The sequence below is a fragment of the Haliotis rufescens genome, unplaced genomic scaffold (assembly GCF_023055435.1).
Source record: "Haliotis rufescens isolate VD_foot unplaced genomic scaffold, xgHalRufe1.0.p SCAF_13, whole genome shotgun sequence".
In the NCBI taxonomy this organism is placed as follows: Eukaryota; Metazoa; Mollusca; class Gastropoda; order Lepetellida; family Haliotidae; genus Haliotis; species Haliotis rufescens.
In genome coordinates, this window is record NW_025963813.1 from 2,653,159 (window position 1) to 2,770,836 (window position 117,678).

Below are 117,678 nucleotides of genomic sequence, written 5' to 3' on the forward strand. Positions count from 1 at the left end.
CACTTCTGATAGAGCCTACGTTGAGAATGTAGAGGGAAAAGGGCTTCACTTTGAGCCCCTTGTTTTCTTTAAATACCGCGATCTGAGACACTATAAAGTGGTATTTTTTTAGATATTATACTAGTTTATAGATGTGAATACATTTGATGATACATATGTGAGTTTAAAGTTGATTTTGACCGCCCGGGCCAAGTCGGACCGAACACTTGTGTGACTGTTGAGAGTATAGGGAGAAGATGTCTACTTTAACCAACGTGTCTGCTTTAAATACGACGATCAGTGACATTATAAAGTGGTATTTACTATAGTACGTTCCTATAAATATAAACGCTATGCCGACAGATGAAAATTTGTATCACGATAGCTAGAAGTATTTGATACGTTTCAAATCGTATTTCGTTTAACGATTGCTCTTTTACATGTTGCCAAGATCAGTGACGCTTACACACAGCTCCACTTTCTGGTTTTCAAGCGATTTACTCCGAATTACTTATTTATGGTGCACTGTTTTGTTTGGTGATTGTTCATTAATGTCATGTGTGTATGTTGCATCAATTATATGTAGGTATGATCGCCGATAATGAAGTAATTAGCCAGTAACACTTTGGCCCGTCTTGGCCCGGCCCGGCACGACTTTTAGGCAATGCCTGGGGCAATTCACTCAGACACTTTATTCATACGCGGTTTTTAATTACTTCATTGGACCCGTGAAGATTCTGGGCGGAATATATAGGTCTTCAGTAACCCATACTTGCCGTAAACGGTGACTATGCTTGCCGTAAAAGGCGACTATGCTTGTCGTAAGAGGCGACTAACGGGATCGGGTGGTCAGGCTCGCTGACTTTGTTGATGCATGTCATCGTATCCCAATTGCGTGGATCCATGCTCATGATGTCAATCACTGGATTGTCTGGTCAAGACCCGATTATTTACAGACCACCGTCATATAGCTGGAATATTGCTAGGTGCTCCGTTAAAAAACAAACAAACAAACAGTTACTTCATTGAGTGAATCAAAGTCTTAAACATCGATTATTTTAATGAATGAATTATAATGTGACAAAGTTTTTATCACCTCCTCTGTCTCTGTTTCGAATTTTCATATATTGGGAATACAAATATTCCGATAAATATGCAAGTCACCTTGGTGGAACATATGAAATTAACGTTACGAAAATCCACTTTGCTGAAAATCTCTACACAATATACACTCCATCCTTTCAGGGGTACCGTCGTGTATCTATCACATAGAAATATACAGTGGAACTAAAGTATATCTTAGGTCATGTTTGTTTTACAATATTAAGATACATTAGTACCTTGTTTCCCACTTCAAAAACTCAATTTACCGACCTGTGGGAAAACCTAGGGAACACACCGAAGCCGCGACCTTCTTTTGACGGTGTGACATCCCCTTTCACGACCGATATTGTATACAATTATGACACATCAGTTAGAAAGTCGTAATATTTTTCTTTATCAATAATATACCTATGTTATCTTCACTACTCACTCTTACGCACTGCTGATGGAGGGAATTTTCGCTTTCATGGGTGGTTAGTAACACTTATATATTTTTTACGACTTGATGAATTCCGAATTTTTCTACTTATTCTGCTATAAAAAGCTATCGCATATTGGCCAAACTTGTCTAATAGTGAGGGTCGTAATGTGTAGGAATGGGATCACGGCTTTGATGAAATATGAACGCCTATTTATGAGTCTTTTCGGTTGGAAAACATAATTTGGAAAATTCAGTAGCCTGTGTGATAACATGATAAAAGAGGAACATCACGATACATAGTAATTTACACATGCTTGCTCTGTAATATGTACCTTGTGAAAGAAATTGTCTCGGGCTGCTGGGTGTATTTATAAACCTGTCCTGAAAATGTGGAAAATATGTCAACAAGGTGTTTTACTTGGCCCCAAATGCATGAGTTGGTGAACTTTGATGTGGGAAAGTAAGGTATCGCAGTTGACAACCGCTCGCATATTGTGTGAGAATTGACGGGAAAATATACAATGTACTCGCTTTCGCATGCGTGATTGGCTTCGATATATCGGGAATTTCTTTTCATCTTCACAACGCGCATTTTGAAACATGAGTGAGTGAGTTGTAGCAACGTTACGGCGGGGGGCACCTCCAAGAATGGGTCGTACACGATGTAGCATCTTGAAACAATCATCTCAGATGCGTCTTGATTATGATGCCAGGACTCGTACTCGTGGATTTCAGAAAAAAAGGTCATAATAAATCTCTAAGACCTGTATTTCTTCAGCCTTTAGTCTCACATTGACCTCGAAACGCTGTGATATAACAATACTGTCCAAAGCGGATTTAAACCAAACAAAATCAACTCATCGCTTTTCGCAATATATTCCAGCAATATCACGGCGGGGGACACGAGATTTAGGCTTTAAACTTTGTACCCATGTGGGGAATCGAACCCGGGCCTTTGGTGTGACGAACGAGCGCTTTAACAACTAGGCCACCCTACTACCCGACGGATGTAAGGCACCGATCATTTGATATTCTGTGTTTCAAGTTCATTTCAATTAAGCCATCTGTTAGATGTTTAACACATCTTCCTTTATCTTTGGAGAAGAGCTGTGAAACTCGTCTCTCACTGCAACTTGGTTACGTAATTTGGATTGAATAGCTAGTTAGCACCCTCTACTGGTCGTACAGGGCGACTGAATGGTTCGGATGATTAGGCTTGGTGACCTAATTGATTTCGGATCACGGTACCCCGACGGCGTGGGACGTTGGTCATCATATCAATCACTGGATTGTCTGGTAAAGATTCGGTTATTTACACACTGCTCAGTGCAGTCTCAAAGATCAAAGTGCATTGATTGTGAGATGATTTTGTTTTACAATGGTCGATATCAGTGTGGTTATTAAAGAATACAGTGCAAATATATTTGTATAAATTCAAACATATCAGGGGGACTTCCTGCATTTCTGCAACAGGTTTCTATATCCTCTTAAAATGTCGTTTTGACTGTCCCCTCCACCCCTCTTAACATTCGCTGAATCAGCATGAATGTCAAAATCTGCATTATGTGTTGTTTCAAGGTATCAACGTCAGCCTCCCGCTAAACGTGTTTACTTGATAACTTGTTAACTTTATTATCAAAATGACCACAAGAACATTTTGCAACTCAGATGTGTGTCAGTGAAACCGGATTATCCTAGCTGTAAGAGTTATCTCTCCTCAGACCCAGACGTACAAGACCCTGTCATTCCCGAACACGCTCTGTCATAAAGCGGGGATAATGTTGATGATCAACCCTTGAAGATCCAGGGTACAATACGTCTTCAGCAGCCCATGCTTGTGGTCAGGCTCACTGACTTGTTTGATGCATGTCATCGATCCCAATTGCGTGGATCGATGCTCATATCAATCACTGGGTTGTCTGGTCCAGACTCGATTATTTACAGACCGGCGTCACATAGCTGGAATATTGCTGGGTGCGGCGTTAAAGAACAAACAAACAAACAAACAATCAACTTCTCAGTCAGCGGAGCGTTACATCAGGTGTATTAGCTCTCACCAAATGCTTAATTCTAAAGCATTTCATTGAAGTGTCAGTTCCTTAATTTTATTACTAAGAAACTGACACCCGATCCGTTGGTAATCTTATGTAATCCTGGGTACTATCTTAAGCCTTAATCAAAATCAATACGTTTCATTAAATCTTCAAACAAAAGGAGAGGATGCACGAGTTATGTGATTCTAAAATATCGCAATATGATACTGCACATGATGGCTGTGGGTGTTCCCCGGAACTTCATTCAGAGGAAATACTTGTATAAGAAAATTACATTCTGCAAAAAGCTGACAATGGCCGATGACGTTAAATTGCAGCGCTTTTGTTGGTAAGAATATCAGTTTTCTTTGTTTCCTCGAATTTTCCTGCCGAGTTAAAATAATACTAGTATTCAGTGAAATTTACGGAACGTAAGTATTTTACTTTACATGACATTTGGTTTACTGACATAATAAATACAATCAGCTTTGGGCACCCCCCATGGAGCCGAAATGGCTTGTGGTCTGAAAGTGTGACGTTCAAAGCTGAGAGCCATCGGATGTCAATCAGAAACTTTCGAGGCTTTTATGAAGGTAAATGTTTGAGGCGCACGTAAAATCTCGTAAATTTAGCAAAATTCTGTCTGTCCACCCGTCCTTCCGTCACGTTTCGTTTCCGTAGAATAGCTCGCAAACCATTTAATATTTTATTTTGAAACTTTGCATTTTTCTCAAACACATGATGAACATGTGTCTTTTGGTGTTTTGGTATTTTTTGAAAAACAAATTGTGTGTTTCCTTGGCAACAAACTGGACTTTGTCTCAAATTCGTGTAGCATTCGTTTCCTGAGCATAACCCGGAAACCGTTTAATACTAGAATTTTATTATGAAACTTTGCATATGTATCAAACACATGCTGAACAAGCAATATTAGCTACCATCCCTTTCTCCACATATAATCATTACTATATTAACAAACAAAATTTGAATGTGCAGGGTACAGTTATAACGCTGTTTTCATCTTGTAATTTCTTTGTGAAACGTCCATGAGGCGTTTGGGTATGTGAAATGAGTGCATTGTCGGTTTGATATGTTTTTATCTTTTGTTAATCGTGAAATATGTTGTCTACATCATAACCGACATGAGGTGTATTTTAAAAGGTACATTCATTTCCATTGTCTAAATACGACATTTAATTCACTGACTTCAATAATGAAAGAGGGACATTTTCTGTTATTGTGAATCTCTTTCTCTGTCTCAACACAGGCAGGTTCATTATCATCACCCGCCCATTTCAGCAAGAACAATCGGGCAACCTCGCCATTTCCGTCACCTGCAAGAATTCTCATCCCCTCGTGATCAATGTCATGTGCGAAAGCACGACAAACCAATCAGAACGCGCGTATTGTTTTAAGTACTTTTTTACAAGAATCCCACCTCAATAGCTTGTTTCTTAACGTCACCAGAGTGACAATCACAATTGATTCACCGTACTGAATAATAAGTGGCTGTAAATGTCAACCGTTATATATTGAGAAAATATCGATGCAAACTTTCAAAACAACGGTGTATATAGACGAGGTCTGTTTGCGTGAAGACGGAACCAAGTTGTCCACGAGAGGGCATTCGCATTCGGCAAATCCCGAAATTACATGAGTGGTCACGAAATTACATGGTATATTATTTCAGTTTGACTTGAGATCGTCCATATCTTTGACGTATGCTTCGTTGATTTCACTCTTCCTCGTGGGCTCGGGAATATTTTCGTCCGCGGAGTTATCTGCCCATGGCTCAATCTTTCCACTACCAAAGATTATAAAAATTAGGGCTGCTACTACATAGATGCCGGCGCTGATATAGAAGACGGTTGACCACTGTTCCCGCGTCCTGTGAAATACGTAAATATAGTTTACTTTCACAGATTTTTGTGTGTGATTGAGTGGTGTTTAACGCCGCTTTGAACATTTTTTATCAGTTATATCACGAAGCAACAACTTCATGAAGGAGAGCACGAATGGACCACCACTGAAACCTACAAAACATTATATGGTGTTATACACCAAGGGTCATTATGGGGGTTCAAACTAAGAACCAGCTGATCCTGGCACGGCTAAGGGACGTAACTCTGTATTATTAATAGAGGCTAAGAGACAAAACCGTATTCCGGCGTGCATGAGCTTGGTGGAGGAGGAAAGCACGAAGTGATGCATGTTGAAGTGAGTGAGTATGGTTTTACGCAGCTTTCAGCAATGTTCCAGCAATATCATGGCGGGGGACACCACGATTGGGCCTCACACATTGTACCCATGTCGGGAATCGAACCCGGGTCATCGGCGTGACGAGTGAACGCTAACAACTAAGGTATGGACAGAACGTGTGTCAGAACTGGGTCGAAATTGGTTTCGAACCCCCGACAAATGTCCTCTGCTTCATGACATGTTTTTTGTCGAGAGTTATTTGTTCCTGTTGTTGAGGTTTGCAGTGTGATTACCTCTGTGACGATGTAGGACACAGTGACGGGGGCAAGGGAGTATGCAACGAAACTGAACACCTCTCCTAATGCCGTTAGAAAGGAAGCGAACCTGTTGAATGAAAACAAAGAGAAATGTAATCAATTTGACCAATCAAATAGATAAATATATCCGGTAGGCGTGGTGACGTAGCGGTATGGTGGCAAAGTGGGATGTCGGCGTGGTGACGTAGCGGTATGGTGACAAAGTGGGATGTCGGCGTGGCGTGGTGACGTAGCGGTATGGTGGCAAAGTGGGATGTCGGCGTGGTGAGGTGGCGTGGTGACGTGGTGGTGTGGTGGCAAAGTGGGATGTCGGCGTGGTGAGGTGGCGTGGTGACGTGGTGGTGTGGTGGAGTGGGAAGGATAAGGCGTCATAAGATGGCGTGGTGAAGTAGCGGTATGGCGGCGTGGTGGGTTCTTGACACATATAATTTCGACATGATGGAACTCTTTCTATCTCCACAATTGTATACTGTCGACATGATGGATCGATCTTTATAACGCCGACACTTATACAATGTCGACATGATGGGAATCTTTATTACACTTGTGTAAGCTAAACATGTTTGAACTCTCTGTATAATCCCGACACTTACTAGTATATAATACTGACATGATAGAACTCTCTTTATAATGCTAACAATTATACAATGTCGACATAATGGAACTCTTTGTATCTCGACAATTGTATAATGTCGACATGATGGATCGATCCCTATAACGCCGACACTTGTAGAATGTCGACATGATGGGAATGTTTATTACACTTGTGTAACATGTTTGAACTCTCTGTGAAATCCTGACACATATAATGTGACGTGATAGAATTATCTTTATAATGCTGACATGGAACTCTTCATTCTCTCGACAATGTATAATGTCGAGATGATGGATCTATCTTAGCGGCTTATCAACATCTCACCCGAAGCTTAAAATGGTTTTCAACTTACTTAACGATAACATTGCTGAGTTCGTTCGTGAGTGATTGAATATGGTTTTACGCCGCTTTTAGCAATATTCCAGCAATATCACAGCGGGGGACATCAGAAATGGGCTTCACACATTGTACACATGTCGGGAATCGAACACGGGTCTTCGGCGTGACGACCGAACGCTTTAACCACTAGGCTACCCGACCGCCCCGCTGAGTTCGTAATCTTTTCAGATTGGTTTTGCAAGCAGAGGCTATATAGAACGTCGTAAGAAAAGTTTTAAAAAGATCGGGGGCTTAAATTGTTTGATAGGCATTACTTAGAAGTTGACGGATGATCGGGGCCTGTTCTGTTTTAATATTCTTAATGCCTCGTTCTTTTTCAGATGAAAAGTAGAATGTATCATCCTTGATTAGTCATCCTTCCCAACAAGAAATGTTTCATGTGACCCCCTACTGCGGTGCTATATCCACGGGGCTGAGCAAACAGCCAACGGCGGTCACCGACTGGAACGGCATGGACACTACGAAGATGGCAACGGCGATGATCTCCTGACCATCCTCCAGAGAGCACAGACCAATGGTCAGCACGGATGCCACAGCAAACCCTGGCAATAATCAATGACGTTATGACAATGTGGGTTGGTGAGTGAGTTGAGTTTAACGCTGCTTTGAACAGTATTCCAGCTATGTCATGGCGTGTAAACTTTTTATGCGAAGAAAGCCCGAAGTGAAGCAGGTCCCAGATGCTTACCCCTTTAGTGAAACACGAGAACAGGTATGGTGCTGACACACCTAGACACATGGGAACCGGGATTCGAACCCACAATGATGGGCCCAGCGGCGCCTTGGACGGTTTGGCCACCCGTGCCCCCCAATATTCAAGTGCAGGCAATAATCAATAATATAATAACAATAAACAATGAAGTAATGGCAATAATAAAAATAATAATAATCAATGAAGCAGTGGCAATAATCAATAAAATAATAATAATCAATGAAGCAATGGCAATAGTCAATGAACAAATGATAATAAACAATGAAGCAATGGCAATAATCAATAAAATAATAATAATCAATGAAGGAATGTCAATAATCAACGAGGCAATGACAATAAACGATGAAGCTATGGCAATAGTCAATGAGACAATGGCAATAAACAACGAAGCAATGGCAAAATTCAATGAGGCAATGACAATAAACGATGAAGCAATGGCAAAAGTCAATGAGGCAATGGCAACAAACAACGAAGCAATGGCAATAATCAATGCAGGAAAGGCAATAATCAGTTAGGTACAGGCAATAATCAATAAAATAATAACAATAAACAATGGAGCAATGGCCATAACCAATGCAGGAATGGCAATAAGCAATTAGGTAGTGGCAATTATCAATAAAATAATAACAATAAACAATTAAGGAATGGCAATGATCAATGAGGTCAGGACAATAAACAATGAAGCAATGGCAATAAACAATGCAGAAATGGCAATAATCAGCGAAGCAGTGACAATAATTATAAGTGACGAAATGGCACAATGAGTGACGTACGAACAACGTTACAATGGCAATCAAGGTGGCGAAGCCTACCAAATCCATTCAGGGGGTGCGAGGGCCTCTCCTAACCCGGAACTGTGTGCGTTGTGTTATGGTGATAGGGGGCGGTCGGGTAGCCAGTGGTTAAAGCGTTCGCTCGTCACGCCGAAGACCCGGGTTCGATTCCCGACATGGGTACAATGTGTGAAGCCCATTTTTGGTGTCCCCCGCCGTGATATTGCTGGAATATTGCTAAAAGCGGCGTAAAACCTCACTCACTCACTCACTCACTTATGGTGATAGGGTGGAAGATCTAGAGGGGGGTGGATACCGGTGTGTCCCATCTCTCTGACACTCAGAGACTATGGTCATGGACTTGGTCGAAACTTATTAAAGTCTCAACGTCTTTTTATTTGACACACATATGGCTACCACCTATCGCGGAGTTGTTCAGTGTGTGCTTGAAGCGTACCGATTGTCTGTATAAGTTTCCGTGTGTGGGTAACGGAGATCTTTTTCACCAGCTTCATGCTGACGTGGCTCCAAAACACAGTCCCCATGACACGAGTGACATAGGGCAGCGAGGAGAGCACACCGTTCTGTAGGGAGACAAACATAAGGGGCGATAAGGAACAGACCACTTGACATTCTTATTTTTAAAAGAAAAACACCTTGCAAAAATGTAACTTTTGTTGCAGGCAATTTTCTTTTAAAAAAGCTTAAGTATTATTTTTTTAAAAGATTTTTCGGGGACAATTTACATGTTTCGATAAAATCCCTTGTAACAAAAACATGCTTCGTTGCCATGTTTTTTTTCAATGGAATTAACTCCTTCAAACTGAATCAGTTTTGGTTATTGTGAAACGGAATTTCCTGGAATTTTGGGTTTATTTTTCCATTGGAGTTAGTTTTATCAAGAACGATATAATGCTTCAGTTCCATGGCTGGCCCAGTAGGAGGAGGCGCCGTTGCTTGCAGGTGAAATTTAGCCCAAAGGGTTCGAATATCTGATTCACAGAATATGTTTACCCTTGCTTTGATCTATCAGCAGAAGACATTGCTCTCTTCCCCATGGGGTATGGTGCAGCCAAACCGGGTTATTCCTTGTTCGAACCCACGTGGCGCGGATCGTGCATGCTAAGGGCCGTAACCCTGCACATAGAGTTGCAGCGTCTTTGACAACTGGGCTACCAGCGCCGCAAGCTCCAACCCCTTAAACACTGCATGTGTCAAAATCATTGAAGCTCCATAAATGGGAAAACGTATTGCATGAAGTTGTTAGGCTTCGGGCCAACGATAACTGGGCTTGTTTACCTGTTCCACGTCAAAGTTGAGCACGGTTGCCATATACAAGGGGAGGTAACTCGCCAAAATACTACTATTGCACGTATGCAGAAAGATGACAATCAGATATGCCCACACGGGTTTACTCCGGAAAATGTCCTTCCAGGGAACATTTTTATCCTGGAAAATATAAATGGTGGGAAAAGATCTAATTCAAGATTGAAAATAAACATGAAGCCATGCTATATAATAGAACAAAGTACATGTTCTAAAAAGAACGATATTCCCCGATTACAGCTAACATATAAAATAGATCATATTTCCTGCGGGTAATTGAGGACACGGGTTGATTGTGGTCGGGTGCATATCTCGGATCACAGGTGGACGTCCAGGTGGTACGAGTTGATGTCTGTGGGCACGGGTGTATGTCCGTGGGCATGGGTGGATGTCCGGGGGCACGGGTGGATGTCAGAGGGCACGGGGGGATGTCCGGGGGCACGGGTGGATGTCCGGGGGCACGGGTGGATGTCCGGGGGCACGGGTGGATGTCCGGGGGCACGGGTGGATGTCCGGGGGCATGTGTGGATGTCCGTGGGCACGGGTGGATGTCAGAGGGCATGGGTGGATGTCCGGGGGCACGGGTGGATGTCAGGGGGCACGGGTGGATGTCAGGGGGCATAGGTGGATGTCAGGGGGCACGCGTGGATGTCCGGGGGCACGGGTGGATGTCAGGGGGCACGCGTGGATGTCCGGGGGCACGGGTGGATGTCCGGGGGCATGTGTGGATGTCCGTGGGCACGGGTGGATGTCAGAGGGCATGGGTGGATGTCCGGGGGCACGCGTGGATGTCCGGGGGCACGGGTGGATGTCCGGGGGCATGTGTGGATGTCCGTGGGCACGGGTGGATGTCCGGGGGCATGGGTGGATGTCCTGGGGCACGCGTGGATGTCCGGGGGCACGGGTGGATGTCCGGGGGCATGGGTGGATGTCCGGGGGCACGGGTGGATGTCCGGGGGCACGGGTGGATGTCCGGGGGCATGATTCGATGTCCGGGGGCATGGGTGGATGTCCGGGGGCACGGGTGGATGTCCGTTGGAACGGGTGGGTGTCCTGGGGCACGGGTGGATGTCCTGGGGCACGGTTGGATGTCAGGGGACATGATTCGATGTCCGGGGTACGGGTGGGTGTTTTGACCATGTTGACCAATATGGCACAGGAAGAGGAGTGTCACTGTGCAGAGTTGCATCCCTTGGGCACGCCAGAAACCTATGACTGTGGGTTCGAATCCCGCCCCTATAATATTTCTAGTTTTTTCAACGCCATACCCGAGCTTGTGGGTTTTACCATAGTGGTAAACGTCTGAGACCTGCCGCAATGTAACTGAAATACTGTTAAAAGTGCTATTTATGTGCTACTAAAATCAAAAACCTTGAGCTCTATGTCGACGTTTGTTCTGTTCGTTAAGATATAAATCTTTTCATGCTGTGAGATTCTTGGATGCATTTCCGGTTTGTCATGACCCCAATACATCCACGCCAGACCCCAGAGGATTGCGCAGCCACCTGGAGAGAGAGAGGGGCGTCACTGAATGTGATGATGATAATGGTGAATAGTAGCGGCATTCTACACAATAAATAGTATTTCAACAACAGGATGAGAATCTTCAATTATAAACATAACCTTGAAATGGGTGTGGTGGTCAGTGCCCTCCAGACTATGTCGTCCATTCTCTCTGCCGCTCGGGTACACGTGGAAAGACTTAGAGAGAGGGAGGACATTTTTGGTTGTCATTATTTGTTGTTTTAGGCCGCACTCAGCTATATTCCTGCTATATGACAGAGGTCTATAAATAATCGAGTCAGGATAAGACAATACAGCGTTTGACATCATGAGCATCGATCCACACAATTGGGATCGATGACATGCATCAACCAAGTCAGCGAGCCTGACCACCCGATCCCGTTAGACGCCTCTTACGACAAGTATAGTCGCCTTTTACGGCCAGCATGGGTTGCTGAAGACCCATTCTACCCCAGTTCTTTTGATTGGTAAAACATACACAGCCAACAGTAGTAGTCTATTGAACTGAAACTCCCTCTTACCAAACACGTAGAAGATGAACGGCCAACCGTTGTCTATTGGAGTGAGACAGAGGAATCCACAGATAAAGAACGTCACAATACTTGCTATGTTGTATCCTGATAATTGAAAAAAAAGACTTGACTTTTACCCTTTTTTTCGTGTGTTGAGGTATAAACGTAAAAACCGGAGAACAAACTATGTAAATCCGTTATACTTGTTTTTCAAACCACAAACACAAATAACACATAAATAAGTACAAATAATAAAACTGCTTATTTAGTCATTAACACAAAATAACTGCAGCCAACAAATCAAAATCAAGGAACTTTGTTCAAAGAAGTCAGTCAGTGGGCTTGGCCTAATATTATTTGGTTTATGGAACACAAACGCAAAATGAATTGCTTGTTTAGCCATTCCACGGACTAGCAATTATTTTTTATTTGCTCTTTGGAATTGATATACTGTGAAACCTCGTTGTGAACATGTCAGACCTTATTATACATGTATGGATAATTGAAAATTAAGTACGCTGAATACAGTCGAGCGTTATGACCTCTTCAAAATCCACATCGCACCAATGACTTCATGTCGGCATTTCACTTGTCTCGATATGGCGCGACATGTGTAGACGGTTGACTGTTTTTTAATGTTCGGATAAAAACATTTCGACAAAATTATTATTTACACCGCCACCATCTATCTACCCGTATTCTACATGGTATGGGTACTGGTGTGTCAAATACGGGTGTCTCCAAAATATAATCCCACACATCCCCACTGATTTCGTGTGACATGACAAATACCATGTATAAATGGCAACACGTTGTGCAACGTCCCCTTGGTCTGACAATCATGAGTTGGCACCACCGTAACCTACATGTTTAAATAAAGTGGTACACGTCGACGACGTGCGCTATAGTGATTGCTCTCTCTTAAATGACCAACTATTTCATATCATGGGAGTGAGTGAGTCAGTGAGTGAGTATTGTTTTACGCCGCTTTTAGCAATGTTCCAGCAATATCACGGCGGGGGACACCAGAAATGGGCTTCACTCATTGTACCCACGTCGGGAATCGAACCCGGGTTTTTGGCGTGACGAGCGAACGCTTTAACCACTAGGCTACCCGACCGCCCCTCATATCATGGGAGGATGGGGGTGGATGTTTTTTGTGGGAATTTACTCGAAACAAATTAATAAGTCCCTTTCTGTGCTTCAGACTGTTGCAAGAAACAACACAAAAATTACACTGTTGCAAGTTGGTTTTCTTCTTCATGGTTCTATAATAATAATTTCATGTTTTGAAACGAGATCTAATCAAAGCGGGGTCGAGCCTGATTCCTTCCCTCTCTGACCTGTGAAGGTGTAGGCCACCAGCTGTGCCTTTTCTTGTGTGGGAGCCCAGTACAGCCACACGTCAAGTGTTACAGGCAGCAAGCCGTTCTGGTTTGTAAGGAACATCATAAACATACAAAAGGAAATTCACTAAATTGATGTTACAGTGAAGTATTCCTCATGCTACATTTATGGCTATTTTATATGTTATTATTCAATAAAGAGAAGTTTCAAAATCAAGGAATCTGGTAAATATGAAATGTGAAATCTTGTTAGCTCGAATTCCTTCAACTATTCTCATATCAAATATCGGCGCCCCGCTTGTCTCTTACAACAGATAACTCGAATTTACTGTTTATATTGGCTAACATTAGTCCCTGAAATAAAGTAACCTTATTTAAATACATATATCTACAAAATAAAAAATATATAATCCACATGGAGCCCAGAACAGTGCTTAAATTCAGGCATCTTATCATTCTAGATTGAGTTGGACTCCTTTTTAATTTATAGGAGATAGACTTCTGTATATGGTTTTGGCCTTGTACACGCACAATTGCAAATCCGAGAAGCAGTCTGCAAATGACAGCCAGATACACATGACTTCTTGCCGCTACCGGAACAGCGATCGTCGTGACACCACCCAACATCATACATGCACAGATGACTCTCTTGGCACCAAATCTCCGTGAAGCCATGCTGCCAAATATTGGCGAAATAATTCCAATGTAGTAAGTTGACGATATGAGAAGACCTTGCATCTGGCTGCTGTAGTCAAACTCTGCCGTAGACGCCTGGAAAAGATAAGACATTTAATATGTGTGTGTGTGTGTGTGTGTGTGTGTGTGTGTGTGTGTGGTTTAACGCCGCTTTTAACAGTATTCCAGTTTTATCGCGGCGTGTTAGCTTAATGTGGGAGGAAAGCCCGAAGTGATGCAGGTCTCGGACGTTTATCACTTCGGTGAAACCCACGAGCACGGGTATGGTGCTGACAAACCTAGAAACATAATCGGGGCGAACCGGGATTCGAACCAGCAATCATAGGTTTCTGGCGTGCAACTCTGCACAGCGTATCGCGGCGCCTAAGACGACTTGGCCACCCGTGCCCCCACAAATTTAATGGGATTGGCAATATAACACCAATGTTGCAAGTTCTGAGTTAGTAGAATGTGTCTATGTGGAATATCTCTGTTAAACTGCAACATGGTATCTCAATGGGCTAGCACTATGAAACGTGCATTAGTCCCGACAAGCACAAGCAGCCTCACAGACACGCACACACACGTGCGCGTCGCTGTTAAACGCGACGTTATACCCCATTTCATCTCACCTTTATTCGGACTAAACATGAATGAGCGCATGTGTTTAAACAAAATAACGGTTGTAGCCCCGTGGATATTCTGAAACCCCGTGTTCGATTCCCCAGTGGATGCAATGTATGTCCCCCAACGTAATGTGGGGGACATGTGAACAGTAACTCTCACTTCAAAATATTTGATAATCAATGTCCATTTTTTTTAAAAACATACCTCACGTGAATAATTTAGCGATCCGCTGCTTCCAGGTGAAAATGCTGCTGTGTAATTGGTGCCAGCATTGCTTTGGTTCGAGTGCTCTCCCTTGTTAAGAGTTACCCCCCTTGTCATGCATACTAAAGCGAATGACATGCAGTTCTTCATGCACTGGACAGAGACCATTCCGAGGATCATCATATATCCAAAGCGCCACCTGTAGGAGGTGTATTTCTGAATCACGGTCGGGTAGTTTTCGGGAAGTGTGTCACTATGGTGTTGTTTTGGTGCGGAACACGTTCCATTAACTGCAAAAAGGATATTAATGTGACTTTGTTATAAACATCCGGGCAACGAAAGTTTACACTCATGTTTGATGGTGGGTAAAAGTCAAACAAACAAAATATGGTAATTCGTTGTATTTGATACGGGTATCATGGTTGTGTTTCGGGCCGTATTTTGCAGTGTGCGACTGTTTTCAGGCGAGTAACGTTTTGGTAACGTTTGTAATTATTTGGTGAAAATATTGTTGTGTTTGTTGTTTAACGCCATACTCAGCAATATTCCAGCTATATGACGGCGGTCGGTAAATAATCGAGTCTGGACCAGACAATCCAGTGATTGACATGATGAGCATCGATCCACGCAATTGGGATACAATGACATGTTTCAGCCAAATCACCGTGCCTGGCCACCCGACCCCGTTAGTCGCATCTTAATATTGGCATAATTAGGTAATATTATTAAGGTAACAACTGGAATATATTGTGACTTATTAATACAAGTAATTCTTATATATTAATATAATCCTAAAGTGTGGATCACTGGTACCTATACTTGTCTTGAAAGGCGACTTAATAGATAGGTGGTCAGGTTCAGGGTTTGTACCCGAATGGCGAAATGCTCATAATATTAACCCATGGATTGCCAATGCTGGATATTTAGCCGTGAGGCAGACCTGACGTCCCTATTATAATACGACGCCATTATACAATGTCTTCACGTCCTTCCTGTCAACTGAAGCCCTCAAAAGCAAAATGCGGAGTTTACAATCAACAAAATCAAGCCATTCTGGTAATATTGTTTAAATTGTGAATATAAATGTAACACCCAAGCCGGATGCCAAGTCATTTTACTATTATGGATTTAGAAAAGCATATGAATAAACATATTCAAACGCAATGAAAAGGTAAGTAAACCGTTTTAAGAATTCTATTTGATAACGTCTTTTTAACCGATCAGAACCACATTATTCATTTAACAATGTATACTTTTAACTTCAGCACATATCACCGAATCACCTACCTTCTGCCATGTTGTCTCAGTGAAGTTTCGTTCATGGAGTAGTTCTTGGATGGAACACAGTGAGTATAGCCCAGTGCTGGGGTGTGTGGGGCACTGACACCTGGAGGTTATGATGTCTGTGAGGGGGCATGTATAATTCATCATCAGCAGCAGATGATGACACGGGCGTGAAGATTTCAATTGGCATTCGTGCCGAATTTGTTCTGGGCTGGTGGTGCCCTCGTTTACACGTCACAACAGAACTTTATTGTGCTTAAGGCCGCGTATAACAGCATATGAAGTACATCGTGATTGAATAAGTCATTAGTGAGTGAGTGAGTTTGATTTATTGTTTGTTCGTTTGTTGTTTAACCCCGCACTCAACAATATTCCAGCTATATGACGGCGGTCTGTAAATAATCGAGTCTGGACCAGACAATCCAGTGATTGACATCATGAGCATCGATCCACGCAATTGGGATCGATGACAAGCATCAACCAAGTCAGCGAGCCTGACCACCCGATCCTGTTGGTCGCCTCTTACGACAAGCATAGTCGCCTTTTATGGCAAGCATGGGTTGCTGAAGACCTATTCTACCCCGGATCTTCACGGGTCGAGTTTGATTTAACGCCGCTTTGAACAGAATTCCAGTTGGATTGTATATCACACGGCATGTCAGATTAATGTGGGAGGAAAGCCCGAAGTGATGCAGGTCTCAGACGTTTATCACTTTGGTGAAACCCTAGAGCATGGGTACTGACAAACTTTGAAACATCATCGGGTCGAACCGGGATTCAAACCCACAATCATACATGTAGGCCATGGCGTGTCCCAGGGACCCAACTTTGCACAGCGAATTTTGGCGCCAGCTACGACCCCGAATACGTCAACAGAACTGTGGAACATATGTATGAAAGTCGAGTTTAACAGTTAAGGTTTTGAAACAGAGTTAGTTTTTACACTAAAACTGATCAAAACCTAGAATGCTTTTGGGGGGAATTAGCCACGGGATCAACACACCTTCAAAGACAAACAGAGAGAGGTTCTCAGGCAAAGCAGGAATTCTTTATTAAATGTTTTCATCATCATCAAGCATATAGACATAGTCAGACAATCTCCTTCATCATCAAACACAAAGACATAATCAGACAAATAATTAAGCAGTGATACCAAAACTGTTAAGATATTCTTTGTTATATAATATGCATGAGTTAATAAACAGTTGCTTGTTATGTGATCTCACTTTGAGAACAATGCATTAACTTCAGAGACGTATCAGTACCCATTCAAGTTACAGCCTAATATAACATTGCATAAGATTACGTAACACATTTATAATTAAAATACCATTTGTAAAATAATAACAAAGTGTAAAGTGTAAGCTCAACTCATTGGATATTCATTTACATCATAGCAGTGAACATTTGATATAATGCAGACATTATAATCAATTCAAATTAAATTACTCATTGATAATTACTCATAATGTTTGATATATATATTTAAGGTACTCATAAATAACATCTGAACAATGTTTACAAAAAGCAATCATATGAAAGATTATAACAACACCTTTCTTGAACAATGACATGTCTAATGACTTATTTTACATTAAATACGGTAATGTGACGTCATGAACTATAGCTGATTCAGGTGTACACTCCAGAGTTAAATAGTGAACACAAGATTTAATACGGTAAATAATAATGGGACCTGCATTCAATGACTGAATACATTATACTAAATTCAGATAACAGCTATGCGCAAAAATGATTAAATACGGTACGTGACGTCACTGCCGAGCGCTGGTGAGTGTGCCGTTATATAACAATGAGCGGTGCCGCCTGTGCATGCCGCGCTATGCAGGCCGAGCTTATACAAATCACACATGAATGAACACCGTATTTGAAACTTGAAATATACATGAATTAAAACTGATTATTAGTGAACGTATATTCTATTGTGAATGTTTATGAACCTTATTGGAGATTTCGCCAAACAGAGAAATTGCTTGTGAACTGTAATTTAGAAATGGATATAAACACTGCTATAGGAAAGCCTGTTTCATTATAACTATTCTACAACATAAAACTACTACGTTATCTGTAGCGTCCAAATTATGCTAAAAGTATAGCATCTGAGATATTCTATACAGCGTCCATTCATCTTACCGAATGGAAGTAATATGCATAAATTGGAAAACATAAATTTATCAGGCATTGCTTAATTTGTGTGCATTTATCTAGAACAGAAGTTACGTTCGAGTATTGTGGTCTAGTGCTATGCCCTCACAAAGTAGTTACCTAATAAGAAATATTTTGGGCTACAGATAAGAATAATATACTTTGCTGTACTTGCACTGATCTGGTTTTGTATATAAAGAATATATTTGATGCATGAACATCGGATATAAGTTATATTCTTGAACCGTATTTATCAGGCATAAGAACGCAAACAAATATACATAACGTAAATTATATCGAGTAACTGGATCATGTTAATGCATATTGACGCATTTAACGTTGTTGCATTATAAAACCACTCTACTAACGATACAGCATACAATAAGGTAAATAACACGACACACATATGAATAGTGGTCCTACCGATACATGGACAAATAATTCATACATTATTATAATGCACGCTGTTCACATTAAAACATGATAATTATGAAGCATCCACGACACCTGTGATTACTAATTACAAATGTATTTGCCTAGTAGTTTTAACCCGATAAGTAAACATGTGGGATACGAACGCTGATTGTGGAATAGTAATATTTCTACATGCGACGCACGCATATAAAGTACTGTAGTTAATTTGTGTCAGTAAAACTTGAATAATATGCAGCTTAGATTCGCACGGCATTTCGAATACATAGAGTATAAGTTCATTGTTCAAGCAAGATATTCATACAAAATTAAAGACAATTTTAAAAGACAATTTTAAGCAAAGTTCAACCTAAATGCCAAAGTAACAAGTAAAAGTGACTTACCTTCAAAGACAAACAGAGAGAGGTTCTCAGGCAAAGCAGGAATGACTAACAGTCGATTTCCCCCTATATTTATACCTGAGACCTCCTTTGTTAATCTGAAGGCAAGTCTACACGAGCATGTCCAGTTTGAAATTTGAGACTTTGGACTAATAAAGACTGGACATGTTATACAATTTTGTATGATGGGTTTGGTCTGTTAATAGCCAAAGCCCACGGTCAGTTTGGAAAGTTGCGTAATAGAAGATTATAAATGCCGATAGAATCACTCAGCTCGTGTTTGGTTTCGCGTTTTCAATTTTCTAGTTTGGTCAGTTGACGCTAAATAGCTGATAACGGTACACTGGTAAGTGCCGAACGCGCTGACCACTACTAGTTGTTATTCAACATGTAATTAAAGCCTCGCCCGCCGACCTGATCGTGGCGGCGTAAATCTGAAGTGCCAGATGTTGTTATGCAATTTCTTATCGCTAGTATGTACCAACAGGTCTTAAATGGTTAACCGACAACTTATGAATTGAAGGCGAATTTCACAAAAAGTTGAATAAAATATAGCAATTTTAGCACTGTTACAGTTTTAACGGGACTTTTAGGTTTTCATTATGACTGAGGACATTAATCCCTCTCCTGTGAAACATATAATCACATGCACAGTGTTTGGCCCATTGCGATGCTGCCATCATACGAAGTGAGAAAGCATGGTATTCAATCCCTATTTCATCGAGCTTTAACATAGATTTGACCAAATTTACCGAAGGACAGAACTCGTTCAGCAAGCAAAAATCTTAAGCAGTGTTTCCATGGAATAGTAACACAAGTATACACTTTTGCCAGTTCCTAAACGGACCCAAAATCTAACAATACATGTACAGGTTCTTGCTAGTTTCCCATATAACACGTGTTGGTGTATTGACTTTCACACAAAGAGATGGACACTTTCAATTATTTACCCATGAGCTAGAAATTAAAGACACCTTGTCCGTTTCATATTTACAAACCTGTAGCACAGTGCGTTGTACGACTGTATAAGACTGTGCGACATGAAATGATTGCTTCACACTTGTAAGACAACATATGGACAAAGGCTAAACAACAGCCTATTTATTTGGTATCTTACAAATAAGTGAACAAATAATAGGTCACCCGAAGACAACGAATAGTCAATCAAACGTAGATATTACTGATACAAGTAACACATATTACTGATACAAGAAAGTCAGGGTCAAGATCCGTGTCGGTGGAATAATCAGGGGTATGCTCGACGGAACAGCTGTTTGTTGACATTTTAGAGAAAAAACGGACAAAATAGAAAGTTGTAAGCTTTATTTTATCAAATGCATAACAGATAAATGTACGGATATAGGAAACAATCTGTGCTGTATAAGACCTGGAGTGGATGTGTTCTAGGGGGGACCTGAGGAAACAAGGAACTGTAACGATATGCAAGTGACGCTTTGCTCGAAACTTAATATTTGAGAGTGACTGGTAGGACAGGACAAGCCTAGCCTTTTCGCGAATACCTGGTGTCAGCACTGATGTTTCAGTGATCAATTCATATAATTTTCACCGCTATTTTGCTTTTTATGCCCAATGGAATCAGTTTCTGTGGATAATCGAGACTGGATATTCTCTGGCGTGGACGTTATAAATTTATATCACATCACAAATGCAATCTCAGCTAAAACCCTCCAGAAATGTTCAATCAGGACTATTAACCTATGGCTGTTTGCGCATTAAAACACAATAAGGCTCAGAGCAATAATTATATATACTCCACAGGAAAAACAAATGTTAGGAATCATAAATAATTTTAATAGGGGATAATTTTATGAAATGTGTGCCCAGTCGTCACTTCAAAAAAAATATCCTTAAAAATAATTGTGATCAATAACTTTTTACGTTCAGTGTATTAAATTGGAATGCGTTTTTTTCCGGTCTATATTTTGAAAATGTACCAGGTAAGGTAGACATGTTGTACAAGCACTCACACGAGGACGCCATGTCCTGCCTTGCCTGGTCCAGCTGCATCAGATCCAACATGGACTCGAGTCTGCGACCACAGATGTCCACCAGGTTGTCTACACAACTGAACGCTGTCCGACCCATACTAGAAGGATACACATATCAATCTCAATAAAATCAGGTTTTAAAATCCGATACCTCACCTCTCCACGTGAAGATCTAACAATCACTCCATAATCCACCAATCAGCGTCGGGTCGTCGACATTCTCGGTGCGAGCGAGCGAAGCATTCAGATCAACATATCTGATGTTTCAATTACACACAGACAGCATGCACGTCACTCAGTAATACACACACACACACACACACACACACACACACACACACACACACACACACACACACACACACACACACACACGTCCCTGACCTACACAGGCAGCATGCACGCCCCTTACACACACAACATATGCTTGTCTCAAATGATTTACAAACACACAACCTTCACACGCCACACGTACATAGTACCTACACATGTACTTACATGCACAACCCTCATGTACACACACGACAAGCACGTGCTTAAACACTTACCTACACATGGTCGTACCCGCACCTTCCGGCTTCTCGTCCCCCGAAAATAGTTCCATGCAGGCAATAAGCCTCTGTTGGAAGTCCAACGGACATCGTACTTTAAACATTAAACAGTCCATGAAAATAAAACAGGCTCCGGGTTTGTAGCTGTAGCTGAAAAGATATCAAATCACTCTACAAAATCCCCAAAGACCCACCCACCCCCTCCACCTAAACTCAAATGATCGGTCCACAGTAAGCGCCATTGAGTGTATGATTTTGTTGTGGTCAGTGTGTGTTTCTGAGTCCTCAAGCTGTTGGATACTTTCTACGTAGCCAAGGGTAGTTATCTCAGGTGCGTTCTAAGGGACCCAGTATTTAGTATTCAGTGGCAGGCGGGTCGGGTCAGTTTTGATTTATTTGTCGTTCATGGCCTTAAAACATACAATTTGTCTTCGCCGTAACAACGAAACGAACAATTTTATTTTTAATTCACAACCGATTTTTCACGACAACCAGGATGTACAGCAAACAATATTTGACGCATACCTGAGGAAAAACTGTTACCTCTTGAACGAGACCAGCATCACTTCAGGCTTTCCTCAAACGTCAACATTTGCAGCACAGCGATCCAGTAATAACAATAACACAAGACCACACGTTGCATGAGTTCTGCAGCAGTATCTGACTCAGAACAACATTAATGTGTTACCCTGGCCTACGAGGTCCCCTGATCTTTGACTAATCGAACATGTCTGGGATGAAATGAAACGATGTGTGCTTCTGGTTCTTCGGATATTGATATATTTAGTTTAATGAGGCGAAAATGTCAGGCCTGCCCCAAGGCACACTGTGGACACACTCGCTACTGACTGTGTAAACTGAATCCCCTCTTATGGCATGACTAATGTCCACGTTATTGGAACCCTTGAGTGGGTGAGAGAGTTGAATGAGAGAGTTGGTCTTAACTGACACCCGTGTAGTTCCGGGTTGGGCAAGGCCTTCAACCCATGTTTGCCGTAAGAGGCGACTATGCTTGTTGTAAAAGGCGACAAACAGGATCTTGTCGTCAGGCTCGCTGACTTGGATGATGCATGTCATCATATCCCAATCGATGCTCATGATGTCAATCACTGGATTGTCTGGTCCAGACCCGATTATTTACAGACCGCACTCATACAGCGTTGTTCGTCAAACAACGAAGACACATAAACCTTTGAAAGTCAATCATGACTTTCTGGTGGAATGTGGCATAAGAACTCACGATTAAGGGACGCAACTCTGCACAGGAAACCCACCCCCTGTTTGTCATGAGAAAAAATAGTTACCTAGTCTTCCACCGTACCCAGGACCTGGTGAATAAAATGTGCAAAATATTCATGATTTACAATACTTTGTTATTTTCAACCATAAGAATTTATCAAATGGGAGCTCTACTACAGACTAAATCAGCGTGAGTGAGTATGGTTTAATGCCGCTTTTAGCAATATTCCAGCATTATCACGGCGGGGGACACAAGAAATAGGCTTCACAGACTAAATCAGAGGCTGCTTCGTAGCAAGTTGATTGAGCAGCTTTGAACAGTACTTCAGTGATTGTGGAATAAAACCACACAAAAACAGAAGCTTGCAAAAAAAGTCTTTGGCAAAACCCCATGAACACTGATAGATCTGACCGATCAATGATTGTCGGATCTGAACCAAAGATAAAGGGACGCAACCCTGACCAGTGAACGTCTACTTTCAAGCCACAATGCCACCCCTGCTCCCTTGTGACGGAGGTGTCCCATGCATGTATGAGGGGTTATTCGGTGAACGTTACAATACTTACACGGAAATTTAAGCATAGTTCTCATTTGGTGCACATTGAACTTGAAGGAGAGACTGGCGAAATTGAGGTCTCTTCCTGCAGGCTTCTGTTATATTGACAACACAGTCCACGCTGTTGGTCAGTGACCTGAAGGACAAGAACATACGGACATCATATCTACGTGACGTGATATACAAACAATTGCTATATACTGATAGAAAGAAATAAGGGAACATCTACAGGCGGACATGTATCGCAGCACATCAAGAGAATTTTACAATAATACAACATGAGTTACTAACATTTTTATTTTTCGCTCTCACTCGTTTCATACGTTTTGAATAAACGTGTTGTTTTGAAAAGGGTATCTTCCCTGGATTCAAAGAGTTTTTCATTTATTTTATCAATATGTTCTGTTGTAAAAGGATTAAGTTTCTATATCTAATCATGTCAGTTTAGCTAACTGTGAGTGAGTTGGTTTTAACGCCGCTTGGAACAGTATTCCAGTTATATCAGGGCGTGTCAATTAAATGTTGGAGGAAAGTGATGCAGGTCTCAAACGTTTACCCCTTTGGTAAAACGGCACGGGTATAGTAATGGTAGCTAACCGGGATTCGAACCCACAATCATAGGTTTCTGATAGACACAAGGGACGCAACTCTGCAAAGCGAGTTGTGGAGCCTTCGCCGACTTGGACACCCGTTCCCCATATAATATATGTAAACATTTATGTGCAGGATCTCATATAATGATTAAACAGCTTTCAACTGCAGCTGTTAGCTCAGCCTGTGTGAGACCCTTGGTCGTGATCAGACAACATGCTTCATTTAGCTCACCTGGTAAGTAAAACCCTTCCCATATTCACACAACCTCTCGTACATTGTATGATTCTGACAATATCATGAAAATCACTGTCAAATAGGGATGATACCAAGTTTTCGCAAAAAGGTGAGCGTATCCTGCTCCACTGCTGGCACCCGTCACAAACACATGCAGAGACAAATCCATTGTTCACCTTATAAAACACGGAGCACAAGTCAAAATAGGGAAATGCATCGGACATCATTCTTGTCACTGATATCACATATCTACCAGTAAACATTTTGAAAGCTTCTCCTGAATCCTTGAATGATGTTACCTTGATCAAACAACTTTTGTAATGCTCTTTGAAATCTTCACTACTTTATATCTTAAAACAACAAGCATCATAATACATGATATATGTGCAAGTCTATGTGACTGTGAGATCTTTCGCTCACAAAATGACAGTTTGCATCAGTAAGCTCACCTGCACGCATCCGCCATATCCGTGGCGACTCCCCACGGAACATAGGGTATCAGATTGGTAAAGTCCTCTTGGCATGTCTGTAGAAGGGTCGGGAAGTCCTCGGGGCAGTCATCTGGCGCTTCAGTCGTGGTTGGCGCTTCAGTCGTGGTTGGTGCTGGAGTTGTTGCTTCTGTGGTCGTGGTTGGTGCTGGAGTTGTCACTTCACCTTGAATCGAGTTTAAATGTTAATATTGACACAATACCTCGTAGGTGAGTGACTTTAACGTCGCTTTTATCAGTATTCCAGTTATATCCCAGCAAACAACAAACAAACAAACAACCACATCTGTAAATAAAGCCACCTTCTGGCAATGTTTTGCTCTTCCTAAGCAAGCGGACAAAATAGCACGTACACATGGAGCACAAACGTCCACTCTGTCAAAATGTAATAGCTGTTATGTGGGATAATCATTGTAGTTGGTTGGTTGGTTGGTTGGTTGGTTGGTTGTTTAACGCTGCACTCAGCAATATTCAAGCTGTATGACGGTGGTCTGTAAATAATCGAGTCTGGACCAGACAATCCAGTGATTAATAGCATAAGCTTCAATCCACGCAATTTGGATCGATGACATGCATCAACCAAGTCAGCGAGCAAAGTCAAGCATAGTCGCCTGTTACGGCAAGCAGATAATCATTGTAATGTAAATATGACTGATCTATTGAAATTCCTATTGAAACCCCTTGAAGCGTTTACTGTGTTATCAGAAATGAAGACTTTACCTCAAAGACTCGGGTTCATGGCCCGGGTGAGCTAACAAGGAAAGTCATAAATTTCCTTGCTAGGTGAATACAAAGAAAGTTGTACATTTACTTGCCAAGGTGCGCTAACAAAAACAGTAGTACGTTTACTTGCTAAGGTCTGCTGACAAAGTGAGTGGAACATTCACTTGCCAAGAAAGTATATTCACTTACAAATCGAGGAGAAGTTTGAGGGCAGTGTGTCCAGGCTGAAGAGGGCGGAGTTCATAACACTTGGGCATCGGGCGATATGTTTTTGGAGACAGCCAATAGTCCTTCTTACCTGCCTAAAGCAAACAATAAGAACTTTACGTCATACATGATCAGCACTGTAATTTATATTGTTTGTTTGTTGTTTAACGCCGCACTCAGCAATATTCAAGCTATATGACGGCGGTCTGTAAATAATCGAGTCTGGACCAGGCAATCCAGTGATTAATATCATCAGCATCGATCCACGCAATTGGGATCGATGACATGCATCAACCAAGTCAGCGAGCCTGACCACCCGATCCCGTTAGTCGCCTTTTACGACAAGCAGAGTCACCTTTTACGGCAAGCATGGGTTGCTGAAGACCTATTCTACCCCGGAATCTTCACGGGTCTAATTAATATTGTGGTGGTATGGGTTTTTAGAAATAGTATTTACAATAAACAATGAGTTCATTACTTTAGACAGTTTTTAAAACAAAATAATTGGAAACTTGATGACCTGAACACTAGTGGTTTGTCTCCTCCTTTTTGAATAGGCAGAACCTTATTGACATATATCAATCTCATTAAAATCAGATCTTAGTCCTCGCTACCGCTAAACAAAGATCTGAGGACATCCCACTACGGGTCACGTCAGACCGACCTTTGGCGAACTCTGACCGAACAAACGAATTACTGACAAGAAGTTAATATTAGCCAATCAGAAGGCAGCTTTCTCGTGCTTTACGGGACTAATTTCAAATTGGCGACTACTCTTCGAAACATATTTTGACAAATTCTCGCTTAAAAATTTGAAACCTGAACAAAAGAACATTCTCGAATGGCTAATATATGGTCTAGATTGTACAGATTCAGTCGTTAAGCCCGTAACTATCGTTCGGAATACCCCGTTTTAAAGTTTTCGAGGCTGTATGTTTAGAAATCACATTCCGACTGTCACTTTCATAATCTGGTAAGCAACGCTCTGATTGGTCGGATGAAAGGTCGTTCTGACGTGAACCCTAATGGGATGTCCTCAGATCTTAGTTTAGCGGTAGCGAGAACTAAGATCTGATTTTAATGAGATTGTGACATATATGTGCATTATATTCCCATTAGGGGGTCATATAATATCAACTTAGAGACTTTATCAAGGGAAATGTGTATAAATGTCAATGTTTTTTAGTAAAACAAATACTCATAACAAATGCAATTAAAATATACTGTTGAAAATAGGCTAAAGTGGTAACCCATAGGCTTTCAAGTCTTTTGGGTGTTTTTTTTTCAATTTCAATTTAATACAATTCTGTCGAGTAGATTTTGTGTTCTCATTTTCATATGAAATGTTTGGTTATTTTTAACCGCCACGAGAGAAGCACTGCAGTGAATATTGTTTCTGTGTACAGTTAGAAGACTGAACAGTTTGTGAACTCATCTAGTCGTTATCAACACAACTACTGATACTTTTTAAGGTTTGTTTATTTGTTTAACGCCGCCCTCAGCAATATTCCAGCTATATGATGGCGGTCTGTAAAATAATCGAGTCTGGACCAGACAATTAAGTGATTGACATCATGAGCATCGATCCTAGCAATTGGGATCGATGACATGTATCAACCAAGACAGCGAGCCTGACCACCCGTACTATTTTAAGGAATAAAAATATTTGTTGGTCTAACGTCACGTTGTATTTACAATAAAAAATTATGTACTGATAGCTCAGATAACAACCCATCATCGTGGTGGATATGAGTAAGTGTGCTTTCAACAGTATTCCAGTTGCATCACAGTGTGTCGGCTCAATGTGGGAGGAAAGCCCGATTATGAGTGAGTGAGTGAGTGAGTTTGGTTTTACGCCGCTTTTAGCAATATTCCAGCAATATCACGGCGTGTCATCTTAATGTGGGAGGAAAGCCCGAAGTGATGCAGGTCTCAGACGTTTACGACTTCGGTGAAACCCACGAGCACGCGTATGTCAACGTGTAATGTTACCGGCAAGAAATAGGCGACTCGGAGAGAAGACTTTGAAGTCTGCGTGCGCATCTCTTAATGTTCCCCTTCCTTCTGGAGGAACAGGAAGTCCCCCTCTTCTTGTCTTCTTCCTCAGAATCTATGGCGTGACCTGGATCAGTAGGATGTCAATATAACACGATTAACAGATATCACAACACTGGTTGTGATGGATAGATCATTTTACACTGCTTTGAGTGAGTGAGTTGTGTTTAACGCCGCTTTTAACAGTATTCCAGTTATATCGCGGCGTGTCAGCTTAATGTGGGAGGAAAGCCCGAAGTGATGCAGGTCTCAGACGTTTACCACTTCGGTGAAACCCACGAACAAGGGTATGGTGCTGACAAACCTAGAAACATAATCGGGGCGAAGCGGGATTCGAACCCACAATCATAGGTTTCTGGCGTGCCCAGGGGACGCAACTCTGCACAGCGAATTGCGGCGCCTTAGACGACTGGGCCACCCGTGCCCCCTTTACACTGCTTAGAGCAGGACATGTCACAGCGTGTCAGTTTACCGTGTGAGGAAAGCCCGAGGTGATGCAGGTCAGAGACGCTACCACTACGATGACCATCGCTGGAACAGCATGAAACAATGATGTCATGATTTGTTTGCTATCATTTGTTTGGCACGGACATCATGGAGGTGTGAAAATATCACACCCCTATTAAACAATATCATGAATTGTATGCTATGATTTGAACACTGTGTGGCAATGACATCATTTGGGTGCGTGTGTGTGTGCGGGCGTGCTTGTACTAGTCTAGACTAACGCCAATTTTATAGTGCTAGCCCACTGAGACACCCTGCCGCAGTTTAACATTAATACCCCACTCAGGCACATAATACCCCAAGTTGATCAGTCCTTGCTTTAGCCCCTTAATACAGAGCGCTAGGCAGGGTAACAACAAGTGCCATCTTTTAGCGTCTTTTGGTATGACGCGGCCTGGGATCGAACCCCAAATCTTCCGCTCTCCTGGCAGGTGCTCTACCACTACACCAAGAGGGTGGTCAAATAATATTATTATACGCGGGGACTTGAATTCTTTTGTCTGCTGGAAAAGGACAGTGTCCGCCCAGCAATCGCTAATTAATTCGAAATATATCAGGAATCAGTGTCTAGGGTGGTACATATTGTACGCGATGAATCATTGTCCCAGGACAATGTAGATGCTACGAACATGGTTCCTGTTGGACAATGAGAACTTTTACGACAGCAAATCAGACTTTAATAAAATCAGAGATCCACGCCCTGATACGGCTGGAATAGTTCACGGGGGGGGGGGGGGGGGGGGGCGTAAAATATCATTCACTCGCTCACGTGTCAATAAAGCAAATGTATGTAAAGAGTAAGGCGTAATCTTGTAAACTCACATCTCTCGGAAACTGCTGCATCGCAGACAGATACGAATAATCCGAGCTTTTCATCTTCCGGGCAGGTGCCAACGACCTCATCCATACAATCCAGGGCCTGTCCCGCATCACTGGAGAAAACACATCTAGATAATCAGGCCTGCCAAGCACTAGTGGGGAATACATAACGTATCTTACATATCCAGGGCCTGCCTAGCACTAGTGGGGAAAACATAACGTATCTATATATCCTGGGCCTGCCCAACACTAGTGGGGAATACATAACGTATCTATATATCGGGGCCTGCCCAACACTAGTGGGGAATACATAACGTATCTATATATCGGGGCCTGCCCAGCACTAGTGGGGAATACATAACGTATCTATATATCGGGGCCTGCCCAACATCACTGTGATGCATGTTAATAAAGGATGGGCGAAGAATTCTGTGTAGTAATATACAGCAGTGAACAGTGTTATCTGTACCTAAATACAGGGGGTGGTAAAACCGACAGCATACTCTCATGCAGGCCATCTCGGAAACGGTGACCTTGAAGAAATATGTGTGGATCTCATGCATTAACGATCAGTACTTCTCGAATATATACATTGATACAAACAGGCCATATTTGGTCCTTCAACATTTCTTTCTTGATAAGAGCCTAACTGGCACAATTACAGAAAACGAGAGTTACGAGAGCAATTTTTTTGTCAATTTGAAATGCAATTATGATTTTGCTTGGTCAAAGATGATTTGTTCAATATTTGTTTGTTTTGTCTTTACATCCTCATATCATCACCATGGGTCGATGACTGGTTTATTTTCAGATATTAGAAACACACTTCCAGATCTATACAATGAGCTGTTTTAATCTCATCTACACGTTTAGCATTGTTACATAATGACAGGACTCTCGTTCATATGCGATAGCTTCCAAAAAGATTTCGAAAATGATTCCTCATATCACATCTTGTCCTTTCATTGTTGGTAAGTGCCAACAATATCTGGAGAGACAAAAGCACTTTCTGGCCATATTGGAAATAATGCCATTCTAATATATTTGCCGATTTATAACGAGGAAAAGGGAAACAAACAACAATCAACAACCCGCAGAACTGCAGCAACTTATCCGATGGAACACCGTGGCGATATGCACTCATAAACTTGACAGCACACTGATTCATCAGGTCCAGACCACTGAGAGCACAACTCTGGCCAGCACTCTGTCTGGCTGTAACAAAACGAAATAAGAACATAAGGCAGAAGGAAATCGTACAAAAGTACAGGCTGTAAGAAAACGAAATAAGAGTATCAGGCTGCAGAAAAAGTCAAAGGAATAACAGGTTGTTAGAAAACGAAATTAGAATATGAGGATGTAAGAAAACGAAATAAGAGTATCAGGCAGCAGAAAAGGTAAAAGGAATAACAGGCTGTAAGAAAACGCAAAATAATAACAGGCTGTAGAAACAAAAATATGAATATAAGGATGTAAGAAACCATACAAAGAATATCCGGCTGTAAGAGAACGAAAGAGGGATATCAGGCTGGAGGAAAACGAAATAAGAAAATCAGGCCGTAAGAAAACGTAAAAAGAATAAGAGGCTGTCAAAATCGAAATGAGAATAACAGGCTTTAAGAAAACGTGAAAAGAATATCAGTCATTAGGAAAACAAAATAGAGTACCAGGCCATAAGAAAATGAAATAAGAGCTCCATGTTTCTTTTTTATGATTTTATTATAATTATTATTGATTCACATGATAGTTGTATGTCCAAGAAAGTCGCATGACTCCTTGGGACAACCATGGCATTTGTGAACCTCCCTGGGCGTTGAATCCTCGCTGCTAATCTATGAAGCCGATGACTGCCCCCTGTTCACAACATGTGACATGTGACCTAACTACGTCACAATGGAATTTCCTCTTTGCACAGGACAACAATTTATGAATGAGACTGCAAGATTGTTTGCAAAACTGGATTTCTTTTGATATTTTCTCAGATTACTAACATGGTACGTCTTTTTATTTACCGGTAGGCGTACAATACAGTATACAGGTGGACACGCGACGATTCCGCGACATTTGAGAGTGAATACAAGATTGACAATGAGAGAGTACAAGCTTGAGAGTACATAGGCCGCCAGCAAGATGAAAAGGTATAGTTATGAGAGCAAAATGAGAGAGTCAAGTTGAGCTTATTGTTCTCGCAACTGTACTTTTCATCTAGTTCAAGAGCTATCAACAGCCATCCACCTTCCTAAGAGAAAGTCACATTCTCGTGTAGGCACATGATGATAGCACATGACAAACACCAACCCGTGAAGATCGAGGCTAGAATAGGTCTTCAGCGACTACACCTGTCACAAGAGGCGACTTACAGGGTCCCACATATCAGCTATTTTCATACATTGTAAAGACATTTGGTCAGAGTGGACGTTTGTGTTTCATGTATACATGCTATTTTGTCCGCTTGCTTAGGCAGTCTTATGGAAAAACAAAACATGGCCAAAAGGCGGCTTTTTTACAGATGTAGTAGTTTGTTTGTTTGTTGTTTGCTGCGATATGACCGCGGTGAATGCGACATAAAACACCAACAAACACGATATTATTGACTTTCCCTGTATGCAAAACAATGAAAAAATGTAAATTGATTATTTTGTTGAGGATTGTATTATGCATAAACATGAAACACATGATATAGGATATTATACATTTAATCATTCTAAACGATTACATGGGTACAATGTGTGAAGCCCATTTCTGGTGTCCCCGCCGTGATATTGCTGGAATATTGCTAAAAGCGGCGTAAAACCATACTGACTCACTCACTAAACGATGAGTAGCACAGCCCACATATTATTCTTATTTCATTCCAAGGTTGATTTTTCTGGCTTTGCCTGAAACACCCACCCACTCTCCATGTGAGCTAAATGTATTTATTCTTCTTCAAAAGGTCATATGTGGCTTGGATAATGACAGTCATTATTAATGTTTCAAATAAATCTAAAGCAATTATGGAGCGTTACAGTAACCTACGATGGCCATGGCCAGATTACAAATTGGAGCCGTGACTCATGCGCCCTGACCACCTGTGATGCTTACCATTTCCCCTATTTATTCTATTTACGATGGGATACGATGACATTCATCAACCGAATCCCCAAGCCTGTCCACCCGATCCCGTTAGTTGCCTCTTATGACAAGCGTTAGTTGCTGAAGATCAATTCTAACCCGGTCTTTTTTAATTAGCTGAGGGTAATTTTCGAGAAGAGATATTTTCTTCAAAACAAATCCAGGCCCCCAGAAACCTATATGCAAATTAAACGTAACAACAAAGTCGTCCAAGGCGCCGCACTCCGCTACCAGAAATCTATGATTGTGGGTTCGAATACCTGTTCGCCCCGATTTTGTTTCTAGGTTTGTCAGTACCAAACCCGTGCTCGCTCGTTTCACCAAAGTTGTAAACGTCTGAGACCTCCATCGTTTCACGCTTTTCTCCTACATGAAGGTGACACGCCATGATGTCACTGGAACACTGCTCAAAGCTGCGTTAACCCACCCGCTGGCTCACTCACTCTGAAGACACCAACTTACCCAAAACAGCCATGGTGAAGATAACCAAATAGGACGCCATGCTGTATGGAGTCTGTTACCTCCTCTTGTGTGCAGCAGAGCTTTCAGTGTCACTTGTGAGTGACATCCCTTATCAAATACTCGCATTATTCACTTATGCCTATAATTTGAGAAGTCGACATTCAGTCTGACATTAAAACCTTTGTCAGAAACAATTAGGAGGGTAGACTGACAAGTTAATTATCACATCAACAGCTTGGTGATACCTATCATTTTATCACAAGATTGTTGGATTTCCTAATATTTCAGAATTAGTGTGTCATTCGCAATGTTGTAATTTATCTAAATGGGTCATTGTTAATGGACTGATCTTTCTGATTCTAGTATTAGTTTATGAGTGGTAGGTGATGCCTTGCTTCCTATGGTTGACTTTGTCAAAGTAATTGTTGTTTGAAAAGTGTTGGGTTATTTTCTAGTTTCCTAAAGAGGAGATGTAGTCACAAATGTTACTGAATGTTACGACTAGGGGTTCAGCTGCGGGATCTCACAGATGTTGTCGGGGGGGGGGGGGGGGGGGGGGGGGGGGGGGTAGGGAGTCGAGGAAGGGGGTAGGGTGCGTGATACTTTGGTTAGAAGCCACTACCTGGGTAAGTTGCATGTATCTCCCAAAACGTTCACACACGCCCAAACTCCTACTTGCATATTAAGCTCTTACATACTTTGCTGCAATTTCGAGGCTCGATCGTATCGCCACCAGTGGCAAGTATGAGTTACGTCCCTTCTATGTCCCACCCATTGACCGGCAAATTTCCACCTCTCATATCACTTGCATTTGCTTCAAACAGTAACAAAATGGCTACGCCCAGTCATGACGATCTGATAATCAAGATCTTCATTGTATTAAAATGGTTTTTACAACGCGTAGTACATCAAATCACTTGAGCATCTTGATTAAAAAACATGAAAAGATTTGGACAACAAATGTCGACACCCTCTTGACGGTACACATGCAATTGACCAAAATCTGCACGGCAGTCGCAATGTTGTTTATGAACCGAATGTCGATTTTGATTGGGCAATGCATAGACTCGTAGTCCAGCCAAAATATAACTCAATAATTCTAGTCTAATTCGCCAAGGGTGGAAACTGGACGTTTACAGTCAGCTAACTCCCTTGCTACAAGAAGATGAGCCTTGTTAATGAATCGCTATTGTATAGTTTTCAGTTTGGTTTATAACAATTTCTTTATGATCAAACAGTTATCAGTTTATCAGACAACAACGTCTATCAAAATCCTTTTTAGCTATAATTGTTTAATAAGTTTGTATTATCTAACAAACTAAGATCCAAAGATGGAATTTGGAAGAAGGTTTCATAACAATAACAATCGATAACAACAAAAGATAAACAGAAATCTAATTGGAACTGCAAGAATACAACCTTCAGAAATTTCGGAAAGATGGCCAGCTACTCGAACGTATATTAAAGCGCATACAAAGAAATGTTATCAATTTAAAAAATAAAATCATATGATTATCAAAACTAAAATAGAAACTTCATCAAAACTGAAAATCCCAATAGATATGTGTACCCTACTTACACACAGAGACATAGTCCCAAAGAGAGATAGGTCAGCCGAAATTGCTAAAACAGAAGGCAACCTCTTTAACACAAGGGGACGTCACAACTGCTACTTGATGGCCACCTGTACAACACGAACGTTGCCAGACAAGGGTGCTTCTTCCACTTTGGCCATGCACTTTGGCGGAACACGCACGACCTTGGCCTCGCTGTTCAGTACAAGGATGATGTACAAGTACTGAGGTAGATATGAAGAGCTGGTGGTCTCGCTAGTCTTAATGGGGATGTGGTCCAGGACCCGTGGATGGATGACTTGGGATCAATGCCTGAGATCGCCACCAACATCAATGACAACATGGCCGTCAACTGGGTGGACGATGATACACGATTCCCCAGACAACGATGGAATCACCACCCAACTAATGGGTCACGCACCAACCACCATCCGGAGAGATTCAACAACCGCCCCAACAAGACTCTGCCACATCGTCACCAGAAATCCTCCGTTTCCCGGAGGTCATCAAGAAGATCGAGACAGCTGACTGGGTGAAAATGGTCCAGATAGACATTGGTGCGGCTCCACCTAGTAGCAATAGATCTGAGAATGGGATGTTCTCATGTTTGGCTCAGGAATGACAAGAGCCTGACAAGGAATGAAAATAGCCATCATTGATTGCTTTCTTAGATGCTGTCGGCCGCTATTGTTACGAGTAGATTCCCAAAATTGAAACTCGAAGGTTAACCCCCAAATCGGTTCTTACATAACTAAATTGTGGAATCAGTTTTGTTTGTTTGTTGTTTTACACCACACTCAGCAATATTCCAGCAACATGACAGCCGTCTGTAAATAATCGAGTCTGGACCAGCCAATCCAGTGGTTGACATCATGACCATCGATCCACGCAATTGGGACTGATGACATACATCAACCAAGATGCGAGCCTGACCACCCGATCCCGTTATAGTCGCCTTTTACGACGAGCATAGTTGCCTGTTACGGCAAGCATGGGTTGCTGAAGACCTGTTCTACCCCGGATCTTCACGGGTTTGTGGAATCAGTAAATAACTACACAAGATCAATGAACAATCAACAACTCTCATTGAAACACGTACACGGGATTTGGTTTAAGACAATGGCTTAAACATGTGATACAATGACAGCTGCTGTATTCAATAATAGGCCCTATTTCAAAAGGCAGTGCACTCACGAATGTCCAGTATCTGTCATACTTGAATGTCTCGAGTGAGGCACGTGCTCCGTTCTTCAATCCATCGGAGGATCAGGAATCAATATCAAACAGTGTCAAAAGCAGGCAGAAACGTCGGTGTTTTCCTATAAGTATCTGGTCCGCAGTGGACAAGTAGAAAGATGCAAGTCAGGTGGTAGAATGATAGGCCTCGAATCATCCTCGTGTCGCTCATATATCATGTGTTACGCAAGGATATAAATGTCTCGTCTGAATTGTCTTTCTTCCACAACTGTAAACAAGGTAATAGACAAGCTCCTCACAGCGGAGCTGTCCATTCTGATAGGTTACGAAGGTCATCAAGCACTGGGATGGAGTTTGGACATTAACACTAAGGAAGGTAATGCTAAATCGCGATCTGCCGTGGACCGCTGGAAAAAAACACCTGGCCACACCAACAAGAAACTTCATGTTTTACCGCCGCCCTATAGCTGGAATATTGATGAGTGCGGTGTAAAGAACAAACAAATAAACAAACAGAATGTATATTTTCAGGAGTTTTCCGTGAGAAAGCTGTTCGGTGTCAGTTGTCATTATCCTTGGTTAGAATAGGTCTTCAGCAACCCATGCTTGTCGTAAGAGGCAACTAACGGGATCAGGTGGTGAGGCTCACTGACTTGGTTGATACATGTCATCGTATCCCAGTATTGCGTAGACCAATGCTCATGATGTCAATCAATGGTATGTCTGGCCCAGACTCGATTATCTTCAGACCGCCGTCATATAGCTGGAATATTGGTGTTAGTGCGGCGTTAGAAAATAAACAAACAAACAAGTTATAAAAAAGAATAATTCGTTTACTCGATATACTGGGTGTTCTGCATTGTTGTCATTTTTTTTCCAGAGGATAGTTTGTTTCGACCCTGTATAAGGACGAAGCGTTTTGGTCAGGGCATCTGATGATCAGGGTGGAAATCAGATATGTGGTGTTGTTAGGGTGGAAGGTTGAGGGTCAGGTGCGCCCCAAGTGTTGCTCCATTCTCACGGATATTGTGTCGGTGTTTAACACGAATAAAGCTTTCGATGTCTTGGAGAAATTGACTTGACTTTGAAGAAAGTTTGAAAAGCAGGGTTTTCTTGAATATATAGTACCATGCTCTGTTCTTATTTGGATGTCTGATGTACCATACACATTATGTGTTTTCCTCTTCGTTTTCAACACAGTATGTTCGGGGGAGGTTGGGTAACCGTGTGGTTAAAGTGTCTGTCGTCACGCCGAAGACCCAACGGGTGTGACATGTGAAGCCAAGTTCTGATACCCCCCGCCGTAATGATGCTGGAATATTGCTATAAACAGCGTTCTGACTTTACTTTCTCAATCCCTCACTCACCTCTCCCAATACCTCCTGTTGTCCTCAATACCTCGATACATTACTAACTTCGGATATTACGAACTCTTTGGGACCTGGCAGATCCGTTCGTTAGTTATTCATTTGACCATTAACGTTATTTTGGAGTTAGAATGGCAGTATGTGAATCCCATGTGTAGTGTCCTCCACCGTGATTTTCCTGTAGTATGGCGTTAAGAGGCGGTGGGGTAGCCTAGTGGTTGAAGCGTTCGCTTGTTACGCGAAGACACGGGTTCTATTCCACATATGGTCACACACACTTTAAAAATCGCGTAAAACAATAGTGGCCCACCATTGCCCACTGAACACAAACATGCAGCTGCTATCAAACACTCTCGCAGACCATGTCAAGCACCCGCTTCTGGCTTTGTTGTCACGATTGTACCGTTAAATCCCAAAGTAGAACGCCATCCACTATCTAATGGCGGGGCCGGTGATCAAACCACTGGCCTTCCGCTCTCCTGGCTTAACATCTATCCACAAGACCACGGAGGCCGTCATTAATCACAAACAAAACAACTTGGTATTCAGTGACCATCTCTATTTAATCATTTGAAAAGCGGGTATGCACACGGACAAAGAAACTAAATTGAATGATTGCTGCTGCATGGCATCATGAATATGCATTGCATCACTGTAGATTACCAGGAACAACTGTTGTTCTATGCTTGACCTGTGGAAACAAAAGAATTGTTTTGAACCCGGCACGACCCTGTTGATGATACATTTATTCTTTGTGTAAAAAACGAGTCAAAACAAAATCGTCTTTTTTACAAACAAATACTCACATATGGACATCAGGGCTTGTCTTGCCTGGTCAAATTGCATCTCACGTAACAGAGGCCCTAGTCTGCTGCCACAAGTGGCCATCAGGTCGTCTACACAACTGAACGTTCTCCGGGCCATACTAGAAGGAAACCCATACCATTGGTTGAATATATATATCATAAGATCAATTAAATGTATCACTCGAAGCATGCACCACGGACACTTAATGCCTTTGGACTCCGACTGAGATGCTTTTTGACGGAAGCTGCAGGCGGTTGAAGGTGAAGGCTAAATAGAATCAGGGGGAGAAGCGGTTCAGACCGTATCCGCACACAAACTGCAAGGTGAATTCCCCGAAGTGACATCACCATGGAGATATCCCCCAAATAGTGTCAGGAGGAGAGCCATCATGCCGTGGAAGGTGTGGTGAAGCTAGATGAGTTGGAGCTAGGGCATCCGTTTTGTAAGTGAGTGTATAACAGTATTATTCCAGTGTGTCGGCTTAATGTGACGCAGCTCTCGGAGTTTACCACATTGGTAAAACCCAAGAGTATGGGCATGGTGCTGACAAACCTAGAAACATAAAGGGGACGACCCTGACTTACACACATGACATACACGTCCCTGACTTATACCAGCTCTCAACTTACCTGCACCTGACGGATGTGTCTTCGATGTTTACACCACTATTCATCGGTGTTACGCAATCCATTATCTGCTGTTGGAAGTTCGACGGACATCCTATGGGCATTAAACAGTCGATAAAGTTTGTGTAAAAATATTGATATAGGGTACTGGATTTCGGTAAGTGACTTCGATGAGATGATTGCACTTTGCTGTGAATGCATTTAGTACGTTTTCGAAGTGCTGTATTGTCACAGAAAGCAAAATAAAATAAAATCCTTTTCATGAAAAGGGAATCTCCGCGAATACGTTGATTTTAATGCCAACAAAAACGGATGTTCTGTATACAAACAAAGAATCATTGTCGAATATAACGTGGGTTCCGAGCTAAGGGACGCAACTCTTCATGAGTAACCTCATATGTGATGAGAAGGGTGGAAACCACACTTACCGTCTCCTCCGCCATTGCTCGGACCTGGTTGATAAAGAGTGTAAATATTATTGCAATCGTGCGTACAACATATTTGTATAGAATTTTGCACCACATATAAAATGATATCAGTTAAAGGTTATTTGGAGTGAGTGAATATGTTAATGTGGCCTTAAGGTCGTATTTCAGAGATATTATGGTATGTCAATTTTGTTGTTGGACATAGTCACACAAACAGAAGTTTACACTTTGGCTTAACCCTAAGAACGTATGTGGTGTTGACAAACCAATGACCATAGGGTCCTGTCATGTCTAAGGGAGATAATTCTGTAACTTGAATTGCCTCGTTCAGACACTAACCCGTGCCAGTTGTGAGTGTTCTCCATGTGAAAGGAAGGCTTATACATTATTAGAGGAAACCGAAATACATGTACTTACATATGAAGCTTGCCTGGGTTCTGATTTGGTCCACATTGAACAAGTGGGCCATGCTGGCAAATTGAGGGTTATCCCGACAGTCTTCGGTTAAGTTGGAGACACGGTCCAAGCTGTTTGTCAGAGAACTGAAGGAGGATAGACAAATAGCTGCTCACGTGCATACAAATAGTTCGTGTATACAGATAGAAAGGATTAAGAGAACGGGTTCTGGGATTAAATATAAATCTGTTCCTGAAAGTGCTAAAAAAATATAATTTGTTCTCAAGTTTTACCAAACGAAATAAATCTGGGCATGCTGGTTGTCCTGAAGCCATTGGGACCCCCTTGAGTATGATTTGAAGCACTAACTAATTTCAAAAAGAATCCTTCACCTGCACGCATAGGTTTGAGCCGTCATTTCTGATTTCTAATACCATCTCACCTTCACACCTGTTTGACACAAGTGTCTCCAGGTGACACATTTTCCTATTAGCTCACCAGCACGCCTGCGTGAGATCCGTGGCTTCAGATCAGACATTTTCACCTGTTAGCTCACCTGCACTCCTGTGTGAGATCCGTGGCTTCACACCAGATACCTTTCACCTGTAAGCTCACATGCACGTCTGAGTGAGATCCGTGGCTTCAGATCAGACATTTTCACCTGTTAACTCACCTGCACGTCTGAGTGAGATCCGTGGCTTCACAGCAGAAAACTTTCACCTGTTAGCTCACCTGCACTCCTGTGTGAGATCCGTGGCTTCACAGCAGAAAACTTTCACCTATTACCTCACCTGCACGCCTGGGTGAGATCCGTGGCTTCAGATCAGATATTTTCACCTGTTAGCTCACCTGCACTCCTGTGTGAGATCCCTGGCTTCAGATCAGACATTTTCACCTGTTCGTTCACCTGCACTCCTGTGTGAGATCCGTGGCTTCACAGCAGATAACTTTCAGCTGCTACCTCACCTGCATGTCTGAGTGAGATCCGTGGCTTCACAGCAGATAACTTTCACCTGTTAGCTCACCTGCAATCCTGTGTGAGATCCGTGGCTTCAGAGCAGATAACTTTCACCTGTTACCTCACCTGCAAGTCTCAGTGAGATCCGTGGCTTCACATCAGTTAACTTTCACCTGTTACCTCACCTGCACGTCTGAGTGAGATCCGTGGATTCCGATCAGACAACTTTCACCTGTTAGCTCACCTGCACATCTGAGTGAGATCTGTGGCTTCATATCAGACACCTTTCACCTGTTAGCTCACCTGCACACCCGTGTGAGATCCATGGCTTCATAACAGACAACTTTCACCTGTTACCTCACCTGTACGTCTGAGTGAGATCTGTGGCTTCATATCAGGCACCTTTTACCTGTTAGCTCACCTGCATGTCTGAGTGAGATCTGTGGCTTCATATCAGGCACCTTTCACCTGTTAGCTCACCTGCACACCCGTGTGAGATCCGTGGCTTCATATCAGACAACTTTCACCTGTTAGCTCACCTGCACGCCTGTGTGCGATCCGCGGCTCCCGATGACAGAGCCTGCATCTGGGCGCTTATGTCCCCAACACTTGTTTGTATTGACATCATGAAGTCGTCCGGGCAGATGCCTTGTGCTTGCGTAGTCGTGACTGGTGCCAGGGTGGTTGGGGGTGCTCTGGTGAATGATGGTTCTTCACCTAGATGTTCGTTATGAAGGTGACATTGACATACCAACTTAACACAGTACATGCCATAATGGTTCACCTGTGAACAGGTAGTGAAACAAAAACAGAAATGGCTGAGTGAGTGAACCGGTGAGTTGATGCTTGAGTGAGTGAGTGAGTGAGTGAGTGAGTGAAGAAATTGGTAGTTGAGTGAGATGTTAGAAAAGGCCATTGGTTTAGTGTGTGAGTGAGTGGTTGAGTGAGTAAGTGTGTTGGATGATAGGTGATAGGTGGATGGTTGTGTTGCTGGGTTGTTGGTTGGGTGTGTGAATGGGTGTGTTTGCTGGGTGGGTAAGTGAGTACGTATTTATTATCATTTTTTCAAAGTTGCCGCAATTCGCTGTGCAGAGTTGCGCCCCTTGGACACGCTGGAAACCTATGATTGAGGTTCGAATCCCGGTCCGCCCCGATTGTGTTTCCAGGCACCATACCCGTGCTCGTGGGTTTCACCAAAATGGTAAACGTCTAAGACCTGCATCATTTTGGGCTTTCCTCCCACATTTAGTTGACGCACTGTGATATAACTGTAACTGTTCCAAGGTGCGTTAAACCCAACTCACTCACTCATACTGAAACCGCTTAAAGAGGTTATTAGTGGGGGGATTCACTTTAAAAATGCTCATGTTCGATGCCCAGGTGAGCTAACATAGAAAATGTACATTCACTTACACATCTCCGAAAGATTTGTCATCATGTTCGTGATGGCTCTGTCGGCTGAACCTGGGCAACGTGCTATGTTTTTTCGGAGACATCGCACTGTTCTTCCTACTCTCCTAAAACCGTCAAAAGGAAAATTTATACAAACATGAACGATTTCGTAATGTTTTATTATATTTTTAGGAAAAAGAATAGTTTATTCTAGAAAATACTGATAAAAATAATTTGGTATTATATTTCACAAATAAAGAAATATTTCTTCAATCTATGTTCTAAAACAGGATTCATCAGGAGATGACATATCTCCCCCATCTGGTGCAATTCGGATGTGGCGTTTGGCTCCTTATACCCCGTTTTTGGCTTATTGCATTGGGATACCTTCAGTTCAGTGAAGAAAAAGACAATATTGTTCAGTATTTTTGAAAATCGCAAATCATCAAAAGGCAACCAGTTCCCCACCAGACTGGTCTGTTCATAAAGAAATATTCAACAGTTTTGAAGTTCTGCAACGGAAACAGAACACGGACGGATGGAAGGATGAAGAGACATGTTGTTCGCTATATTCCCCGTTTTACAAATGTCTTTGAAGTCCGCAAAATTGGGTTTCACCTAACCTATCACTCCTGCATCACTGTGGCCTTTCCTCCTATTTTAACTGACACGCCGATATATAACTAAGACACTGATAAAAGCGGCGCTAAACCAAACTCACTCACCCATTCTAAAAACAGCCACGAGATGCTGATAAATAGCAAGAACGTGTTGTATTACCTGCAACGAAGGTTACTGAGGGAGGAGGAAAGACGGCGGAGTCTGCGAGCGCATCTCCGAATGAGCCCCCTCCTTCTGGAAGAACAACCAGTCCCTCTCTTTGTGTCTTCTTCCTCAGAATCTATCTCCTCACCTGCATCAGGAGGATGACAATATAACATGATTAACAGATATAACACGACTGAGTGAGATGGATAAGCATTTAACTCCGCTTTGAACAGTATTTCAGTTATATCACACCGTTTTATCTACCCGTGCTTCCCGCCTTATATACTACTCAGAAGAAGTTAGGGAGCTTCCTTTTCTTTCAAATAACTATAGTTAATATGGCATGGCATGGCATGAAAGAGTGGGAGGGGGTGACTGGGATTTTATTTTTAAAAAATATATTGTGCCCGAAAATTCTTGAAAAATGATAGGCTCCAGACTGTTGAAAAACAAGACTGTTTTTCTTTCCAACACCAGGCTCATAGTTAAACTATAAAAATTGTAGCTGAACCTGGTCGGTCCCTGAGGATGGCGCTGATACAGCTGGAATAGCTTACTGCGGTGCAAAATAACATTCATTCGCTCACTCTTCGTCTCATTAAAGCAGATTTATATATAGGAGCAAAGCTTCATCTTGTTTACTCACATATATCGGAAACTCCGTCATCATAGATAGATACAACTGATCCGATCCTTTCATCTTCCGGACAGGTGGCAACGACTTCATCCATACAATCCAGGGCCTGACCAGCGTCACTGCGGAAAACAAATCACATCTAGATATTCAGGCCTGCCAAGCATCACTGGGGAAAACGTAACTCTTCTATATAGGCAGGGCCTGTCCGGCATCACTGGGGAAAACGTAACTCATCTATATAGCCAGGGCCTGTCCGCCATCACTGGGGAAAACGTAACTCTTCTATATAGGCAGGGCCTGTCCGCCATCACTGGGGGAAACGTAACTCTTCTATATATCCAAGGCCTGTCCGCCATCACTGGGGAAAACGTAACTCTTCTATATAGGCAGGGCCTGTCCGGAATCACTGGGGAAAACGTAACTCTTCTATATATCCAAGGCCTGTCCGCCATCACTGGGGAAAACGTAACTCATGTATATAGGCAGGGCCTGTCCGGCATCACTGGGGAAAACGTAACTCTTCTATATAGCAAGGGCCTGTCCGGCATCACTGGGGAAAACGTAACTCATCTATATAGCCAGGGCCTGTCCGGTATCACTGGGGAAAACGTAACTCATCTATTTAGCCAGGGCCTGTCTGGCATTACTGGGGAAAACGTAACTCATGTATATAGCCAGGGCCTGTCTGGCATTACTGGGGAAATAGTAACTCATGTATATAGCCAGGGCCTGTCTGGCATTACTGGGGAAATAGTAACTCATCTATATAGCCAGGGCCTGTCTGGCATTACTGGGGAAATAGTAACTCATCTATATAGCCAGGGCCTGTCTGTCATTACTGGGGAAATAGTAACTCATCTATATAGCCAGGGCCTGTGTGGCATTACTGGGGAAAACGTAATATATCTATATAGCCAGGGCCTGTCTTGCATTACTGGGGAAATAGTAACTCATCTATATAGCCAGGGCCTGTCCGGTATCACTGGGGAAAACGTAACTCATCTATTTAGCCAGGGCCTGTCTGGCATTACTGGGGAAATAGTAACTCATGTATATAGCCAGGGCCTGTCTGTCATTACTGGGGAAATAGTAACTCATCTATATAGCCAGGGTCTGTGTGGCATTACTGGGGAAAACGTAATATATCTATATAGCCAGGGCCTGTCTTGCATTACTGGGGAAATAGTAACTCATCTATATAGCCAGGGCCTGTCCGGTATCACTGGGGAAAACGTAACTCATCTATTTAGCCAGGGCCTGTCTGGCATTACTGGGGAAAACGTAACTCATGTATATAGCCAGGGCCTGTCTGGCATTACTGGGGAAATAGTAACTCATGTATATAGCCAGGGCCTGTCTGGCATTACTGGGGAAATAGTAACTCATCTATATAGCCAGGGCCTGTCTGGCATTACTGGGGAAATAGTAACTCATCTATATAGCCAGGGCCTGTCTGTCATTACTGGGGAAATAGTAACTCATCTATATAGCCAGGGCCTGTGTGGCATTACTGGGGAAAACGTAATATATCTATATAGCCAGGGCCTGTCTGGCATTACTGGGGAAATAGTAACTCATCTATATAGCCAGGGCCTGTCCGGTATCACTGGGGAAAACGTAACTCATCTATTTAGCCAGGGCCTGTCTGGCATTACTGGGGAAAACGTAACTCATCTATATAGCCAGGGCCTGTCTGGCATTACTGGGGAAATAGTAACTCATGTATATAGCCAGGGCCTGTCTGGCATTACTGGGGAAATAGTAACTCATCTATATAGCCAGGGCCTGTCTGGCATTACTGGGGAAAACGTAACTCATCTATATAGCCAGGGCCTGTCTGTCATTACTGGGGAAATAGTAACTTATCTATATAGCCAGGGCCTGTGTGGCATTACTGGGGAAAACGTAATATATCTATATAGCCAGGGCCTGTCTGGCATTACTGGGGAAATAGTAACTCATCTATATAGCCAGGCCCTGCCTGGCATTACTGGAAAAAACGTAACTCATCTATATAGCCAGGGCCTGTCTGGCATTACTGGGGAAATAGTAACTCATCTATATAGCCAGGGCCTGTCTGGCATTACTGGGGAAATAGTAACTCATCTATATAGCCAAGGCCTGTCTTGCATTACTGGGGAAATAGTAACTCATCTATATAGCCAGGGCCTGTCTGGCATTACTGGGGAAAGAGTAACTCATCTATATAGCCAGGGCCTGTCTGGCATTACTGGAGAAAACGTAACTCATCTATATAGCCAGGGCCTGTCTGGCATTACTGGGGAAATAGTAACTCATCTATATAGCCAGGGCCTGTCTGGCATTACTGGGGAAATAGTAACTCATCTATATAGCCAAGGTCCGGCATTACTGGGGAAATAGTAACTCATCTATATAGCCAGGGCCTGTCTGGCATTACTGGGGAAATAGTAACTCATCTATATAGCCAGGGCCTGTCCGGTATTACTGGGGAAAACGTAACTCATCTATATAGCCAGGGCCTGTCTGGCATTTCTTGGGAAAACGTAACTCATCTATATAGCCAGGGCCTGTCTGGCATTACTGGGGAAATAGTAACTCATCTATATAAGCAGGGCCTGTCTGGCATTACTGGGGAAAACGTAACTCATCTATATAGCCAGGGCCTGTCCGGTATTACTGGGGAAAACGTAACTCATCTATATAGCCAGGGCCTGTCTGGCATTACTGGGGAAAACGTAACTCATCTATATAGCCAGGGCCTGTCTGGCATTACTGGGGAAAACGTAACTCTTCTTTATATCCAAGGCCTGCTCAACATTTGTTGAGAATGCATAACACATCCATCTAAATCAAGGGTCTGCTAAATATTACTGGGGAAAACTTCCACATCTATATATACTTAACATCAGCTTGTGGACACATTTTAGCTTTACATCTACATTTAGAATTGTGACAAGTAAAGGAATGTGGAAAAGTCGAAGGACTAACTCTCCTTCATATCAATATTCATGATTACTAGAAAAAACGATTTCTAAAACGATTCTGAAATTATGGAGATCTTAATTAAAATGGTGTCATTTCTTTATTCTTTAAATAGTTCGTCCTTTCCTAAGTGATAAGTGCTAAAATGTTTCAAAAGGAAGACATGTAATATTTGCGCGACCATATTGAAAATAATGAGAAACAAATATATCTGCTGAGCTTTGATGAGAAAAAAGGGAAACAAACAACCTGCAGAACTGTGGCAACCGATCCCATGGAACACCCTGGCGATGTGCACTCATATGCTGGACAGCACACTGCTCTATCAGGCCCATGCCACAAGTCTGGCCTTCATTCACTCTGGCTGTTGGAAAACGAAAGTAGAATATCATGTAAGCTAAATATCAAGATGCAAGTAATTCCAAGAAAGTCTCATTACTTTAAGACTCTTTGTAACCGCATAGGCATTCACGAGGAACTCTGGGTGAATTTAATCCCCTGTGAGATCATCGGGAGATGAAGAAATATTGATCAATGCTCACTATACCCGCATTTGTAGTACACCTGCATTGTAAAGTTCTGTCTTCACATCTTAGCAGAGTCCCAGGATATAACTGAAAGATTGTTCAAAACATTATACCTCACTCAGAGTTGATACGATTTATGAAAATGTGGATAGTAAGCTTTTTTATGTTTCAGCCACGTTTTGATTCTCACATCCGTATCAAGTGAGTGAGTGAGTATGGTTTTACGCCGCTTTTAGCAATATTCCAGCAATATCACGGCGGGGGACACCAGAAATGGGCTTCACACATTGTACCCATGTCGGGAATCGAACCCGGGTCTTCGGCGTGACGAGCGAACGCTTTAACCATTAGGCTACCCGACCGCCCCTCATCCGTATCAAGAGCTGTACATGTAGCTGTACAACTTAGTAGATGAGGATATATGTGCAGGTGGCATAAGTCCACACGTCGGGGAACAAATAACCCGCATTTGGAATTTGGAAAAGTGCTTTGTATAAATGTATAATATAATGTATATGAAAATAAGGTATTTGATTACTGAACACTATGGAATCCTGAGTTCCTATACACAGTGCATGAACTGAGTGTAAAGGAAGCCATCGAGGAATACCCAAAGGCTGGACGACCTGCAGGAACACGTGACCTCAATACGTCACAATACGTCTTTTACAATCAGTAATAGTTATTTTCAGCATTAAACGCACTGAACACAGCCCTTGTTGGGGGTATTTATACACAAGACAAGAAAGGTTGCATTGTCAAATCTCGATGTTGAGTTGAACATCGGTTTCAAGCAATTGTTGAAGGTGAGGGATATATGATACATTAGAATATGCCCACATGTAGCATAATTATATGGCAGTTGGTAACCTGGCATTAAGCTTCTTAACGCAAGTTATGAATCGATGAGTGTGGAATCAAACATGTAAACAGAAGTCATAAGATCTGTGTGTTAGTTTAACGCCACATACGGTTATCACAGCTATGTGACAGGGATCGGTAAATAATCAACTGGAACAGACAATTCAATGATTGATATCATGAGCAATTGCGAAATACGCAATTGGGATACGATAACATGCAACAACCAAGTCACAGAGCCTAACCATCCAATCCTGTTAGTCACTCTTACGACAAGCATGGTCGTGAAGGCCAATTCACCTGGAAGAAGCACTAGAATTGAGTGAGTGAGTGAACATGGTTTTACGCCGCTTTTAGCAATATTCCAGCAATATCACGGCGGGGGACACCAGAAATGGGCTTCACACATTGTACCCATGTCGGGAATCGAACCCGGGTCTTCGGCGTGACGAGCGAACGCTTTAACCACTAGGCTACCCGACCGCCCCAGAAGCACTAGAAAGAAGAATTGATTCCCAAAAAGTCTCTTGCGAATATCTTTTGTCATAGTTTTGTTTACAGATAACGAGAGACGGGAACTTGAGCACGTAGTTTCACCCTGATCGTATTCACTAACCATTTCCTGTATATAATTTCTTTCCTCCAATCATGTACAGATGTTGCAATTTCCAGGGGCTATCAGGGTGAGTTGACTCCGCTGAGCACAGTAGTTATAGCGACAGCTTAACCCAACCAATCCCAACAACACTGAATGAAAATTGCGACAATGACAAACGGGCATCTCTGTTATTTGGGAAGTTCGGGGTCGATGCATCCTTGGTCGTTGTAGCAGACATAACTACCACCTTTGAAAAACAAACTTTCTACGACTTTATGTCATTCTCTCAGCAATAAGAAAGTATAAATAGCTTCGTACCACTATATCATTATTTGATTCCAGCCAACTGTTCAAGCTTCCTTTCATCAATCTACACGCCTTGTTCACTCGCAATGAGCACATTTGGTAATTTGGTAATAATAGCCCTGATTCCTTCTATTCGTACGTATTGTTTGTCAATTCATACAGAACTGACAAGGTAACAAAACGTACCGGGATGTAACTATTATTAGAAAAAAACAAAACCAGTGCGTACTTCGATCTACTGTCTTATTTCAAGAAGATTTCTGATTCATAGTTTTTGCAGAAACCTCAGGTGAATCAATGCTAATATTATTAAATTGTTCTGGAATTTGCTTAACATCTGAGAAATGTAAAAATATGTTGCTAAGTTAACTCTAGTTGTTCTATTTTCTTTCAGATACATTGTATGTACATCAGAAAAAACCCATTCAATTTAAATATTTACATCAATATTGCAGTAATTTATTATGTGAATGAATGCTTTTAAAATGTGAAATCTGCTTCATTTAGGAAAGGATATTTTAAAAGATGTTTGTCATCCTAATTCAAAAAAGATTAAAAAAACATATTTAAGATACTATCCAGATCTAAATCTGTGTAGAAAATATTTCCCTTGATCGTAAATTTACAATGTAGTATTCGGTTCTCCTTGCCCGAGGCTGCATGTTTGTTTTAAAAATAGAATTTTATAAGTAAGTTTGAAGCTGATTTAAACCTTTGTTTTATGCAGCATATATGACTTGAAAAGGGTTTATGGTAAGAAATGATTTTAATTCGTGATGGTTGCTTTTAAATCCACATGCGCTCCCCTTCACTACAATGCGTTTAGATTCAAGTTTCGGTTTCATCTTGCTCTCTGGGGGCGGTCGGGTAGCCAAGTGGTTAAAGCGTTCGCTCGTCACGCCGAAGATCCGGGTTCGATTCACAATGTGTGAAGCCTATTTCTGGTGTATATTGCTGGAATATTGCTAAAAACGGCGTAAAGCCATACTCACTCACTCGTTTGCTCTCAACCAGATTTGTCAAATATTTGATATACCCGGAAAGGCAAAAGATACGTCGCTTCTGAAAATACTAATAAAACTTAACAGACACTGGCAGTTACATGTTCTGTGGTCAATAAACTCATTTAACGTTCTACTGCTTCTTTTTGTTGCCTTAAGGTCCACTTAACAATTGAGTTTAAAATGAAGTGCTTTGCCCAAACGCAGCCTACAAAAGTGCAATGGGACTCAGTTGCGGACAAGTCTTGTCAAAAACATGATGCACGTGCATATCGTGGATGGTATAGGTATAAAAGACGCCCAAAACTGCGAAGCTGGCTTTCGTTATTTCAATTCATCAGCCATGCCAAGATTCTAAAGGAAATGAGAGACAACAAGCGATCGGAAGACTGCAAGCAGGCCAGAGTGCACAGGTCGTTACAAATGCATTCAATGTCAACGTCAGAACGATATATCGTTTGCAACATCGCCACAACACCACCAACACCACCAACGACCAACCGCGTCGTGGTCGTCCTAGAGTCACTACTCCCAGACAAGATCGGTTCATGATACCCCAACATCTGCAGAACCGATTCCGAATGGCCACTGAAACAGTTCGGCAAACCATTGGCAACCACCAGCGTGTCATCAGTGATCGTACAGTCCGACGTCGCCTAACTGCCAACAACATCTCGTGCCACCGTCCTGCTCGTGTACCCATCCTGAGAGATCGTCACCGACAGGCCCGACTGCAATGAGCCAGACAGCAAGCATCAAAATTGACGTCAACAGCAATGGAGAAGAATCATCTTCACTGATGAAAGTCGCCACTGTGTTTCAGCGAGCGTTATGCTGATGCTTGTTTTATGGAACGAGACCCGTGGGGCGGCCCAAGCATCATGGTTTGGGGTGGAATCGGACTGAACCAGAGAGTGGGACCTGTGGTCTTTCAGAATATTGGTCCTGGCAGGGGTAATGACATCACAGCTCTCCGCTACATTGACCAAGTCCTCAGACCCCATATCGTGCCTTTTTTGCCCGTCATCAAAACCACACCTTTCAGCAAGACAACGCCTGTCCCCACACTGCCAGAGTCACCGGGGACTTCCTCCAGCAGCACAACATCCAAATCATGCCTTGGCCTGCCCTCAGTCCGCATTTGAATCCCATTGAACACTTGTGGGATGAGATCCAACGCCGACTGAACGACGTCCGCCCAAGGCCGACAACTGCAGCAGAACTGCGTGTAGCGTTTCTGAGGATATGGGCCCTTATCCCAATGGCCTTCATCAACAGGCTAGTCCACTCCACGCCCGTGGTGGACACACCAGGTACTGATTTTGAACCCCCCAGCTGTGATGAATTTTGGTGCCTCTCCAACTTCACAATTCGCAAAAACATTCCCCAGACTGTTAACTTCATGTGGGTCAAACACTGACTTTCTCCGATGTCTTTATAAGCATTTAAAAATAAAAGATATTTATATGATACATCCACATGACGTTTCTTTTGCCTTTCAGTGTAGATCGTCAAAGTCTTGGGACTGTATGTTAACCATTTGCTTTCACATTGTAGGTTTTGACCATCCTGAAAAGGTATTCTGCAAAAAGGAACCTCCCCTCCCCAACCCCAACCCCTTTGAGATAAAAATATGTAAAGACAACGTAACCTTGTTTGTGTATCATCGTACCCGGTGGCGTGTATCGTTACCTTTGCTTTCAGGCACTGGTTTGTAGTGTCGAGATTCGACTGTTTACAGCCAGACGGGATATTGTGGGAATTTTGGTGATGTGAGATGTTAAAAGACTCTTTGACGCAAATCTTGGCAGTTGTCGTGTTATCAACTCCTTCAGTGGGTTATACAGGTTCATGCGCATCCTCGACCAGGTGTTAACAATCAATATACACCGATAGTCGCCCAGGTATTACACCTGTCACTTGAGCTTGAATACTTTAAATGTTATGAATGTTACCATCCTCAAACAATAGGAACATTAGGAGATTTTAAAAATGGCCCAAAACAGTTTCTTAATTTTCGTAAAATAGAAGGCAGTTTGTTTCTCTGTTTGTTGTTGTTTAACGCCGCAATTGGCAATATTCCAGCTATGTGACGGCGGTCTGTAAATAATCGAGTCTAGACCAGACAATCCAGTGGCTGATACCATGAACATCGATCCAGGCAATTGGGATACGATGACATGCATCAACCAAGTCAGCGAGCCTGACCACCCGATCCCGTTAGTCGCCTCTTACGACAAGCATGGGTTGCTAAAGACCTATTCTACCCCAGATCTTCACGGGTTAAGGCAGCAGAAATAGAACTTACCCAAAGCAGTCATGACGACGAAAACCAAACAGGACTTCATGTTTCGAGTCTGTTGCCAGCTCTGTACACAACTGAGCTACTGGTGCCGCCAGAAAGTGACACTCATTATATAATGTTAAAATTATTAACTCATATCCGGAGTTCAATCAAGTTTAATCATTTCTGACATTAAAACCATGGTCCAACCCAATTTGGAAGGATAGAGTTATCAGTAGCATTTGGCAGCAAATAGTGATGTCACTTTACCCTTTGATTCGCGTGATCATTGTTTCCCTTTCTGTTTCCAAATATAGGTAAATGGGAAGATGTGTCAATCGCGATTTTGTAATCTGTCTACTTGGGTCTTTGTGAAAGTACTGGCCTTTCTGGCTGTTTCTGGGTTTAGTTAGACAGTGGGCGGTAACGCATTGTTTCCTGTGGTAGACGTGTTCATAGTCACTTGAGTTTGAAAGTGTTTTATGGGAACTTGGGTTTCTCTTGTCAGAGTATGGGTAATAAACAAAACTGATTACATGAAACAGGACAAGGAAATATGCTTTATGGTTTCACATTGTGGGGTGAGAGTAATTATGTTATCAATTATTACCCAAATGTGTAAATAGTGTGTGTAAATAGTGTCACACTCGGATGTTCTGTCCCAAAACTATGGATCCTCTCTATATGGGATGATGGGATGGTTGTCCCAGAACTTAGTCATGGATCTTCTGTGTAGGGTAAGATTAGGTGATAGGGGTTTAACGTCGCGTCCAAGATTATTGCAGTTTTATAGCGACGTGCATGCACATGTGTGTGTGTGTGCGTCTGTGGTTTCTTGGACTAGTTCTTGTTCTTGACGAATGTCGATTTTATAGTGCCAGCCCACTGCGATACCATGCCGCAGTGCACCAATAATACCCCACTCAGACGCAGTATACTGACTCCGAGCCGGACCCCGAACCCCGGACCTTCCGCTATGCGGGTTGTCCCAGTTCCTAGTTAGGGACCATCTGTATAGGGTAATGAGGAGTTCGGTATATAATGAAATTAAACGCTCTCATACAGTCATTGTTAAGGTATTTATCTACAGGACAAAACAGTGTGTATTGTGTATCGATGTAGATTCGAAACATCGGTTTCAAGCAAGTATTGTTGGTGTGTGATTTATGATATAAGAGCAAATGATATATGAGAATATGTCTGCATGTAACATAACCATATATAGAGATTAAACAGTAGATGACCTGGGGTGAAGCTCCTTGAAGCCAGTTATGAATGAACGAGTGTGGAATCATAAAAAAGCGTTCGGTTTGTGTGTTCGTTGTTTAACGCCACACCCAGCAACATTCCATCTGTATCACGACAGCCTGTAATAATAAACAATCAAATGTTTGATATCATGAACATCCATCCAACATACACGCCAAGTCACCAGGCCGAGAGAAGTACATCTATTACTGTAGTTTTTGTTGTTGTACAACTCATGTACCACCGATGGTGTAATTAAGCCAATTTATAAGTAGGGTAAGCCTTTCTTACCAAACAACTACAAACCGTCCCGGCTTGGGTCCAATCACTCGGACGAGCGCCCGTCCGAGCGCCAGGAACCTCGCCAGGTCGGCTTGGGTCAAGCTGAAAGCGAATGAGTTAAAATTTGACGGTACGTCGGCATTATCAGGCGAAAAGATGACTGTTTAGCTTAAATTCTTAAAAATAATATTTCATACTGGTAAGACACCAGAAGAATGGTTGGTTAAATGGGGTTTAATTAAGCCAATTTATAAGAAGGGTAAGCCTTTGTTACCAAACAACTACAAACCACTTCCATTAACACTTGTAAGATGCTTGGGTATTTTTTTTACTTTTCTTGTTGACAATATATTCACTACTTTCATTGAAGTAAATGGATATTATTTTATCTGAAGTCTGAACTGGCTTCAGAAAGAACTACTTTGCAACTCAGAGTGCTGGCGCCAGCCTACAGGATGTCAACAACTACCACACCAAATCAGAATCAGTCGTTCGGCCAGCAGCTTTCATAGAGAAAGATGAAATGTGGATTGAGAGATCTGGCAGCTGTGTTTGGATGATCTTGTGTGAGAATTGATGATTTTGTCAAATGTACTTCTATTGAGTAAATTAAAAGTGTCCAAGTTTTTCCAATATTTAGTGTTGTCTTTTTGAACAGGATGATATATAATATTTACTTTTCACTGATCATATTTCTAAACTTTCACTGTTTCTGGAACTGGTAAGCACAAACTACCAATAGAAACAGGACGATGGGAAATTATATCACGAGAACAAAAGATATGAATATTGTGTGACTGCCAAGTAATTGGTGACGAGTTCCATTATGTATTCAACTGTAATTCTTCTTTAAGCTTACGCGCTGAATGAGTTAATAAATACTACACACACTGGCTAAACATTTGTTGTATTACTCATGTACCACCGATGGTTGTCGTCGAGTAATAAGAGAGAGAGAGAGAGAGAGAAAGAGAGAGAGAGAGAGAGAGAGAGAAAATATAGAATTTTATAAGTAAGTTGGAAGCTGATTTAAACCTTTGTTTTATGCAGCATTTATGACTTGAAAAAGGTCTATGGTAAGAAATGATTTTAATTCGTGATGGTTGCTTTTAAATCCACATGCGCTCCCCTTCACTACAATGCGTTTAGATTCAAGTTTCGGTTTCATCTTGCTCTCTGTGGGCGATCGGGTAGCCTAGTGGTTAAAGCGTTCGCTCGTCACGATGAAGATCCGGGTTCGATTCACAATGTGTGAAGCCCATTTCTGGTGTATATTGCTGGAATATTGCTAAAAACGGCGTAGAGCCATACTCACTAACTCGTTTGCTCTCAACCAGATATGTTTAAATTGTCAAATATTTGATATACACTGAAAGGCAAAAGAAACGTCACTTCTGAAAATACTGATAAAACTTAACAGACACTGGCAGTTACATGTTCTGTGGTCAATAAACTCATTTAACGTTCTACTGCTTCTTTTTGTTGCCTTAAAGTCCACTTAACAATTGAGTTTAAAATGGAGTGCTTTGCCCAAACGCAGCCTACAAAAGTTCAATGGGACTCAGTTGCGGAAAAGTCTTGTCAAAAACATGATGGTATGGGTATAAAAGACGCCCAAAACTGTTAAGCTGGCTTTCGTTATTTCGATTCATCAGCCATGCCAAGATTCTAAAGGAAATGAGAGACAACAAGCGATCGGAAGACTGCAAGCAGGCCAGAGTGCACAGGTCGTTACAAATGCATTCAATGTCAACGTCAGAACGATGTATCGTTTGCAACATCGCCACAACACCACCAACACCACCGACGACCGACCGCATCGGCGTCGTGGTCGTCCTAGAGTCACTACTCCCAGACAAGATCGGTTCATGATACGCCAACATCTACAGAACCGATTCCGAATGGCCACTGAAACAGCTCTGCAAACCATTGGCAACCACCAGCGTGTCATCAGTGATCGTACAGTCCGACGTCGCCTAACTGCCAACAACATCTCGTGCCACCGTCCTGCTCGTGTACCCATCCTGAGAGATCGTCACCGACAGGCCCGACTGCAATGGGCCATCCAGCATCAAAATTGGCGTCAACAGCAATGGAGAAGAATCATCTTCACTGATGAAAGTCGCCACTGTGTTTCAACGGTGGATGGCAGAGTCAGGGTCTTGCGAAGGAGCGGCGAACGTTATGCTGATGCTTGTGTTATGGAACGAGACCCGTGGGGCGGCCCAAGCCTCATGGTTTGGGGTGGAATCGGACTGAACCAGAGAGTGGGACCTGTGGTCTTTCAGAATATTGGTCCAGGCAGGGGTAATGACATCACAGCTCTCCGCTACATTGACCAAGTCCTCAGACCCCATATCGTGCCTTTTTTTGCCCGTCATCAAAACCACACCTTTCAGCAAGACAACGCTTGTCCCAGAACTTAGTCATGGGTCTTCTGTGTATGGTAAGTTAAGGTGAAATGGGGTTTAACGTCGCGTCCAAGATTATTGCAGTTATATAGCGACGTGCGTGTACATGTGTGTGTGTGTGTGCGTCTGTGGTTTCTTGGACTAGTTCTTGTTCTTGACGCATGTCGATTTTATAGTGCCCGTCCACTGAGATACCATGCCGAAGTGCACCAATAATACCCCACTTAGACACAGTATACTGACTCCGAGCCGACCAGTCCTTGTTTTAGCCCCTTCATGCCGAGTGACGCGGCCTGGATTCGAAACCCGGACCTTCCGCTATGCGGGTTGTCCCAGTTCCTAGTTAGGGACCATCTGTATAGGGTTATGAGGAGTTCAGTGTATAATGAAAGCAAACGCTCTCAAACAGTCCCTGTTAAGGTATTTATCTACAGGACAAAACAGTGTGTATTGAGTCTTAAGCAAGTATTGTTGATGAGTGATTTATGATATAAGATATATGAGAATATGTCTGCATGTAACATAACCATATATAGAGATTAAACAGTAGATGACCTGGGGTGAAGCTACTTGAAGCCAGTTATGAATGAACGAGTGTGGAATCATAAACAAAGCGTTAGATGTGTGTGTTCGTTGTTTAACGCCACACCCAGCAACATTCCATCTGTATCACGACAGCCTGTAATAATTAATAATCCAATGATTGATGTTATGAACATCCATCCACGCCATACACGCCAAGTCACCAGGCCGAACCATCCGATCCACTTCGTCGCCTCTTGCAAGCAGGATAGGTTGCTGGGGATACGTTCAAACATACAGGGGACACAATTACAGCCCGAGTTTTACCTGTAGGGAACATTTATCTCTGATTTCATTGACTAGGATTTTGAAATTCAGTCTGTAGATATCTCGTTCAGAAGAGTGATTTTGATTGGTTGTTGGTTTCAAGCTCATTAGCGAGAGTCACTCTGCGCTAAGTTGGGTTTGCAGATGATGCTACCACTTTCCAAACAAAGCTATGGCGGCGAACGTTATTTATTCAAACCCGGAATCCCAAATGGCGTTTTTACTAAAAATCAACGTGAAGCTGAGAATCAAGGCAACATTAGATGGGAGATGCTACGTTAGCTTGGAATACGGTTTTGTGTTTAGCTGCAGACAAAACAGACACATTATTAAGTAATTACATGTTCCTTTATTTTATCATTTGAAAAGCAGATGAATATACAGAGACAGAGATGTACCACAGATGAGCTTGAACGATGTTTTCTACGCTTGACCTGTGGGAATAAAGGAATTGTAAGTATAAATGCAGGATAAATGTTTCCGCAAGCTAAACAAACAATGTCGCTACCAAATAAGCTCTTTCTTTCGCATTTTAGTTCATAAACACCTTTTTTAAATATATAGTTTAAAAAGCGGAATGAAATTAAATGAACGAAACACTCTTTGTTGGAGAGCTGTTTTTGCTTAGTTGTCACAAACAAAAGCGAGAAGAAGGAAAACTGTTCTCTGTTTTTTTTCAAACATTTGTGTTTTTATAAGATGGGAGCGGGGAGAGCTTTGGGATCTTATTGACGAAAGCCTTCCTTTGTCGCGCCTTAGGCCCGGGTCGATTCCACACATATGTGAGTGAGTGACTATGGTTTTACGCCGCTTTTAGCAATATTCCAGCAATATCACGGCGGGGGACACCAGAAATGGGCTTCACACTTTGTACCCATGTCAGGAATCGAACCCGGGTCTTTGGCGTGACGAGCGAACGCTTTAACCACTAGGCTACCCGACCGCCCCCCACACATATGTACAATGCATGTGAACAGTACCATTTCAGTGATATTATTTGAAAACAGATAAAAGTGAAATAAAAAACCAGTATTAATAATGTTTTGTACAAACATTTACTCACATACAGACGCCAGTGCTTGTCTTGTCCGGTCAAATTGCATCTGACTTAACAGATCCCCGAGTCTGCTACCACAAATGGCCACCAGGTCGTCAACACAACTGAACGCTGTGTGGGCCATACTAGAAGGAAATATACAATAAGGTCAATTAAATGTAACACTCAAAGCATGCACCGCCGACACTTCTCAAACATATCTCATATCACATATCCTTGACTTGCAAACAGACATGCAAATCCCTGACTGACACACATAAGATATACGACCCTGATTCACAAACATAACATACACGTTCCTAACTTACACGCGATATTCACGTTCGTGACTAACACAGACGACATACACGTCCCTGACTTACACACACATGACATACACGTCCCTGACTTACACACGACATGCACGTCCCTGATTTACACACACGACATACACGTCCCTGACTTACACACACGACATACACGTCCCTGACTTACACACATGACATACACGTCCCTGACTTACACACATGACATACACATCCCTGACTTACACACATGACATACACGTCCCTGACTTACACACATGACATACACATCCCTGACTTACACACATGACATACACGTCCCTGACTTACACACATGACATACACATCCCTGACTTACACACATGACATACACGTCCCTGACTTACACACACGACATACACGTCCCTGACTTACACACGACATGCACGTCCCTGATTTACACACACGACATACACGTCCCTGACTTACACACATGACATACACGTCCCTGACTTACACACACATGACATACACGTCCCTGACTTACACACATGACATACACGTCCCTGAATCACACACATGACATACACGTCCCTGATTTACACACACATGACATACACGTCCCTGACTTACACACATGACATACACGTCCCTGAATCACACACATGACATACACATCCAACTGACACACACATGACATACACATCCCTGATTTACACACACGACATACACGTCCCTGACTTACACACACACGACATACACGTCCCTGACTTACACACATGACATACACGTCCCTGACTTACACACATGACATACACGTCCCTGACTTACACACACACGACATACACGTCCCTGACTTACACACATGACATACACGTCCCTGACTTACACACATGACATACACGTCCCTGAATCACACACATGACAAACACATCCAAATTACACACACGTCCCTTATTTATACACGTCATACCTATCCAACTTATACACGGCATACTCATCCCTGACTTACACACACATGACATACACAACCGACTTACACACACATGACATGCACGTCCCTGACTTACACACATGACATACACATCCAACTTACACACACATGACATACACGTCCCTGACTTACACACACGACATACACGTCCCTGATATACACACATGACATACACATCCGACCTACACACATGACATACACATCCGACTTACACACATGACATACACATCCGACTTACACACATGACATACACATCCAACTGATACACACATGACATACACATCCCTGATTTACACACACGACATACACCTCCCTGACTTACACACACGACATACACGTCCCTGACTTACACACATGACATACACAGCCGACTTACACACATGGCATACACAACCGACTTACACACATGACATACACATCCGACTTACACACATGACATACACGTCCAACTTACACACATGACATACACATCCGACTTACACACATGGCATACACAACCGACTTACACACATGACATACACATCCGACTTACACACACGACATACACATCCAACTTACACACATGACATACACGTCCAACTTACACACATGGTATACACATCCGACTTACACACATGGCATACGCAACCGACTTACACACATGGCATACACAACCGACTTACACACATGACATACACATCCGACTTACACACATGACATACACATCCGACTTACACACATGGCATACACATCCGACTTACACACATGACATACACATCCGACTTACACACATGGCATACACATCCAACTTACACACATGACATACACATCCGACTTACACACATGGCATACACAACCGACTTACACACATGGCATACACATCCGACTTACACACATGACATACACATCCAACTTACACACACGATATATACGTCCCTGACTTACACACATGACATACACATCCGACTTACACACATGACATACACATCCGACTTACACACATGGCATACACATCCGACTTACACACATGACATACACATCCGACTTACACACATGGCATACACATCCAACTTACACACATGACATACACATCCGACTTACACACATGGCATACACAACCGACTTACACACATGGCATACACATCCGACTTACACACATGACATACACATCCGACTTACACACATGGCATACACAACCGACTTACACACATGGCATACACATCCCTGACTGACACACATGACATACACATCCCTGACTTACACACATGACATACACGTCCCTGACTTACACACATGACATACACGTCCCTGACTTACACACATGACATACACGTCCCTGACTTACACACACATGACATACACGTCCCTGACTTACACACATGACATACACATCCCTGACTTACACACATGACATACACGTCCCTGACTTACACACATGACATACACATCCCTGACTTACACACATGACATACACGTCCCTGACTTACACACATGACATACACGTCCCTGACTTACACACGACATGCACATCCCTGATTTACACACATGACATACACGTCCCTGACTTACACACATGACATACACGTCCATGAATCACACACATGACATACACAACCGACTTACACACACATGACATACACATCCAACATACACGTCCCTGACTTACACACTCTCTTCACCTACCTACACATGGCAGATTGGTCGTTGACTCCAGCCCCCTGCAGTGGTGCTACGCAATCAAGTATCTCCTGTTGCAAGTTTGACGGACATCCTCCTTTGAACACGAAACAGTCGATAAAACTTGTCTAAAAATATTATTATCGAGTACTGAGTATGTTTAGTGCCTCGGGTGGGATTATTACATTTGCTGCTAATGCATGTCACTTTTCGAAGTATTGTACCTAGCTTTGTTACAGAAAATATATAAAGTCATATATAAAAGCAAGAACACTCTTTCAAGTAAAGAAGAAACTCCCTGAGTAACTTTGAAAATGGGGAAGTAATACACGCTAACATGCATGGATATTGTGCTGATAAACTAAGGAGCATTGTCGCGGCGAATGTAAGCGTCCTGACTTACATGCGATATTCACGTACGTGACTTACACACATGGCATACATATGTGTCGAGCACACAAGCGGATCTTTGCACGGCTATAGGAAGCAATTCTGCGCATGTTACTCGGATCCTAAATGTTTATGAGAAAGATGGAAACAACACGTACTGTCTCCTCCGTCATCGCCCGCACCTGGTCGATAAAATGTGTAAATTAATTTTGAGATTATACATATTGAGACCATAAAAAATAAATTTAAATGAGATTTCCCGGTACCACATATAAAGTTTTTTGCACCGAAGGGCCAGAGGCTACTCAGAGTGAGTGAGTAGGTTAACGTCGGTTTTAAAATATTTCAGAGATATTACATTCCACTTCTAATATGAGAAGTTTAATGCTTCGGCAAAACCTCAAAAATGTAAGTGGTTGTCATAGACCAATGATCATTATCAGAGCGAATCTGGGATTTAAACCTTTGACCATCGGATCTTGACTTGTCTAAGAGGGGTAACTCTCTCCATTGGATAACTACTTTCAAGTTGGGGTGTTCTCCGTGCCAATAGGAAGGGTTATACAGGGGTTATAAGAGAAAACAGTAATACTTACATAGGAAACTTGCCTGAGTTCTGATTTGGTCCACATTAAACATGGATGCCATACTGGCAAATTGAGCATTATCCCCGCAGGCCACGGTTAAGTTGGAGACACAGTCCAGGCTGGATGTCAGAGAACTGAAGGAAGGATAGACGGATAGCAAATTGTTAGGACATATGAAGTACAAATAATTTGTAAATACATGTACTGATGGAAATAAAAAGAGAACTGCTACGAGGGGATAGTAGTAGTTAATTTTCATTTATGATAATGAGTTTCAGCATGCAAAGGGAGATAAAAAAACAATAGTGGTGTCATGGAAAGGGTTGTGAAGCTTTTATTTACATCAAGTGTGGACGAGTTTCAGGCAATAAGTAGTCACTTATATTCTGATTACATGCTAACAAATACACAACAATAGGTTGGGCCATCAGAACTGCACTCTGTGTAAGGTGAGTGGCTTCCGACAAGACATATTTCTTCTGTCAGATCACCTGCACGCCTATGTAAGATCCGTGGCTTCAGGTCAGACAACTTTCATCTATTAGCTCACCTGCACGCCTGTGTAAGATCCGTGGCTTCAGTTCAGACAACTTTCATCTATTAGCTCACCTGCACGCCTGTGTAAGACCCTTGGCTTCAGTTCAGACAACGTTCATCTCATAGCTCACCTACACGCCTGTGTAAGACCCGTGGCTTCAGGTCAGACAACTTTCATCTCTTAGCTCACCTGCACGCCTTGGAAGATCCGTGGCTTCAGGTCAGACAACTTTCATCTATTAGCTCACCTGCACGCCTGTGTAAGACCCGTGGCTTCAGGTCAGACAACTTTCATCTATTAGCTCACCTGCACGCCTGTGTAAGATCCGTGGCTTCAGGTCAGGCAACTTTCATCTCTTGGCTTACCTTCACACCTGTGTGAGATCTGTGGCTGCAGATCAGACAATGTTCCCCTGTTAGCTCACATGCACGTCTGTGTGACATCCGTGGCTTCAGATCAGACAAATTTCACCTGTTAGCTCACCTGCACGCCTGTTTGGGATCCGTGGCTTCGTATCAGACGTTCACCCGTTAGCTCACCTGCACGCCTGCATGCCTTCCGGGGCTCCCGATGACAGAACTTGCATCTGGGCGCTTATGTCCCCAAGGCAGTTTTGCATTTGCGTCATGAAATCGTCGGGGCAGGTCGCTGGTGCTTGTGTCGTTGGGGGTCCTCTGGTTGATGGTGCCTCCGTCTCTACACCTAGAAGCATGTTGTGAAAGGGATATTGATTAATACCAAAAAACAATATTTACCATACTAGTTCATGTGATGGCTGTCTAGAACACTTGATACATGGGAGTAATTGAGTGGGTATACGGACGTGTTATACATGTAGCTGATTCCTGCTTTCAATGTGTAGGAGGGTCAAATGATGGTCACATTTATCATTTTCTATATTTTCATTACAGCTGACCTACAGAAAGAACAAAACTATCATGTCTATGCTGAGCACCACCACACATAGCCAAAATGGCATTGCAGTATCCGTAATTAACTGCCTAATGACCGATCATTCATATTTAACTATGGCTGCCCTGTTGAAATATCATGGTTCTTTTGCGAGAACCTTAAAAGGTTAATTGCCCAGGTGAGCTAATACAAAAACTTGTACATTCACTTACAAATCGACAAAAGATTTGAGCGTAGTGTGTCCAAGCGTATAACTGCAGGGTTAAAAACACTTGGGCATTTCGCGATGTTTTTTTGGAGACAACCAATGGTTCTTCTCACCTTCCTAAAACAAAAACAAAAATACTAATGACATACTAATTGATTCTGAAGTTAAATTGCTATCTGCAAAACAAATATATTACGCTCATCTTTTTGTCAATCCAGTATTTTACTGGAAAAATTATGTTTAATACTACCCAGGAATATTGTCAAAACCAGCTCCATTTCTCACTCACTTCAGATACATGTAACTGATAAATAATATCATTAATAATAATATTGCATAAAGCCGCGTTAACCAGATTCACTCACTTCTTAAATCAGTCAAAGAATTAAATGCAAAACACATGTTAAGTATTGGAGAAAACACGCTCATGAGGTTTTGGTAGACAGGGCATGCCCTGGGGGTCGGGAAAAACCGCGGGGGCTTGGCCCCCTTGGTTTTTCCCTCTCCCCAGGGCATGCTCTGTCTACCAAAACCGAGGGAAAGTGTTTTTCCATGCTTATAAACCGAAAAAAAGAAACTTAAAACAACATTTATCAACATTTTTATGTTTCGAACATACTTTCCATGAACCTTAGGAAACGCGCGTAAAATATCTGTTGCTGGCGTACGGATCTTGAAAAGGACATTCTAAAAAACCAGTGAAGCTTATCAACACCTCTGTAGCCTCGTGGTACACTCAATGGGCTACAGATATGAAGGTTGCGAGTTCGATCCTCGGGAATATAAAGAAAACAATTGTGATTTGATCTTACATTTCATTACATGTTACAATCTGAACGGAAGTTATATTAATTAAATACCCAAGACATTATATAAAATCCCAGGGACATTACAACGTCCCTGTTTATGAGATTTAACCAGACTGGAAAGTAAAACCTCACGATAGGTTTTAATGCCTATAGAAAGAAGTCTCTTACTTAATAGCGATCCCAATGAATAGGTTTATAAAAATGGATAATGCATGTGTTACCCGCAAACGATAGGTTGATCGTAGACAAGACGTTGCAGTTTGTGTGCACATCTCTGAATCTTGCCCTGCCTCCTGAATGAACAGGTTGTCCCCCTCCTTCTGTCATCCTCATTCTCGTCCTCATCCTCATCGAGATCCACCTCACCGCCTGAGTATCAATAACACATGCGAAGCAGATGGTTCATGTTTGTTTGTTTGTGTTAAATACCGCATCGCAATTGGGATACGATAACATGCATCAACTGAGTCAGTGAGTCTGACCACTCGATCTCGTTAGTCACCTCTTACGACAAGCATGGGTTGCTGAAGACCTATTCTAACCCTAATCTTCATGCGTGAACGAGGGTGATGGATGCTGGTTCGTTTTTTAAAATATAATTCTGGAATATTTCTGGCAAAAATCTCGTTCGCCAGATGCCAGCTGTTGTACAAATACTGTGCTGTGGGTTTAAAAATGTTGTTTGGCTTGTCCTTCTAGAGATTCAATTGTATCGTCTTGAAAGATATCCCATATTCACGAAGAGGGCATACGGTGTTCGTCTTGTGTACTCACACACTCTGGAAATCATGACATCAAAGGTGGATACCGTATCTTTCATGTATTGACATTCTCCAACGACCTCATCCATACAACCAAGGGCCTGTCCAGCATCACTGGGGAAACATAACGCGACATAAATAGTTAAGACTTAACATAAAATATACAAGGTTGAAACATACTAAAAATAAATCCGGATCTGATCAATAACTTAATAAGCCAATACTGGAAGGTACAGACATCAACAAGGCGATATTGATTTCCTGGTCATTCATAGGTTCCACAGCTAGAAATGTCAAAAACCGGGTTCGATTCCCCACATAGCTACAATGTGTGAAGGCCATGTCTGGTGTCCCCCGCCTCGATACTGCTGGAATACAGCTAAAAGCGGCGTCGAATATACTTACTCACTCATTCACATGAACCTAAACGATATCAGAATGGTTCCTCATTTCTAAAAATATCACTTTAAGGATTGTGTCGTTACCCTACATTGTTTTAAATATTGATACATAAGATACATTCAAATCAGCTTGGTTATAAAAAGACTATCTACCTGCAGAATTGCGGCACCTGGTCCGGAGGAAGGTCACTGAGCGCACCACTATAGGGAATCATTGGGATATAACAATGCCTCATGTCACACCTGTCACCATAGCTCAGTCTGGCTGCAAAGAAACACGAACGTCATGCTTGGTTTGACTAAGTTTATGATGCTGGAACACATCAGGAGCTCTCGTGACTGCTTATTATCGCAGGGGCACTTAGAGCTAGGATGGGTGCGTTCAACTCTCCATGCTCATATATATACACTTTCTCTATTGTCCAGAGCTACAGATGAGCAGCGTATTTGCGTAACCCCCCCCCCCCCCCCCCCAAAAAAAAAAAAAAAAAAAAAAAAATTAAAATAATAATAATATTAATTAAAAATTAAAAAATATTTAAAAAAATATAAAATAAATATATGAATAAATATATATATTCAAAACCCAATTACTCTCAATTAACTTGCGAACAGGAACGCAAGCATTAAATGAAAAACTCAAATGTATAAAAACAGCACGCGTAAATGACCAATGAGGTTTTTTCAGCATGCGAACAATGGAGTCCATTTCCGAAACACAATTCCGAGCTTATTTACTTTCCGAGTCAAGCCTATATTTAGAACATTTATACACATCTAAAACATTATTTCACTTTTTTAAAATCTTAAAATGTTCACTAATTTTGGGAAAAACCCAATAGAGTGATGAATAGACGAGTGAAAAAATATTGGTTAACCAATGAAAATGTAATAACCCAATTAAAACAGAAAATTGCTCAAAAAGTTATCTGGAGATCTGATTGTCCATGTATAACATGATTCAAGCCGTGGGTGTTGAACGTAGATCAATAAAACAAAGAGCTACAATTACATTGTTCAATGTTATGGGTCACGTACAAAGGTCAAGGCCAGATATAATGAGAGCCGTGACCCGTGCGACCTTACAGCTGACACAAAATTACACCAGAACATGATTTATATAAACATTTCCTGTATTTAACCTCCTTGTCAGATAATCATGTACACAGTCTTGTTCTGCTGCAATTTTCAAGAAAGTGGAATTTGAGTTAACGCCACAAAGGTGAGATCAAGCTACGTGTATGCATGAGTGTGTGTTGCTTGTACTCGTCCGGACTTACGACGGCTTTAATGCCAGCCCACCGAGATGCCATGCTTGCAGTTTAACATGAATACCCCACTCAGACACAGTACAATTCTTTTACGCCCTTAATGATGAGCAGAAGGCAGGGTAATAATAAGTACCAACTTTAAACGTCTTTTGGCATGACACAGCCAGGGGATCGAACCACGGACCTTGCGCTCTCCGGGGCAAGAAGCTCATCCACTAAGTTGAGTTTTCACGTTACAGATTTGAAATATTATGAAATCCCGTTAATCAGTGAGTACCATTTCAGATGAAGTGACATCACGTAACAAAAACCTGGGACGATCTGTACATTTGTTGACGTGCACAAGGTAATTTTATGAGGTTTCCGGATAAACAAGGTTTCACTTCAGTGAACATAACAACTTTTAAAGGTCTTCGGCGGACAAACGAGGTTTCACTATATGGCTACTGACAATTTAAAAGAGACATTTTGAAAAACAAATGAGCAAAACGTATTTTTACTTCGACCATAAGAACTGTTATGTTCTTGTTGTTGTTGTTTAACGCCGCATTCAATGGGTGAGAGAGTATTCCACATATATCACGCCGTTTTAACGCCGCATTCTGCAATATTTATATTACAGTTAAATGACGGCAGCCTGTAATTCGTCGAATAAGGAGCTGAAACGTTGACCGAACCGAAGCACCCGAACAAAAGGTCGCCTCTTTCAACCAGCATGTAAGTCATATGAAAGTATTTCACATGTTTCTGGGGACCACTTCTGACCTGGGCCCACTAGCACAAAGCGATCTTAGCGCTAGGATGATTGTAACTCCCATGCATTAACACAGGCTTACAATAGTCGTAGCGCTAAAATCGCTTTGTGCAAGCGGGCCCGAATCCGCACAGGTTTTAATTACAGTAGAGGGCACGGGTGGCCCAGTCGTCTAAGGCGCCGCGATTCGCTGTGCAGAGTTGCGTCCCTTGGGCACGCCAGAAACCTATGATTGTGGGTTCGAATTCCGGTTCGCCCCGATAATGTTTCTAGGTCTCTCAGCACCACACCTGTGCTCGTGGGTTTCACGGAAGTGGTAAACGTCTGAGACCTGCATCACTTCGGGCTTTCCTCCCACATAAAGCTGACACGCCGTGATGTAACTGGAATACTGTTAAAAGCGTCGTTAAACCCAACTCATTCACTCATTAACTACAGTATCGTATGTTAAATATCGGCGGATTCGTGAACCACGTTATAAAAAGTTTGGCCCAATAACACGTATGCCAAATAACATTCAATAATCTGTAAATACAGCAGAACCATGCATACTACTTACCCATAGAAGCCAGCATAAAGACAACCAAGTAGGGCGTCATGTTGTTTAGAGTCTGTTACCACCTCTGTACCCAGCTGGGCTCAAAATGCAACAAGTAGGTGACGACTCGTATTATATACTCGCGCTGTGCACTTAAACCTGGTGTTAAAGCTGTCCCAATTAAGCCTGACATTAAAACCCTGTAATTGGTCCGAACCAATTTGGAAGGATAGTTTTTCACATTAATTATTACAGTAAACGTTGGGCACGTCACTTCAGGCTATGATTTATATATCTTTATATAATGATCTTATCATGCTAATATTTCAGGAAACATGTTACCATATATATACACAACAATGTCGTGGTATGTCACTCACGATGTTGCAAGATCTAAAAGTGGCATTGCGAAATGGTTGACCTTTTCTGGTTGTATCAGTTTGCACAGTCGAATCTCTCTTATCCGGACACAAGCGTCCAAAACACTGGTATCCGATACAGTCGTGTGTTTTGCACTGTCGGTTATTACTATTCTCTGCCCGGATCCGGAAAGCGGATTCCCGGATAAAGGATGGTTGGTTGATTGGTTTGTTTGTTGTTTAACACTGCACTCAGCAATATTCCAGCTATATGACGGCGATCTGTAAATAATCCACGCAATTGGGATACGATGACATGCATCAACCAAGTCGTCAGCGAGCCTGACCACCCGATCCCGTTAGTCGCCTCTTACGACAAGCATAGTCGCCGTTTACGACAAGCATGGGTTGCTGAAGACCTATTCTACCCCGGATCTTCTCGGGTCCCCGGATAAAGGAATCATTGTATGTAGTATTCATTTTGCGTAAATATCATCCGACTATTAATCGAGAACATTAAATATTTATCAAAGCGTAGTCTGGAAGCATACGATAAGTTTGTGTGTGGTTGGGTGGGAGACACTGTGTCGTACTTGCATTTGTCCGTCCAAGAGGGAAACGATTGAAAGGCCATTCACGGGATGATGTCAAAGGACAATGGCTGAAACCAACAGAAGATATGTATATTTTACTATCAGACAGGCCGCCTATGTGTATGAAGTCATAGTACTTTTAGCATTCAGGTATTGTTTGGAGAGGTTACGGCGATGTTATATACACCTATAACACGTCAACACCAGATGACAATCAGTTAGACTGACTGTTAGACAGACAGACTGTGATTTGACATCTGGAGATAATAATCTTAGTGACAGAATATTAAGGTCTTCAGCAAGTTACAAACAATTCCCCTTTGCCAACAGTTTTCAGCACACACTGATGCAACGTTTGAGTGTACCGAGTCTATGATTATGCTGAAGTGTAAGAATGCTGGCAATTTCATATTCAGTTCATATTTTGAATTACAAATAAGACATTTTGCACACTTTTTTAAATCAAGGCTTTGAAATGATTCTTCATCTGAAATACTATTAAAAGTAAATGATTCTTCCATTGTAATTTTACAGTTTATGCTCTTTCATTTATTACTGATGACACTGACCCGTGAAGATCCGGGGTGGAATAGGTCTTCAGCAACCAATGCTTGTGGTAAGAGGCGACTGCCGGAATCGGGTGGTCAGGTTTGCTGACTTGGTTGATGCATGTCATCGATCCCAGTTGCGTGGATCGATGCTCATGATATTAATCACTGAATTGTCTGGTCCAGACTCGATTATTTACAGAACGCCGTCGTATAGCTGGAATATTCCTGAGTACGTCGTTAAACAACAAACAAACCAACCAACCCCCTCTAATCGCACAAAAAACGGTGAGTGAGTGAGTGAAACACTGCTTCTAACAACAATCCAATAATATCAAGGACCACAATGTGTAAGTCTTGTCAGGTGCTCCTCTCATGTAACTTGTGTGACCTTGTGTCATTGCTGTCATGCCAGAAGAGGCATTCGGTGTAGGCGATCTGACACCTCGGTGTAGGCGATCTGACATCCAGGTGTATCAACAGTATTTCAGTCTAGTCGATCCACAGAAACGATGGGATGTGTTTTACAAACTAATGTGTCCGAGACGAAACTGGAAGAAGTCATAAGGCCTCAGGTTTTGCGAAAAACATTATTCACTGGACATAGAAAAATAATTCCATGTGACAAAAAATCATTTACACACACACTTGTCCTTTGACATGCATAACGGGACACCCAAGGATCGCGTTATTAGCAAAATAAACCGAACGTAACAGGATAATATTGAACTCAAAACGGACTTAATAGCCTTCGAATGGTTACTCATTGAGTACATTCAATTAAGAGGAAATGATTGATCCTTTTCTAATGCCCTGATCACTTCTAGTGTACAAACCACCCCGTCCTCAGTCCCAGGCAGCTGGTCAAATGGTGAGTAATGGTTGCATCGTTATCTCAATAAACTACCCCGATTGTCCTTAATCGCGCAATGGGATCATTCAGACCAGCACCACTTTTGTCGCCTTAATAAATGATGACAGTAGCTCAACTGACATTTGAGCCAATTTGCACTGTCAGAAATGTTAACCTTGAATGTACGGTCATAACTGTGATAATTAAGATAAAACCATAAACTGACTATGCTGAAATTGTTGTCATAACGAGGCTACTTTGTGAGCGTGGTCACTTATTATTCTTCATCTGTAGATGGCCTGTGCCAGATTCTTTTAAAAAATCGCCATTGTGAGACCCATACGCAGTATAACTAACTCGTCGAGTGGATGAATGTTTGACAAATCGTGGCGGTATAGCACTGCTGATCCAAAAATGCCATCTTTGAAATTTCGCATCTCACCCCTATCGTCCTTCAAGATTGTTATCGGTCATAACGTGTACTATAATACTTCACTACCGGTTGTGATGTGTTCCCAATTCGTTTATTATTATCATACAACTATTACTAGAAACTAGTATCTCTTACAATAGGGTAGCCTAGTGGTTAAAGCGTTCACTCGTCACGCCGAAGACCCCGGTTCGACTCCCGACTTGGGTACAATGTGTGAAGCCCATTTCTGGTGTCCCCCGCCGTGATATTGCTGGAATATTGCTAAAAGCGGCGTAAAACTATACTCACTCACTCACTCACTACAATTTTAGAAATGTTAAGTTATTTCAGGGTATCCCCTATTTCTTTAAGAGAATGTCTACATTTTCACAAAACGGTCCGACCCCGTTATCTCGACATTCGTAATCTCGTATGTACCGATATCTTGAACATAATATCCGGTCCCCGCCGCCCCACTATATAAGTACATAAAAATATGACCTCTCATCTCGAATTCGAGAAGAAAAATACATAGCGCTATCTCTAACCTTGAACTCGGTCCCATCTTTACTGTAGGACTTTGTACCTGTATCTCGAAGGTACATTGAAAAGTACATTGCAATTTGAACCAGTTGCCTTTTAATCCAATTGTAGATGATATTGTTATTGACAAATAAAGTGAGTGAGTGGATTTACGCCGCTGTAAGCAATATTCAAGCAATACCAGGGCAGGGGACACCACAAATGGGCTTCACACATTATACCAACATGTGTTTGTTGGGAATCGAACCTTTCCCCACCGCCTCTATTGACAAATAGAACACGGCATATCATATTGGATTATTCCTATTTACAATTCTTTTTTCTGAACTTAAATTTCAAACAGACCAGTTTGAAGAATATATGGATTAGCAGTTAGCTTCATAACACTAGGCCTGCATATTGCTTTTATTTGTGCCCGTTGGAGTTTACACCAGGGAACGGGAATATACGTATATATCTACCTCCTCCCTGAGAAACCAACAGCATGGATATAGCGTTGGCAAACCCAGAAACGTTAACAGGTAGATCCGGTATTCGAACCCATTATCATAGGATTCTGGCAAGATTAAGGGACATAGCTCTACACAGCGAATTGCGGCGCTAAAGGTATCCGTATCCCCAGAATTTGACATTTGCCTGACCAAACCACATGAAGCCTTATTAAAATCTCCACATCGCCCTGCAAGGAGAGCCTTGACTGATAGTCACGTGCACGAAAACGAGTTAAAAATTGATTCCTGTCAGTGGTGGCCGAGGTCCTATTGGACTGAGACGATCGAGCTGTGTGCACCTTCCCTATCCCCCTCTTGTTGGATATTCACAAAGTGCACCACGAAGGTCAACTATCAGAGTATGAATGCATGAAACCGTCAACCATCCAAAGTCAGCGTGGCAGTGCGGCAGTTTAACGTGGAAACCCCACTCAGACACATTATACTGACTCTCAGTCGACCTGTCCTTGTTTTAGCCCCTTCATGCTGACCGCCAAGCAGGGAGCAGCATGTTCCATCCTTTAACGTCTTAGGGTCATATTCAAGAAATACTGGTATCAACATCTGCCACACACGTCTTGTTTTGTTGACAAACTCATGCAGTAGAAGCCGATTCAGGCGCAGATCCTACCTCCTTTATTCAAAACCAAACTGAGGGGTCTTTGTACCCATTGCACCCATGTGGGGGTCGAACCAGGGTCGTGGATGTGACAAGCGAACACTTGAATAACATAACTTTTAAAATGAGTGAGTGAGTACGGTTTTACGCCGCTTTTAGCAATATTCCAGCAATATCACGGCGGGGGACACCCGACATGGGTACAATGTGTGAAGCCCATTTCTGGTGTGCCCCGCCGTGATATTACTGGAATATTGCTAAAAGCGGCGTAAAACCGTACTCACTAGAAATGGGCTTCACACATTGTACCTAGTCCTAGAAAAGCAGACGTATGTTAATTTCAACCAATGAATAAAATAACTTTTAACATGAACTAGGATTGTTGTGGATCCATTTTGTTCTACAATAAGAGTATGATAATGTTACAAACGGGTGGAGGACAGTCCATCCACAGTTACATAGGGTCCTCATTGTACCAGTCCACAGCCCTCATCTGTGTAAATTACCTACTCATACAGGTCTGTTCAAGACAAAAAACGTTTTGAAGGTTGTACAACAACTTAATGAAAAACGGAAAAAACACCTTCACCTGTTCGGAGATTCACCATGCACAAGCCTCCTGAATTTCACTCTGGGTTTCAATGGTAGCTGTAGCTGCCAAAGTCAGCATACCGGCATGTGGGAGGATTGCACCTAAATCACTTACTTTGTAAAAGACTGGTCGAAAGATTTCCCCCACGATGTGATACAATGCGCCTCATCAAGAATAATGTGACTGATCTTAAAATTGATCAGGGGAAAAAAGATAATGGGCACAGTACACCATGACATGTTTACATTTATTAATGGAAAGCACTGAACAAATTGCGCGATGAAATAACCTCTACAACAAGGCGATTTTGGTCTTCCCTCATGACGACATCAATTCAAAGAGAATTAAGCCTCCTGACCAGGTCAAGATATCGCCCTTTCAGGAGGTTTAAATGGCACTTTTTTCCAAATATAAACATACATTTATTTTACACCCTCTTGTTTGAATCATAAAAATGTGTTTCTTCAGATTGGTTCGAGATTGCAGAAGAACGGGAAACTTTCCCATTACATTCTTACATTACCAAGACTATTCGGCGTCACGGCAGACATTTCTGTAGTACCTGTGCCGACAACCTCTTCAGCATCAGTTGCCAGTTCCACTCCATGCATGGTTGTAGCCACTTATCACAGTTACACTAAGTAGGGAGCTTTGACTGGTGGCAGCGATAGTAAAGAGAGCTCCGTGACCGGGATATCTTTTTTGTAATTGTGACCTATTTCTTGAGTGCAAAAGCTGTATCCAGTCCTGTTTAGAGCTATATTTTTTCATATATACATGACACTGACAATATCAAGCACTAACAGCTGCTGAGCCAAGGAGTATTCAAGGAATGACATATTTCTAAAGAAATCCAAACAAGACGTTTCTCGACAATTCTTGTTCCCTTAATGTAACAGCCCAGCTGAGGAAAGTACGGGTGATTGCATTCAATGGAACACAGGTTTGCAGCAGTACTTGCAAAATAAACCACATGAGCGGACATATATTCACTGGGTGTGGCCGACAAGGTACACCAGGCAAGGGCAATCATGTACACAGGGACATTTCCTTTCGCTCCAACCAGAAGACTGAGACATGTGGAGTGAGTGAGTGAGTGAGTGAGTGAGTGAGTTGGGTTTAACGCCGCTTCTAACATTATTCCAGTTAAATCACGGCGTGTCAGCTCAATGTGGGAGGAAAGCCCGAAGTGATGCAGGTCTCAGACGTTTACCACTTCGGTGAAACCCACGAGCACGGGTATGGTGCTGACAAACCTAGAAACATAATCGGGGCGAACCGGGATTCGAACCCACAATCATAGGTTTCTGGCGTGCCCAAGGGACGCAACTCTGCACAGGAGACATGTGGAATATACTCAGGACCTACTCACTGGGATTTTAATATAAAAAAAGTAAATTGTCTCCGAAAATAATTATGCTTCAGGCTGTTAAAAAAAGAAAGAAATTTGTTTGTCACCGAAAATACACTGCTGCAGGGTGTTTTTCTTATAAACATTTCCACATAAATATACCCTTCCCAGCAGTGCTAACAATGGGCGGGTTTACCCCTGTTCTGAAACCGGTTTAGCATTAACATTGTCCGCAAGAATTTCCTTTCTGAAAAGATGGCGATTCGCACTCGATAATATGCACGATGATTTAACACAAATTGCTCAGATAGTGAAAATACAGAATACAGAATTGCCAAGATCTTAGTCGGCGGTCAGCATTTAGAATATTTCATACGTGGGTAAATGTACATATCGACAGCCTGTAAATAAATGAGTATGAACCAGGCAAACCATTGATTGATATTAAGAGCAACGTTCCACCATCTGTAAATAATGATCGATCCCTAAGCATCAGTCAGACATTTACACACAAAGACGTATGTACAAACATGTTTATCCAGAGGGGCGACAAAAAAACTCACATTATATAGACAGCAGCTTATGGAGGGCATACGTGCATACTGAGGGCTTTGTGACAATTTAGCACCATATAGTTTAGAAAGATTCCGACACCGCCCAAACAATCAAAACGTTAATTATTATTGCAAAATAGACACACATCTTTATCTGCAAATACAATTATGCAACATAGTTAAAGAAAACCTGCACGCTAGAGTGATGATACTAGAATACTAGAGTTAGTGCAGAATACATTGATATCTTGGCACCGGCTAATAGTAAAATACTTTTTTCCCTTATTAATATACCATATACTAGTATCTTGACAACTACTGGACAACTTGAGCTGTAGCAATTGTCAGAATGAATTCTGTACAGTTCTCTTACCAAAAGGGAGGGAAAGAAAAAAATTAATTATGTTTCACACGTCTAAAGTTGGGTAACGGTTGATGCATGTGATCGTATCCCAATTGTTTGGATCGATGCTCATGATATCAATCACTCGACTGTCTGGTCCAGACTCTATTATTTACAGACATATTGCTGGAATATTGCTGAGTGCGGCTTTAAACAACAATTCTAACCCGTATCTTCACGGGTGTGACGTTTGCCTGGTTCGATCGTGACTTTAATCTTTTGTCCCCATGTGCATGTCTATGAATACGGTCAGACTGACATGCCCCGTCACGTGAACCAGTAATCGATGACGCTTCCTAAAACGCTGTGAGGTTAATTCCTAGGACTATACATCGTACATCTCACTGTATTGATGTTGCTGACAATAGATTGACGGTGTATCGTAACAAATAGTATGGCCTCCAGCAGACGCGTGTCAGCGGAAGGTACGTTAAAAAATATCCATTCTTTTGTATTATTTTATAGATGGGTGACTGGGTGCAAGTTTAACTTTGAGAGGTTCTTACATGTGTTGTATCGATGTATCCCGTTAGTCGCCTCTTACGAGAAGCATAGTCGCCTCTTAAAACAAGCATGGGTTGTTGGAGACCTTTCTGTATCCGGATCTTCACGGGTCTATAAATGAGCGAGTGAGTTGGATTACACGCCGCTTTGCACAGTATTCCTGTTATATCACGGCGTGTCAACTTAATGTGGGTGGAAAGCCCGCAGGGATGCAGGTCTCAGACGCTTACTCCTTAAGTGAAACACACGAGCACGGGTATGGTGCTGACAAACCAAACATTTAAATGAGAATAAAGACAGAACAAACACATGATAATAACACGTCCCATTTTAATTCTGGAAACCCAATAGTCCAGAAACTCTACGGTCTTTGCCCAGTATCGGTCAAAGGTATTTACAAAATTAAACATGCTATTTTCATGGGAACACACTAGGGAGGACAAAATGAAGAGAGGAAAATGTTCAAAAACTCAATATTAACACCATGGGGCGAGAAAAAGGTGTGGCCCATGGGCGAGAATATTTTCCTTTGCTCTAAACTCATGTGTTTGTTTCAGTAAATACAAACAGGTGTTCTTACAAGTTTCATGACACATAAATGTAACTCATTTGAACTTAATTCAACTATTTTATTGCGATATTGAAATAGTTCGCTTATTGGCGAGAAAAAGGAATGGCACATGGGCGAGAATATGTTCCTTTCCTTAAAACTCATGTTATTGTTTCGCAAATACATAAATGTAGTTCTTTTAAGTATCATGACACAAAATGAAACTCATTTTAACTTAGTTCAACGATTTTACAGCGATATTGAAATATTTCGTCCATGGGCGAGAAAAGTTTGGCCCATGGGCGAGAATATTTTCCTTTGCTCAAAACTCATGGTTTTGTTTCGCAAATACATAAAGGTGTTCTTAGAGGTTTCATGACATATAATTTAACTCATTTCAACTTAATTCAAATATTTTACGGCGTAATTGAAATATTTCTCCCTGGACGAGAAAGTTTGGCCCATGGGCGAGAATATTTTCCTTGGCTTAACAGTTTTAGTTTCGCAAATACATAAAGGTGTGTCTACAAGCATGACACATGATTTACCTCATTTTAACTTAATTCAACTAATTTGGAGCGTTATTCAAATATTTCGCCCATGTTTTCGTCAGTCCCTTTAAAGAATTAACTAATTGTGTGCAAAGTATATTGTATCATGTGAAATATACTTTATATTATATCATTACATTACAATTTAAAAAGGACCTTTGGTTGGATGTTTCCTTCATAGAAGTTTTACAAATTTCACCTTTTTATATATTGTAACGATCTTTAATGAACCCGGCCTTTACGTTTTGATAGATTATCATACGAGTTCATGTGTGTGTACTCCAATGCATTGGCGTTATTTTCCACAACATTAAAGTTTTGTTTGTTTCTTTTTCATTTCCCATTTTATGTCTCGTTGATACATCACACTGGGCAATTAAGTGACACTAGGTATGCAATATACATATAATAACGATTCATCTTTCATTGCATAACGTCTTGCTGAATATATCACATTCTAACGAAATCTCGAAATAATTATTTAATTTTATGTGGTGTCGAACTGACCAATGGGAATTATATTTAAAGGCGACTAAGGAAAACTTGAGTGAATATCATGACACGAAAGCAACTTTTAAATGCATTGCCACTTTTAATATGAAAATGGGAACAATTAAAAAAAAAAGACAACAACAGCCTTCTTGTGATAATTCTCATATTCTCATTAGTATGTTGTATCTAATTACAGTGTCAGCCTTATTTATATGTGATTCTACAATACCTGCTCTCGTTCAATTACAATCTGCCTCACCACGCGTGAATAAACAGTTATACAGATGTTGCTGTGGGCAAATACGTAGCCTGTATATATACACAGTAAAAAAAGTGTTGCACCCCCACATTAATACGTTTGATACATCACAACATTTAAAACGCCCGACTCTGGTTTTAATGGTAGGTATTCCTTGGGGATCTGATGTTAAATGTGTAATGTTTTCGGAGGGAAGATGATCACCAAAACGTAGCAATCAGCACGTGAATTGCATGGTGCATGACATTTGCAGATTGCAGTATCTTCTTAAGCTCAACATCGCCTATAACAGATGTTCTCTGACAGCCCAGTTTATTGTAACCCACAATGCCGGGTAGACGATTGTCAGAAGCAGTCAAGTGGCAGATTATTGGCCTTCATGGAGCAGGTCTTTCGTTCAAGGAGATTGGCAGAAGAACCGGACATCACTACTCAACAATAAGCCGTTTGGTCAGAAAACACGCACAAACTAATGATGTAAGGAATCGCAGACCCTCTGGCAGACCACGTAAGACCACAGTTAGAGATGACAGAGCGTTGTTGAGGGTGGTAAGGCGTCATCCATTTGCTACAAGCACAACCTTGAAACGTCTTTGGCTTCCTCGTCAACAGTTCAGTACCCAGACCGTGAGAAATCGTCTTAAAGCTGCAGGGTTGAAGTCCAGAAGGGTTATCAAGCGACCTAAAGTCACAGACAACCACAAACGACTACGTCTAGCCTGGTGTAGACTGAGACAGAACTGGAACTTGAGGTCCTGGAGAAGAGTCCACTGGTCGGACGAAAGCAGGTTCCTTCTGCATGTTGTGGATGGCAGAGTGAGAGTATGGAGGCGTCCTGGAACAGCTTATACTGCAAGAAACATCATGCCAACTGTACCATTTGGAGGTGGATCTGTTATGGTCTGGGGATGCTTCTCATTTGATTGTAAGCTTGATTTAGTGACCATACGAGGCAACTTGACAGGGGAGCGCTACATCCAAGAGGTGCTGAATCCAGTTGTGGTGCCCCATTTTGACAATCATCCACTGGCCACCAGACCGATATTCATGGATGACAATGCCAGACCACATCGTTCACGAGCTGTGACCCAGGTTATCCACAACAATGCTCTGACGCAGATTCCATGGCCAGCAATGAGTCCAGATCTGAATCCTCTGGAACATGTATGGGACATTTTTGGACGCCTGATTTATCGTCGGGACCCTCCTCCACAGAACTTGCGTGAATTGGAAGCAGCATTACACGAGGAGTGGCAGCAGCTGCCCATGGAGCGATTCCAACGTCTGGTGAGGAGTATGAGACGAAGACTTCAAGCTGTGATCCAAGTGCTTGGTGGAAGTTCTCGATATTGACTTACTGTGTTCGTCAAATCTCCATATGACATTCTTACCCTATTGGATGAATTTGGTCACTAAAAATTATTGAGATGTCACCATACTTAATGCGTCTTCGTTGTTCGTTCATTTTTCGTAAAAGTTCAGCATGAGATTATTACATGCCATAAGGTCATGGAATACCCCATTTAAGTTCATTGTATAGACAATACACTGGTTTGTTGGTATACACGAAATCCTGGTTATAATATTAATTCGGTTATCTTTACACCCTTTCAAAACACCCCTCCATGAAAAAGTATAGGGGGTGCAACACATTTTTTACTGTGTATATATACTCTTCAAAAAAGAAAACTTAACATAGATGGAAAACCACTTTTTGCCAAATATCTAAAATAATTACATTAAATGAGAACCAAATAAGTCAAACAGAAAGACGATGTGTCTATAATTCGCGAAAAACACATGCAAAGCACATAAACGTGGCGTTTGGGGATCAATTTTACAGCTTCATCCAAACGCAACCGCCTGTAAAAAACCGTGCAGCACAGGATCCTGCATTTAGGCATGCAGGTCCCCCTGCTGAATGGGTATAAAAATCCACATCAACGGCTGTTCAAACAGTCCTTATAACGGCAGTAGAGGCGGTGACAGAATGCCAAGACTGAATGCAGCTCAACGGAACAACGCCATTGAGAGATTACAAGCTGGAACAACTCAGCAAGAAGTGGCCAGGCACTTTGGCGTATCCAGACAGACAATCTCCGCACTGTGGACCCGATACAACAACACCAACAGAGTTGACGATAGACCAAGGGTGACAACCCAAGCACAAGATCGATACATCCGGTTGCGACACCTCCGAGACTGCACTACCACAGCCACGTCTACAACCACACAGATCCCTGGGGTACGCAGAATATCAGATCAAACGGTACGCAAAAGACTGAGGGAGGCTGGACTTTTTGCACAAAGACCTGTTCGACGTCATCTATTCACCCCACGTCATCTGGCGGACCGTCTGCTTTGGTGCCAACAGAGGGTTAGATGGGCACGTGCAAGGTGGAGAAATGTACTGTTTACTGACGAGTCCCGTTTCCTACTCACACGTGCTGATGGGCGCGCATGTGTCTACAGACGTCGGGGTGAACGTTACGCCCTCAACTGTGTGCAGCAGGTTGTCCCATGTCCCAGGAGTGTCATGGTATGGGCCGGAATTCATCACGGTGGTAGACCGCCTCTCGTGCATGTGGCAGGTGCATTGACAGATGTGCGTTACAGAGACTTGATCCTACAGCATTACGTTCTTCCTCACGTCAACGTTCATGGCGGACGGTTCCAGCAGGACAACGCTCGACCGCATATTGCACGTGTTTGTCAGGACTTCTTACAGCACAACAACATCCAGACATCACCTTGGCCAGCCCGGTCACCAGATTTGTCCCCGATTGAGCATCTGTGGGACGGGTTGGATCGACGCGTTCGCAGAAGGAATCAACTGCCCCAAACACTTCCGGCGCTTCTTGATGCACTTCAGCATGAATGGCAGCACATCCAACAGCGTGTTATTGACAACTTGATTGCATCTATGGGTCGTCGGTGTCAAGCGGTGATTGATGGACGTGGTGGGCACAACCAATACTGACATTATCTGTACCCCTGTGGCATTAACTGTATCGTGTACGTGTGTCTGGCTAGGTGGCACGATTAATGTTTTGGCCATTGTGTACATTGATCTTCAAACAGTGTTTCAATTATGGTTTCTGTGTCCTATTTTGAAACAATCGCATTATATTGCATTTTGAAAGTCAGTGTCAAGTTGTTATTTTTTAAGAGTATATATATATATATATATATATATATATATATATATATATATATATATATATATATATATATATATATATATATATATATATATATATTTTTGTTGGTACATGTATTACATATATTCTGTTATATGTGGATATGTTAAGCACAAATACACAAGTTTATGAAAGATGAATTAGTGCCTTGATATATTCAACGAGTTGTGTGTCATCGTTTAATGGGTCATTCAGTAAAAGTATGTTGTGAGGCGATAACAAAGGCGCCGCCCAGTATACACAGTGTCGTCCGGTGAACCACCACCCCATCCTGTCAGTAAGACTAATGTAATCGGTACACAAATAGCTTTGATGCGGTGTCAGTGTGGAAGGAGTCCGCCACTGGCCACAGAAATCCTCAAAGTATAGTAACAATCAACAAGGCCAATGCCGTACTAATAACCAAGTGAAACACGTAACAACGGCTGTCAATCTGTCTGCTACAGCTACCATACCATCATCCCTGTCACAACTGGCGTATTAACGGCTGATTCAAATATTAATTTAAAAAGTTCGTTTCCAGACTAACGCATATCGTATACAGTCCTCTTATTTGTTAAAAAAAACCAGTAACAGTACGTCAACTGGAAAATCAACTGGATGTTACATTCCTTATGTCAGCTGACGGCCCTGTTTGTGAAAATATGCACTAGAAATAAGATTTAAAGACTAATAAATCAATTTTAAGACCGCATAGACCATAAAACCGAATAAAATATGTCTTGGTATCATCTCCTGTGTTTTAGATGATGGTAATGACCTGAAATGTTCTTACGTTAGATTAGGAGAAACATTAAAGTGTTTTATAATACTTGGGAATATGAGCAATAAGATGGAGGAACATAAACATGCATGGAATGGAATAGGGAAAATGGTGAAAACAAATTGAAAAGGACATAGTATAAATATTGAGCTTTTGAACATCTTTTTTTCATTTTTCTTCCTTAGTATGTTCCCATGAACACAACATGTTTAATTTTGTAAATACCTTTGACCGAGTCTCTGGACTATTGGGTTTCCAGAATTAAAATGGGACGTGTTTAATATATTCATTTAATTAAATGACAGAACAAACATATGATAATATATTCACATTGGGTCACAGAATTGCTTATACTAACATTTGCTCTTGAGGATTTCACTCATTTTATCCATTCTTGTGCCTGTGAGCATATCAGAAGTCCAAAACTTGCAAGTGTATCAAAGAAAAAAGGTAGTTGGCAGCCATTTGAACATGTGTGGTAATTTTTCATCATTATTGCAAATTATTTCGAAATTTTAAACTTTGATATTTCCATGAGGTCCAAACAGTTCTCATCTTCAAGACCTCATGTAAAGTTATGCCCCGTATGTACAATTAGGCGATAAACCAACTGTGTGTGTTTTTTATTAATTTAGAGTTTCGAACCCCGATTCGATACCTGTAAATTTCATTTGAACGTGAACGCGATAGCATGAGATTTCGAATTTGAAACTCTAGTTCAAAAGTATACACCACTATTATCATGTTACATGAGAGAGTGAGTTTGATTTTACGCCGCTTTTAGCAATATTCCAGGAATATCACGGCGGGGGATACCAGAAATGGGCTTCACACAGTGTACCCATGTCGGGAATCGAACCCAAGTCTTCGGCGTGACGTGCGAACGCTTTAAGCACAAGCCCGACCGCCCCTTATCTTGTTACTAAGATGTGTTAAGTGGTCCTTCGTTACGATATCCGTCTGAAATATATTGTCACACTTGCCTCGCATAATCTAAAAACCGCAAAACGTTATTTGTTATTCGATATAATTACACACGTTGTTGTTGTTACATTGTTGTTGTTATAATATTCGTTCTCGGTAGTGCGGCCTAACGTAGATTCGATACCGCTGTCGGGCCAATCAGAAGGCAGGGATCTAACCTGTCACTGCATTATATGATTTACTTCTATTCCATGTGCAGCAAACGGTTCCCTGTCCGTCAGTAACCAAGACAACGGCACCACGCTTCCAGACTCGTATCCCTCATTCTTCCAGAAGTACACATCTCGCAGATGGAGCATCGGGTACATGATGGTCTTGGCCTTCGTGCTCGTCCAGTCTCTGGAGAACTGCATGTCATTCGCGCTCGTCTGTATGACAAGGGAGATTACTCAGGAACCGGACTTCAACCACACTGTCATTACGTCGCAAGAAACGTATCCTAACATTTGGAATACCACCATGTCATCCAACATGTCATCAAATGGCGGCAAGGTATGTCGAGTCCTGACGTGTCACTTACAACATGGATTGGAGATAACATGGAAGACAACTGGTGTCACCTGAGGGTTCATCCATTATGTATGGAGAAGGGGTGGGAGGTTATTAAAGAAAGAATATATTTTTGGTTTCTACTTCAAGATACATTCTTGTCTGAGCTCAACACAACCGACTCTGTGGTCTCGTGGATAAAGCGTCTGCCTGGTATGCGTTGTACATAAAGACGTTTATAGATGGTACTTGTTGTAACCCTGCCAGGCACTCTAAAAACAGGTGAGGTGAGGTGAAATTAGGTTTAACGTCGCGTCCAAGATTACTGCACTTATATAGCGACGTGCATGCACGTGTATGTGTGTGTGTGTGTGTGTGTGGCTTCTTGTACTAGTCCGGACTGATGCCGATTTATAGTCCTAGCTCACTGAGATACCATGCCGCAGTTTAACATGAATACCCCACTCAGACACAGTATACTGACTCCGAGCCGACCAGTCCTTGTTTTAGCACCTTAATGCCGAGCGCCAGACAGGGTAACAACAAGAACCATCATTTAACGTCTTTTTGTATGACGCAGCCGGGGATCGAACCCCGGACCTTCCGCTCTCCGGGCGGACGCTCTACCACAAGACCACGGAGGCGGTCTCTTAAAACAGGGGATGACCGGGTCGGTGTAGGTATAATGTCTGAATGGGTTATTCAGGTAAAACTGCTACATGACTACCTCTGAATAGCGCACGCACGCACGCACACACACTCACGTGCTTACGAAAATTCTCAAAGCGACGTTCAACTCTAATTCACCTGGCCCTCATCTGAACTCAGTCTGATTCATCAATCTGATCAAAGCATTCTTTAGAACGGTAGAATAGTCCATATTCCTGTCTGTGCATTGAAAGCCCTTAATAATGTCTGCTGTATGAGTTTGCGCTGTATTTAGCAATTAATATTTCAGCACTATCACAGCGGCGACACCAGAAATTAGATGAACACATTGTACACATTGCCCCAGAATTTAGAAATACTTGGCCTTGTAAAACTGAACTACTCCGACCATAGACCAAAGCAGAACTTTCACTCAAGCATGTATATAACCCATTACTCTATCACGATGACGCTGGTACCTGTCAATCAATGAACAGAGGCATATAATAAATACTTCGTCTCGTTAATCTACCGCACAACGCCATATCACAGGTAGGCTATGGTGACAGACTATGCCGAAATACGATTGTTCTTTTAATTCTATTTCCAGACAATTCCAGGAGAATTCAGTTACACGAGCGAGATGCAAGGACTCTTCATCTCATCCCCATTCTATGCCGGCATTATTTCACCAATATTCGGCAGTTTGGCGTCACGGAGATTTGGACCAAAGAGAGTTATCTTTTTTTGCATGCTACTAGGGGGCACTATGGAAATTCTTGTACCCTTGTCTGCACGTACCAAGGACTATCTGGTCGTCATTTGTAGGATTATTATGGGATTTGCATTAGTAAGTCACCAGTAGTCTTTGGTGATATTCACACGATTGTTTCAGAATTATATTTGCATTGTCAGATGTAGAGACATGATAGTGTCACAAAAATAGTACCCATACTTTCAAATATCAGAGAACAAATAACTACAAACATGAAAATATTAATATATCTGCTTCTGATGATTAAATATCTAACCATTGATTGAACGTTAAAACAAATATTTTGGATTATTGGGATTTTATCGAAAATATTATATTGACTCAGGAAATGCTTCAGACAGTTGCAATGTGTTTTTTACAACAACAAACATATTTGGGGTCATAGTTTTATATTTAAAAAATATCTGGTTTTACAACTGTAGCGAAAAAATATCTGGCATTAATACATCCTAAATTCTACTACAAATTAACAACTCATAAATATACTTTTCACAGAACATGATATTGCCGGCGTCTCTGGACATCTGGCTCTACTGGTCCCCTGCACGGGAGAAGGCACAAATGGTTACATACTCGTTTGCAGGTAGCACCAAATGTCATTCAAACATATCATTTTTTGTTTGTTTACTGTTTAACGCCGCACCAACAATATTCCAGCTGTGTGACAACGGTCTATATAATTATAATCGAGTCTAGTCCAGTCAAACCTCTGGTTGATAAAAAAAATTCTAAATTTATTTTAATATTTTTCTTTTCCATATTTCTGTCAGTATCTTAAAGGGTGAAAATACCAAAATAAGACATTCATTAACCCAACCGACGTGAAGCTAAAATCAAATAAAGATTCTCCATTCCCGATTCATCCCGATAGATTAAGCAGATTATTGCAATCAAATTAGGTTCCAGTATCCCGACAAAACGTGTAAATGAATATTAAATAAATAAATACTCCAACTGTCCGGTCGCAAAGAAAGACAACATCCAATTTTAGGCACCCGTTTAGATGACATGAACTCGTATCGGTACCATGTCAAGTATACCTTAACGAATTCTGCTTGTCTGGAATAATGGATATCTCGACATGTGTTCGACTTAACAGGATTCGTTTTGCTTGATTTGTAGTTCAGCAAACACAGAGAAACACGTCTCGTATATATTATGATAATTCAGTTATATATCAGTACTCGTTAATGCTATACCTAAGATGTTAGGAGATCTCATCACGTCAGAGGGACCGTGGGCTCGAATCCTCGTTTCGATCTGATAATGTTTCTAGGTTTGTTACCTAGTGGTTAAAGCGTTCGCTCGTCACGCTGAAGACCCGGGTTCGATTCCCGACATGGGTACAATGTGTGAAGCCCATTTCTGGTGTCCCCCGCCGTGATATTGCTGGAATATTGCTAAAAGTGGCGTAAAACCAAACTCACTCACTCACTCATACCCATACTCGTGGATTTCACAAGAGCGGCCCTGCTAACTGTGGCGTTAAACAAGAAACATACATAAAAATCACAACAGCAGTAAGTCTTAGATGGGTCTATCCTCCTACATCAAGCTGACGCACCGTTATATATACCACTTCACTTTTGATAGGGATATTTATTTATCCTAATATGTCAAGTGTCTATTTAAATTGAATGATATATCTGATTATCCCTCAAAAGTTGAGTAGTATGTAACTGAAAAGAGGCGTTGGCCTGTAAGATAATCTTTGGATTTGTTTTGTCAACAAACTGTTCATGAACGTAGACTGGTTTTCATTACACTGATATTATTATTTACTGCAATATATTAACCATATTTATTAATTTCAGGCTTCAACATGGCAAACATAGTCACCTTCCTGATTTGCGGGTTTCTCTGCGTCATTCCAATTGACAATGGTTGGCCGTTTATATTTTATGTGTTTGGTAAGCGCAATATCTTTCCGTGATATGATAACAATAACAATAATGTATTTGTTCTGCCGAATCACCACATGTTTTTTATGGAAACAATTTTAGTTGTGTTGTTTTAATTATGTTTTACCCTATGTTAAGATATCCTTTTCAAGAAACACATTCAACCATTGGCTTAAGAGTTACTGAATGTTGTTCGCAAGTCAGACAAACCTGGGATTGATAGTGTAAGCACCTCACTGTGGTTCGTGTACGATGACACGCAATCATCAACGTCCCGAGTGCTGCGGACCTAATCTAACCCGATTACGTCATTGATTGAGAAACAATGACCTACATCAATTTTCTATGTGTTACTAGATTAACCCGTGATCCGGCCTAGAATTGGCACCCAGCAACCCATGCTTGAGGCGACTAACGGGATCGGGTGGTCCGACTCGCTGACTTGGTTGATGCATCGTATCATAGTTGCGTATACCGATGCCCATGATGTCAAGACCGCCTCCGTGGTCTTGTGGTAGAGCGTCCGCCCGGAGAGCGGAAGGTCCGGGGTTCGATCCCGGGCCGCGTCATACAAAAAGACGTTAAAAGATTAGACTTGTTGTTACCCTGTCTGGCGCTCGGCATTAAGGGGCTAAAACAAGGACTGGTCGGCTCGGAGTCAGTATACTGTGTCTGAGTGGGGTATTCATGTTAAACTGCGGCATGGTATCTCAGTGAGCTAGCACTATAAATCGGCATCAGTCCGGACTAGTACAAGCAGCCACACACACACATACACGTGCGTGCACGTCGCTATATAAGTGCAATAATCTTGGACGCGACGTTAAACCCAATTTCACCTCACCTCACCTCACCTAATGATGTCAATCACTGGGATTGTCTGGTCCAGACTCGATTTTTCACAAACCACCGTCATATTGCTGAAGTATTTTTGAGTACAGCGTTAAATAACAAACAAACAAGGTATTTATATTACTGAATACTGTATTTCCTTCTTATCGACAGGTGGATGTGCGGTGATCTGGTGTCTGGCATGGCTTGCCATAGTATACGACAAACCGGAACTCCAACCAAGTATATCACACGAAGAAAAGTCTTACATTTTTCAACACAGGACCAATGTGGACAATGATCGTAAGGTGTGTTATTAAGGTGACACCCTGCCCTTTTTTAGCTAATAACTATTTCAACTGTAGATTTAAAGATGCCAGGTTGTTAAATTTAGCTCCGTAATTAGAATGAGTGGATCGGCTTGGGTTGAACCGGTAACATCGTAAAGTCAAAGTATGTCAGCGTACGTACGGAAAACGTCATATATAAAACCAATATTATTTTACTCGCATATATAAGAGGCATAAACAGTATATATCAAAGCTATGAAGTAAGCACTAACATAAAGTTATCAACACGACAGAAAACAAAAATGACACTCGATTTCTGTCTTGTTTGTTTATGGTAATGAATTGCCACGCATACTTTGAATATTGTAGCGATCGCAAAACTGCATTGTGTAACCAACAATTATTCAAGTCAATATTTCATTAGCTTCTGCGGTGATTCGACCTAACTGTTTCAATCAAAGGTGGGTATTGTGATCAATCAAAACGAGTATTTCCAAAGTTATAATGTACTCTTTGAAAGTCTTGGGGATACTCGGAAGTGACTTAAAAATTCCAAAATTGTATATATTAGTATATTATATATTAGTAATAGTTGAACGAATTGGGAACACTTTACAACCGGAAGTGAAGTATGACAACAGATGTCATGATCGCCAACGATCTTGAAGGACGAAAGGGTTAAGATGGGAAATTTCAAAGATGACGATTTGGATCAGTATTGCGTGATACCGCCATATACTGAGTATGAGTCTTTTATCACAGACTGTGAAACATTGAAGTATTGGCCACTGCACGTCTGCCAGTTTCCAGCATGTCCTATGATCCCCTACTTTTTTAAAGAGTATATAAATGTTCACCTCCACCCTAATAGAATACTACACACTAAAGTTGCTATTGTTTTCAAATTAGAAACCGACCAAGCGGTCGGGATTAGACAGAATATTTTACTTCAAACATATACAAACGTATTACTCTGAAAGAAAGACCTGAACATTATATTTTCACATTCAGTCAGAACATCCCGAGCGAACGATTTCTGGTTTAATTTTAAATAATTTTTTTTTTTTCTGTTTTTCTTGAACAAATGATCTGTTTAAAAAGTCACAACACCCTACTACAACATCATCCCGACAACGTCCACTGTTCACATCTAGCTCTTGCCACCTGTTTTCAGGACAGCCATATCCCATGGAAGAGCATGGTCTCCAGTGTACCAGTGTGGGCCTACTGGGCTGTCATGTTCTTCCATGCGTGGAACAGCAGCGTCCTCTTCAGTTATCTCCCCACGTACATGGCCACAGTGCTAAATTTTGATGTTGAACAGGTAAGTAAGAGACCTACCCTAGAACTTTAATCAATATTTATTTTTACTATTATTTCATTTATTATTACAATATACTTGCTCTACAGCTTTCTCTGACACGAAACGTTTCAAAATGTAGTAGTCCGCAGCAAATGTTGTCGCCTCGAGGTAAAAAAAAGTATTTTTAAAAACACGTTAAATGACTGGCTATACTGCTTTTTCTGACAATTTTATTTTTATAAATGTACACGTCTGCAGCAAATGTTGTAACCTAGTGGTTGAAGCGTTGGAACCACAACCAACACTCATCACCACCACCATGATCACAACCACCACACATCGTCACCACCCCCATGATCACCTCCACCACCCCCATGATCACCTCCACCATCCCCATGATCACCACCACCATCACCACCAGCATCCCCATGATCACCACCACCATCACCACCAGCATCCCCATGATCACCACCACCATTACCATCACCACCCCCATGATCACCACCACCATCACCACCAGCATCCCCATGATCACCACCACCATCACCACCACCATCCCCATGATCACCACCACCATCACCACCACCATTACCATCACCACCCCCATGATCACCACCACCATCACCACCACCATCCCCATGATCACCACCACCATCACCACCACCATCCCCATGATCACCACCACCATCACCACCACCACCACCATCACCACCCCCATGATCACCACCACCATCACCACCACCATCCCCATGATCACCATCACCATCACCATCACCATCACCATGATCACCACCACCATCACCACCACCACCATCACCATCACCACCACCACCATCATCCACAACCACCATACTCATCACCACCACCATCACCACCACAACCACCACCATAATCACCACCACTACCATCACCTCAACTAACACAACCACCACTGCTACCACCACAACCGTCGTCACCACCATCACCACTACTACTTCCACCACCACTACCATCATCACCTCCACCACAACAGCAACCAAAACAACCACATCTCTACCACCACAACCTTGTTAAGACGAGAGGTATTAGAAACCCAAAAATGGTAGAATGTCGTGTTTTTTAACGTTTCTCTTGACCCCTAGGACTTGTATTTGTTCCCATTTTCTTATGTACTGATGCACAAATCATGCATGATCTTTTCAGAATGGTGCCCTCTCCTCACTTCCATACGTAACACGGGTCATGGGCACCGTGGGGTGGAGCATCATCTCAATACAGCTGATGAAGGTCATCTCCATGACCCACACAAGGAAGCTGATACAGACAATAGGTGCGAGGATCCACATGTTGCATGCCAGTTATAAAATAAGGTCTCCAACAAGTGACCATTTGTTTGACGGAATTGTCCAACAACGATTTGATCAAAAACTTTCAACCCCTTCAAGCCTTTAACATTACGACAACTGTGACCTAAAATAGACAGGGAGGGGGTAAGACCCGCCGGCTTGGTTGAATGCAAGTCATCTTACCCCGACGGAGTAGACGTTGCTCATAATATCAACCACTGATTTGTCTGACCCAGTCTCGATTATTTAGAGGCATGTCGTGATCATTTGATAAAGCTAGAATACAGCTGATTATGACATAAAACAATATTCACTCACAGAACAAAATTTATTTCACATGTATATTCATATATTCAGGCTCAGGAGCACCAGAAACATATTTTGGGGTTCGAATCCCGGTTCACCGTGACTATGTTTGTAGTTTCTATATTACCACACCTGTATTCGTGGGTTTCACCGAGATGGCAAACATCAAAGACCTGCATAAGTGAGTGAGTTTGGTTTAACGCCGCTTTGAACGGCATTCCAGTTATATCACGGCGTGTCAGCTTAATGTGGGAGAAAATCCTCAAAGGATGCAGGTCTAAGACGTTTACCCCACATTGGTGTAACCCACGAGCACGGGTATTGTGTCGGCCAACGAGAACCGAACCCACAACCAAAGGTATCTGGCTTGCCCAAGGTACGCAACTCTGCACAGCGAATTGATGCGCGTTAGACGACTGTGCCACTCGTGCCCCACCTGCATAAGGTATCCATCAATATCAAGCTGACACACCGTCAAAGCGTTAAACCAATCTCACTCACTCTCATGCATTCAGGGGATAACACGTTTGTTTGTTGAAGGTTACACAGTGTCGGCTGCACTTACCATTGGTCTTTGTTTCCTGGAGGACGGCCAAGAATACATCGCTGTTGCCATGTTCGCATTGACCACGCCCTTCACGGCTGCCGCAGTCAGTGCGGCTATAGTAAGCCCTGTGGACCTTGCCCCACAGTAAGTATCAATGAATGTTTTGTGTATTCCAACTGTATCTCACCTTACATTAAAAACCTAGCTTCTGCCTGGTTAAGGAATGGGTAATTAATCCATGTAGCTCGCTCATGAAGCCCGCCCATATACCCCGCTGAGAAATCAATCGGAACCAACCTTAGGTAATTTGCTTATCTCGCATAAGTATCGTTGCGCTGAAATGAACCGATGTTTATTCGAATACATTAGGTAAGTTACTCGGTTCGTTCGCATCATCTGCTAGCTGTTAAATGGTTGAATCAAATCGTTTTACTCAGTGAAACTTCGGACATATATTCCTGGTCTGTGTGAATGAATGAATGCCGGTGAGTTGTCCACTGATCCCTAGGGGTATGTGGTGTGATGGACCCTGAGTATGAGCCTGTGTACCCCTCGCATGACGGCTATATCACACGATTTACCTCTCGGTTGACAACTTATAATACCCCATACCACCGTTGGGCCCTCACTGGTAATTCATGATCAGTTGATCCAACTCACAACACGCGTTTGAGACAAGTAGGCGGTGCACAGAATTTGGGCAAATGAATGAATAAATATAAACAATCATGTAAATGAATGACCTGAGTTATTAATCATTGCTCTCTGGGATAGAAAATGTATTCCATTTTCACAGCAAATGAATTCCCTTCACTGTCACGAAACTTTTGCCATCTATGCACGGATACTTGACAACTGCACGTACTAATATGTGCTATTGAACTCGCCACTCGCCACTTCACCATGGTACTGCTTATCGCGGACCACCCGATACCCCTTTCTTTATAATGGTACGCGCAAGTGGGCGGACCACATACATAGTCATACGGGGTTAATTGTCAGGTTACAACTCTTATGTTATATAATGGAGTGAGTGAGTGAGGTGGGTTTAACGCCGCTTTTAACAGTAAGTTATATCAGCTCAGCGTCTCAGCTTTATGTGGGAGGGAAAGCCCGCAGGTCTCAGACGTTTTCCACTGTGGTGAAACCCACGAGCACGGGTATGGTGCTGACAAACCTATAAACATAATGTTGGCGAAGAGGGATTCGAACCCCCAATCATAGGTTTTTGTCGTGCCGAAGGGACGTAACTCTGCACAGCGAGGTAATATAATGGAGAAATTACGAGAATCAACGATCCCAATCTGGCACCAACAGTTTCCAATGATTTCTGACATAAATTATGTTGATACAAAATGTAAAAAGTGCCATATTGGTCACCCGTCATCGGGACGTGCATTTCTAGTATGCACATTTTTTTCCTCAGATACGCTTCCGTCATGACGTCAGCCGGCATTGCCTTTTCTCAGATGGCAATGTCAACAGCACCAGTAGTAGTGTCCTACATTATCCCAGAGGTAATATCACAATGTCTATAGCACCAGTAGTAGTGTCCTACATGATTCCAGAGGTAATATCACAGTGTCTAAAGTAGTGTCCTACATGATCCCAGAGGTAATATCACAATGTCCATAGCACCAGTAGTAGTGTCCTACATGATCCCAGAGGTAATATCACAATGTCTACAGCACCAGTAGCGGTGTCCTACATGATCCCAGAGGTAATATCACAATGTCTACAGCACCAGCAGTGGTGTCCTACATGATCCCAGAGGTAATATCACAATGTCTATAGCACCAGTAGTAGTGTCCTACATTATCCCAGAGGTAATATCACAATGTCTATAGCACCAGTAGTGGTGTCCTACATTGTCCCAGAGGTAATATCACAATGTCAACAGCACCAGTAGTAGTGTCCTACATGATCCCAGAGGTAATATCACAATGTCAACAGCACCAGTAATAGTGTCCTACATTATCCCAGAGGTAATATTACAATGTCCATAGCACCAGTAGTGGTGTCCTACATGATCCCAGAGGTAATATCACAATGTCAACAGCACCAGTAGTGGTGTCCTACATGATCCCAGAGGTAATATCACAATGTCTACAGCACCAGTAGTGGTGTCCTACATTGTCCCAGAGGTAATATCACAATGTCTACAGCACCAGTAGTGGTGTCCTACATTGTCCCAGAGGTAATATCACAATGTCTACAGCACCAGTAGCAGTGTCTAACATGATCCCAGAGGTAATATCACAATGTCTATAGCACCAGTAGTGGTGTCCTACATGATCCCAAAGGTAATATCACAATGTCTATAGCACCAGTAGTGGTGTCCTACATGATCCCAGAGGTAATGTCACAATGGCTAATGCTCCAGTAGCAGTGTCTAACATGATCCAAGAGGTAATATCACAATGTCTATAGCAATGTCCTACATAATCCAAGAGGTAAAATAACTCGACTCGATTAGCTACAAACCGTAATCTTAAATAGACGACGTAAACATCAAACAAACACTATTCTAAATATTTGAGCTATGGTCAAGATGATAACCCCTGTAGCTGAAATATTGTTTGGCATAACACCAGTCTCTCTGATGAAGTTTATTAAACTCTTAGGGATTGGGAATTACAGTGAGGCGAAGTGAAATGGGGTTTAAGGAAGCATTAATGATCATTTCACTCATTATGGGGATGTGCATGTACGTGTGTGAATGTGGCTGCTTGTTCTAGTTCGAACTTTTAACGTGTTTTGGTATGACGCTACCAGGGTATCGAACCCCCGGCCTTCTGCTCTCCGGGCAGACGAGGCGGTCGGGTCCTGGTTATGGAGGTGAGGTGAAATTGGGTTTAACGTCGCGTCCAAGATTATTGCACTTATATAGCGACGTGTATGTACGTGTGTGTGTGGCTCCTTGTACTAGTCCGGACTGATGCCGATTTATAGTGCTAGCTCACTGAGATACCATTCCGCAGTTTAACATGAATACCCCACTCAGACACAGTATACTGACTCCGAGCCGACCAGTCCTTGTTTAAGCCCCTTAATGCCGAGCGCCAGTCAGGGTAACAACAAGTCTAATCTTTTAACGTCTTTTGGTATAACGCGGCCGGGGATCGAACCCCGGACCTTCCGCTCTCCGGGCGGACGCTCTACCACTACACCACGGAGGCGGCCCCTGGTTATGGAGGCTGCTATAAATGTTGTAGAAGATAAAGATTCAGACAAAGCAATTAATCATTTGGTGACGTAAATATTGGGTGATGTGGCATGGAACAATATTCATGTCTTCTTCTTATTTCATTTTCAGAAGACCAGGGACCAGTGGGCTTCGGTCTTTTATATGAACGCCGCCGTGTATTTTATCGGGGCCTTAACGTATCTGATATTTGGCAGCGGAGAGATCCAACCATGGGCAGACAACTCTGTCGAGAAGAATGACGTTGAAGCGCCCAGGTCCAGGAAGCAGAGTGAAGTAAACGCAGGGTACATCAACGACGCGGACGAGATGTCAAAGATGTGATGTATGGCTTGTGTGATAGCAGTGTGAGGGATTCAACACAGACATTCTTTTCTTCAAAAAGGAGCCCAAAAAAATCGGTTAACTTTTTCAGGACATCCAACAAAGCCAGCAAACAGTATATCCCCCTTTTGATTGAATCTACTGGGACGAATTCAGCATTTGAAACTATAAACCATCTTTCAGAAACAGAAATAGCCTTCATTTGTCCCACTCCAACGATCGAACCGAACAACCTTACGTCAATAAAATTAAGTAATAATCAGTTATACGATTTATTTATATTTTTGTTTCGATCTCCCACAGATTGTTAAAAAATTGAAAGGGGTATATTATCTAGAGTCACCCATTTTAAAACTAACATACACACACAAAAAAAAGCATTTGTGACCGACCTGGAGATAAGGGACTCTATGGGTAAAAAAAACACGTTTTGACTTGTTATATTTTAAAACTACAGTATCTTAGGACCACAGAAATACATGGCATTAAACATTTGGGCTCCCACGTTCCGACTTATAGCGGTTTATGTAGTGAGTGTAGTTCTTAGATATAATGTCCGATTATTTGAAAGAGATATGCATGCAAAAATGTTTTGATATCATATTTATATTACATTACGAACTAAAGAGAGAAAAATAAGATTTTTGAAGTCCGCACACATGGCGGTTTTTAGGGAAGTAAGTTGACGTCAAACGTCATTCTTTATGACTCCACAACACAATTGTATCCTAGCCCTGGTCAATAAGTTATCTTTTCTTTGGTGGGTCACATTTACATATAAAATCAGTAGTACACAGTACACCAAAAGAACGGACCTTGCCAGATGCATTTGGAGTACGGCAAGGTTCGGTACAAGGTCCTCTCTTCCTCCCAAGAGCCACCGTCTAGCACGAGTAATAATGTCTCATCATCCCATACCCAATTATACATCAATGTCTACTACCTGTAAACAGCGAACACTGGCCTGCATGAAAGACCATAGTGAGTGAGTGAGTGAGTGAGTGAGTGAGTGAGTGAGTGAGTGAGGTTTTACGCCGCTTTTAACAATATTCCAGCAATATCACGGCGGGGGACACCAGAAATGGGCTTCACACATTGTACCCATGTAGGGAATCGAACCCGGGTCTTCGGCGTGACGAGCAAACGCTTTAACCACTAGGCTACCCGCCCTGCGAGTTTCTGACAATGGGATCAGCCATCAATGACATATGTTGTCGGAACTGTTGGGAAGCGTAGGGCAGGACATGCTCACACCCAACACCTGGTGTCATAACTGATTTCCAGTGATTCATTCATACTATTTTTCACAGCTATTTGGCCTATTACGCCAAAGGAATCTTTTTCGTTGGATAATCGAGACTGGTTATTTGCGGGCTTTGGCGTTTTATATTTACATTAAAAAAATGTATCCAATACCTGATGGGACAACAGACAATCATTTTACGTTTGTAAACAAGTGTGATATCCAGACATTATTATTATAACTCTCACTTATTCATCATCTTGGGCAGAATTTTTGAAGTTCTGAACAGTTCAAAATCGTTGGCTGTAAACAGAGAAATAACTTCAAGTTTCCCACTCTTCTGCATCTATGATGTTGGACCTTAAAGTCAATCCCTGAAGAATCTCGCCAGTGCCCATAAGCCCGATCGTTCACTCCACTCAGTGAATCAGTGGAATAGTATTCTAAACTCAAGTCACCTCAGATCTTCCAGGTTTATATTTTAGACAAATGCGTTCTCTTCGAAAGGACTATGTATGTTTTATAAGGATAATTCACTTCGTTTCAGGACGAATGTGCAAGATGACTATTCCTGGCAGTTATAAAATATTTTACTTTGTGATATAGTTGAGATACTGTTAAAAGTGACGTGGGAAACAGCACTCGACCATGCTCATTTCATAACAATGGGGGTGTACTTGTTAGAAGACAACCCGTGACCTTGGAGCAGGTAATCATGTATGACCATTATCCTGAACAATTTGTCATCAGTGACGTTAATGAGATCCAATCTGCAAAATCATAGTGAGTGAGTGAGTATGGTTTTACGCCGCTTTTAGCAATATTTCCAGCAATATCACGGCGGGGGACACCAGAAATGGGCTTCACACATTGTACCCATGTCGGGAATCGAACCCGGGTCTTCGGCGTGACGAGCGAACGCTTTAACCACTAGGCTACCCGACCGCCCCCACTGACTGACGACCATCGTATGGCTAATGGCGCTATGGTTCATACTTTCTGCAACAACAATCACAAGTCTGTGTTAATATATAAGATAAACCTAGCACTAAGATCACTTTGTGGTTCACAGTCTTGTCGACTTCGGAATATTGTCTATTGGTCAAGAGTGACAAGTTCACATATAAATTCGTTGCTGATGACAACCTATTTCGCCGAATATGACACATATTGTAAAGGATACTGATTTCACTCACGTCGACGATGATGTAGGACGCAGTCAACGGGGACAACATCTGTGCCACCACTGCCCCGACTGTCCCTAGTGCTGTAATTACTGATGCGAACCTTCGCAACAAACATGTGTACGTTATTGAAACTATATCGTGAATGAGCGAGATGGGCTTAACGCCACCCTGGACTGTGTTTCAGTTATATAACGGCATATACATATGGTAAACTAAGAATCAAGCATGGCTGTGTGTTAGCTTATTGTGAGCTCACGGTGACACATGTCGCAGACAGTGAACCCAAGATCAGTGGTTCCTGGTTCAGCAATGGGATGTAACTCTGCACAGCCTTAGCCCACCCCACAAAATGCCTACCCCAGACCCCCGAACGCAGGCACTCACAGTGGAACTCATATGCGTATAAGTCAGACAGAAGCGTCCCCTGTAAAATCATAACGTTGAACGAGTCATTGGTACAGGGAAATGTGTCTTTGTATTTCATTTTTGCGAAGTAACCGTTACAAAATATTTTCCGGAACTTCTGTCTACCTCAATGGCACTAAAGCTTTCGAAGTAGGATCATGAAGATCAGCAAGTAAATATATAATAAACAGAAAAATTGTCTTGTCGAATAACATTTTTATCTCATATTTTGACCTGATAAAATGTTCACTTGAGGCTGGGAATGTGGAAACTACACAGATCGGTGTTGTTGATTGAGACGAGTACTTCGGCATTGGGAATGTGGAAACTACACAGATCGGTGTTGTTGATTGGGACGAGTACTTCCGCATTGGGAATGTGGAAACTACACAGATCGGTGTTGTTGACTGAGGCGAGTACTTCCGCATTGGGAATGTGGAAACTACACAGATCGGTGTTGTTGATTGAGACGAGTACTTCCGCATTGGGAATGTGGAAACTGCACAGATCGGTGTTGTTGATTGAGACGAGTACTTCCGCATTGGGAATGTGGAAACTACACAGATCGGAGTTGTTGATTGAGACGAGTACTTCCGCATTGGGAATGTGGAAACTACACAGATCGGTGTTGTTGACTGAGACGAGTACTTCCGCATTTGGAAGGTGGAAACTTCACAGATCGGTGTTGTTGATTGAGACGAGTACTTCCGCATTGGGAAAGTGGAAACTACACAGATCTTTGTCACATGCTTGTTGTGTTTAGGGTGTGTGAAAATTCCCCTATCGTTGCTGTTGATTAAAAAATATTCTTGTCGTGTTTTGGGTATGTTGAAACCTTCAAAGATCGGTGTTGTTGATTGAGACACATGCGTGTTGTGTTTAGGGTATGTGGAAAGCCTCACAGATCGGTGTTGTTGATTGAGACACATGCGTGTCGTGTTTGGGGTATGTTGAAACCTTCACAGATCGGTGTTGTTGATTGAGACACATGCGTGTTGTGTTTAGGGTATATGGAAACCTTCACAGATTGGTGTTGTTGATTCAGACATGCGTGTTGTGTTTAGGGTATATGGAAACCTTCACATGTCGGTGTTGTTGATTCAGACACATGCGTGTTGTGTTTAGGGTATGTGGAAACCTTCACAGATCGGTGCTGTTGATTTAAGACACATGCGTGTTGTGTTTGGGTTATGTGGAAGCTCACAGATGGTTGCGGTTCTTTAAGACACATGCGTGATGTGTTTGGGTTATGTTGGAAGAACAGTTAATGAACAATGCATGGGTTCCGTCTACATTTCCCTCGGGACTGGTAATTATTAATAGGGGGATAGGGGCGGTGATATCATTGTTCTTGTTTTGTACTATAGTAAATGACCAGAACCCGAGGCTAATACATTCGGAGTGTTATTACGTGTACCAAGATAAGCTTTGATGTCTACATTATTAATAGTACCTTTTCCCAAGCTCTTTTTAAATGTAAAAATGGAGTCATCAAAAGTCTACTGTTTATTCTGGTACAGCTTCTTCAATTCCACTCAAAAAAATACCATTTCACACATTGTTTACCTCTTCCAACTATACCCAAAACAAATATTTTAGTTCTCAAGGAAAATAGATTATAAGCCGAGTATATTTTTATATCATAAATAGCTCCTATGGAATGAAAATTGTATTATGAGAACCTCTGGCGAGCATTATACATACGCTTTATTCCTGAAATATATTTTCATTCACCGAGCGACGGACCGCCTCCGTGGTGTAGTGGTAGAGCGTCCGCCCGGAGAGCGGAAGGTCCGGAGTTCGATCCCCGGCCGCGTCATACCAAAAGACGTTAAAAGATGGTACCCTGTCTCGCGCTCGGCATTAAGGGGCTAAAACAAGCACTGGTCGGCTCGGAGTCAGTATGGCAGCTGTGTCTGAGTGGGCTATTCGTGTTAAACTGCGGCATGCATGGTATCTCAGTGAGCTAGCACTCTAAATCGTCATCAGTCCGGTCTAGTACAAGCAGCCACATACACACACGTACATGCACGTCGCTATATAAGTGCAATAATCTTGGACGCGATTCCGCGATTAAACCCCATTTCACCTCACTGAGCGACGTCACAAATAGTGTAGCAACACATTGCCTGAGTGAACAGACCCGTGTATTATGTCGGTATTTATGTATGTAATTATTATATAAATACCTGTCTCCCACTAGCTCTCACACGTCAAGAGAGGCCAAGACATTTGTTTGTTATGTAAGGCGAAGTTCTTCCCTGTAAGATGACCTTTGCCTAGTTAACGGACAGGCTTGGTTCATCGCATCTGTTATATGATAAAATAAGCCTCTCGAATGTTCTTTTGCTCTTGTAGCCTACTTACCCTATCAGAAATATGAATAACACACGCAAACATTATTGCAAACAGTGTAAATCTGGGAATAGTTTACCCCTCTCTTACGTGGTATTAATTTCTACAGCCAACTCAACCATAAAAAATGAAAATACAATTGGGTTTAACACACAGCACTTTTTAGTCCTACACGGCAATCGATATCATCATATTCAACATTTTAACCGATAGACTACATTATTGGAGAGCATATCTTATTTTAATATCTGTAGAATCACTTGCAACAAAGAGAATCTACCGTTACGTTTACTTAATTATTTTGTACACAATCATGTAGTGTAAATACTTTTTCCCTTGTTGCATATCTGCTTTTTCTTCATTTTCGGTTCATATATTTAATCTCAGTTCAGAATACACTCTTTATAAATTACAGTAAACTATGGTTATAATGAACTCAAAGGGACCACAAATTTTAGTTCGTAATAACCGTAGTTTGTTATAAACATATATACAGCGTATATACAACAATTGACCAGGACTAAAAATAAGTTCGTTATATCGGTCAGTTCGTTATAAGCGTGTTTGTTATAAACGTTGTTTACTGTGGTACTATTATGTCCTTACTGCAGAATTAAACATGATGTATACTATAACGAACCTAGAACAAATTTCTGACGATGAGTTCCACTTTGAAATATGTGAATGTCTTTTTTGTCCACTTTTCTTTATGTTCTCAAAATAATTATTGTTAGACAATGTTCATATGTTATTTTGTATAGTATGCACAAAGTTGAAAAGCACGGTGCAAGGGCCATAACTCTGTAAAACAATAATGGACCAATTTTCGAACACAGTCTTGACACGTATCTCTTATACAAGCATGCAAACGCATTTTCATGTAATTTCGGAAGTTGCTGTGAAAACTTGTCCACAATTTCGCAGAGTATCCACTAAGTTGAAAAGCATGGAGCAAGCGCCATAACGCTGTTAAACATGAAACACGACACTAATGTTCGAACTTATTTGAGATGGAATCTTCACCGTTGAATTCAAAGTCAGTTCATATTATTAACAAGTTGGACACACGCCTCAAATTATGTTCGTAAAGAAAAAAGCGATTGGAATACAATCCGCTGTTGTCATTTGGGAAAGAAATGGTTGTCTGTATCGTGTTAACCTCCCCTACTGGGGTAAACACAAATCAGCAGTCTCATTCAAATCAGATCTAAGGTCTCTGAGGACATCCCATTACGGGTCACGTCAGAACGATCTTTCGAGAACTTTGACCGACCACTGAAATGAATAACAAGAAGTCAACCTGGCGACTTCCATTTCAGACTACGCTTGAAAAATATATTGACACTTTTCTCGATTAAAATTTAGAAAACTGAACAAACGAACATTCCGGAATGGCTAATATATGGTTGAGATTGTATGGCAGTGCTTCCCACGTACTGTGCAACGCCTTCTACGTTCAAGTGTTTATCCCTCGGAAGCGAGAGATGGACGATAAGTTTGACGGAATTGACGTAACTGTCGTTCGGAATACCCCGTGTTAACGTTTTCGAGGTTGAATGATTAGAAAACACATTTCGACTGTCACTTTTATGATCTGGTAAGCGACGCTTTGATTGGTTGGATGAACGGGCGTTCCGACGTGACCCGTAATGTGATGTCCTCAGATCTTTGTTTAGTTATAGCGAGAACTAAGATCTGATTTTAATGAGATTGCACAAATCAGGGGACATCATACGTCTGTGTTGGCATCTTGCAATTTTGTTGCTTCCGCTTAGCAGGATCAGTAATCGTGAACGTTTGTTATTGGCGTTTAAATAGACTACTGCCAAGCCACACCTCATCTGTGCACACCACGGGTGTTTCGGCAAGTTGCAGCTTTCCTTTGGTTTCAAATTGATCCGCCGATTAGTTTTTAATACACTGATATTTGCTCGAGAAATGCGAAATAATTAGTATATAATAACAGTATCAAATATAATTCTACGAAGTACAATTTCAAAACATTTTCTCGTCTGATATTTTGTTTGTCAATAATGTGATATTGATACAAGTATTCAAGGAACTCCTCACGAAAAAGTACTTGCATTGTAATAATTTATTAAGAAGTCACATTTAACACAGATCGCCGAATCAGAATTGTTGGAGACATTCTCTTGTGTCTTTTTGCCATTCAGTAACTTGCATTGTCTCGCTGAAAATTAGATACTAGTAATTGTCTAGTTTTATCACGCTAGACTACGAATCGGAATAGATCAGTGTGCATCAATATTGTATTCTCAGCTTCCGTGGAGTATACAACCCGAGCTGCCCCTAAGGGGTTATATACATGCAGCTAAATTATTTATGATAGGTCCACCCACACGTAGTAACCAGGGGTCCCGGATTAATCTCCCCATGCTCGTCGCGATCCTCTGAGACGATCCACATAGTTGCCAAGTATAAATTTTATCACATATTTACATCAACATTACCAGCTTCATTCGTGTTTATATCACTGTCTTTCTTATCGTGCTGAAAACACCTATCACATGGATGCAGTGTGATTTAACAATAATAACAAGAAAACAGCATTTAGAATGTTGTTTGTTTATAGTAGTAGAGAATATCAAATGTTAATAGATATATTTAAGAGATATACACCAGTTTTCGAACTCAGTCTTGACGAGCATCTCTTAGATAAGCATGTAAACCTTCATTTACGTAACTCCAAATTCCGGGGCTAATTTATGAACTCAGGCTTGACAAGTATCTTTTACGTAAGCATGATAACCGAGGTCAAAGTCGCCATGTAGCCGAGACGGGTTTGACTCGAGCTCACGACCATGATGCGGCTAATCGCTCAAATGTAATGGTAAAGAATGAAAAGATATATATAAAAGACACCGGGATTTCACCTTAAATACAAATCTGCATATATACTTTTCCTTGTGAACCCTTTTTTTTAACTACATCTACATTTCGTCAAAATTGGGTACACAATGTCACGAAGATAAACGAATCTGGAGGAAATAAAGGAACTCATTCTCCAATCTGAGCAAAATATATCGCTCAAAATAGACAACACCGCAGATCGCCATCGATTAGATTGAAATAGAAGTAGCCAACTTGAAAACAAGAGTAGATGTCGTCGATATGATACCAGAAGGGATATTGTCGCGTTGTCGCATTGACGCCCTTCCAAAAACAAGCAAAAAGTGTTAAAATTAACCAAAGCGCGACAATGTGACAACGCGACATTTTCAAGGTAAAAAAATGTCGCATTCTCGCCCCATAAAAAAATGTGTAAAAAAAAGGCGTACAAAATGCACCTCAACGCGACAACGCGACATATTGATAATGTTGCATTGTCGCGTTGTCGCATTTTCGATCAATGGTGCGCACTAGCAATAAAGGTTATACTCCTTTTCAAACTCCAGTGGTCTTTTGTTAGTTTCAATGGTTCTAAAACCAAAGTAGAATGGGCAATGTGGTTTGCTTTTCTCAAAATGAAAACAAATCTTTCATCGTCGCTTCAGAAATTAGTTCATACTTTTCATCAACCAAACGTAACAATCACTTTGCATTTTTATTTAATTTAATTCCGGTCTCCGACATCTCTTTTCAAATGACACACGGTTGGTCCTGACGGCGCAGTTGGCTGTTGGTCTCCTAGACGTTGCAGATAACTATGATCGCGTGTTCGAATCCCAACAGAATACACATAAATTACTGAGGGATTTCCTCCCACATCAAGCTGAAACGCTCTGAAATTACTGCAATTTGGTTCAAAGCGGCGTTAAACCACAGGTCACGTTTGTCACGGGGAGTACTTGGATGGGTGGCCTGGCTCCTGAGAGTTTCAACGGCCTGCGGTCCTGTCCAACTCTGAAGCACACGAAACGCATGTGGTGTCTCTTTGGACAAGTGATATGACGATGGACGAGATATGCCACTGTTCAGCCAGCAGTGAATGGGTACCCGGTAAGATGATATGACAAAGTGGCCGTTAACCTTCTAGCACACCACAGGTAGCTCACATGTAGGTCGTATCTATATTCCCCTTGGGCATGAGAATAACCGGGGTAATAATGTCATTTGAGCATGATATTTGGCATGGAAAAAAGTGCCATTCAAATGGACTATCATTATTATAGATTATTCCATTATTATAGATTATTCGCTCGTCACGCCGAAGACCCGGGTTCGATTCCCGACATGGGTACAATGTGTAAAGCCCAATTCTGGTGTCCCCCGCCGTGATATTGCTGGAATTTTGCTAAAAGTGGCGTAAAACCATACAATATAAAACAGGTGTCGAGGAAAAAGGCAATGACAGATTTAATATAAATGACCAACCTTCTTTCGAAACACTTATGTTAATGATAAGAGGTCAAACAAAATACTCCTCTGAAAGGAAACGAAAGCGAGAACAGAAAAAAACCTTAAATGATTTAGAAATTAAAACTGAAATATTAACGAAAATTAAAGAGGCAAACACTGAACTGGAAAAAATATATAATATAAAAAACAGGAGCAATAATCATGCGATCTCGGGCAGAATGGAGAGAAATGGGCGAAAAAATAACTAAATAGTTCTTATCTATGGTGGCTGAGAGGGGACATCGCTTTATCGCTTTCTCGCTCTATCGCTTTATGGCTTTCTCGCTCTATCGCTTTATCGCTTTCTCGCTCTATCGCTTTATCGCTTTATCGCTTTCTCGTGGTTAAGCAATATCCCCTCTTGACCACTATAGGGGCCGCATGTGATATCTGCTGCAATTGGGAGGAAATGTTGAACTTTTCTCACTATTTACTTAAAACATAATTTAACTGTAGAGACGTCGGTGATTTTAAAACAATCCACCGAATTTTGCGTATAATATAATTGATTTATTTATAGCCCTTTTCAGTTGTATGTGACCATCTCGCCGTAAGCGCGTGGCAGATCATGGCAATACGTTCTAAATAAATCAGGTTAAAATCTAAATATATACTATATATAAAAGTTAAGAAGACTTTGGTTAATTAGTCATGGCTGATTGTTTTGCAAAAATACAATCTTATAATTTTGGATGTTCTATAACTAGTTTTCGGTAGTATATGATGTTACAGTGTGTCATAATTTGGTTGTCCGTAAATGTTCTTTTTGACATTTAACTTGAATTGTGTTTCTTGTCTTGTGCAAATCTACAAATATATGTACTTGCATATAGTAATTTGATAAACACCGCTGTGAGTAAGTGAGTGGGAATGGTTTCACGTCGCTTTTAACAATAATCCAGTAATATCACGGGGAACACCAGAAATGGGCTTCACACATTGTACCCATGTGGGGAATCGAACTGGGTCTTCGGGTTGACGATCGAACGCTTTAACCACTTGGCTACCCCACTGCCCCCATCGCTGTGGCGTTACCACAGTTGATATGTGTACTTGTGTTAACTACACATATGGAGAGACATAATTAGTGTGGCCACATAGTTAAGGTTGATAACAATACGAAATGCATTACTATAATTATCTATAACATATATTAAATCAGCTATCATTATAATATGCTATGTATATCTTAAGTATAGTTTTGTCAAAATTATGTATGTGTGTATGTGTTTGTGTGTGTGTCCGGTAGTAGATAACTACAGAACTCACATCAGAACGCACAATTGTTAACCATACAGTTAAAATGGATAGAGAATTGCTACTTAAATATGTATATTCCTGTCTGAGCCTATACTATAATTGGATATCTAGTCTCTCCTGGCGGGAAAGTTAAACTATATTTTACAAGCACTTTAGCATTAAATTTAATTCCCGAAGACAGTTTGATCGAAAGTCATTATAAGAAACGAGTTGTTTTTAAAAAATATCTACGACGCATTTCATTTCTGTTGTCCAAGGAATGGGGTTACGGGTTAATGACGCTCTCGAAAGTCGTATATATGACTTAAGATAGAGACATATATCTAATTCATCTGTATTTTGTAAGGGAAACATAACTGTGTACATGTACATCTTTTGTTTGCATAATGTGCATGCAACTTAACTGCATGAACATAATTGTGATCCCGAAATCGGACGAGCATATATTCGGCTTCAATTCCAAATCTAATGACCGAAAAAAATAATTCTTTGGACGTTGTAAAACAATACAAACTGGCTAATAAAACTGACAATTATTTGTCAATATATTATCAGTTTTAAGATTGATGGAGGAATGAGGGGAGGATACTATGAAAAAAATGAAAATATGAACAGTGACTATCTGTATTCTGTGAATCTTGCTTATTTATTACACTACAAGAAAATATACAAGCTAAACGAGAAAACATTACTGTGTATTTTGTAACATATCTATCTACTACAAGATGTTTAAAAAATCTAATCATAAGAGGCAAAATAGCGGTGAGAATTACAGGAATGAATCACTAAATGTCAGCAAAACCGTTTTAATGAACGGCATTATGGGAAATATCGCTTTCTCGCTCTATCGCTTTCTCGCTCTATCGCTTTATCGCTCTATCGCTTTATCGCTCTATCGCTCTATCGCTCTATCGCTTTCTCGCTCTATCGCTCTATCGCTCTATCGCTCTATCGCTTCCTCTAATGACTAGTCATATGAAGGAATCGGGTGTTCTTTAACTTCTTTTGAATAGTATGTACTGTAAATCTTGAAATTAACGTTAGAGTTAATGATAAATGCAAACAAATTAGCGTAGACTTAATTACCGCATTCGACGTAATAAGCGCACAGGGCGCTCTCAAAATTAGAATATTATTTTGGTGTAAAAAAAGTTGAGTTGAAAGATGAATTTCTGGGTTTATGCTGACAGCCTGAAATGTTTATGTACGACAGATATATTTTTCCCGAATTTAATTGCCCATAATTAAGTGTGCATATAACGAGTGCTTATTATACGCGAATAAATAAGTCTTGTGTACATTAATCAATCGGGAGGGGTGCTGGGATTGTTCACTAGCCAATATATTAGCAAATAACGCCGTGGGCGTTTATTAGAGCGGGGCGCTTATTACGTCGAATGCGGCAATTAAACTAAGCATTTATGTCTCAGAAATGACTGTTGATAAGACGGCCTCACTGAACACTTCGAATAGCGGAAATACCAACTTGAATATAAAACCAATCAACTATCTATTTCCACATTACGGTTACTGAGAACAATATGTCATCCCAAAACTAGAAATTACATAATGAATATCCGGTAGTATTACCATTGCTTGGGTGAGGACTTCCACTTTGATGACATCTACTCCGCAAACAGAATAAGCATTGATATAAGCGTTGTTTTTAGGAAAAAACTATTGCCTTTTAGGAAGTACGTACTACTCAGCGCTGTTGAGCGGTGTTATTTGCTATTTGTTTCGATACCTTGGCCTGGGGGCGGGGGATCCAATAGCTAAATAGGGGCATAAATCAATCAAATCATTTTGTACGCAGAAATACGTGGATTGTTATAAAAGCACCTATGTCTGTACTGTTAAATTATTTTTAAGTAGATAGTGAGAAAATTTCAACATTCTCCGTCCATAAGTATAATTGGAAATGCGACTTGGAAAAATCTCAGCTTTTTATCGTATAGAAACACATGACGCATGCGACCCATATCGTGGCCAAAAGGGAATACCGCTGTACCGCGAGAAAGCGATAGAGCGAGAAAGCGATAAAGCGAGAAAGCGATAGAGCGAGAAAGCGATAAAGCGAGAAAGCGAGAAAGCGATAAAGCGAGAAAGCGATAGAGCGAGAAAGCGATAAAGCGAGAAAGCGATGTCCCCTCTCAGCCACCATACTTATCCTTAGAAATTTAAAAAAAGGAGTATCGTCTTGAAACTCGGTAGGCGGGTCGGACAGGTGCCCCCGACCACGTTGACGTTCAAATTGGAGATTTTTAGCTATTTTCTCCAGGCCTTAGGGTCGATCGTAGTGTCAAAAGCATGACTTGTCAGCATGGGCAGGGGTGCCAAAATTTAAAAAAAGGAGTATCGTCTTGAAACTCGGTAGGCGGGTCGGGCAGGTCCCCCCGACCACGTTGACGTTCAAATTGTAGATTTTTAGCTATTTTCTCCAGGCCTTAGGGGCGATCGTAGTGTCAAAAGCATGACTTGTCAGCATGGGCAGGGGTGCCAAAATTTAAAAAAAGGAGTATCGTCTTGAAACTCGGTAGGCGGGTCGGACAGGTCCCCCCGACCACGTTGACGTTCAAATTGTAGATTTTTAGCTATTTTCTCCAGGCCTTAGGGGCGATCGTAGTGTCAAAAGCATGACTTGTCAGCATGGGCAGGGGTGCCAAAATTTAAAAAAAAGGAGTATCGTTTTGAAACTCGGTAGGCGGGTCGGACAGGTCCCCCCGACCACGTTGACGTTCCAATTGTAGATTTTTAGCTGTTTTCTCCAGGCCTTAGGGGCGATCGTAGTGTCAAAAGCATGACTTGTCAGCATGGGCAGGGGTGCCAAAATTTAGAAAAAGGAGTATCGTCTTGAAACTCGGTAGGCGGGTCGGACAGGTGCCTCCGACCACGTTGACGTTCAAATTGTAGATTTTTAGCTATTTTCTCCAGGCCTTAGGGGCGATCGTAGTGTCAAAAGCATGACTTGTCAGCATGGGCAGGGGTGCCAAAATTTAAAAAAAGGAGTATCGTCTTGAAACTCGGTAGGCGGGTCGGACAGGTCCCCCCGACCACGTTGACGTTCAAATTGTAGATTTTTAGCTATTTTCTCCAGGCCTTAGGGGCGATCGTAGTGTCAAAAGCATGACTTGTCAGCATGGGCAGGGGTGCCAAAATTTAAAAAAAGGAGTATCGTCTTGAAACTCGGTAGGCGGGTCGGACAGGTCCCCCCGACCACGTTGACGTTCAAATTGTAGATTTTTAGCTATTTTCTCCAGGCCTTAGGGGCGATCGTAGTGTCAAAAGCATGACTTGTCACCATGGGCAGGGGTGCCAAAATTTAAAAAAAAGGAGTATCGTCTTGAAACTCGGTAGGCGGGTCGGACAGGTCCCCCCGACCACGTTGACGTTCAAATTGTAGATTTTTAGCTATTTTCTCCAGGCCTTAGGGGCGATCGTAGTGTCAAAAGCATGACATGTCAGCATGGGCAGGGGTGCCAAAATTTAGAAAAAGGAGTATCGTCTTGAAACTCGGTAGGCGGGTCGGACAGGTCCCCCCGAACACGTTGACGTTCAAATTGTAGATTTTTAGCTATTTTCTCCAGGCCTTAGGGGCGATCGTAGTGTCAAAAGCATGACTTGTCAGCATGGGCAGGGGTGCCAAAATTTAGAAAAAGGAGTATCGTCTTGAAACTCGGTAGGCGGGTCGGACAGGTGCCCCCAACCACGTTGACGTTCAAATTGGAGATTTTTAGCTATTTTCTCCAGGCCTTAGGGGCGATCGTAGTGTCAAAAGCATGACTTGTCAGCATGGGCAGGGGTGCCAAAATTTAAAAAAAGGAGTATCGTCTTGAAACTCGGTAGGCGGGTCGGACAGGTCCCCCCGACCACGTTGACGTTCAAATTGTAGATTTTTAGCTATTTTCTCCAGGCCTTAGGGGCGATCGTAGTGTCAAAAGCATGACTTGTCAGCATGGGCAGGGGTGCCAAAATTTAAAAAAAGGAGTATCGTCTTGAAACTCGGTAGGCGGGTCGGACAGGTCCGCCCGACCACGTTGACGTTCAAATTGTAGATTTTTAGCTATTTTCTCCAGGCCTTAGGGGCGATCGTAGTGTCAAAAGCATGACTTGTCACCATGGGCAGGGGTGCCAAAATTTAAAAAAAGGAGTATCGTCTTGAAACTCGGTAGGCGGGTCGGACAGGTCCCCCCGACCACGTTGACGTTCAAATTGTAGATTTTTAGCTATTTTCTCCAGGCCTTAGGGGCGATCGTAGTGTCAAAAGCATGACTTGTCACCATGGGCAGGGGTGCCAAAATTTAAAAAAAGGAGTATCGTCTTGAAACTCGGTAGGCGGGTCGGACAGGTCCCCCCGACCACGTTGACGTTCAAATTGTAGATTTTTAGCTATTTTCTCCAGGCCTTAGGGGCGATCGTAGTGTCAAAAGCATGACTTGTCAGCATGGGCAGGGGTGCCAAAATTTAAAAAAAGGAGTATCGTCTTGAAACTCGGTAGGCGGGTCGGACAGGTCCCCCCGACCACGTTGACGTTCAAATTGTAGATTTTTAGCTATTTTCTCCAGGCCTTAGGGGCGATCGTAGTGTCAAAAGCATGACTTGTCAGCATGGGCAGGGGTGCCAAAATTTAAAAAAAGGAGTATCGTCTTGAAACTCGGTAGGCGGGTCGGACAGGTCCCCCCGACCACGTTGACGTTCAAATTGTAGATTTTTAGCTATTTTCTCCAGGCCTTAGGGGCGATCGTAGTGTCAAAAGCATGACTTGTCAGCATGGGCAGGGGTGCCAAAATTTAGAAAAAGGAGTATCGTCTTGAAACTCGGTAGGCGGGTCGGACAGGTCCCCCCGACCACGTTGACGTTCAAATTGTAGATTTTTAGCTATTTTCTCCAGGCCTTAGGGGCGATCGTAGTGTCAAAAGCATGACTTGTCAGCATGGGCAGGGGTGCCAAAATTTAGAAAAAGGAGTATCGTCTTGAAACTCGGTAGGCGGGTCGGACAGGTCCCCCCGACCACGTTGACGTTCAAATTGTAGATTTTTAGCTATTTTCTCCAGGCCTTAGGGGCGATCGTAGTGTCAAAAGCATGACTTGTCAGCATGGGCAGGGGTGCCAAAATTTAAAATAAAGGAGTATCGTCTTGAAACTCGGTAGGCGGGTCGGACAGGTCCCCCCGACCACGTTGACATTCAAATTGTAGATTTTTAGCTATTTTCTCCAGGCCTTAGGGGCGATCGTAGTGTCAAAAGCATGACTTGTCAGCATGGGCAGGGGTGCCCAAATTTAAAAAAAGGAGTATCGTCTTGAAACTCGGTAGGCGGATCGGACTGGTCCCCCCGACCTCGTTGACGTTCAAATTGTAGATTTTTAGCTATTTTCTCCAGGCCTTAGGGGCGATCGTAGTGTCAAAAGCATGACTTGTCACCATGGGCAGGGGTGCCAAAATTTAAAAAAAGGAGTATCGTCTTGAAACTCGGTAGGCGGGTCGGACAGATCCCCCCGACCACGTTGACGTTCAAATTGTAGATTTTTAGCTATTTTCTCCAGGCCTTAGGGGCGATCGTAGTGTCAAAAGCATGACTTGTCAGCATGGGCAGGGGTGCCAAAATTTAGAAAAAGAGTATCGTCTTGAAACTAGGTAGGCGGGTCGGACAGGTCCCCCCGACCACGTTGACGTTCAAATTGTAGATTTTTAGCTATTTTCTCCAGGCCTTAGGGGCGATCGTAGTGTCAAAAGCATGACTTGTCACCATGGGCAGGGGTGCCAAAATTTAAAAAAAGGAGTATCGTCTTGAAACTCGGTAGGCGGGTCGGACAGGTCCCCCCGACCATGTTGACGTTCAAATTGTAGATTTATAGCTATTTTCTCCAGGCCTTAGGGGCGATCGTAGTGTCAAAAGCATGACTTGTCACCATGGGCAGGGGTGCCAAAATTTAAAAAAAGGAGTATCGTCTTGAAACTCGGTAGGCGGGTCGGACAGGTCCCCCCGACCACGTTGACGTTCAAATTGGAGATTTTTAGCTATTTTCTCCAGGCCTTAGGGGCGATCGTAGTGTCAAAAGCATGACTTGTCAGCATGGGCAGGGGTGCCAAAATTTAGAAAAAGAGTATCGTCTTGAAACTCGGTAGGCGGGTCGGACAGGTGCCCCCGACCACGTTGACGTTCAAATTGTAGATTTTTAGCTATTTTCTCCAGGCCTTAGGGGCGATCGTAGTGTCAAAAGCATGACTTGTCAGCATGGGCAGGGGTGCCAAAATTTAGAAAAAGAGTATCGTCTTGAAACTCGGTAGGCGGGTCGGACAGGTGCCCCCGACCACGTTGACGTTCAAATTGTAGATTTTTAGCTATTTTCTCCAGGCCTTAGGGGCGATCGTAGTGTCAAAAGCATGACTTGTCAGCATGGGCAGGGGTGCCAAAATTTAGAAAAAGGAGTATCGTCTTGAAACTCGGTAGGCGGGTCGGACAGGTCCCCCCGACCACGTTGACGTTCAAATTGTAGATTTTTAGCTATTTTCTCCAGGCCTTAGGGGCGATCGTAGTGTCAAAAGCATGACTTGTCAGCATGGGCAGGGGTGCCAAATTTTAAAAAAAGGAGTATCGTCTTGAAACTCGGTAGGCGGGTCGGACAGGTCCCCCCGACCACGTTGACGTTCAAATTGTAGATTTTAAGCTATTTTCTCCAGGCCTTAGGGGCGATCGTAGTGTCAAAAGCATGACTTGTCAGCATGGGTAGGGGTGCCAAAATTTAGAAAAAGGAGTATCGTCTTGAAACTCGGTAGGCGGGTCGGACAGGTCCCCCCGACCACGTTGACGTTCAAATTGTAGATTTTTAGCTATTTTCTCCAGGCCTTAGGGGCGATCGTAGTGTCAAAAGCATGACTTGTCAGCATGGGCAGGGGTGCCAAAATTTAGAAAAAGGAGTATCGTCTTGAAACTCGGTAGGCGGGTCGGACAGGTCCCCCCGACCACGTTGACGTTCAAATTGTAGATTTTTAGCTTTTTTCTCCAGGCCTTAGGGGCGATCGTAGTGTCAAAAGCATGACTTGTCAGCATGGGCAGGGGTGCCAAAATTTAAAAAAAGGAGTATCGTCTTGAAACTCGGTAGGCGGGTCGGACAGGTCCCCCCGACCACGTTGACGTTCAAATTGTAGATTTTTAGCTATTTTCTCCAGGCCTTAGGGGCGATCGTAGTGTCAAAAGCATGACTTGTCAGCATGGGCAGGGGTGCCAAAATTTAGAAAAAGGAGTGTCGTCTTGAAACTCGGTATGCGGGTCGGACAGGTCCCCCCGACCACGTTGACGTTCAAATTGTAGATTTTTAGCTATTTTCTCCAGGCCTTAGGGGCGATCGTAGTGTCAAAAGCATGACTTGTCAGCATGGGCAGGGGTGCCAAAATTTAAAAAAAGGAGTATCGTCTTGAAACTCGGTAGGCGGGTCGGACAGGTCCCCCCGACCACGTTGACGTTCAAATTGTAGATTTTTAGCTATTTTCTCCAGGCCTTAGGGGCGATCGTAGTGTCAAAAGCATGACTTGTCAGCATGGGCAGGGGTGCCAAAATTTAGAAAAAGGAGTATCGTCTTGAAACTCGGTAGGCGGGTCGGACAGGTCCCCCCGACCACGTTGACGTTCAAATTGTAGATTTTTAGCTATTTTCTCCAGGCCTTAGGGGCGATCGTAGTGTCAAAAGCATGACTTGTCAGCATGGGCAGGGGTGCCAAAATTTAAAAAAAGGAGTATCGTCTTGAAACTCGGTAGGCGGGTCGGACAGGTCCCCCCGACCACGTTGACGTTCAAATTGTAGATTTTTAGCTATTTTCTCCAGGCCTTAGGGGCGATCGTAGTGTCAAAAGCATGACTTGTCACCATGGGCAGGGGTGCCAAAATTTAGAAAAAGGAGTATCGTCTTGAAACTCGGTAGGCGGGTCGGACAGGTGCCCCCCGACCACGTTGACGTTCAAATTGTAGATTTTTAGCTATTTTCTCCAGGCCTTAGGGGCGATCGTAGTGTCAAAAGCATGACTTGTCAGCATGGGCAGGGGTGCCAAAATTTAAAAAAAAGGAGTATCGTCTTGAAACTCGGTAGGCGGGTCGGACAGGTCCCCCCGACCACGTTGACGTTCAAATTGTAGATTTTTAGCTATTTTCTCCAGGCCTTAGGGGCGATCGTAGTGTCAAAAGCATGACTTGTCAGCATGGGCAGGGGTGCCAAAATTTAGAAAAAGAGTATCGTCTTGAAACTCGGTAGGCGGGTCGGACAGGTGCCCCCGACCACGTTGACGTTCAAATTGTAGATTTTTAGCTATTTTCTCCAGGCCTTAGGGGCGATCGTAGTGTCAAAAGCATGACTTGTCAGCATGGGCAGGGGTGCCAAAATTTAAAAAAAGGAGTATCGTCTTGAAACTCGGTAGGTGGGTCGGACAGGTCCCCCCGACCACGTTGACGTTCAAATTGTAGATTTTTAGCTATTTTCTCCAGGCCTTAGGGGCGATCGTAGTGTCAAAAGCATGACTTGTCAGCATGGGCAGGGGTGCCAAAATTTAGAAAAAGGAGTATCGTCTTGAAACTCGGTAGGCGGGTCGGACAGGTGCCCCCGACCACGTTGACGTTCAAATTGTAGATTTTTAGCTATTTTCTCCAGGCCTTAGGGGCGATCGTAGTGTCAAAAGCATGACTTGTCACCATGGGCAGGGGTGCCAAAATTTAAAAAAAGGAGTATCGTCTTGAAACTCGGTAGGCGGGTCGGACAGGTCCCCCCGACCACGTTGACGTTCAAATTGTAGATTTTTAGCTATTTTCTCCAGGCCTTAGGGGCGATCGTAGTGTCAAAAGCATGACTTGTCAGCATGGGCAGGGGTGCCAAATTTTAAAAAAAGGAGTATCGTCTTGAAACTCGGTAGGCGGGTCGGACAGGTCCCCCCGACCACGTTGACGTTCAAATTGTAGATTTTAAGCTATTTTCTCCAGGCCTTAGGGGCGATCGTAGTGTCAAAAGCATGACTTGTCAGCATGGGTAGGGGTGCCAAAATTTAGAAAAAGGAGTATCGTCTTGAAACTCGGTAGGCGGGTCGGACAGGTCCCCCCGACCACGTTGACGTTCAAATTGTAGATTTTTAGCTATTTTCTCCAGGCCTTAGGGGCGATCGTAGTGTCAAAAGCATGACTTGTCAGCATGGGCAGGGGTGCCAAAATTTAAAAAAAAGGAGTATCGTCTTGAAACTCGGTAGGCGGGTCGGACAGGTCCCCCCGACCACGTTGACGTTCAAATTGTAGATTTTTAGCTTTTTTCTCCAGGCCTTAGGGGCGATCGTAGTGTCAAAAGCATGACTTGTCAGCATGGGCAGGGGTGCCAAAATTTAAAAAAAGGAGTATCGTCTTGAAACTCGGTAGGCGGGTCGGACAGGTCCCCCCGACCACGTTGACGTTCAAATTGTAGATTTTTAGCTATTTTCTCCAGGCCTTAGGGGCGATCGTAGTGTCAAAAGCATGACTTGTCAGCATGGGCAGGGGTGCCAAAATTTAGAAAAAGGAGTGTCGTCTTGAAACTCGGTATGCGGGTCGGACAGGTCCCCCCGACCACGTTGACGTTCAAATTGGAGATTTTTAGCTATTTTCTCCAGGCCTTAGGGGCGATCGTAGTGTCAAAAGCATGACTTGTCAGCATGGGCAGGGGTGCCAAAATTTAAAAAAAGGAGTATCGTCTTGAAACTCGGTAGGCGGGTCGGACAGGTCCCCCCGACCACGTTGACGTTCAAATTGTAGATTTTTAGCTATTTTCTCCAGGCCTTAGGGGCGATCGTAGTGTCAAAAGCATGACTTGTCAGCATGGGCAGGGGTGCCAAAATTTAAAAAAAGGAGTATCGTCTTGAAACTCGGTAGGCGGGTCGGACAGGTCCCCCCGACCACGTTGACGTTCAAATTGTAGATTTTTAGCTATTTTCTCCAGGCCTTAGGGGCGATCGTAGTGTCAAAAGCATGACTTGTCAGCATGGGCAGGGGTGCCAAAATTTAAAAAAAGGAGTATCGTCTTGAAACTCGGTAGGCGGGTCGGACAGGTCCCCCCGACCACGTTGACGTTCAAATTGTAGATTTTAAGCTATTTTCTCCAGGCCTTAGGGGCGATCGTAGTGTCAAAAGCATGACTTGTCAGCATGGGTAGGGGTGCCAAAATTTAGAAAAAGGAGTATCGTCTTGAAACTCGGTAGGCGGGTCGGACAGGTCCCCCCGACCACGTTGACGTTCAAATTGTAGATTTTTAGCTATTTTCTCCAGGCCTTAGGGGCGATCGTAGTGTCAAAAGCATGACTTGTCACCATGGGCAGGGGTGCCAAAATTTAAAAAAAAGGAGTATCGTCTTGAAACTCGGTAGGCGGGTCGGACAGGTCCCCCCGACCACGTTGACGTTCAAATTGTAGATTTTTAGCTATTTTCTCCAGGCCTTAGGGGCGATCGTAGTGTCAAAAACATGACTTGTCAGCATGGGCAGGGGTGCCAAAATTTAAAAAAAGGAGTATCGTCTTGAAACTCGGTAGGTGTGTCGGACAGGTCCCCCCGACCACGTTGACGTTCAAATTGTAGATTTTTAGCTATTTTCTCCAGGCCTTAGGGGCGATCGTAGTGTCAAAAGCATGACTTGTCAGCATGGGCAGGGGTGCCAAAATTTAAAAAAAGGAGTATCGTCTTGAAACTCGGTAGGCGGGTCGGACAGGTCCCCCCGACCACGTTGACGTTCAAATTGTAGATTTTTAGCTATTTTCTCCAGGCCTTAGGGGCGATCGTAGTGTCAAAAGCATGACTTGTCAGCATGGGCAGGGGTGCCAAAATTTAAAAAAAGGAGTATCGTCTTGAAACTCGGTAGGCGGGTCGGACAGGTCCCCCCGACCACGTTGACGTTCAAATTGTAGATTTTTAGCTATTTTCTCCAGGCCTTAGGGGCGATCGTAGTGTCAAAAGCATGACTTGTCAGCATGGGCAGGGGTGCCAAAATTTAGAAAAAGGAGTATCGTCTTGAAACTCGGTAGGCGGGTCGGACAGGTCCCCCCGACCACGTTGACGTTCAAATTGTAGATTTTTAGCTATTTTCTCCAGGCCTTAGGGGCGATCGTAGTGTCAAAAGCATGACTTGTCAGCATGGGCAGGGGTGCCAAAATTTAAAAAAAGGAGTATCGTCTTGAAACTCGGTAGGCGGGTCGGACAGGTCCCCCCGACCACGTTGACGTTCAAATTGTAGATTTTTAGCTATTTTCTCCAGGCCTTAGGGGCGATCGTAGTGTCAAAAGCATGACTTGTCAGCATGGGCAGGGGTGCCAAAATTTAAAAAAAGGAGTATCGTCTTGAAACTCGGTAGGCGGGTCGGACAGGTCCCCCCGACCACGTTGACGTTCAAATTGTAGATTTTTAGCTATTTTCTCCAGGCCTTAGGGGCGATCGTAGTGTCAAAAGCATGACTTGTCAGCATGGGTAGGGGTGCCAAAATTTAGAAAAAGGAGTATCGTCTTGAAACTCGGTAGGCGGGTCGGACAGGTCCCCCCGACCACGTTGACGTTCAAATTGTAGATTTTTAGCTATTTTCTCCAGGCCTTAGGGGCGATCGTAGTGTCAAAAGCATGACTTGTCAGCATGGGCAGGGGTGCCAAAATTTAAAAAAAGGAGTATCGTCTTGAAACTCGGTAGGTGTGTCGGACAGGTCCCCCCGACCACGTTGACGTTCAAATTGTAGATTTTTAGCTATTTTCTCCAGGCCTTAGGGGCGATCGTAGTGTCAAAAGCATGACTTGTCAGCATGGGCAGGGGTGCCAAAATTTAGAAAAAGGAGTATCGTCTTGAAACTCGGTAGGCGGGTCGGACAGGTCCCCCCGACCACGTTGACGTTCAAATTGTAGATTTTTAGCTATTTTCTCCAGGCCTTAGGGGCGATCGTAGTGTCAAAAGCATGACTTGTCAGCATGGGCAGGGGTGCCAAAATTTAAAAAAAGGAGTATCGTCTTGAAACTCGGTAGGCGGGTCGGACAGGTCCCCCCGACCACGTTGACGTTCAAATTGTAGATTTTTAGCTATTTTCTCCAGGCCTTAGGGGCGATCGTAGTGTCAAAAGCATGACTTGTCAGCATGGGCAGGGGTGCCAAAATTTAGAAAAAGGAGTATCGTCTTGAAACTCGGTAGGCGGGTCGGACAGGTCCCCCCGACCACGTTGACGTTCAAATTGTAGATTTTTAGCTATTTTCTCCAGGCCTTAGGGGCGATCGTAGTGTCAAAAGCATGACTTGTCAGCATGGGCAGGGGTGCCAAAATTTAAAAAAAGGAGTATCGTCTTGAAACTCGGTAGGCGGGTCGGACAGGTCCCCCCGACCACGTTGACGTTCAAATTGTAGATTTTTAGCTATTTTCTCCAGGCCTTAGGGGCGATCGTAGTGTCAAAAGCATGACTTGTCAGCATGGGCAGGGGTGCCAAAATTTAAAAAAAGGAGTATCGTCTTGAAACTCGGTAGGCGGGTCGGACAGGTCCCCCCGACCACGTTGACGTTCAAATTGTAGATTTTTAGCTATTTTCTCCAGGCCTTAGGGGCGATCGTAGTGTCAAAAGCATGACTTGTCAGCATGGGCAGGGGTGCCAAAATTTAAAAAAAGGAGTATCGTCTTGAAACTCGGTAGGCGGGTCGGACAGGTCCCCCCGACCACGTTGACGTTCAAATTGTAGATTTTTAGCTATTTTCTCCAGGCCTTAGGGGCGATCGTAGTGTCAAAAGCATGACTTGTCAGCATGGGCAGGGGTGCCAAAATTTAGAAAAAAGGAGTATCGTCTTGAAACTCGGTAGGCGGGTCGGACAGGTGCCCCCGAACACGTTGACGTTCAAATTGTAGATTTTTAGCTATTTCTTCTCCAGGCCTTAGGGGCGATCGTAGTGTCAAAAGCATGACTTGTCAGCATGGGCAGGGGTGCCAAAATTTAAAAAAAGGAGTATCGTCTTGAAACTCGGTAGGCGGGTCGGACAGGTCCCCCCGACCACGTTGACGTTCAAATTGTAGATTTTTAGCTATTTTCTCCAGGCCTTAGGGGCGATCGTAGTGTCAAAAGCATGACTTGTCAGCATGGGCAGGGGGTGCCAAAATTTAGAAAAA

At 42.4% G+C, this 117,678-nt stretch overlaps 5 protein-coding genes across 6 annotated transcripts; 1 reads left to right on the plus strand and 4 right to left on the minus strand.

Annotated features, from left to right (window-relative positions):
* Positions 1 to 4,369: 4,369 nt before the first annotated feature.
* Positions 4,370 to 16,119, minus strand: LOC124115463 (uncharacterized transporter slc-17.2-like). Of its 2 annotated transcripts, XM_046476468.2 has the most exons (11): positions 16,034 to 16,119; positions 14,747 to 15,036; positions 13,772 to 14,011; positions 13,238 to 13,325; positions 11,904 to 11,999; positions 11,230 to 11,363; positions 9,832 to 9,981; positions 8,990 to 9,116; positions 7,439 to 7,589; positions 6,030 to 6,120; positions 4,370 to 5,427 (listed from the first exon to the last, which is right to left on the minus strand). In XM_046476468.2, exons 1-11 carry the CDS (start codon positions 16,041 to 16,043, stop codon positions 5,224 to 5,226), a joined length of 1,581 nt encoding a protein of 526 aa, XP_046332424.2. In that variant the 5' UTR covers positions 16,044 to 16,119; the 3' UTR covers positions 4,370 to 5,223. The 2 variants fall into 2 exon arrangements, 1 of the variants encoding a protein (XP_046332424.2); XR_007220317.1 differs by lacking the exon at positions 4,370 to 5,427 and having other exon boundaries at positions 6,049 to 6,120; positions 7,302 to 7,589.
* A 4,197-nt stretch (positions 16,120 to 20,316) lies between these two features.
* LOC124115491 lies at positions 20,317 to 32,700 on the minus strand. Its single transcript, XM_048394080.1, has 11 exons — positions 32,568 to 32,700; positions 30,083 to 30,206; positions 28,995 to 29,104; positions 27,603 to 27,732; positions 25,593 to 25,705; positions 24,642 to 24,846; positions 23,375 to 23,500; positions 22,873 to 22,896; positions 21,566 to 21,662; positions 20,997 to 21,115; positions 20,317 to 20,422 (listed from the first exon to the last, which is right to left on the minus strand). The coding sequence occupies exons 1-7, from the start codon at positions 32,605 to 32,607 to the stop codon at positions 23,383 to 23,385; spliced, it is 840 nt and encodes a 279-aa protein (XP_048250037.1). The 5' UTR covers positions 32,608 to 32,700; the 3' UTR covers positions 20,317 to 20,422; positions 20,997 to 21,115; positions 21,566 to 21,662; positions 22,873 to 22,896; positions 23,375 to 23,382.
* A 4,549-nt stretch (positions 32,701 to 37,249) lies between these two features.
* LOC124115462 lies at positions 37,250 to 51,398 on the minus strand. The gene is made up of 11 exons (XM_046476466.2): positions 51,283 to 51,398; positions 45,931 to 46,045; positions 42,727 to 42,836; positions 42,093 to 42,225; positions 41,334 to 41,437; positions 40,460 to 40,637; positions 38,984 to 39,108; positions 38,567 to 38,590; positions 38,142 to 38,232; positions 37,512 to 37,630; positions 37,250 to 37,396 (listed from the first exon to the last, which is right to left on the minus strand). Exons 1-11 carry the CDS (start codon positions 51,320 to 51,322, stop codon positions 37,386 to 37,388), a joined length of 1,050 nt encoding a protein of 349 aa, XP_046332422.2. The 5' UTR covers positions 51,323 to 51,398; the 3' UTR covers positions 37,250 to 37,385.
* A 4,979-nt stretch (positions 51,399 to 56,377) lies between these two features.
* LOC124115489 lies at positions 56,378 to 67,332 on the minus strand. Its single transcript, XM_046476500.2, has 11 exons — positions 67,209 to 67,332; positions 64,778 to 64,889; positions 64,237 to 64,337; positions 63,684 to 63,831; positions 62,658 to 62,770; positions 62,073 to 62,235; positions 61,005 to 61,129; positions 60,567 to 60,590; positions 60,025 to 60,115; positions 57,112 to 57,230; positions 56,378 to 56,482 (listed from the first exon to the last, which is right to left on the minus strand). The coding sequence occupies exons 1-11, from the start codon at positions 67,246 to 67,248 to the stop codon at positions 56,472 to 56,474; spliced, it is 1,047 nt and encodes a 348-aa protein (XP_046332456.2). The 5' UTR covers positions 67,249 to 67,332; the 3' UTR covers positions 56,378 to 56,471.
* Positions 67,333 to 74,776: 7,444 nt separating this feature from the next.
* Positions 74,777 to 94,018, plus strand: LOC124115487 (uncharacterized transporter slc-17.2-like). Its single transcript, XM_046476499.2, has 11 exons — positions 74,777 to 74,930; positions 82,008 to 82,300; positions 83,556 to 83,795; positions 84,216 to 84,303; positions 85,535 to 85,630; positions 86,627 to 86,760; positions 87,917 to 88,066; positions 89,228 to 89,354; positions 90,217 to 90,367; positions 91,650 to 91,740; positions 93,540 to 94,018. Exons 1-11 carry the CDS (start codon positions 74,900 to 74,902, stop codon positions 93,750 to 93,752), a joined length of 1,614 nt encoding a protein of 537 aa, XP_046332455.2. The 5' UTR covers positions 74,777 to 74,899; the 3' UTR covers positions 93,753 to 94,018.
* The last annotated feature ends 23,660 nt before the right edge of the window (positions 94,019 to 117,678 follow it).

Coding starts and splice junctions, on each gene's coding strand:
- LOC124115463 (XM_046476468.2), bottom strand. Junction 12,000..13,237: donor GGTGGCCTACACCTTCACAG/GTCAGAGAGGGA, acceptor TTCAATTATCAG/GATACAACATAGCAAGTATT. Junction 6,121..7,438: donor CCCGTGGATATAGCACCGCA/GTAGGGGGTCAC, acceptor TTCATTCAACAG/GTTCGCTTCCTTTCTAACGG.
- LOC124115491 (XM_048394080.1), bottom strand. CDS start 32,607: ATGGCGTCCTATTTGGTTATCTTCACCATGGCTGTTTTGG. Junction 27,733..28,994: donor TGCAGCAGTTTCCGAGAGAT/GTGAGTTTACAA, acceptor CTACTGATCCAG/GTCACGCCATAGATTCTGAG. Junction 23,501..24,641: donor GATATGGCGGATGCGTGCAG/GTGAGCTTACTG, acceptor CTTGTCCTTCAG/GTCACTGACCAACAGCGTGG.
- LOC124115462 (XM_046476466.2), bottom strand. CDS start 51,322: ATGAAGTCCTGTTTGGTTTTCGTCGTCATGACTGCTTTGG. Junction 46,046..51,282: donor CGTCGTCATGACTGCTTTGG/GTAAGTTCTATT, acceptor GTTTTCCAACAG/CCAGAGTGAATGAAGGCCAG. Junction 42,837..45,930: donor CGGTTGCCACAGTTCTGCAG/GTTGTTTGTTTC, acceptor TGTTTTCCGCAG/TGACGCTGGTCAGGCCCTGG.
- LOC124115489 (XM_046476500.2), bottom strand. CDS start 67,248: ATGACGCCCTACTTGGTTGTCTTTATGCTGGCTTCTATGG. Junction 64,338..64,777: donor CAGGTGCCGCAATTCTGCAG/GTAGATAGTCTT, acceptor ATGTTTCCCCAG/TGATGCTGGACAGGCCCTTG. Junction 61,130..62,072: donor GAAGGCATGCAGGCGTGCAG/GTGAGCTAACGG, acceptor TCCTTCCTTCAG/TTCTCTGACATCCAGCCTGG.
- LOC124115487 (XM_046476499.2), top strand. CDS start 74,900: ATGGCCTCCAGCAGACGCGTGTCAGCGGAAG. Junction 89,355..90,216: donor GAAGCTGATACAGACAATAG/GTGCGAGGATCC, acceptor TGTTTGTTGAAG/GTTACACAGTGTCGGCTGCA. Junction 90,368..91,649: donor CCTGTGGACCTTGCCCCACA/GTAAGTATCAAT, acceptor TTTTTTCCTCAG/ATACGCTTCCGTCATGACGT.